Consider the following 137,077-nt stretch of genomic DNA (forward strand, 5'->3'; position numbering starts at 1 on the left):
TCCAGTGCTGGATGAAGCAAGAGAGAGCACACACTGGAAACCCTCCTATTTATTAGGAAAAAAAGACATTTGATAGAATATCCCATCCAATAAAGCAAGGGGTAGGGTTTTGAAGATGGAGTCTTGCTTTGTGATGTCTTGTGGTCAGCAGATTAATTGACATCTTTGCAAGTCACACCCATCTCAGGTGCCATGTGTGATCACTGGCAAAGAAGAGAAAAGGCACACTTGTGCCGCACAGCCCCCAAAAAGTGTAAGGCCACACCAGTCCCCTTATATCGCTCAAATGAGCATAGCTTACACACACAGCCCATGAATGGCTCCCGATAAGCATGCCAGAGGAAGTGGTTAATGGGGGGAACTGGAGTCTCTCTTTGCACTTCTTGATCGCCATGATGTGAGCTGCTTCCCTCTGCCACACACTCCGCCATGATGTTCAGTCTCACTTGGATCCCTGAGGAATGGAGTTGGCTTTCTATGGACTGAGACCTCTGAAACCGTAAGTCTTCAAATAAACTTTTCCTCCCCTACAATTGTTTTGGTCCCATCCTTTAGTCACAGCAGCGAAAAAGCTGACTAAAACAGCTAGTTTTTTTTTTTTTTTTTTTTTCTTACAACACTTTAAGGCTTAAGTTTTCTTATAACCATGATTTTACGCAAAACTCACAAATTTCAGTATGTAGTATTTTCATTATCATTCAAGTAATTTAATTTTGTTGTGGTTTCTTTTTTGACCTCTAAGTTATTTAGAAGAGTACTTAATTCCAAATAATATATGGTGTTTGTTTTTTGGTAGCAGGGATTGAACCCAGGGATGCTTAGCCATATCTCCAGCTCTTTTTATTTTTTGTTTTAAGATAGAATTTTATTAAATTGCTGAGTCTGGCTTTGAACTTGTGATCCTCCTGCTGTAGCCTCCAGAGCTACTGGGATTATAGGTATGCACCCCATCATTTCCTGATGTAAATGGTGATTATTCTCCCCACTTTTCTTCTTTTCCTGGTGGTGCTGGAGATTAAACCCATGGCCTCATACACGCTAGGCAAGCACTCAACCATTGAGCCACATCTCCAGCCTGATTTTCTTGTTATCTATTTATTACTGATTTCTAGCTTAATTTTGCATGGACAATACATGTGTAGGATTTCAATTATTTAAAGTTTATGAAGTCTTGCTGTTTGGTTAGTATATGTCTGATTTATGTAAATGGCCTATATGTGCTAGAAATAATAAAGTTGTGCACATTATTTTTATACATTGGGTCAAATTTCTTAATTATGTTATTCAAAAAATCTGTATCTTTAATGTTTTTTTTCTTTTGGATCATCTTTTCATATGGAGATTTTTTTTTTTTTTAAAGAGAGAGGAGAGAGGAGAGAAGAGAGAGAGAGAATTTTTTAATATTTATTTTTTAGTTATCGGCGGACACAACATCTTCGTTTGTACGTGGTGCTGAGAATCGAACCCGGGCCGCACGCATGCCAGGCCAGCGCGCTACCACTTGAGCCACATCCCCAGCCCTGGAGATTTTTTTCAATTATGGAGATTGATGTGACAAAATATTCTATATTTTTTGATTTGTCTGTTTCTTTCTTTTTTTTTTTTTTTTTGGCTATAAGCTTTTTTTTTTTTTTTTTTTTTGAGAGAGAGAGAGAGAGAGAGAGAGAATTTCAATATTTATTTTTCAGTTTTCGGCGGACACAACATCTTTGTTTGTATGTGGTGCTGAGGATCGAACCCGGGCCACATGCATGCCAGGCGAGCGCGCCACCGCTGGAGCCACATCCCCAGCCCTGATTTGTCTGTTTCTAATTGTAGTTCTATATTATACATTGAGCTCATGTTACTACATGCATATACATTTAAAATTACTATACTATTCAGGTGAATTTGAAATTATTCAAAGAAGCCCCAACTATAGCATCTCCATCAGATAATTATAGGACATGTATAGTTTCTCCCACACCAATGGAAATCTTCTGTTAGGTTCCTAAGTAAACATCTAGAAAGCTGACTGAAGGCCAAATTTTCATGCAGAATGATGAAGAATTTTGTTAACCCTTTACCTAGTGTTTTTTATCAGTGTGAAGAAAACTCAAGCCAGGCACAATGATCCACGTCTGTAATCCCAGTGATTTGGGAAGCTAAGGCAGGAGGATTGCAAGTTCAAAGCCAGCCTCAGCAATTTTGTGAGGCCCTAAGCAATTTAATGAGACCCTGTCTCAAAATAAAAAATAAAAGGGCTGGGGATGTGGCTCAATGGTTAAATGCCCCTGGGTTCAATTCTTAGTACTAAAATAAACAAAGTACAACAAAAAAACCAACTGTTATAAATATCATCACATTACTTCTGCCTCACTTTCTTTTTCCATTGAAGATTCTGATTAGTGTTAGACCTTTTTAATGGTATCTTCTATGTCTCCATTGTTTTCTCATGCAGTTTCCAATTCTCTAAATAGTCAATTCTAAATAGTCTTATAACATATGTTCTGGTTATTCATTCTTTCAGAAGTCATGTATAATATTAGCATTATTACACTTACATTGAGTTCTTTCTTAAACTATTCTAGAGTTTCTATTAGGTTATTTTTATTCAAGATGTGTAAAATTTGTTACTATATATGGTCTGGAGTATTTATTTATTTACAGTGCTGAATATCAAACCAGGTTGTCATGCACACTAGGTAAATGCTCCACCACAGAGCCACACTCCCAGCTGATCTGGTCATTTTTGACTGAATATGGGTAATTTCTTTGAAGATTATTTGTAGGATATTTCTGATGTCTAAGCTTTCTGGAGAAGATTTTTGTTTGCTCTGCCTGGTGCCTGTAGAATACCACTATAGAAACAGTTTACTCAGCATTCAAAGTTTGAGATTTTTCTGAATTCTGTAAAACTAGATTGCATTTTGTGGAAGTGCTGATTTACTTCTGGTTCATCTCTACACTATGGGATTTCATATTAAATATAAGGGCTATTTATTAGACTTGCCAACTTCTAGGGTCACTGGCTTTAGATTCTTTTTCTCTTGCTCTGCAATACTGTAAAAAGTCACAGCTCTGTTATGAATCTATTGTATTTTCACAATAGTATATTCCTTCAGGAAAAATTCTTGACTAAACTCCCTGGAATCTTGTCATCTTTAATTTTGGCTAAATAATTCTTATATTGTGTTATGGTTGGATATGTGGTGTCCCTTAAAAGCTCATGTGTTAGACAATGTAAGAAGGTTCAGAGGTAAAATGAATATAGAGTTATAACCTAATCAGTGGTTTAATCCATTGACATGAATTAACTGGGTGGTAACTGTAGGCAAGTAGAGTATGACTGTAGGAGATTGGTCCCTGGGGGCGTGCCTTTAGGGTTTATATTTTGTCTCTAGTAGGCAGAGCACTCCCTATTCTGCTTCTTGGTACTATGTCCTTCCACGTGATGTGTTCTGCCTCATCTTGAGACTAGAGCTATGGAGTTGGCCACCTATGGACTGAGACCTCTGAAATGGTGAGCTCCAAATAAACTTTCCCTCCTCTATGTTGTTCTTGTTAGGTCTTCTGGTTACAGCAACACAAAAGCTGACTAAAACAGTGGGTATTGCTTCTGCTTTTTAAAATCTAGGTTTTTATTTTTAGTCTTCAGCTGTGGACTTGAATAAAGTTAAAAATTTTATAAAATATATACTAATATGAAATTATTCTTGCTTCTTTGGGGTAAAATTTACAGTTTATAAGTGATGTTTAAAAAACCCTAATCTTTGTCTGGTTTTGGCATCCAGCTTATATTAGTAACATGGTGAAAGAAGTAGAGAATGCTTCTTCATTTCTTAATTCTCTTGAGCAGTTTGTATACATTTCTTTTATGTTCTCATACTTACTCATATGAAAAGTAGTGTATTTGTTTACTGTAAAATCCCTGCAAGATCTATAATTGTGTCTATTTTCTAAATGTAAATGTTTATCTCCTTTATTTTCTTCAAAATCTTGTTAGAGATTTATTTATAATATTTTCTAAGAGCAATGCTTTAACTTTGCCTTCCCTATTGTATTGATTTTACATTTCATTATTTTCTACCATTGTTAGGTTTAAAAATTAGATGTCTCCCAAAAACTTATGTGGGAGACCACATAAGAAAGCTTAAAGGTGAAATGATTGGGTTATAAGAGCCTTAACCTAAACAGTGCGTTAATCCCCTGATATGGATTAATTGATTGTTAACCACAGGCTAGTAGGGTGTGACTAGAGGTCATGCCTTTGGGGTATAAATTTAGAGCCTGCATGGGGAAGTTGTCTCCCTTTGCTTCACGGTGTGAAGTCTTGAGCTGCTTTCCTCTGCCACACCCTTTCCACCATGATGCTTTGCCTCACTTGGAGACCCAAGGAATGGAGCTGTCTGTGGACTGAGATCACTGAAACCATGAGTGCCAAACAAACTTTCCTCCTTAAAATTGTTCTAGTCAGGTCTTTTCTTCACAGTAACAAAAAGCTGACTACAACAACTGTTGTCTTTCATTCTAACTTCAAATTTGTGTTACCTTAATTTTTTCTAACTTTATTCACTGGCTATAAATTTCCCTAAAGCAGTACTGTATATATGTCACACATCTGTTTTGAAGAAGGTTCTAGAATCTAGGATATTAAACTCATAGTAAAAATCTGTACATTTTAGTAGCAGTGATAGGTTAAAGTATAGGAAGAGACTTTGCAAATAAATGCATCAGAGATATGTAAAAAGAGGCATATAAGGGAGATAACAAAATAGAAAAGAACTAAAGAGCAATCAAACATTTCAAAGAAGGATTGACATTCAATATTATCAAATAATTTTGAAGTTAAATAAAACAGTAAAAATGACACTTAAAAAGTTATTAACTAGCCAGGTGCAGTGGCTGTAATCCCAGTGGCTTGGGAGGCTGAGGTAGGAGGATCACAAGTTCAAAGCCAGCCTCAGCAAATTAGGCATTAAGCATCTTAGTGAGATGCTGTTTCAAAATAAAAAAATAAAAGGACTGGGGATGTGGCTCAGTAGTTAAAAGTCCCTGGATTCAGTCACTGGTACCCAAAGGAAAAAAAAACCCAAAAACTACTAACTACATTCATTGCAGGTGAATCTGAAAAGTTGGATAACTGGCAGTTTTGTTAAAAGTTAACCATGGTTTCTTTTTTTTTTTTTTAATATTTATTTTTTAGTTTTCGGTGGACACAATATCTTTATTTTATTTTTATGTGATGCTGAGGATCAAACCCAGCACCCTGTGCATGCCAGGTGAGGGCGCTACCGCTTGAGCCACATCCCCAGCCCCTAAACATGGTTTCTTTATGTCCCATCAACTCTTAAATATTTGAAAGAAATCAAATCATAGGCCAATAAAATGTCTTGTACAAGAATGGTTACAGCAATTTTATTTATAATAGTGAAAACATGGAAACAAGATGTCCATCAACAGAAACAGATAAAGAGATTGGGATCCATTCATACAATGTAATACTAGTCATCATTAAAAAGAAATATGTTACACATATCAATTTGATTTCTTTCAAATATTTAAGAAAATAGTTGATGGGGCATAAAGAAACCATATGTTTAACTTTTTACAAAACTGCAGGTTATCCAACTTTTCAGACTCACCTGCAACGAATGTAGTTAGTAAATTTTTTCTTTTGGTAACCAGTGATTGAATCCAGGGGCTTTTAACTATTAAACCACATCCCCATCCCTTTTTTTATTTTGATATGTGTAACATATCAATTTCAAATATACTATGCTGAATGAAAAAAAAAGGAAGAGTACACACTGTATGATTTCACTTATTTGAGATGTTAAAATATGAAAAACTAGACTATAGTATTAGAAATCATATCAAAGTTTGTTTCTGGTGGGAGGTTTGACTGGGAACAGGCAGCAGGGATCTTTCTAGGGGTGATAGAAATGTTCTGTATCTTGACAAAAATTATTCTAAACAGATTAAAGAGTTTACTTAAGGCCTGAGCATTTCACTATATGTAAAGTATAATAAAAATTAGTGGAGAAGATATGATTGAATCTTGTTTGATGGTAACATGTCCAACATAGTATGCTTTCAAATCTTATGTTTAGACTCTTCAGAGTAAAATGCTGGGGAATATAACTTAATAGATTTATTGTTTAATTTCCTCAGTAATTAGTTTTAGTAACAGTTAAGACCACACAGTATCTACAAAATACAAAGAAGTGAGGAAATATGGTTAGAAATAGATGTGTGCTTGGTAGAAGAAGAAAGGTGAATTGAAAACCATTTGGGAGGCTTGAGTTTGGTTTATAAGAGGAGAGGAAGTAAACAGTAGGAAAAAAAAATAGATGTAAAAATCAGGAAATTCTGATGGGTTCAGAGGTAGGAAGGGAAAGGATGAAGATAACTGGTACTTGGAACCAAATTCAATATTCCATGCTTGGTTTGACTAGGTTGCTCTTTTCTAATGTTACTCAGAATATCCTATGTTTCTTAATAATCCTTCTCAAAAGAATGTTTTTTTCCTGTTTATATATTGATCAAAGTCAACTAGTTTAGACAAAATATTTAGATATAAATCAGCTATTTAACTATTTAGATATAAAAATATCTTTCACTAAGTTTATAAAGTATACTCATGAAACTGATTTCATTTAATCCTCCAATATCCTGGGATCAGGTATGATTATTTCTATTTTACAGATGAGAAAAATCAGGATGAAGCTGGGCTCAGTGTTTCACACCTGCAAATCTAGCTATTCAAGAGGCTGAAGCAGAATTGAAAGTTTGAAGTTAATCTGGGCATATTAAGACCCTATCTTAAAATAAAATTAAAAAGGGACTGGGATGTAGCTCAGTGGTAGAGCTCTTACCAAGCATACCTGGGACTCTGGTTCAATCTCTCTGGTACTACAAAAATAAAAATAAAAAGATGATAAAACTGCTCAAGTTACACAGCTATTAGATGGAAAAGCCACTTCTGATGCTTTTGACTTCATGCCGTATAATCTTAAGACACTTCAATCATAATACTTACAATGATTTCTATTTGGATACATTTTAAGCAGGTAGACTAGCTCAGTAATTGCCTAAAGACTCAATCCATAAAGTGTTAAAATATTGTATCATTGGAATGTAGGGAGGAAAAAATTTGTAATGTAATGGAATTCCTATGGTAGAAGAGTTCTACTTTTGGTATTTTCATATGTGGGCTAATCTGGGTGGTGAGACTGCTGTATGTTCCCCCTTTCCTACTGTTCTCCAAGGGTGTTATGCCACATTATAAGATAACTGGACCTAAGTCAGTGCAGGTATTTTGATCTGTTTTTGCAGCACTGGAGATCAGATAAGGGACTCACCCATAAGTACTCTACCTCTGAGCAATATATTTCAGCCCTTTTGAGAGTCTTGCTAACTTGTCAGCATTGCAGGAACACAGCACAATACCAGGTCAGCTTTTTTTTTTTTTTTGATAAATAGGATATAAAATCTGGATTGAGTTGACTTGCTCACAATAGAGAATAGTGTTATTTTTTTTTTTACTCTTTCCATTCAGGCTTTCCTTTAAAACAACTGTTAGGGAATATAGTTCAGAAAAGGCACCAAATTAATAATCTGGTTTTGGGACATAAACTAGCACCCTGTAGCAGACTATATATATATATATATATATATATATATATATATATATATATATATATATAATTTTTTTTTTTTTGTGGTACTGGAGGATAAACCTAGGCCTCAGGCATGCTAGGCAAGAGCTCTACCACTGAGCTACACACCCAGCCCTTTATATATATATATTTTTTAAATTAATTAATTAATTAATTAATTTATTTTGAAGCAGGGTCTCACTAAGTTGCTGAGACTGGCTTTCAACTTGCAATCCTCCTACCTTAGGCTCCTGAGGCATTACGGGTCAGATTTACAGGCCTGAGCTACTGCCTCCATAAACTTTCAAAGTCTGTTAAGCATGTTTAACTCTACTGAAGTATAAATTAAGGCCTAAAGAAAATAAACAAGAATAAGCCAAACTGAGATCACAAAGTTAATGGTGAAGAGTCAGTATTAGAACCTAGACATTATTCTTTTATTCCTTTATTTCTTAACTATTATTCCTTAGACATTTATCAGTCATCACAATCTAGTGGGTTTAACTTTTTTTTTTTGGTACCAGGGATTGAACTCAGGGGCACTCTACCTGAGTTTCTTAGTGTCTCAGCATTGCTGAGGCTGACTTTGAACTTGAGATCCTCCTGTCTCAGCCTCCCGAGCCATTGGGATTACAGGTGTGTGCCACAATGCATGGCTGGGTCTAACTTTTGATAAGCATTTTAAGTGGTTTTATTATATGTAATAAACAATTACACAAATACTTACATAGTTAATATGGAAACATAAAAAGTTCTTTATGGAAGGTCATAATGATGCTGGATACTAGGAAATCTGACTTGGTAACAACAGAAATGAAGTCAAGTCATAGGAGTATAAATATACAGACAAAACCTATATTGGAACCTTGACTTGGGTAGGGAGACAGCTTCCACAAGAAAGTGTCAGGGCAGCTTCGTGGAATAAGAGAGTTAATTTATTGGTGGCTTGCAGGGGTGGGGTTTATATATGTTGATTGGCCTTAAGGTGGGCTTTCAACTTATTTGAATAAATTAACTTGGGGAGGCACTAAGCAACTCAGCAAGACCCTGTCTCTAAAAAAGGGCTAGGGATGACTCAGTGGTTGAGCATCCCTGGGTTCAGTTCTCAGTATCAAAAAAAAAAAAAAAAAAGGAATTAATGAAAGCACCCTGCCTTTAATGATGTACCTGGTACTGTTTGAGGATGGATAAATGGATAACATTTGGTTATGTGACAAATTGTGAATTAAGTGAGACATTTTAATTACTGTTATGCTATAAGCCAAGGCTCAGGAGTGTATTTGCTCTTTGTCCCAATGGTGGTCTCTGATGATATAGGATAGTCTATGAAAAATTAAAATTACAAAAAATTTAGTTTGAAGATCTTAATTAGCTTTTCTCCATGATTCTCTAGGGCTGCAGTGCAATCAGACATTCAAGTGTAGAAAACAAAAGTGAACTGCTGGCATCTAATTTGGTTATAGCATTTTTTTTTTTTTTCTCTTACTGAAGTCAGCAGGCCCTTGGAGGGACTGAAGCTCAAAACTCAGCTATTTATTGCAAATGTAGGCTCAGGTCAGGGTTTATGGTTAGCTTATGTATTGGTAGTTCAGTGGTAAAGACTCAAGTAAGGAGGCACTCTAGGACCTACACTTACTATAACAAGGGGAATTTTAATTAGAATCGGTGTGTGAGGAAGGCAGTAGGTAGAAGCCAGATTAAACAGGGCCTTCTAAATCATAGTTATGCAGTCCTTCGATGGTGGTGGTGGTGGTGGGTGTTTCCCATTCCCACCCACCTCATCCAGGAAATTTGAACTTGACTGTCCAGTTTGACTCAGCATCTTCTCTCATCCTTCATTAGCCGCTGGGGGGGGGGGGAGCGGCATCAAGCTTCCTTCCACCCACTGGTCAATTCCTTCTTTCCTGGCTCTCAGATTTCCCTGATTCCTTGACTTTTTATCAGAGCCCTTCTGGGTGCTCTTATTTCACTTCGCCCAGCCCCACCCCTCACTCTCAACTTTGCAGTCCCTGACATTCTGGCGCCCTTCAAGGCCAGGAAAAACCAGCCAAGTTAATACTTGAAGGACGTTAGCAATTTAAAGAGGTCTCACCCATCCAGCACCTTTAGTCGGAACAGTGGCTTTCCCAACACCCCACTTCAACTGTTCCGCCCCGACTACTCTGTGGTTGGTTTTATTTGCAACTGTCTCCTCAGCGCACAGCCACCGAGGGATGGGGACCGTTACAATCTTCCCGAATGTTATTATCACACGTCCCGGCCACGTCTCCAAACCAGGCCCTCCTCTGGGCCCGCAGGTAACACCGCAGACGTGACAGAGCCTTGAGAGCCCGCAGGCGTCTGCACCGTAGTCCGGCGACGCGCGGCCGAGCGGGACCAGGCCGCAGGCCCCGACGCCGGAAGCGTACGGGGCGCGAGGGGGAGGGCGCAGCCGGCGCACAGGGGGCGGGGCTCCCGCGCCGGTCACGTGACGGCCCGGCGGCGGCAGCGGCGGCGGCGGCGGTGGCCGCGGCGTCTTCAGTGGCGCCCAGTGCAGGATGGTGCTGGAGGCGGCGGCGGCCGTGGTGGCGGCGGCGGCGTTGTTGGCGGCAGCGGGAGGGGGAGCGGTGGCGGCAGCGGCGCCCACGGGTGGTATAAAATGGCGGATTTCGAAGAGTTGAGGGTGAGCGGGGGCGCGGGAGCGGGGACCGGAGGCCGCGGGAGAGGGTGGGGAGGAAAGCGGGAAAGCCGCAGCATCGACGGCCGCCGCCTACTTGTTTCGCTGGGGGGCCGGTTGGCGGAGCCCTGCGACCGAACGGGCCCGAGCGCGCGGGGGAGGGGAGCGAGCGGGCGGAGGACGCGGGCGGCTGGCCTGGGCCGAGGGCGGAGGACCGCACACCTGGCGCGGGGGCCGGGTACCCTCGGGAGGCACGTGGACCGACCCCTGAGCCTGTAGGGCCGCAGCTTTTGGTCCCCGCCTTGGCAAGAGCTGAAGGTGTCCGTAGCGATTCAGAAGCCCTCATACTTGATACTCAGTTGTTGGAGGACCGTTTTCTGCGACGTGAAGTTGGCGTTTAGGAATTTTTCTTTCCTGCTTTTATGATTGAAGCTACCGATTTGTCAGATCTGTCACGAGAAAAGGCCTCTTCCTCCCACCCGTGCTTCTCATGTATTGGAGAGAAGCGTGGTCTTTTGGGAACACTGCATTCATGATCGACCTTAAACCTTGATAATAGTGCGGTGGTTAAGAAATCTGCAAAGTCCATTTGTTTGGTCTATGCACTCCTTCTGCTCTTGAAAAGAAATAATTTTTCTTAGTCCTAGAATAAAGTCATAAGTTTATTGTTGATACCTCTGTATAGTAAGGGTTTGAAATGGAGTTATTTGGGGTTAAATGGAAAAAGATGATTTTTTTTCCCCACCAGATTGATAACCTTTAGAGAATCTGTAATTGAAACAAAACTGAATGGATCCCTGAATTATTGGCAATATATGGGATGTTTGCAGATTGAACTACATTTTTTAAAAATCAAGATTTCTAAGTAAAGATGAGTGTGAACTAAGATGAACTGCCACCCAGTTTGCATGAAACATACGAGTGATATCAGAGTTACTTTATCGAATTCGGCAAGATTCACTTTTGTATGTTTATTATTGTTTGGGGGATGGCGTGGGGAAAAGATGTAGTCTGGTTACGAATCCGGCAAGATTCACTTTTGTATGTTTATTATTTTGGGGATGGAGTCAGGGAAAGATGTGGTCTGGTTACCTGGTAGTTTAGTGGAACATAAGCAAAGTACAATATCATTTTCCCTCCTGTTTCAAAAATAATTGTTTTCCATTGAAGAGAAAAGTATGTTAGTGTATGTTATGACCCACGTAATTTCAACATGATAAAGGATGTTCCTAGTTCATAAGTCTAAGGGTTTTAGTTGCTCAGTGCTTCAGCTGTGGCACTTTTAACACCTGTGGCAGGCCTCACCTCACCTCTGTAAACATGCTAGGCTTTGGATGGGTTGAGAAGACTGAACTTTGAAGTTAAGTTTGTTTTTATCTGCATTGTTGTCTTAACTTTTGTGTAGTAATAGTAACAGATGGATGTAACTTTTCCTCAACTTTTTTTTTTTTTTCTTTAAGTGGGGGGCAGGAGGGATGGTGAACACTTTTCAGGATTTGTATTTAATTTTTTTTGTGTCCCGGAATTGAATCCAGGGGTGCTTAACCACTGAGCCATGTCCCCACCTCTTTTTACTTTAAGACAGGGTGTCACTAAGTTGCTGAACTTGTGATCTTCCTGCCTCAGTCTCTGAAGCCACTGGGATTACAGGGGTTTGCCACCAGGCCTAGCTTGTATTTGACTTTTATAGATGTTTTTGGTCAAAACTTAATATGAAGCAGAGAACTAACTTAATCTGTTTATGGCAGAAAGGGCAGTCAGTGCTTAGATCATAGTAAGTCCAGGAACTATCAAGTGACGGAAACCAAAGACACTTTTTTTTTTTTTTTCTCTTTGTGCCTCCCTTACTGTCTTTTTCTCATTTGCTCTGTGGATTAACTTCAGATTCTTTTCCTGTACATCAGCTGTATTTGATCGAAGATGGTCCCTTTTTCAGTTCACATCAGGGTGAGCTAGTTAGGGACAAAGGGCAAATACACTCCTGGGCCATGGCTCACAGCCTGACAGCCCTCTAACCTGAAGTCCCTCTAACTGCCTATACCAAATGTGCTTCATTTATCAATCCTGAAACAGTGCCAGGCATATCAATAATCAGGTCCTGACTTAACTCATAGGTTGCTGGCACAGGTCGAAGCACACCTAAAGCCCATGAACATATCTAAACTCCACCTTGCAAGCAGGCTATAAAGCTAGCTCCTTTCTCTTGTTTCAGGGAGCCAATCTGTCACTTTCTCTTGTGAGCTATCACTTCTTTTCAAAGTGGTGGCCCCAATGAGGGCTGTGCTTGTATATTTAAACTTCTGTGACTGAATTTTGTTTCTGTTATGAGTCAGAGTTCCCCAAGTTCAGCATCAAGGCAAACAACAGATTTGGGAGAGTTTTCAGAGAGAGGGGAGGGTACTGGCTGAGAAGAGGCAGAAATTTTATCTACTCCTCTTTGTGATAGCTTCTCAGGCTAGACTGATGTAATTGTACTTAAAGATTAACTGTATCCCATCTTTCCCCACTGTAAACAGTGATGATGATGGCTTATATCCATTAGGATATAATATTTGGCTTTGGTTTAGGTACTTCATGTGTACATTCTATTCTCACAATTCTATAAAGAAATTAGGCACAGAGAGATTAAATAATCTTACAAGCTCACAGGTTGGCCTGGAAATACTGGGATTTTTAACCTCAGTCATTTAGCTTTAGTGTCCTTTGCTCTTTAAAGCCCCTGCTATATTGTTTGTTTAGGTTCCTTTAGGTCTAGCTGGAAATCCTAGCCATCTTCTTGAAATTTATGGATTAAATTAAATGATAATCACACACTTCTTACAGGACAGAAGAAAAGCTGACTAAAATACTTAGGAAGAGAAGGGGAAGAAGTATCTAGGACTCTCAAAATGATGGTCTCAGGTTCAGAATATAGTCTGATGGTCAGAGTGTAGACAAGTAATTTATAGAACCCGAAGAATTATGAGCAGTAATTGTTTAGCTATCTTGTTGGCAGGAAATGGTCAGCTGATCTGGATGCCACATATCTGGATGCTGCTGATATTGCTGCTGGGAGTATTTTTGTTTCCCTTCAGGGTCACTCCCTACAAATCAGTAAAGGACTGGAATAATTGGAACTGAATTATTGGAATAATAATTGGAACTGCTGAATCTGTAGTGGAGGTTGGGAATTTGGGGAAAGTTTATTCAGTGTATTTTAGTAGCTTTACTTTTTAGGCTTGGGAGGTTTATTTGATGAGACATTCCCTGTTTTTGAGATTCCTGTGTGAGCCAGTATTAGAGATATTGTCTGGTAACAGTAGAATATGGCAACCCTACACTGCCATTAAGGCTCAGTGTTCAGTAGAGTACCAGTCCACCTCTCTTCCTATTCTGGGAGAGAGAGTCTGAACTGCAGAGGTTGGATGATGATCCACTTTGTTCTGATCTATAGCTAGGGGGTTAATAGCCATAGCATACAAACCTGACTTAGGAAATGATCTTGATGGGTTGAGGGAAAGAAGGAGGCAGTTCTCTGGGAAAAAAAGTTCTGGCATGTGAAATCAAAGGTGATTATAATACTGTGTCATGTGTTAGAGATTTTCAAGGTGCCAGAGGAGCTGGATTGCAGTGGGATACTCTTGCTATGCAGGAGACTGAGGCAGGAAGATTTCAGTTCAAGGCTAACTTGGGCAATTTAGTGAGACCCTGTCTAAAAATTTTTAAAAGGGCTGTGAGTGTAACTCAGTGGTAGAACACATTCCAGCAAGTGTAAAGCACTGGATCCAATCCCCAGTACTGCCACAAAAAAAAAAAAAAAAAAAAAAGAAAGAAAGAAAGAAAAAGAAAGAAGAAAAAAAAGTGCCAGAGAAAAAAATTCTTCAATTCGCCAGCTACTTGTTTGTAGCTCTTATGTTGTTAGGTCTTGAAGTGAAGGTTAGCTAGTTTGTGAATTGATAAGTTTGTGAATTATCTAGTTCTGCATTAATGTGGCACAAGATTTAATAGTCTGCATTTCTGTCATTCCTTCCTTGCTTCCTCCCCTCAAAATAGTATAGAGGAGACAAGCCCTGAAGTGGTGAAGAGGCAGAACAGTTGGGTTTTTTGGAACCATATACCTCTTCAGCCAGAGCAACTTTTTTCTTTTTCTTTTTTTTTTTTAGTTGTAGTTGGACACAAATCTTTATTTGTTTGTTTTTATGTGGTGCTGAGGATCCAACCAGGGCCTCACATGTGCTAGGCGAGTGCTCTACTGCTGAGCCATAACCCCAACCCCCAGAGAGAGCAACTTTTTTCTATACTTGTTTTTCTCCTCCTGTTGGCAAAATTTCAATACTGTGGGTTACTGGTAGCAGTCATTCTTACAAAGGTCCTTGTATTTAACCTGGTCAATTCACTCTCCCTGCCTCTTCCTACTCAACATTGGGGAGGGGGATCTATTAGTGACTTTTTTTTTTTTCCCTGAAAGGATCTCCTTATTATTTATCTTGTTCCTTTCACAGATTGAGAGCTTATTCTGTATGTGTGCTTTGGAAAATGAGTATAAAGATACATGCCAGAGTCTGAGTGTGTATTTGGGTTGATGAAAGAGCAAATGATTATGACTTTCTTCATAGCTGTGGGCAAACCAGTTTACCAAAGTAGGTAAGTTTGCTGTTGTGCCATAATTTCAATATCAAGAGTTGGGTCTTTTTGCTATTGGGGATTGAACCCAGGAGCAACTTTTATCACTGAGCAACATCTCCAGTTGTTTTTATTTTTTATTTTGAGACAGGGTCTCTGGTATTATACATGTACCATGCCTAGCTTGGTACTGTATTTTATGAAATCGAACAACTGAGTAAAAATAATGAGTGAAATCAATTTGTATCGTAATCCAAACTCTTCTGTATTAATGTTCATTTTGAATCCACTAGTAACGTAGCTTTTTCCTAGATTTTCTGAAAAAAATGTTTAAATACATATTTTTACTAATAAGATCTTTATGACTTTGCAGAAAGTAATATAAACCAACCATAAACATTCAGAGCACTCCATTTAGCTTTATATAGATCAGATTACTGCTCTTGATTACATCACATACCTTTTTTGTTATCAGCATCAAGAATTGATGATTATGAGAGCTGGCAATATAGATGAGTTGATAGAGTGCTTGCCTCATATGCACAAGGCCCTGAGTTCAATCCCTAGTACCACCACCAAAAAAAAAAAAAAAAAAAAAAAAAAATTGAATTGATGATTATCAATTGTGTGAACATGGACAAATCAGTTGACTCTAATCTGGAAAAAAGATTTTATTTTTAATTCTTTTCCTCATCTGTGTCTGTGCAGATAGTATGGAAAGAAATTCCTTTCCCATTAACTGTACTTCCTCTGTAACTGCTTTTAATTATTTTTCCCTGATAAATTTCAAGAGTTAAAAAAAAGTAATATCTTTTCATATTCTGATTTTTTTAAAAATTCTAAGCACTTTTGAATAAGAAATTTAGGTCATTTTCCACCTGTCCTACCACTTTGATTTTTATTAGTTATATTTTTGTTTTTAATCTTTTTGCTAGTTATTTCTAACTTTTTATAATAGTTTAATTATCTGTTTTTTAACCTATGAATTTGATAGCTCTTCAGTTTTCAGTCTTTTTGGGAAAGATATAACACCCATCCATTTCCTATCATTTCTTCTCCCTGTATGCATCTTCCCACTCTGCTTTTTTGTGTCTACAGGAAGATTCTAGAACTTGGGTACTAATAATTGTCTTTTAAGTATGTATGTTGACGTAAGTATTAGTCCCTATAGAACCAAGTACCGGGGCTGGGGATGTGGCTCAAGCGGTAGCGCGCTCGCCTGGCGTGCGTGCGGCCCGGGTTCGATCCTCAGCACCACATACAGACAAAGATGTTGTGTCCGCCGAGAACTAAAGAATAAATATTAAAAAAAAAAAAGAACCAAGTACTGTGGATTCATAAAGGAACTTTACATCTATGCTATAAAGCTTGTGGTCTCAACAAGCTTGAGTGAGAGAGCTCACTGAAATTAAGTTTAAATTTTAAAAATTATTATTATTATTTTTTAGTTTATTTATTTTTTTTAAAGATAGAGAGGAGAGAGAGAATTTTAGTATTTATATTTTTTTAGTTTTCAGCGGACACAACATCTTTGTTTTGTATGTGGTGCTGAGGATTGAACCCCGGGCCGCATGCATGCCAGGTGAGCGCGCTACCGCTTGAGCCACATCCCCAGCCCCTTAAAAATTATTATTATAATGTGATATCATCTTGCAATCACTCCACCTTTCTTTGTAGACTTTCTGGCCTTTATTTTTTAATTGGGAAGCTTGCTTTCCAAACCTCTAATGAGCCGTCTTCCTGGGATTACTTTATATTGTACTCCTGGATAAAGTGTTCTCTTTTGGATCTTATGTCTTTTTATTACACATCTTCTTTATTTTACCAAAATGTAGTCTTGAGTAGTCGTTTCAGGAAGATAGGCTAAGTGATAAATTTCCTGAGTTCTTGAATGTTTGAAAATGGCTTGCCTTGGTTCCTCATGTAAGTCTTAGATACAGGATTAGTCATTGGGATACATTCTGAGAAACGCATCCATAGGTGGTTTCATCTTTGTGTAAACATTGTAGAATGTGCTTTAACAGTTTACTATATATCTAGGCTATATTGTGTTTATACATACATATGGAATACCTGGTTATTTTTAGGTCCACGATGAACAGAACATGTGGTTAAATCAAGCACAGTAGAAAGTGCAGTCAAGAGAGGGAGAAGCAAGAGATGTGTATGGAGAGCTGCTGCTGGCATAATGCAGTATATTGTTTGTGTTACTTTTTTTTTTTTTTAATAAGTAGAAGTGTATCTAAAATAGTGATTAAGAAGTATTTGTATAAAAGATGATGGGTTTATTATTTTTGACAAAAACACGCATTTGAATCTTTACACTGTACAAAATCGGTTCTAGGTGGATTAAAACATCAGATGAAAAAGGTAAAAAGACCCTGCGACTTTTATAAGATAATGGAAATATCTTCAGGTATTCTGAAAAATTTCAAGATTCAGAAGCTTTTTAAAGACTGATAAACTCAACTACAGTAAGATTAAGAACTTCTCATCATAATGAATAGTTAAGTACATAAACAGTAGTATGTAGTGCATACAATTGTATGTGCTATATACTTTTATACAGCTGATGGCCTGGTAGTGCAGTAGGTTTGTTTATACCAGCATCAAGGCAAACATGAATAATACATTGTGCTGATTTGTTATGATGTTTTGAAGTCACCAGACAATGGGGATTTTTCATCCCCTTTGTAATCTTATGGGACCATTGTTGTATGTGCAGTTCATTGTTGATTGTAGTGTTCTTATGTGGAGCATGACTGTATAATTGTATAATAACAGTTTCTCTCTCTTCAGACATTGAAAAATTTTGTTTCAGGAATTTAAAACACTCAGTGTTGTTAATGAGAGATCTTTTGCAGATCTGATGGTTATTCCTCTGTGGTGACCTCATTTACAATCTTTATGATGACTTCCTTTTTTTTTGGTGTTAACGTAGTGTCTAGTGGTGGGCCTGTTTTCACTCCTCCAGGAATGTTTTTCAGTTCTAAGAATCTTCAGTACTAGAGAATTACCTTGTAATTTGATAATATTTCCCCTCTTTTTTTGTGTTTTTGGGAGATGTGTGCATGCGAGTATGTTCTGAGGATTGAACCCAGGGCCGTGGCACATCCTAAACTGGCACTCTACCACTGAGCTACACTCTCATTCCTTCTGTGAGACTCCTGATAGGTGAATATTGGATAACTCAATATTGGAATGTTGACATTTTGTTTATATCCTGGGAGATTTCCTTGACTTTATAGTTTTCTATGGAATTTATTTCGATAATTATATTTTTTCTTTATAAGAGCTCTATCTTTTTTTTTTTTTTTTTTTTGGCGCGTGTGTGTGTTTTGTTTTAAGAAATGGCAACTCGTTTTGGATTTATGGGGAAGATACTTTGAATTTGTCTGAGGATGCTAATTTCTTCAAAAAGTTCTTAATTTTAATTGTAATAGTGGTTTATGTATTTAAGTATGACACTTTAATAATCAAATAGTTGGTAGGTGCCAAAGATTATAACAAATAAGATGTAAGTAAAAGTACTTATGTGTCTCATCACCCCTTAACAGTTATTACAGAAGTTATAGTAGGGTGCCCTTCTCTGATCACATCCACCATAACCATGCCTGCCTTCACTAATTTGAGGGTAGCCACTATGCTGAATTTCAGATTCATCATTCTTGTCTGGCTTTATGTTTTTTTCATACCATGGATTCAACACAATGGTGCTTAACCACTGAGCCACATCACCAGCCCTATTGCTGGACAGCAGGGGTCTAATATACAACTGAATACACAGCCTATTTCAATCCAGCATCATCCAGTCACAGCAGTTATACATAGCTTAACTTAATTATCATCATCTTAATGGCTCCCTGGCATCACCTCTTAACCACTCCTTCTGGCAAAAATGCCAGGCATCATCCAGACTGTGGCTCTCAACATCTCCCCCCTTCTGTTTAATTAAATAACAAGCATGTGGCTTAGGGACCGTGCCTGTCTTAGGTTGTCCAATACTACATATGGTTCTCCTTACCCCTCATTGGATGAGCTGATCTCAAGGCGTCAGCCTCCTGTCTTAGATTGGTACCATTGCATTTGGATCTTACCCGTCATTGACTACCAGCCCAGCATATAGCCATACTTGTGGATAGGCCTTTGCACCAGTGGGGGTGGTGAGGTTCTTTGCCTCACCTCTGTTGGCCCCCAAATTTTAGCTGAATAACCATCACAAGCAGAAGGGAGGAGGATACCACCGATGACACCATCAGCAAAAATACCCTGGCACTACCACAAGTTGCTGTACCAACAGATAGTTCACAATCATACAAGTGATACATAGTCCAGGCAAGTTCTGCGAGCAGTTCAAAGCAGAGGAATCCATCAATATGTCCATTTCCTCCCAAAGCAAATCGACTTCTTGATTGAGCATCACTTGATGAGTTACATTATTCCTTGATGCATCAGTTTATACAGTTTGTTGTGATAGCTATCGCAGAAGCTATAGTTTGGTTTTATCTTTGTCTTCACCGGCACTGGGATGAAGATAGGAATTCTGGCAATGATGGCCAAAAAAAAAGAAAAATTATGTAGCATACCAGGCACTAAGTAAACAATTTTCTGAACAATTTACATTATCCTGAACAGAATTATTAAATATAATGAAAAGGAAAGGTGAAAGTAAACAAATAGATCTGTTAACCTCCTTTTTTGTTCACATTTTAAAACAATCCTCAACAGCTGTTTACCCAATTTAAATTAGACCATTTAAATCACGTGAATAATAAAAAAAAAATTTGGATCCATTTTTTCATGAGCGCTCCTCATATGTGATATATGGACATATGCACATACAGACATACAACATATAACATAATAGTGAAGGCCTTGTGGCGTTTCACAGATGAAATCTCTATTGCAATGTTTAAAAACTCCACAGTCAAAAAATAGAACGGATCAGAAAAACATTAACCTAGGTCTGTATGAGCTCAAAAAATAAAATAGACCTTCATGATGTGGGAAAGGGCAATAATAAAATAGATATTGAAAAAAGCATCCTGGTTTCATTAGCCTCCAGGTGTGGGAGAACCACTGTCGCAGATGTAAGGATAGCCAAACTGGAGTTCTGGATATCAGCTGTTATGGATTTGAGCCAAATCATCTTTTTGGTCTGTAGAAATCGCTTTAGTTAGTCTCTCTGGAATCCAAATCGGCTGCTGTTCTCCCTGTGGAAACACACAAACAGACTCCCGACTCCAGACAATCACTGGGTCAGGACCTTTCCATTGTCCAGTTAGAATATCCTTCTAAAGTACCTTGGGCTTATGTACATCTTTTGGACACATGTGCCTTTCCGCAGCACTAAGCCCTGATGAATCCAAATTTAAAAAGTTTAGAGTAAAAAGGGTATATTTTAAGTTTATCTTTGGGGGATATATACCCCTTCCCAATTTCCTCTTTTTGCTTTAATAAGTACATTTTAATAGTTTGATGAGCTCTTTCAACTATGCCTTGTCCCTGTGGATTGCATGGGATTCCTGTTACATGAGTAATTCCAAATGATGAACAAAATTGCTTAAAAGAGGTAGAAGTATAGCCAGGGCCATTATCTGTTTTTAACTGTTTTGGAGCGTCTACAGTGGCAAAATTTTGTAAGCACTGAGCTATAAAATCTTTAGTTTTTTCCTCCGGCATGAAGGGAGCCCATCAAAAATCCAGAAGAAGTATCAACTGTAACATGCAAATATTTTAATTTTCCAAATTCTGGCAAGTGTGTGACATCCATCTGCCAAATATGGTTAGGTATCAGTCCTCTAGGATTGACTCCAAGACTAACTTGTGGTAAAAAGGTCACACAATTTTAACATTGTTTTATTATTTGTCTAGCTTGTTCCTTAGTTATTTTAAAATGCTTTTTTAAAGTATTTGCATTGACATGGAAGGATTTATGAAAACTTGTAGCTTCTTCTAGCGTAGAAAAAATACGTATGTCATGTGTAGTTTTATCTGCTAAATCGTTGCCCAAACTAAGGGCTCCAGGCAGTCCTGTATGTGCCCTGATAATGTCCTATAAAGAATGGATCTTTTCTGTTCCAGATTAGACTGACTTCAAACTTCTCTCTTCTACCTTTTTCTATTTTGAATGTCTGTATCCAATGGTTGTCTTAGCTTCTTGCATTTTCTATCTGAAATACCTTTACTTGACATTTTCAACCATTTTCTATCTTGTTTCTATCTTCTCGTTTTCTTCCAAGGTTTGTACATTCACCCTTAGTTGCTTTTTTTCCTCCTAGTTTTCTTTTGCTTCCTATTTTGTGGGTTTAAAATTCTTGTTTTCCTACATCTTCTCTATCTTTCTACATCTTTTCTATCTTTTCTTCACCTTCCTGTACTTCTGTCTTCAAAGTTTCCCACTTCAAATTTCTAATCTTCTTTCTCCAAATTGCTTTTATCCTATTATCTTCCCATTTTCGTAGTTTTTTTTTTTTTTTTTTTTTTTAAGTAATGCTTTTAAGATTAACTAGGCTTCGGATGACGCAATCTTAACCACCTTCAATTTAACCCGTTGAGTTCTCACGGAGTTCCCAGAGAGTTCCAGTGGGGCCGGTGGAGGGTGAGTCCTTGACTCCCTTGTAACACTTTATGCCTTCAAACAAATGCTTTTTTTAAATATTATGCTCTGTTAAATTCTCACAGGGACAGTTGTTCTGAAATAGTCTAGTGAGTCACTGAGAAGAGACAGAAGCAGAAAAAGTCCTGTGAGTCTTATAGTTGTTCTTTAAGGAACTTTTTGGCTTATTGGTCCGCTCTACAATTTGAGAATCATATTTTTGAGTCTTTATCTGTCTCTGTATCTGTTTATCTGTCTGTTCCCCCCACCCCATCTCATTTGGGTTTTTGCATTTGAGAAATGCATTGAATCTGTAAAGTAGTTATTTTTAAACCATGAGTATTGTACTCTCCATTTATTTACATCTATTATAGCTTTTTGTAAAGTTCTATAATTTTCAATTAAGCTGTTGCAAATATTTTTTTAGATTTTATTTCTAAATACTTTAGAGTAAATCATAAATATTATCTTTTTATAATTATATTTTCTACACTACTGGTGTTTAGAAGTACAACTGGACCTGCATTTTTAGTTGTGGTAAATTATGTATAGATTTTCTTTGGATTTTTCTATAGAGATAGTCCTATTTGTGAATAACGACATCTTTGTTTTTTCTGATTCTTGTGCTTTTTTTTTTTTTTAATTCTTTTTCTTCTTGTCTTAATGTGCTGGTTAGGATCTTCAGTACAGTGTTGAATAGAAGCTGTGATGCGGGCATCCTGATCTTGGTCTTGATTTTAAAGGGAATACTTTAAAAGTTTCACAGTTAAGTATGATGCTTACTATAGGTTTATTGTAGAGAATCTTATTTATTTATTGTGGTCATAGGGATCGAACCTAGGGTCTTGTGAGTGCAAGGCAAGCACTCTACCAATTGAGCTATATCCCCAGCCCAACATTGGTTAATTTTTTAACTTACTTAAACAAACCTTCTGTTTCAAATATAAATTAAATGCTGATCTGTTTCTTTTTTCATTATTAAATTAAATTTGAAGATGCTTAATTTAGGATTAGGATTTTTATTTCAAATAATAAGTAACACTTGCCTATAATTTTTAAAACATATCTTTTCTTGTTAGAGTCTGTAAACAAGTCAGGATGACACCTGGCATTTTGCCAGGGGGAGTGGTTTGTGAGGTGGCGCCAGTGACCTGACAATAAGTTTGTTATTTTGCTGCATAAGGGGGGGGGCGGGGGGGGAGTTGGTGGTGATGAGGAACTTGTGTAGATTGATACAGCAGGAGTGGGAGCCCTTTATCTTAGGACAGGAGGTGTATATATACATTCCACACAGCCTATCTTAATTAACATAAATTAGATACAGCAGTCAGCCAATAAGAAATCTCTACACTTAATGGCTCCCTGGCACCACCTCACAAACCACTCCCCCTGGCAAAATGCCAGGCGCCATCCTGACTTGTTTACAGACTCTAACACTTTCTCTTCTGGAAATGTTTATATGACATTAGAATGATGTATTTCTGAAATGTCTGATAGAACTTTCTTATAAAATTGTTAGCAATGCTGGGCTTTGTGGTGCACGTGCCTGTAACCCATGACTTGGGAGGCTAAGGCAGGAGGATTGCAAGTTCAAGGCCCCTCTCAGCAATTTAATGAGGCCTTAAGCAATTTAGTAAGACCCTGTCTCAAAATAAAATGGGTTGGGGATTAGCTCAGTGATAAAGCAACCCTGGGCCCCAGTACCATGCCTCCTCCACCCCCCAATTGTTACTAGGCCTCCTGTGTGCCATGTAAGCACTCTACCACTGAGCTATGTTCCTATCTTCTAGTGGTTTCTTTGAGAGATGCTTCTTAACTACTGATATAGTCATTTTGATTATATTGTTTATATTTTCAATTTTCAAACCTGTTTTGGTAGGTTATAAGAATTTGTTCATTTCATGCACATTCTTTTTTTTTTTAATGTTTGTTTGTTTATTTCTATGTGGTGCTGAGGGTCAAACACAGTGCCTAGCCCCTTCATATACATTCTTGAATTTATGGTATGAAGTTGTTAATCTTTAATTTTGTAGTACTGTGTAAGTAATATCCCCTTTATCTTTTTTTTTTAATGCCTTCTTATTTTAGCTAAAACTTCGCAAATTTTGAAGACTTTGGAGAATAATTTGCTTTGATTATATTCTTTAGTGTATCCTTTTCCCATTTCATTGGTTTCTCTTTATTTTTTTATGATTCTTATTTTCTAATAAGTTGAATGCCTTTTATTAGCTTCAACATTTTAGTATAGACTGACTTTTTTTTAAAATTTTTTTTATGGTGCTGAGGATTGAACCCATGGCCTTGTGTGTGGGAGGGAAGCACTCTACCAACTGAGCTATATCCCCTTAGTATAGACTTTTAAGACCAAAGATGTTTTAATATTGCTTTCTCTGCATCACCCAAGTTTTGATGTGTAGTACTTTCCCTTGCACTTTTCTATTTTTTCCCTATGAATTCTTATTTTTTTTTTAATATTTATTTTTTAGTTTTCGGCGGACACAAAATCTCTGTTTGTATGTGGTGCTGAGGATCGAACCCGGGCCGCACACATGCCAGGCGAGCACGCTACCGCTTGAACCACATCCCCAGCCCCCTGAATTCTTATTTAAAAATTTAATTTCCAAGCATAGGGAGTTCCTCTAGTGAATTGTTATTGATTTATGCACACAGCATTGTGGCCAGGCAGCATGGTCTATATGATACCATTTCTTTGAAATCTGTTGAGACAATGTGGTTAATTTTTACAATTTTTTTTTGTTTGTTGTTTTTGATACCTGAATTGAACTCAGACACTCAACCGCTGAGTTACATCCCCAGCCCATTTTTGTATTTTATTTAAAGACAGGGTCTCCCTGAGTTGCTTTTAGTGCCTTGCTAAGTTGCTGGGGCTGGCTTTGAACTCAGGCATGATCTTCCTGCCTCAGCCTCCTTAGTTGCTGGGATTATAAGCATGCTCCTCCACGCCTGGCTAATTTATATAATTTTTGTTAGTAATTTAATTATGTCGCTAAAACCTTATATCATTGTTTTTTAGAGTTATGTTCATTTTCTATTAATTGTTTTACTCAGTTTTGTCTTACAGTTCTAGCAACAGATAAAAATGCTTTGTTATTAGAACATGAAAGTTTAAATCTATTCTATTTTCCTGCTGAATTGAAACATTTTTGTTGTTGTTGTTACTCGAGATTGGACCCAGGGTACTTAACTGCTGAGCCACATTCCCAGCTCTTTTTAGTATTTTATTTAGAGACAGGGTCTGAGTTTCTTAGGGCCTTACTGAGTTGATGAGGCTGGCTTCGAATTCAGGATCCTACTGCCTCAGCCTCCCAAGCTGCTGGAATTATGAGTGTATGTGTCCCTATGCCCAGCCTGAAAGTTTTACTCTGTATAATAAATATGTACCTAGGAATGGTTTTGATTTAAATACTGGTGTTATTAATTAATATATCTAGATTATATGTCTTTTGGGCAGTTAATTTTGTCTGATTTTGAAAATTCTCTCTCTGTACATTTGTGTTCTTTTATTTTGATCATGTGTCTTGTGAATATCATGCTATTGAATTAAAAAAAATTAACTGTCCAGATACTCTTGGTCTTTGTAATTTTATTTTATGAAGATAATTGTCAGTTCATTTACAGTTTCAAGAAATAGTAGAGGCATCCCATGTACTCTTTATCCAGTGTCCCTGGTTGGTGATATCTTGCAAAACTGCAGTACAGTGTTAAAATCAGGATATTGGCATTGACAGGATGAAGATACTGGTTTTTATCTGCTTAAGAATCCCTCATAGTATATTTTCGCCACATGTGTTTGCCTTCAACACACTACCCCTCAACCCCTACTTTCTGGGAAACATGAATCAATCTGTTCATTTTGGTGATTTTTGTCTTTTCAAGAATGTTACATAGGCTGGGTATGGTGGCCCATGCCTATAACCCCAGTGACTTGAGAGGCTGAGGCAAGAGGATCACGAGTTCAAAGCCAGCCTCAGCAAAAGCTGAGGTGTTAAGTAACTCGGTGAGATCCTGTCTCTAAATAAAAATCCAAAAAAGAGCTAGGGATGTGGCTTACTGGTTAAGCGCCCTTGAGTTCAATACCTGGACCAAAACAAACAAAAAGAATGTTACATAAATTGAATCATATAGTATGTACCTTTTTGATTTCACTCTTTTCATTCAGCAGAATTCTCTGGAAATTCTTCTGGGCTGTTCTGTGTAAAAGGTTGTCCCTTTTTATTGCTGAGTTGTATTCAGTTGTATGAATTTACTACTATCCATCTGTTGTTGAAAGACAGAATCTGAGTTTATAGTTTTTTGCTTAGTTATCAATAAAGGTTTTGTTCATAGGGTTTTCTAATTTTTTTTAAACTTTAATTTCTCTGGGATAAATGCCTACGAGTGCAATTACTGCATCTTTTGATTGTTTTATGTGTAGATTTTAAAGAACTTGATAAATGTTTTCCAGAGTTGCTGTACCATTTTCATCCCTACCAGCAATATATGGAGTGATCCAGTTTCTCTACATCCTTGCCAGCATTTGGTGTTATCACTGTTTTTCATTTTAACCATTCTGGTAGGTATATAAGTGGTAACTTAGTGAGGTTTTAATTTGCATTTCCCTAAAGGCTAATGATGTTAAACATTTTTTATTGTGCATATTTGCCATCTCTATATCCCCATTGATGAAATGTCTCTGCATGTCTTTTGTCCTTTTAAAATATTTTAAATTTTTTTTTCTGTTGTATTCTGAGAATATCAATATATTCTAGATATTAGTCTTTGTCAAGTATGTAGTTTGCAAATGTCTTCTGAGCCTCTTGACTGCCTTTTCATTCTTTTAAAGGGGTCTTTTGCAGAGTACAAGTTTTAATTTTGATACAGCCCAATATATCTTTTTTCCCTGTTATTAATCATAGTGCCAAGTCGAAGAACTCTGCATAGACCTACATCTTAAAGATTTCCCATTAAAATTTTTTTTGTAGTTTTATTTTTACTTTTGTCTGCAATCCACTTAGAGTTAATTTTTGTAGAAGTTAGGAGACTTAGATGGTAGTTTGTTTTAAATCTATAGATGTTGTTTTTAGTATCATTTGTTGAAAGCCATCTTTATACATTTGATACCTTTGTCAAAATTATTTAGGCATATCTGAGTAGTTCTATTTCTGGACTTTCTATTTTGTTCCACTGGGCTATGTATCTGTCTTTTCCTTAATATTACACAGCCTGATTACTGTAGTTAAATTACAAAATAATACATGGACTGGTCTCCCCACTGGGTCTTGTGCCCCCTACCACTGAGCCACATCACTAGCACTTTTTTTTTTTTTTAATATTAGTTGTTGATGGACCTTTATTTGTATATGGTGCTGAGAATTGAATCTAGTGCCTCACACATGCTAAGCAAGTGCTCTACCACCGAACCATAACCCTAGCCCCTTACCAGTACTTTTTAAAATTTTGAGACAGGGTCTTGTCAAGTCTTTGGGGGCCTCACTAAGTTGCTGAGGTTGGTCTCAAACTTGTGGTCCTTCTGCCTCAGTCTCCTAAGTCACTGGGATTGCCAGTGTTCACGACCATACCCAATTCTTACTGGGGTTTGGATAGGTACTATGTTAAACCTGTGTATCAATTTGGGGAGGACTGATATCTTAACTGTGTTAACTAATCATGAAATTATGTTTTTGCTTTCCCACAGCCTCTTGACATTGTCTTGAAATTTTTCTTAAATAAATTTTTTGGGGGGTTTAGGGGGAGGTACCGGGAAATGAACTGAGGGCCACTTAACCAGTCCAAGATGAAGAATACATGTTTTTGGTTCTTAGATTTCTTTCACCAGTGTTTTGTAGTTTTTAGCATACAAGTTCGATACATATTTGTTAGATTTTTACATTATGTATTTTATTTTCTTTGGAGTGATTGTAAATGGGTTATGTTTTTAACCTGTTTTTTACTCATGTTCACTGTTTGTTTATAAAGATGTAATGTTGTGGTTGGTGTTTGTTTTGTGTTCTGTCACCTTGCTGAACTCACTTATTAGTTCTAGGAGTCATTTTGTAGATTTGATGGGATTTTCTACATAGGCAGTCATACCATCTGTAAATAGTTTTACTTTTTTCCTTTCCAACTTGTTAGACCTTTTATTTCCTTTTGTTATTTTACTAGAACTTTTAGCACTATATTGAATAAGTGCCTCATTCCCAACATTAATTATGGGGGGAAAGCAGTTAATTTCACCATTAACTGGTAGGAGAGCTAGGTTTGGGGTTTTTTGTATTGTTTTGTTTTGGCGTTAATACTGTTGATGAAGTTGAGGAAGTTCCTTTCCACTTCTATTTTTCTGAGAGTTTTTGATAATGAGTAGTTGCTGAATTTGTCAACTGCTTTTTTTTTTTTTTTTGCATTGATTGATTTGATCATAGAACTTCTCTTTTTTTTTTAGCTGTTAATATCATGTACTTTGTTGATTTCAAACAGTGAGCCAGCCTTTTCATCCCTGGCATAAATCCTTCTTGGTCACATGAATAATTCTTTTAAAACATTGCTGAATTTTATTTACTAATATTTTGTTAAGGGTTTAAGCATCTGTATTTATGAGAGATATTGATGTGTAGTTTTATTTTTTTGTACTGTTTTCTTGCTTTGGTCTTAGAGTAATACTAGATCCACAAAATGAATTTGGAAGTGTTCTTCAGCTCTTTTTTTTTGTATTATTTATAGATATTATGTAGAACTAGGGTTCATTCTTTCTTTGATAGAATTCGTACAATCACTTGGGGGTGAGTATTTCTCATAGGGGTTTTAAAATTGTGAATTTTAAATTTCCTTAATTACAAGTTAGAAGTGTATTTAAAGGATCTGTTTTAAAAACAGTGTTTGGTAGTTTGTGTTTTTCAGGGAATTGGTTCATTTTATCTGTATTGTCTATTTAAATGGGTATAGAGTTGTTCTTCATATTCCTGTATTATCTTTTATTTATTTATTTTTTTTAGTTGTAGTTGGACACAATAATTTTATTTTACTTATTTATTTTTATGTGGTGCTGAGGATTGAACCCAGCACCTCACATGTGCTAGGTGAGTGCTCTACCGCTAAGCCATGACCCTACCCCCCTGTATTATCTTTTTGAAGTTTGCTTTTCTGTAGATATTCCTAATCTTGTTCTTTTATTAGACAGTCTATTTCTTTTGATTTGTTGGGGTTATTAACTTTTATGCATTTACTTTTACTCATTCATTTTATTTTGTGCTATCTTACTTTGTGTTTTGTCTTTGTTTTCACATGTATTGTTGTTTTTCTTTCCTCATTGCCTTGCTTTTCCTGCTTTACTAGTGGTGAAATTATGTTTTTGCTTTCCCACAGCTCCTTGATGTTGTCTTGAAATTTCTCTTAATTTTTTTTTTTTTTGTAGGGGAAGATACCGGTAAATGAACTCAGGGGGCACTTAGCCACATTCCCAGCCCTTTTTATATTTTATTTGGAATGTGGGTCTTGCTAAATGCTTAGGGCTCTTAAGTTGCTGAGGCTGGCTCTGAACTTGTGATCCACCTGCCCCAGCATCCCCAGCCTCTGAGATTACAGGCATGTACCACCACACCTCACTTCTCTTAAAAGTTTGATGTATGTCAGTCTAAAATTTTTCTTTTCTTACCTATAGAAACTGTTTACCACCCTACCAGTTTACATTGTTTCCCAGAATTTTCGTTCTTTCTGCAGTCTCATTGTATTCTATTTTATACAATACTTGTTTAGGCTAAATGCTCTCCCAGGTTTGTCATTTTCTTTGCTCTTCATGGACCTTTCCCCTTCTGTACCTGCCCTAATCTTCACTTCCTAGGGCCTTAGACATGCTTGGTAGATACTTTCCTGCTGAGCTATATTTGCTTCCCCATCATTCTGTTATCTTAATATGCATTTTTCTTGCTTATTCTGGTTCAGCATTGGTGGGCTTTTTGTTTTACCTGCTGTTTGTTAGGTGTGCTTTTCTCCTGGGAACTTTTCCATCAGCTCTGTCCTGTGCTTTGGAATGTTTTTCCTTAGATATTCCATGGGCATTTTGTTAACTCTCTATTTACTCCATTACCTTTTCACTGTGATCTTTTTCCTGTTAAATTACAAATTCTTTCTCTTTTGCTTCCCCTGCTTTATTCATTCATCACCACTTGGTCTATTTTATAAATATGTATATATAAATAATTATATATATATATATATATATATATAATTATTCTAAGTTTGGCCTGTTATGCTCTCCAACTACTAAGTCATTCATTGAAATTTTACTGGGGCTAGGGATGTGGCTCAAGCGGTAGCGTGCTCGCCTGGCATGCGTGCTGCCCAGGTTCGATCCTCAGCACCACATACAGACAAAGATGTTGTGTCCGCCAAAAACTGAAAAATAAATATTAAAATTCTCTCTCTCTCTCTCCCTCTCTCCCTCTCTTTCTCACTCTCTCTCACTCTTTCTTAAAAAAAAAAAAGAAAAAAAAAGAAATTTTGCTGATTTTGTTTTTGTACTGGGGATGAACCCAGAGGTGCTTTGCCATTGAGCTACATCTGTAGTCCATTTTATATTCTATTTTGAGATAGGGTGTCGATAAATTGTTTAGGGCCTGCTAAATTGCTGAGACTGGACTCGAATTTGCAATCCTCCTGCCTTAGCCTCCCATGTCTCTGGGATTATAGGCATACACCACCATGCCTGGCAATAAAATTGATTTTAAAATAATACGAAACCTAAGACAGTATTTAACAGAAGAATTTTGTTGGTTTAATGCTAATGATTCTAATTTTCAGTGGATTCTTTGTATTTCCAATGTAAAGAGTCCTATTGTTTGTAAATGTGAGTTTATAAACTTTTTATTGATTTGTTGTATTATTTAGGATTTTTGGAATAATGTTGAGTGACAAAACAATGTACATTTTAAAGGCCTTGACTTTATGACAGTGTTTCTTTGGCAGGGAGGGATTGAACCAGGGGCACTTAACCACTGAGCCACATCCCCCAGCCCTTTTTAATTTTTTATTTTGAGACCAGACCTTGCTAAATTGCTGAGACTGGCCTTGAACTCATAATCCTCCTGCCTGAGCCTCCCAAGCTGAGGAGGCATGTGCCATCACACCCATCTTAACGTTTCATTTTTAATTGGATATTTGCTATTGATTGATACCATTTATCATGTTAACAGTTTCCTACTATAGCTGTTTGAGAGGTTTATTAGGAATGAATAAAATTTTATAAAACATCCTTCTAACATTTATCTAAATAATTCTGTGACTCTTTCTTGAATCAATGCATCTTTTTGTTTGTTTCCCTAACCATTATCTAAGGATGATCAGTGAGCTTTTAAAAGTACTGTTATGAGCAAAGTTTATTATATATTTAATGTTTGAATCCAATGTAGTTATTATTTTTTGTTGTTATACTTGTTTGTTTTTGATGCTTTTTTCAAATCTTGGGCTAGTGGGATCTCATTCTAGATGTTTTCTTTGTTGTTCTGATGAGATCCCGGTAGTCTTGGATAAATTTCTTTTTTTCTGGTGTGATAAAATGGTTTAGGTTGATCTTGTATGCATTTCCTACCCCACATCTCTAATCCAGCATTTCCCCTAAGGAGCCTGCGTTCCTTTAATGGGAAATGCTACTTAAACCACAATCTTCTCACACCACTCACCACCTTTAAACAAACTGTCATTTTTTAAATTTAAGTCTAGACTACTTTGAGATTTATAGAAAAGCCTGGAATGTAGTACAGAGTCACTATATGACAGGTACCTAGTTTCCCCTGTTTAAGCAAACTTTTAACTATGCTTACATTCTTACATTTCCAGAGAGAATTCCTCATGTACTCAACACTGAACTTCAGTAGTGATCAATTCCTCTTTTTTTCATGTAGGTGTTTACCTACTTACTTTCTACAAATTAGTCAAAAGAAAATCTGATATTTTGTACTACTAGACTTTAAGGATAGGAATTTTACCCTGTCCAGCTTGCTCTTGCTAGGCAAGTTCTCTGCCACTGACCTAAACCCGATGCTCTGGGTAGAGATCATCTAAACCAAGTACTTTACTCAATTTATGTTAATTGTTCATATATTCCTCAGACATACTGTATTGGTATACTTCAGAAAACATTGTTGATGTGTTAATATTGGTTTATAAATTATACCATATTCATAAATGAAGGTGTTTATTGTTTTAATATTGTAATAGAATAAGTAGTAGTTGTATAATTTATCACCTTCCCTCAATAGTTCCCCCTCCCCCCATACTATAGCAGTGTGTTAGTTAACTTTCCCTTGCAGTGATAAAATACGTGGGATAATCAGTTTATAAGGAGAAAATATTTATTTTGGTTCACAGTTTCTGAGGTTTCAGTCCATATTCACTTGGCCCCATTACTTTGGGCCCTTGGTGAGGCGGAACATTGTAGGGGGAGGGCACATTGTGGAACAGAGTTGTTTTATATATGGCAGACTGGGAGCTAAGAGAGGAAGGGGCCAGGGTTCCTTTATCCCCTTTGGGGGCCTGCTCCCAGTGACCTAATTTCTTTCTACTAAGTACCACCTCTTAAAGGTTTCATCACCTCTCACATGCTAGTGACCAGCCTCAATACATGGCCTGTGGGCGACATTTAAGATCCATACCTAATAAGTGGACACTTTATGGTCTATTTTGGGAAATGAGAAAGAGTAGTGCATTAGGTCCATTGTTTCATCAGGCTTTGCCTGAAACTTTGGTTGGATGAGGTAAACACCACTGCTGAAATTTTAATATCATTAGTTTGCATAGTTTTAAAATTTGGTGTTCAATGTTTTTCTCTTTGTCTTCTAACAAGTATTTTGTATTTTGACTCTTAGACTTGAATTCTGTTGGGCAGTTTAGGAAACAATTTCATAATTTTCTTGGAAACTGATAGAATTCATTCACTAAACTGCCTTGTTTGGTAAATGTGTTTGAATGTGTATCGTTGAATGTGTATCGAGGGGGGCAGATACTACTACATCTTTTTGACTTGGATGGAGTAATTTATAGTTTTTATAGTTCTCTAGGAAATTGCTTTTGGCTATGGCTTTAAGTTGTTAGGACATAGTTGCATAAAGTTCTCTTAAATAAATTTTTGTAGTATTTGTGATCTTTATGAGCCTTTTCTTATTTTGAACTGTATTTGTTAGCTTTCCCTTTTGGGGGCCTGATTTTTTTTTTTTTTTTTTTTTTTTAATAGACTGCATTTTGTTTTCTCGTTCATATTTTTTGCTTTATTTAATTCTTTACTTTTGTGGTTTGTTTTGTTATTGGTTATTTGTTTTCTTGACTGTTATTTTTTTCTCTTTTTGGTACCTAGGATTGAACCCAGGCAGCTTTACCACTGAGCCACATCCCCAGCCCTTTTAAAATATGTTATTTAGAGAATGGGTCTCATTGAGTTACTTAGGGCCTTGCTAAATTGCTGAGACTGGCTTTGAACTTGTAATCCTCCTGCCTCCACCTCCGGAGCCGCCAGGAGTACACGTGTTAAATCTTTATTGTATAGTAAAAGAAGCATTTAGGAGATGTTTTCCAAGGTTTATAGATTTTTGAAAAGTAGTATGTTCTTTTTTGTTTCTTTTAATAGCTGAATTTTGGTTTTGATTTTGTTACACTGGAAGCTACTGTAATCATTGTTACGTAGAGACTGATTTAAGGACCCTCAAGTAAAAGGGAACTTGATTATATGGAAAATATGATTTTACCAGTAATAAAAGCCAGGAATTGGACCTCCCACACTCTCTGAAATGGCTAGTGATTAAAAATTGCTATATCATTTGATGACTTTTGCGTGGTCACGCATTTGACATGTTGACTATGTTAGTCTTGTCTTTATTTTTTCTTATATATAAAAATGTACTATTTTAACATAGCTAAAATATGTAATAATAATATTATTTTTTCAGTTTCCCTTGGTAGCCTCTCTGGCGCCCATATTATACATCACTGCAGATGGGATATTTGCAAAATAGTTGTATTGATTTTACCACTGTTTCTTACTTATTTCAGACTGTTTTTTTTTTGTTTGTTTGTTTTTTCTATCTCATGTTTAAAGTTGAAGAGTAGTGTCGGAAATATTTTTATTCATTGATGACATGTAATTATTCTATTTTCCTACTTAATGTGGGTTATTTTGTGTGTGAATATGCCTTCATGAATGTAATGTTTCAATTACATAATCTTCCAGTTTTAAGCATTTTTATAATTTTGTGTTTATAAAATATGGTAAAGAAGCAGGGTTGATTATTATAAGTTTTAGTCTTAATTTACATTAGTTTTTTATTTAGAATTCAGATAATGTATCACATGTGTGTACACATATTCTGGTGATTGAACACTGAGCTTCTTATGTGCTAAGCAGGCACAATGCCATTTTTTTTTTTTAAATTTTTAAAATATTTTTTAGTTTTTCGGCGGACACAGCATCTTTGTTTGTATGTGATATTGAAGATCGAATCCGGGCCGCACGCATACCAGGCGAGCGTGCTACCGCTTGATTCACATCCCCAGCCCCAAGCACAATGCCATTGAACTACACCCCAGCCCTGTGTCTCATGCCATATTCCTCTGTAGAGTACATAGAAGTTGTTACTGAAGTATTGGAAATCATACTTTGAGAACATTTGAGAGATGGCAGAGTGGAGTAGAAAAAATTCACTTTAAAAAATAAATAGACTAAAGTTAATAGACATCAGAGATTAGTAGAGAATAGTAGCTGAAATCAGTTCTTGGTACTATTCATAGCAGGTTAATTTCGCCCCTCTGTGGTTTTTAATGATCCTTCCTACTAAGCATACCCGTTCACTGGAGGAAGAATTTGAAGCTTGGTTCAGAGATTATGTAAGTGCTAAATAAAGAAGAAGAGGTTTTTATTGTTGCTTTAGTTTATTTGGTTGCAATAGGGATTGAACCCAGGATCTTGCACGACAGGCAAGTATTCTACCACTCAGCTACATCCCCAGACCTTTTTATTTTTGAGACATGGTCTTGTTAAATAGCTAAATGGCCTTGACAAACTTGAGTTCCTTCTGCTTTAGCCTCCCAAGTAGCGAGGATTACAGGTATATGCTGTTGTAATTAAATGGAAATTGAAGACCAGAGAAATGAAATGTTTTTCCCAAGGTCCTAAGTCTTGGTGTCAGGGTTTGACCTACAGCTACTAACTTGCTGGACTGAAGTTTTCTATAGCGGTTCATTGACTCTGAAAACCATTATCTTTGATTGTGTTTTTGGCATTACTTTATCTTTGCAGCATTTTGTAAATGCAGAGACTTTTCATCTGCTGTTCAGAATTATGTGATATTATAAATCTTTTCCTTTGTGTACGTAATCTCCAATTATTTGAGGGGATAAGACCCCAAGTTGTCCAGAAAACGAATACCAGGCTGCTTAGGTTTGAGCCTCACTGATTAGGATGCATGGAGAAACCTCAAGTCACAGTAAGAAAAGGGTCTTCTGTGAGTAGGTTTCTGAAAGGATTTTGGTCAGCTCCAGGTCTTCCTCTCTCTCGCTAGATGGTGGATGTGTGATTTTGGTAAATCTGACCCATGTGGTTTACCTTTAAATTCAGAATCAACTCAAAAATCACAATAGCAGAATTCATGAGGCAGCAGGTGATTAAAAGTATTCATTAGATTTTGTTGAATAAATAGAAGGTGAGATGTAAAACAGGAACTGCCTTTATTTTACACCCAAAAATAAGTCAGTAGAGTGAGGTGGAGGGTAATCTTGTCCTTTAGTTGACTCTCCATTTTCAAAAGTATTTTTCTCATTTCAATATCCAGCTAGGATTTTTAATAAGTTTAAAAGTTTGATTGGCAAGTAAAATGGAAATGATTTTTAGCTTTAATATTTTAAAATATCAGTTTCTTATTATATTGTCTGTTCCCTAATATTTGAGTTGGGGTAAAAAAAATTCATTGGGTTTTGGATCATAATTATATGACTGGATTTTATAAATTTACCAAGTAGCACCAGAAGTTACACATGTAACCACATCTAATTTTTTGCTAGGTTAATTAGTGATAACTTTGTAACAACACAAATATTAGGCTTACTTTTGTAAAAGAACATTTCCATTGGTTATAGAATTCATAATAAAGCAAATATGGATTTAATTAGTGCATAATCGAATAACGAAGAGGTTAATAGACACTAGTAGATTAGATTACCAGAGTTAAGAGTTTAATAAGGTATAATTTAATGATGTAATTTGAATCATTTTTATGGGAGATGGTTTTATGAATATTAGTGATTCTAAGTTGGTATGTGAAAAATGCTGATTACTAGCATGTGTCAATTGATAGAGAAAAAATCAGATTTTATAGTATATTTTAGGTGGGATTTTTATGTTTGGAGATGACTATTGGCTTATCTTTTTTCTCTTTCTTTTTAGAATATGGTTTCTAGTTTTAGGGTTTCTGAACTACAAGTGTTACTAGGCTTTGCTGGACGGAATAAAAGTGGACGCAAACATGACCTCCTAATGAGGGCACTGCATTTATTGAAGAGTGGCTGCAGCCCTGCGGTTCAGATTAAAATCCGAGAATTGTATAGACGTCGATATCCTCGGACTCTTGAAGGACTTTCTGATTTATCCACAATCAAATCATCGGTTTTTAATTTGGATGGTAGCTCATCACCTGTAGAACCTGACTTGGCTGTGGCTGGAATCCACTCATTGCCTTCCACTTCAGTTACACCTCACTCACCGTCCTCTCCTGTTGGTTCTGTGCTACTTCAAGATACTAAGCCCACATTTGAGATGCAGCAACCATCTCCTCCGATTCCTCCTGTCCATCCTGATGTGCAGTTAAAAAACCTGCCCTTTTATGATGTCCTTGATGTTCTCATCAAGCCCACAAGTTTAGGTAAGTGTCTTTCTGGACAAGAAAGTAAACAAAACAAGAGGCCTTCAACTATTATTTAGTGATTTGTTGTTAATATTACAAAATTGAGACATTAATGTCAAACGTTTAAATGTATGGGTAAAAAAAATATGGTAACACCATATGATAAAAAAAAATATGGTAACTATAACTGAAATCTGACATAACTATTATTTTAGTGTTCTTGTTTCCCAATTTTTTCATTGTGATAAACTACATATAAAATCTACAGTCTTGACCATTTGTAAATGTACAGTTTAGTTGTATTAAGTACATTAGTAATCTTGTGCAGCTATCACCAGCAACCATATTCAGTACACTTCAGCTTGTAAAACATAAAACTGTACTCATTAAATAATAACTCACCATTCCTCTTTTCCCCAGCTCTTGGCAGCCACCATTCTGCTTTTTTCTGGTTTTTTTGGAGTGGGGTGGGGTGGGGTGGGGGTGGGAATTGAACCAGAGCCTTATGCTTGCTAAGTACATGCTTTACCAATAAGCTATACCCTGAACCCCAGCCATTCTACTTTATCTCTGATTTTGACTAGTCACTTTATATAAATGGACTCCTGCAATATTTGTCTTCCTATAACTAGCTTATTTCATTTAATGTGTCCTCTGGGTTCTTCCATGTTGTAGTGTATGTCAGAATTTTCTTCCTTTTTAAGGCTAATACTATAACTTTTATTTTGTATTTTTTTGATACAGAGAATTGAACCCAGGGGCACTTAACCACTGAGCCACATTCCTAATCCCCAGTCCTTTTTTTTGGCGGGTGGTGAGTACCAGGGATTAAACACGGGGGCACTCAACTGCGGAGCCAAATCCCCAGCCCTATTTTGTATTTTATTTAGAGATGGCATCTCGCTGAGTTGCGTCACTTTTGCCATTGCTGAGGCTGGCTTTGAACTCACGATCCTCCTGTCCCAGTTTCCCAAGCCACTGGAAACTACTGTGCCTGGCTCCTATTTATTTTTTATTTTGAGACAGGTCTAAGTAGCCTAGGACTTCACTAAATTGCTGAGAGGTTGATCTCAAACTTGGTATCCTCCTGCTTCAGCCTCTAGATTATAGGGATTATAGGTGTACATTACCACACCTGGCTATAGTACTATCACTTTTTAAATGCCCCACTTCATTACCTGCCACTCAGTCTTACTGCTTTGAGATGACTACTTTAGTTGATGTTGTAATGTTCACTTCCATTAACCACATTTTGCTTATCCACTAATGGATACTTCAGTTGCTTGTAATTTTGAACTATTGTGAATAATGCTTCTATGAATGTGAATTTACAAAAATAAAAATCTCTTTGAGACATTCCTTTGAATTGTCTGGTTATATACGAAAAAATAGAATTGCTGTATCACATGATAATTCTTTAATTTTTTGAGGAAATTGCCATGCTATTTTCCACAGCAGCTGCACCATTTTATATTTCTACCACCAATGCACAGGGGTTTAGTCTACATCCTTGTTAACATTTCTTTTTCCTTTTTTTTTTTTTTTTAATAATTGCCATCCTAAGCTGGCATCTTACTTTTATTTGCATTTTTGTAATGATTATGATGTCAAGCTTCTTCATATGCTTATCTACCATTTGTAGTTTTTTGGAGAAATATCTTTCAGGTCCTTTGCTCATTTTGAACTAGGTTGTTGTTTGTTTTTGAGTTTTAGGAGTTCTGTTTGTATTCTGGATATATACAGATATCAGATATATGATTTGCAAATATTTTATCACATTCTATGGATTACTGTTTTTTGTCTTTGATGCAAAATTTAAAACATTTTCATGATGTTCAATTCATCTACTTTTTATTTTGTTGCCTATGTCTTTGATGTCAGATCCAAGAAATCATTGCCAAATCTCATGTCTTGAAGATTTTGCCTTATGTTTTTCTCCTTTAGGTTTTACTGGGCTGATTCATTTTGAATTAATTTTTATATGTAACATTAGGTAAGGTCCACTTACTTTCTTCCGTGTGTGTATATTTAGTTTTCCCAAAATAATTTGTTTAAGAGACTACCTTCTTTCCTCTCAATGAACTTGGCAGACTTGTCAAAATTTTTGACATAATGTAAAAAAGCTTTATTTTTATTTATTTATTTTTTAGTTGTACCAGGTGTAAACCCAGAGAGGCTTCATCACTGAGCTACATCCCCAACCCTTTTTATGTTTTTTTGTTGTTGTTTTTTTAAATTTTGAAATGGGCTCTCACTAAATTGCTCAGTCTGGCTTTGAACTTGTAATCTTTCTCACTCAGCCTCCCAAGTTGCTGGGATTACAGGCGTGTGCCACCAGGCTTGGCATCAGATGTTTTATTTCTGGGTTTTGTATTCCGTTGGTCCAAGTGTCTGTCTTCTTGTCAATACTAAACTGTTTGTATTACTATAGCTTTACAGTAAGTTTTGAAATCATGAAGTGTGAGTTTTGTAACTTTGTGATCTTTCAAGATTGCTTTGAGTATTCAGGGTTCCTTGATATGCTGAAAGCATTTTAGAACAGGGTTTTCTTTTTATGGAAAAATCTCACTGGGATTTTGAGATAGATTGCATTTGAATTGTGTTTGGTGGTATTGGAATCTTTATGATATTGTGTTCCAGTCCATGAATGTGGAGTGTGTTTTCATTTGTGTATATTACCTTTAGTTTCAGCATGGTTTGTGTTTTTTGTCATGTAAGTCTTTCACCTCTGTAGTATTATGAAGTATTTTTTCTAATGCAAATATAAATGGATTTTTTTTCATAACTTTCCTTTCATATTGCTCATTGTTAGAATATAGCAGTGTAACTGATTTGTGTGTCGACTTTGTATATTGCTACTTTTCTGTATTTATTTATTCTTGTAGCTTTTTAAAAATGTGTGTGGGTTTACTAAATAAAAGATAATATCAGTGAACAGAGATCATTTTGCTTCTTTCCAAATTGTATGCCTTTCATTTCTTTTTCTTGCCTAATTTCTCTGGCTAGAATTTCCTCATACATTCTTCTTATAGCTTAGGAGTCATTGTTCTGTGTAAATGAGAACAGATGTAGATCTCTTGTCTGTGATTTTATGTTTTGATATGTTTACGAAAAACTAAGTTTCTGTTTAGTTTTAAACTGCTTTCCTAAAAACAAAAAAATACCTTTTTCATAATTATTTTTTTCCCAAAGTAACACATGGAGTTTGACACAAGTCTAATGTCAATAACTGCTCAGAAAATTTGAGGAATTTTATCATAGTTCTGAAAGTTGCTACACATGACTAACAATTTTTCCAGCTTTTTGACTTCTATGTTTCCAGAGCATAATTTTAGTGCGTAATGAAATTATTTATGTAGTCATTGGACTCATTGATGACATAAACTGGGAAAAAGCATTTTATGATTAATTTGGAAGATTGTTTTCTATCCTGGGATAACTTTTTAGTTTTAAATTGTTTGAAAACTTAAATTTATGTCAATGTGCTTTTTCCCCTTTTAGTATTAGTATACAGGGTTTCTTGGTAGTGGTTACAATAGAAGGTATTTCAGAAACATATATGATTGTCTAGAAAGAAGACTGGGGGATAAAAGAAGATGCAGCAGTGTCTTTTCTCTAATAACAGTAATGGTGCTCCAATGGTGAACTCTGGAAAGACCTCATGCTTTTCTTTCTTTATTTTTTGGCATTGTTCAGAAATAGAAATAGGAATTTAAAATAATTTCTTAAATTAACCTCAGTAAGGTTAAAGGAAAGTAGTAGACTGTATAAATTTAATAAAACATGCATTTTGGGCATATAGATAAATTTTTTGTTTGGCTTATGTAAAATAATGGCTGGGGATATTTTGTGTTGAAGAGTGGCTAAGAATACTCTACATTTTGCTTATAGTTAAACTTAGGATGCAAGAAATGCACACACACAACCTCCTGTCCCCCCAAAACCAAAACCTGTATGTTTTTTTTATAATTCCTATCCAGCATTATTTTCTTACCTTATCTTCCCTAAAGAGACATTGAAGGGATTCTCTTAATTATAGTATATCATTATGTCAGATTGATAAAAAAATGAGCTATTTTCTCTTAAGTTGGGTTTGGTGGTGCACACCTATGATCCTAGGTACGTGGGAGGATCACCTGAACATGAGTTCCAGACCAGCCTGGGCAACATGGTGAGACACTGTTTCAAGGGTTTAAAAAAATTATTATTTAGACTTTGAGGTAGACAGTAAAATACCATGTGGTTTGTGTCATGGTTTGAATATGGGCAGCAAACACCCCCCCACCCCCCCACCCCCCCGTCCTTGGTAGTGTTCATGTGCTGAAGGATTGTTCCTCAAGATGGTATTATGGACCTTTGGAAGCTGGGTCCTTAGGTCATAGTGGGTCATGCCCCAGAAGGGGATTCCAAGACTCATGCCATCCTCTTCCTGTTTTCTTTTCTGGCCATGAGGTGAGTACTTTTACTCTCACTTCCAGTCTGCCCCCCAACCCCCAGGCCCAAAACTGCGGGGCCTATGATTTGTGGACTAGAGCCTTCAAAACTGTGAGCCAGGATAAATCTTTTTTCTTTGTAAGTTAATTATCAGGTATTTCATTATAATAACATGAAACGGATTCATAATTTGCCAAAGAAAAATTGAAAAATTTTCTGATGTTTCTAATGATAACATTTAATTGAATATTTTTAGTGGTGTTATAATTTCTGCAGCAGTTAACGTAAATTCAGAAGTTTCCTTAATTTTTAATAGTTTGGTTTTGTAGTTTTGAAAATACTTATGAAAATATTTAAACATTGGTATGAAATAACTTGTTGACATTTGGGAATGAGAATCAAGAAAGATTCTCAGGTGCACGTTTCAAATCACATACTCCTTCTTTTGCAGTGCTGGTTGTTGATCCCAGGGCCTCCTGCAGAAAGCTTGTGTTCTTGACATTCTCAGGCCAGGCTGTACAGACTTGATTTATACACAGAGAATTAGTTCATTACTAGGATTTTGTTGTTTGTGGTACCAGGAGTTGAGCGCAGAGCTCATGCATGCTACACAGGTGCTCTGCATTGAGCCATATCCCCGACCCTTTTTATTTTTTATTTTTTTTGAGATGGGGTAAGCTAAGCTTCCCAGACTGGCCTCAAACTTACAATCCTCCTGCTTTAGGCTCTCAAGTTGCTGGAATTACAGACGTGCACTACTGTGCCATCTTTGTTTTTGTTATTGTTTTTGTATATCAATTAAGGTGCTGTGCTTATCAGTAGCCAACTTAGCAAGATCCTGTCTTAAAAAAATAAAACGGCAACAACAACAAAATACGAGTATATTCTCTTTAAGAATATACATTATTATATAGTTTTGCAGTTTGGAGTGATATATGTTCAAAATAGTAAAATTAAATAACCTGGCATTTAAAATGATGAATTGTGGTATCTAGAAAACATGGGTGTCTAGTATATTAAAGTTTATTGTAGCCAGTTTTGCTATTAAGAAATGTTTAAGGGGCTGGGGTTGTGGCTCATTGGCAGAGTTCTTGCTTAGCACATGCAAGGCGCTGGGTTCGATCCTCAGCACTACATAAAAATAAATAAATAAAATGAAGGTATTGTGTCCAACTACAACTAAAAAATGTATTTAAAAAAGAGAAATGTTTAATTTTCTAATCAAAAAGCAAACTAACAAAAATCTTTTCTCTGTTTTTCTCCCTTAAGTAGCTATTTCTCATTTGCTCTCAGAGGCACTTTTTCTCTTCAATTTTAATTTTTAAAGATAATTTAATATGAATCCTTTTTAAAAGTTTAGGTATATATTATCTAGACAAAAGAACAGATTTAAAAACCTGTTAAATTGGAAGAAAAGGTTTAAGGGCTGTGCAACGAAATATTGTGGCTATATGAGGAAAATAAAATCTACATTATGACAGGTTATTGAAAAAGGAAAGGATTTGAATAAGCTATATTTAATTCACATCCTTGAGTTATGATGGTTTTTCCCTCTGTGGGTTTTTTTGTTTTGTTTTGTTTTGGTTTTGGTACTGGGGATTGAACCCAGTGGTACTTAACCACTGAGCTTCATCTCCAGCCCTTTTTTATATTTTATTTATAAACAGGGTCTCTCTGGGTTGCTTAGGGCCTCTGTAAATTGCTGAGGCTGGCTTTGAACTTGCAATCCTCCTGAGCCTCAGCCTCAGAAGCTGCTGGGATCCCTCTGTTTTTAATTAAAAGCATTCAAGAAGTTCATTGGATTAAACAAAGAGGAATGAAGGGAAGGGACGGGGAATGAGACTAGGAAAGACAGTAGAATGAATTGAACATAATTTTCCTATGTTCGTATATAAATATACAATCAGTACAACACGCCACATCACGTATAACCACAAGAATGGGAAGTTATACTCCATGTATGTACAATATGTAAAAATAACTGTACTGTTATAACTGTATTGTCATGTATATCTAAAAAGAACAAATTAAAAACGTGAGAAAAAAAAATAAAACCATTCATGGGATCTTGCAGAATTGATTTTCCTGATCTCAAAGTTTAGAAAATAGAAAATAAATTGAATTGTATATCATGCATGCTCTACTTTATGTTCTGCTTTTCTTTCTCATGATCTGTATTACAATTCAGTTCATAGATTTACCTTATGGTAAGTTTAGCATGCTTTTGGCTGCTATTGTCATGAAATCTAAAAATTGTCAGCATCAATGCAAATCAGATTTTATTCACATGCACTATTTTTTGTTGTTGTAAATTCCTGGAGTCCAGTTATGATAGATGTATAGTGAAGAAATAGATCCATTTTTTTCATAGACCATGAGGTAATAATCTGGATTGAAAATTTAGTAGCAAAGAAATGATAGATAAAAAAATAAGATAAAAATGAAAGCTAAAATGCATATTTTATTGAAAGGCACAATAAGGATAATGTCTGTTCTGATATAAACTGCTCACATTAAGTTGAAGGTTAACAAGTTGTATGTGTATGTGTCATATGCTGATTGAAAATATTATGATTTCAAATGTTAAGTTTCTTGATTTGTGGGAATTTTTATGGGTAGGTTAACTGTAGTCATCCAGATGGGGCCTCAACTACCGGCATATATCATGGGGAATTCACTGAGGATGTTGTGCCCAGCTTTGCAGGTGTAGATACGTACTTATTTATTTATTTATTTATTTTTGCTATTGTTATATCTTTATGTCTATAATGCCATTACTTTTGCTTTAAATAGTTAACAATATCTTTTTTAATTTTTAGAGCGGTTGTACCAGGAATTGAACTCCAGAGCACTCAACCGATGAGCCACATCCCCAGCCCTATTTTGTGTTTTATTTAGAGACAGGGTCTCACTGAGTTGCCTAGTGTCTCCTTATTCTCCTTTCTCAGCCTACCAAGCCCTTGGGATTACAGGGGTGCGCCACCGTGCCCAGCTAACAACAAATTCTTATAGCTTTTGTTTACCTTAAAAGTTATTTCACTCTGTTTTGGAAAGATACTGAATTTTTGTTGTTTCTTTTTACCACTTTGTTTTAGTTTTTTTGGGGAACTGGGGTTTAAACCCAGAGGGATCATCGAGCTACATTCCCAGCTCTTTTTATTTTTACTTTAAGATAAGGTCTTGCTAAATTACTTAGGGCCTCGCTCAGTTGCTCAGACTGGCCTTGAACTTGGGGGTCCTCCTACCTCAGCCTCCTGAGCTGTTTGGATTACCACGCCAGGCTCTTTTCACCACTTTAGAGATGTCTTGTGTCTTGCATTCCTTCTGATGAGAAATAGCTGTTATTTGTAGAATGTTCTTGTTCTTTGCCTGTTTTTAAGATTTTATGGTCATTGATTTTTAGTAGTTTGATTTTTGTGATGTGACTAGGTAGTTTTGTTTGTATTATTTTGCTTGGGGTTTGATTTGAAATCAAGTCATTTTCCTCCTTCAAAATTATGAATTATTCTTTAATTTTCCAAGTGTTTTGTTTGTTTGTTGTTCAGTCTTCCATTTTTGCTTTCTAAATGCTTTATTTGTATGTAGATCTTTTGAGGTTTCTGGCTGGAGAGACTGGGTGCTCAGGCCATTAACTAAGATAGGAAATGCAGTGTATGATCACTTGTAGTCTCAAAATAAGTTATTGAATTTTACAACTAAAAGAGGTCATTGGTCATCTTAGCCAAGAGTAAGAGTGAAAAGTTGGGATTCATACAAGAAAGAAAGGATGAAGTAAGAATTTAAGAAAGGAAGAGACTTAAAAGATTGTGCTTGTGTCTTTGTGTTTTATGCCCCATAATTGTGAGGTAGCCTAAAATTGTTTCATTTTTAAGCCTTCAACATAAATAGCATCCGTTTTTCCCCACTTTTTTTAAGAGTAATCTGAGAAAATACCAATCACTTTATGATGATATCTAGGGAGCATAATTGCTATAGCATACTGCTTATGTTTTGTCTCAGTTTATATTTTTCTTGGGTTAATATGACTTACAGTTAAGCCCTCTGATGTTGAATATTCAATTGGCATCTTATTTATTCTCATGTTCTAGGAAAATTTTGCCCAGATATACACAAGGGGCTGTTTGTCCATTTTTAGGTTGTACTGTAATCAATACTTGTTGGGAAGCAGAAGACTTAAAATTTCTGTAATAGCTTTTTTAATTTGTTTTGTTTTAATGGATACTAGAATATCAATGGATAATTCATCACTATTAATCTGTTACACAAATATGTCATGAATCCAACTAGTATGTATAATTATAATGTACCAGTAAAACATTTAAAAAATCTGTTGCAGAACTTTGTGAAGTCATAAATACACTTCAGCTTTTCATATTAGAATTAAGAAGAATGAATTCAGTAGGTAATTTGTAAGCAAATAATTAATACATAATTATTACATAACTTAGAAGTTGTGAGATTTAAATTTTTCAGAAATACTAAATATAAAGCACTGAATACAAAGCACAACAAAGAAATACAAAATACACTTAGATAGAGTTCCCCCAGGGGACAGTTTACTTCCTGAGACTTTTATTAGATGGTACTATAGGAAGGATGAAGTGTAATCTTAAAGGATTTTGTTATTTTTAATAGTATATTACAATTTGTGTTTTAGAATAAAGATTAAGTGCTTAAAATAATTAAAAACAAGTTGAAGTGACTCCTCAAAATTCTAAGATCAGTACAGTTTAGTAATTTCTTGGTCACTAAATTCTTGATTACTTATAATTTTCATTTCAAACATTTCAGAATTTTTCAGGTTATTACAGGTGCTGACATCCTTTGATTTGTTATTGAAATATTCTTTCTTTTTCCCCAGTTCAAAGCAGTATTCAGCGATTTCAAGAGAAGTTTTTTATTTTTGCTTTGACACCTCAACAAGTTAGAGAGATATGCATATCAAGGTAAGAGGAATGCTTGGAGTATGTTTCTCCTTGAATGTTGTATATTGGTCTTTTAGGGCTGCCATAACAAAGGGCTGCACAGAGAGGCTGGCTTAAATAGCAGAAATTTGTTTCTCAAAATTCTTGAGGCTTCTGTTCAAGAGCAAGGTGTTGACAGGTTTGGTTTCTTCTAAAGCCTTTCATTTTAGCTTACCCATTTTGCTGTATCTCCTTACATGACCTTTTCTTTGTACCAGGTATATGCCTGGAGTCTTTTCCTTTTAACACCAGCCCTGTTGGTTTAGGGACCCACCCTTAAGACTTCATTTAACCTTAATTGCCTCTTTTAAAAAATCTTGTCTTCAAATGCTCACATTGGTAGGGCTTCAGCATGACAATTTTGTGGATATACTGTCCAGTTCATAAGTGTTGGACTATTTCTCTTTTAAGCAAGGGGAGTATACTTTGAAAATTAATCAAATATTTAATAAATACTCTATTAGAAATAATTTTAACTTTTGAATTGAAACCTCACTCTTTTAAATTGTTTAAGTCATATTTGGCAACACATGTTTTTCCTGTTTTGTCAGTGCTGGGAATCAGACACAGTGCCTTTTACATATAGGCAAGCATCTCACCACTGAACTACACCCCTAACTGCGCAGCAATTTTTTAAATGAAAAATATTTTCCAAATATTAAACATAAAAATTTGTGATAAAAGCCCAAAGGTAGGATGACCATCAATTTCATAATATCAAACTGAAGCATTTTTTAAAGTAAAGTGGGCATAATTAATATTTATTTTTCAATAAGAACAAAAACCTTAAAGTTTAGAGCAAAGTAAGCAAAAAAAAAAATACTGACCAAAAAATTACTTGAAATCCAAAAGCAATTAGAAAAGTACTGTTAACCCTTGCCTATTTTGGAAAATAGAATCTTAAAAGTACACATTTGTAAAGAGTAAATGAACTAAGAGATGTAAAAGGAAAGAAAAGGTAATTTGTAGGGTAAACTTTTCAAATTAAACATAATCATCTTGAAAACTGGAAGCCATGTGTAGCCATTCTTATTTGTAGCCATTGATGAAGCAGAAGCGGCCAAAATGAAGTTCAACCCTTTGTTCAAAGGTGTCTTAATGCCTCTTCCCATGTTCATCGGATGATTATCTTCTTCCCTCCTTCCTGAGAGCTGAGGCAGGAGCACAAGCACATCTTTTGATCTATGTGCAATCAAAGGGATAATGAAGTTCAGGTTGTGTGAGGACACTGTAAAGGCTAGCAGATTGGCAAAGTAGTTTGGATTTATAGGAACAAACTTGTCATGTGCGTTGAATGTGGCGATGGGGAAAGGCTAATGGCACGAGAGCTGTCCATGTAGGCATTCACCCCAGCATGGTCATTATCACCAGAATAAAACTGGACAAAGACCGCAAAAAGATCCTGAAATGGAAAGTCAAATCTTGCTAAATAGGAAAGGAAAAGGGCAAATATAAGGAAAAAACAGTTGAGAAGATACAGGAGAGAAATATAAAGTTATCTTTTACAATTTCCAAGCTGCTAAAATGAAAAAATATATATAATTTTTTGGTGTTAATAATAACTTCTTTATATAAGGTGCTATAGTTTAGTAACTTTGGGGGGAAAGTCTATATTTAACATAATTTTATAAGTTTTTTATAGCCGAATGTTGCCATCTTTAATCTGTAAGCTGCATATTAAGTCTCCCTAGGTGGTGGATTCAGATTTATGGACCTTAAACTCTTAAATATGGAGTATCTTGAAAATGGACTGTTGTTACGTAGAAGACTCTGGGACACAACTTTAGATTCTTTGACTAATTATATCATTTTTATTAAAATTATGTGTCTCAACAAAATTCTCAATGATTTTATAATCTGTCCCTGGAAAGTTTGAGGTCCCAAAGAGTAGTGCACACATAGAAAGGGTAACTTGTAGGGATCTTAGGGGACATTTAATAAATGAACTAACAAAATAGACAGAAATCATATTTTATATCATTAGTTCTTAATTTTGTTTTCTTTTGATAAGCTCTTAGGAGCAGCGTTAAGTGTTCATTAGGTATAAGATGTTTTATATGACATGATCCTTTTCTACCAAGTTTAGTGCAAATTGTAAGAGGAAATCAGCTCATTTTCATAAAGTGTTTGATGCAAGGTGTCATATGAAAAGAACCTGCTTAGTAATGACAGATGAGCTGATTTATAGGAGGGAGAAGATAACTGTTACCTGTGGTAACAGTCTGGGAAAACTTGACTGAGATGTTGGTTGGCTTTGAATAAAGGAGATTAGAGTAAGAGATTTAGAGGTTCATACTTCAAGGTAAATTTTTTTAAGCAAATGAAGTGAGGAACACTTGCAAACTGTGCTATTTTAAACGTGTGGGAGAATTTGCTTTAAGTACATAAATATGTAAGTAAACATATCACTTAAAACTCTAGCTGCTTCTGGAGAAGGGAACTAGATAGCTGGGAGCAGAAAGAATTATGGGGACTCTTTATATCTTTCTTGTATACATTTGGTGTTTGGATTATGTGAATATGTTAACTAAAAAGAAATGGATGACTAATTTTGTTTTTTTTTTTAATACTTATTTTTTAGTTGTAGTTGGACACAATACCTTTATTTTATTTATTTTTTCTTATGTGGTGGCTGAGGATCGAGCCCAGGGCCTTGCACATGCTAGGTGAGCGCCCTACCGCCGAGCCACAACCTCAACCCATGAATGACTAATTTTAAACTGAAAGTATTAATCGTGTTCTGTAGATACATGGTGGTGATAGTTGCTCGATATGAATGTACTTATTGCAACAGACCTGCACTTTTTTTTTTTTTTTAATTTTTTAGTTGTAGTTGGACACAACACCTTTTATTTATTTATTTATTTATATGTGATGCTGAGGTTTGAACCCAGGGCCTTGCATGTTCTAGGCGAACACTCTGCGACTGAGCCACAACCCCAGCCCACCAGACCTGCACTCTTAAGAATGATTATAATGGAAAAATTATTTTTTAATTGTATATTTAACCCTAATATAAAATTTTTTTTAAAAGTAGTGGCTGTTTACAATCCCCCCTCAAAAGATAAAGACCACATGTAAATTACAAAGCCTAACCTTTTCAGAGCTACATAGTAAATCGGTAAAAATCCCCTTAGTGCTGCCTATAATTTCAGGATTCTGAAGGCTGAGGCAGGAGGATTGCAAGTTCAAGGCCAGCCTCAGTAACTTAGTGAAACTGTCTCAAAATAGAAAAAATAAAGGCTTTGGGATGTAGCTCAATATTGGGATAAATCTCCAGTTTCCAACCCCCCCTGCAAAAAAAAAATCCGTATAATAAATGGAAGTGAAAGTTTGCTGCCTATTACCAAGCTTTAATAATTATCAATGTTTTGGCTGTCTATATCTGACTCCCTCCTTCCTTTTTTTCCTGAAGCATTTAAAGCAGATCACAGGTATTATATAATTTAATCCAAAAATATTTCAAGATTCAGCTCTAATTTTGAACATAATCACTGAAATTAATAATTCATTAATACAGATAATACCCAGTCCATATTCATGTTTGCTCAATTGTTTTAGTTTTCAAACAAAGTTCATATATTACTTTTGACTTTAATGTTGATACAATAATATTAACTAAACTGTAGACTACATATTTTGCTAATTTTTCAACTAATGAACCCTGTTTCTAGATCTCATTTTAAATTACATTTAATTGTGATATCATCTTATTTTCTTTTTTTTTTTTTTAAAGAGAGAGAGAGAGAATTTTTTTAATGTTTATTTTTTTTTAGTTTTCGCCGGACACAACATCTTTGTTTGTATGTGGTGCTGAGGATCGAACCTGGGCCGCACGCATGCCAGGCGAGCGCGCTACTGCTTGAGCCACATCCCCAGCCCTTAATTTCTTTTTTTACTTAGTAAGTTTCTTAGTTTTTCCTTGTCTTTTGAAGAGTACTGGTCAGGCATTTTGTTGACTGCCCACAGTTTCGATATGTCTTTTATTTTGTTACTGCTGAAATTTTTGCATTTTTGATAATATCTCAAGTTATATTCCCTTCTTGGTGTATCATACCAGGGACTACATAATATTGATCTGTTTTATTTTTGGTGATACTAACTTTGGTTGTTTGGTTAAGGTACTATGTACCAGATTTTTGCACTATAGTTATTGAGTTTCTTATTAATAACTACCTTGGGGGAGATACTTTGAGAGTAGGCATATACTGTTGCTCCTCAGATTTTTGCTCTAGTTCATTATTCATTTGTGAATCTTGTCTTCAGCAAAATAGTCGTGTGTCAGTGATGATTTTCTATTGTCCTTATTCTTTTCTACATTGGTGCTTTTCTTTTGTAGGAAAGAACTGTCCCTTCTCCCTTATTTATGTATGTAGGAATTCATATCAGTGTTCCATGGATTTAACTCTGTGCCATAGGGATTTATATTGTGGTTCAATTGTTCTACCTTTGGCTGTTGGTAGTTCTTTCAAATTGGCTTTAATGCCCTTTTAATGTTTCTCTCCCTCCCAGATCCACTTTTAAGCACCTTTATACTTTCTTTTTTTTTTTTTTTTTAAAGAGAGAGAGAGAGAGAGAGAGAGAGAGAATTTTAATATTTATTTTTTAGTTAACGGCGGACACAACATCTTTGTTTGTACGTGGTGCTGAGAATCGAACCCCGGCTGCACGCATGCCAGGCGAGCGCGCTACCGCTTGAGCCACATCCCCAGCCCACCTTTATACTTTCTGACATCCAAGATACTCCAGGCTTATCTTCTGGTTTTGTGTTCCCCCTAGAATTGGGAATTGATCACTTCTCCACAGCCATGGTTCCCCTCATAATCATAATTATAATTATCACAGTTTCTGCTTTTCAAACTACAACAACAGAAGAGTTTCATTTGCATGCTTGCTTCTTGTGGTAACATTTAACCATGCCTATCCCCATGGTTCTCAAACTTGCTACATATTAGAGTCAACTGGGGAGCTTTAAGAAAATCCAATCCATGCCAGATACACAGGATTCATCCCATATTAGTTAACTTAGAATCCCCTAGGATAGACAGTGGTTTTTGTGGTGCTGGAGATCAAACCCATACACATGCATACTGTATATGTGCTGTATTATTGAATTATACCTATATCCTCAAAACAGGGATGGTTAAAGCTCTCTGGGCGTTTCCTGTGAGCAAATTTGAAAACCACTGCTGTGTGTCTGACTCTTCCCGTTTGCCTGTAGAGATAATAAGGTCTAGTATAAAGATGTGAATATATTCAGGTTCAGTAGCTTGCTTCCTTCCTTCCTTCCTTCCCTCCCTCCCTTCTTGCCTGCCTCCTTCCTTATCTCCCTCCCTCATTGCCTCCCCCACTTTTTTCCCTCTTCCCCTCCTCCCTTTGTATTATATCATGTAAAGATCCATCAGTGAGTGGCCTCAGCTCTCTTCTTGACTTCAGGACTTCCATTTGGTACTACCACATTTCTAATCATTCTTCCTTAGGTCTTCCCATTGACTTTTCCTGCTCATTCTCAGAAATCAATTTGTGATTCTCTTCTTGATACTCTGTGTCAGTTTCTTTGTATGTGCTTTTGTTATTTTTATATTGGAAGTTGAAAATCACCGCTCTCTCTCTCCAGTGTCCTTTCTCATTGAGCCTACTTTAATGACCCACAAGCACATCAAACACAGCACATCTAAAATTAAACTTGCCTACTTTTCAGACTTGCTTGTCTTTTGTTCCTTTAATGCAGCACATATTTATTGTCTTTCTGCTGTAGTCCAGATTGTACTCCATATATCAGTGACACAAACTTGAAAAATAAATTGGCTTCAAGGACATTTTTGTTTGATGCATTTCCTGCTGTAGTCCCCATTCATTGATAGCATTGGGATCTGTCAGGACACAAGGCCTCTTGGTATTATCCCACTGTTCTTAGACCATCTCCCATTACTTTGATAACACTATATTGATTCTTCTCCATCACTTTTCAGAGTTATCACTTAACCATGGAACTCTACTTTTGAAGAAGCTAGTAGAATTTTTAGAGTAATACCAACTAGAAAGTGAATCTTGGCCCAATGCACTGGTGCATGCCTGTAATCCCTAATTTGGGAGCCTGAGTCAGGAGGATCACAAGTTCAAAGCCAGCCTCAGCAATTTAGCACGACCCTAGGCAACTTAGTGTCTGTCTGTCTCTCTCTCTCTCTCTCTCTCTCTCTCTCTCTCTCTCTCTCACACACACACACACACACACACACACACATGTCTGGGGGGAAAGCTCGGTGGTAAAGTATCATTGGGTTCAGTCACCAGTAACAAACAAAAAAAAACGTGAATTTTGGCTTAACCACCTAGGTCTATATGCTGCTGGACTAGTGACTAAACCTCATTCATTCTTATCTATCCAATATGTAAAACTGGAGTAATGGCACCACCATCTCACTGGGTCTTTTGAAGAGGGGTGCTATAACTTGCTCTACTTCTCCTTATCCCAATGAATAGCATCACCAACTATCCTGTTGCACTATTCCAAAACCTGAGCACCCACCCAAAAATGCCTCTTCTCTCATTTACTTCCTGTGTTTAGTCAGGCTTTGAGGTCTACTGAATACTTTATGCTGAAGTATCTTTCAGCAGTATTTGTGTTTAAATAACTTTCAAGTTCTCTTCTTTTGCCTATACAATTGAAATGGTCTCCCAACTTTGGTTCCTAGCCGATCATGTGATCTTTCTAAAGCCTGTTCTGTTTTTTTCTCTTTGGTACTCAAAAACCTGGTAGAGCACTCAAACCTGGTAGAGCTTCATCAAGTCCACACTTCATTGTCTGGAAGCTCTTTACGTTTTGCTCTGCCCAACTTTTTTTTTCTTTTAATCATATCTCTCATTAGTTTTCTCTAGCAACTTATATTCTGAATAGGCTTTCTACCTTTCTAGGCTCATCTCCTGTCATTTCTCTTTTTTTTCAGATTATGTTCCCCAACCTAACAAGATACTTAAGGCATTTCTAATTGATCCTCACTTTTCTATTGAGAATCACAACACAAGTGGGGTCACTAAATAGAAATAGGCAGAACCACTGTTGTACAAACCCTATTTGATTGGTCTTCTGATAACTGCCTTGAACTTTCAAGACAAAACTTAAGTTTCCACATTGCTATAGCACTTATCACACTTTTGTGTTGTTATGTGTATATGTATGTGTGTGTGTGTGTGTGTATCCTACTGTCATGAGTCCTTTGAAACAATTTATCTCCAACGTTCCCAGTGCCCAGACTGAAATGTTTCTTGATTTGAATGAGTGGAATAATGTGAGTTGCTCAGAAGAGGTCTCTATTGTCTAGGATATGGGAATATTTTGAAGAGACACTTGAGAACAGTGGAGCCTTTTAGTGGCAAGGAAGACAGTGGGAGGAGAGGAAACACTGGTACCCAGCTGCTCACACTTATTGAGCACAGCTCTTGTGTTAACATGTTTAATCATCACAACAACTTAATGTGGTAGAAGTAGTAGTTTTCTGTCTTTAACAAATACAGAAACCAAAACACAGAAAGGTTAAGTAATTGCCCAAGGTCCTTTAGCTCAGGACCATAAAGCTCATGCTGGTCATTGCTGTGCTTTACTGCCTTCCATCAAGGTAGAGAGTTGGAAACAATGAACAGACTATCTCAGAATAAAGTGAGGGTAAAATGTACTACTTTAGGTACTACTGTTAATGATCTTTTCTCTGACAAAGTTCAAGATTTAGGATAATGGCTAAGGATACCTTGTTAACTACAAGGTGTATCCCCAGGTGATCTTGTTAAAATGCAGATTCAAATTCCATAGATCTGGGATGGGGACAGAGAGTCTGCATTTCTAACAAGCTCCTAAAGATACTAGTGCTACTTTGCTGTGGGCTCCATTTTGAATGGCAAGGGTTTAGAGGGTTCGGTGCCAAAGGTGTTTTATATAGAACTCTGTTTCTCATCTAGAAAGTGCAAGAGGTTATGTGTATTAATTTGAATACTAATTATGAAGTTGCTATTGTATAGAGAAGTTGATACTGCAAGCATTAGTTCTATATTAGAATAACTTGGGTAGCTGTAAAATGTAATGAGACTATACTCAAATCGTAAGAATATCTAGTGAATGAACTTTTATGTTAAACAAGCAAGATCTTCAAGTGATTAGAGTCTTAGAGTGGAGAACTGCTAAGTACAGATTAATTTGTTAATTTTTTTCAGAACCTAGCATATTTATTTTCATGTTAACAAATTTGTTGTCTATTGAAGTAAATACTGCATTGTCGGAGTTCCTATGAATTGAAAATACCTTAAAATTGCTGAAAAGACATGACTAAAAGTCAATGATGGTTATCAGAGTGTTTTAATTAAGGCTTATACGGTTGGCAGGCTAGATTTCATGTTTTAACAAGTAAGAATAAAAATGAATAATAATATTTTCCCCCTGGTGATAGTGTTCCTGTGGAATCTTATTCTATTTTTATTTCTCTTTCCAACAGGGATTTTTTGCCAGGTGGTAGGAGAGATTATACAGTCCAAGTTCAGCTGAGGTGAGTTTGAAATTTTCTAACTATAAGTTTACACTTGTTACCTTTGTGTATGTGACCCTGAATTTTAAAACACATAAACATGTTTGGATTCATTTTTTAAGAGAGGTTTCTTCTTCTTCTTTTTTTTTAAATGCAGACTTTGCCTGGCAGAGACAAGTTGTCCTCAAGAAGACAACTATCCCAATAGTCTATGTATAAAAGTAAATGGGAAGCTGTTTCCTTTGCCTGTAAGTTGCTTTTTATTCATAAGATTTTCGTGTAAATTTAATGTAAACACTGACAAGGTCTAGAAACAGTGATAGCTACGTATCAATTAATAGTTAGTTCTAGCATCTATATTAAATTTTGTTTTGTCTTTGAGGGATCCATAGCTCCTTAGAGAAATAAATGACTCTTGGAGAGATGGAAAAAAAAATGAGCCTGGAACTTGTTATTTTAGAATTTTAGGAAGCTCTGAAAGACTCTTGGGATCATATTAAACAACAGGACTTGGGCACTTAAATATATAGGACAGCGTGTTACGGTGGCTATATGGATTAGCTGAGACTAGCCAGTGGACGTGTGGTGGAAGCAGGGTCTTTTTGAGAGTGGCTAGCCCAAGAGGTATAGAGTTCCAAGCCTGGAACTTGATGTACACACCAGAGGGTTAGGGGAATGCAATGATATTTGACAACCTGTTGTTTAACAGGGAAGCAGCATATGGACTTAGCTGGAATATATACATTGTAAATGTATGCATCCTGTTCCTGACCTAATAGATAGTTTTGGAATCTTCAAATCCTTAATCAAGTCTTTTTTTTTTTTTTTAAGAGAGAGAGAGAATTTTTAATATTTATTTTTTAGTTTTCGGCAGACACAACATTTTTGTTTGTATGTGGTACTGAGGATCGAACCCGGGCCGCATGCATGCCAGTCAAGCACGCTGCCGCTTGAGCCACATCCCCAGCCCCCTTAATCAAGTCTTAAAAATAATATTTAAATTGGTGAACTGTTTTGTGTTTTGCACTGAGGCCTGAAGTATATTATTAAATTTGTCAGTTGTACAGAAGGCCAACAAAAGCATTAAGAAAAAAAAAAAAGTATGATCTCTTTGTTAAGCCCTACCAAGTGTTTGCTCTAACTGAAGTATTCTGAGAACAGACCCCCCCCCCCCCCGCCTCATTTTGCTGAGGTGCCATTTCAACAGATCAGACACCATTGCAGCTCTTGAGGAATGAATGGGAAGCTGTTTAGCATTCCTGCTGAGCATGAGACTTGGCTCTGGAGTAAGTATATGAATAATACCTATGAGCAGCTAAGCCCTTAAAATTGAGCTCCCAACTTAAGATAGTCCATGGCTCAGGTTGACCCCAGTAGCTAAAGGAATCTGACTTTTCTTGTTAGGAATGTGTCTCATTCATAGACAGTGGATTTAGAAAACTTGAGAAATACTTGTTCCAGGAGTTTTACAGAGCTTGAAGACCACTGCATCACAAACTCTTTGTGAAGATGCCTGTGAGACTGAAATCAGTTGGGATAGTCCTATGGGGGTAAAAAAGGGGGAAAGAGGATGAATAGATATGCTCAGGAACAATTGCTTACATGGTCCCATAAGTGTTCAAAGCCAGGTTGGACGTGCCAGTGATGCTGTGTCTGAAATATGTGATGTTTTGTTTAAACTCTTTGGCATTGCTTTAGAAAATATGGAGGCTGCATATGTGTATACACACAAGCCCACAAAATTTCCAGATGGACTAGTCATTAACATATATGAGGATGATAATCCTCATGGCTGAGATCTTCACCACTGTAGCTCTGAATTTGTCACTCTTACAGTCCTTATGAGAGAGAGAAAATTAGGAAGCTGATTATTTCCTCTTTACATTGTTAGTTATTGCTGACTTCTGCCCCAAAGCACCAATTAACCCTTGAGTGCTTATCCTAGGCTATTTGTGAATACATTGACTACTATTTAAAGCACCCTTTGTCTTTGTCTTTGATGAATTTGGTACTTATCCTGGGAGTTAGGGGTACTTGTGAAGAAGAAGAAATAGAGCAATGGGAGAAAGGCAGAGACATTTTTAAAATTTAAAGGGAGTGGGGAAGCCCTGCTTGACCCAGCTAGGGCCATGCCAAAGAAAATCCTATTCCAGCCTTTTCCTGAAAAGGCTTTTTGCCACAGACCCATGAACTCCCATGGAACAACTGACATAAATTCACATGCAATTGATGGAAAACGTCGTAAAATTACTTCTTAATCCACACGTGCTATTCATTAAGGTAATGAAATTCATTAAGAACACGAAACAGGATTGTGAGATTTGTGAGAATTATGTGAATATGCTGCAGCCTCAAAAGAAGAAAGCTACAGGGAATGTATAGCAGTGACATTGAACTTTTGAGTCTTAGGGACCCTGTTCCAATTGTAAGAACCATGAGCAAGCCACAAAGAAGCTTAACATGTATGTAGTTATTGCCCCTGACCCTGGTTTGTTAAATAACAGATCCCAGAGGGATAAGTTTGACATGGTCATGGAATTTCCCACAAGAGCTCCAAACATATTTGTCGTATGCTGAATCACCTTATTATAATGTCTAGTTATTATAAATCCATGGCATTTGGCCACTATATTGCATATACACAGTAAATGGAATGGGAAATATAATTTGGATAATCTGAAGGAGAAGATTCTCTTGATGCAGGGAAGAAGTATGCAGCTCATAGTGAGGCTTGCACGGTGATGGCCTGCAGCTTGCAAAGATAAAAAGTTGCCTTAGACACTGCCCCCATCTTTGACTTCAAGGACTGCCGGTGTGCAGACTGAGAGCTAGATCAGAAGTCTATGGGTTTTTTTGTTGTTGTTTTGTTTTGTTTTTTTTGCAGGGTGGGTCGGGCAGAAAAAGGCTTAGGGAGTTAATTTGAGTAGTTGATTTATTATTAGTTTTATAGAGATTATAAGAAATTTCTATGAAACCTGTGGAACTGGAAGGTTGAATGGGGAAAGACTGACAGGGAGGAGTATTTCTTAGAGAGATTCCAAAGAATGGAGAAGATACGTGCTTTAGCTCAGTTGGCAAAAATCTCCAGTTCCTCTTAGTGCAGTACTGACCTCCTTTTCCTAATAAATTCTGAGTTTATGGATTTCCCTCTTTCTGTTTTTGTTGTTGTTGTTGTTGTTGTTTTGTATCTGGGATTGAACCCAGGAACACTTAACTACTGAGTGACATCCCCAGCCCATTTTTATATTTTATTTAGAGACAAGGTTTCACTGAATTGCTTAGTTCCTTGCTAAGTTGCTGAGACTGGCTTTGAATTCCCAATCCTCCTGCCTCAGCCTCCTGAGCTAGTAGGATTACAGGTGTGTACCACCATGCCCGGTTCTTTTCTTTGTTTTTGTGTATGAAATTTTCAGTAATAAAAAATGTCTTTGAGGGTCGTGGCTCAGTGGCAGAACGCTTGCCTAGCATGTGTGAGGCACTGGGTTCGATCCTTAGCACCACATACCAATAAATAATGAAATTTTTTTTAAATTAAAAAAAAAATGTCTTTGAGGCAGCTGGGAAATTGGAATAGAAACAAGATATTAGATGATTTTTTGGAAACTTGTGAATTTTGTAAGGTTGCAATACTGTGTTTTTTAAAGGTCTTCTTAGACACACTGATTAATAATATGAAAATTAACTGGTATGTCTAGAATTTCTGTTTATTCAAGGACAAAAATTATTGTGCATGTATATGGTGGGTGTGTTTTGGTGGGGAGCTGGAATGAGGCTGGAGACAAAAGTAACAAGATTGAAAAATGTTAGTAATTATTGGAGCTGGTTAGTGGGTACCTATTGTTCTCTCTGCTTTTGTGTATGTTTGAAAATTTCCAAAATATAAACTAAATAAGCAAATAGATGTTGATAGTATTAAAATAATAGTGGTGATTAGAATTTAGGAGGTGATGATAAAGGAACAGCATTGTGGAGTTTGTCACAATTGTATGTAGGGCAGGATGTTGTCACAGCATGTAACATGAAAAGTTCTTTTGAGTTTCTTTTCCTAAAGTGTGAGGCTGAGATCCACATAGTCTTCTACCAATGTTCTCTAACAGCCTTTATTGAGAAAACTTGTGGATTTGCTCTTCAGATCACCTGTGAAATGAACTTGATTTTATTTTTGCTTTAAACATGGAAAGTTGTTAAAAATTTGAGAAGGCTGAACATTAATATTTTACAAAGTTTCAACTATAATGGGGTCTTGGATGCTTGGATAGGTAGGAGGTTGCTATGGGCTAGAAGGGGAATACAGATTGATGACCCATAATTACTATTGAAATCAAACTTCTCAAATAGGTAGAGAATAGACTGAATATACTTTAGGCAATTAAGACTAGTTCCATACATAATTTTGAATTTGCTTAGCACTCATTCTTAAATTCACTGTTGTTTGACCCACTGTTACTATTCCATTCCGTGCTGTCAAGATGTGACTCAAAATTCCATTTTACAGACTTCACATATAGCTAGGTCATGAGTTATTCTTATCATTTTGGCAGACCCTATGCCATTGTTTTTATTTGGCTGAAATACCAGTAGACAGAATTATCTTCTAGGCCCAAAATAGGCAAGACAAAAGTTTGCATTTATAATTGCCTAAATACTGGTATTGATATTCCTTGTGTTTCTCTATTCTTAGAATTTTTACAAGAGGACTTTTTAAAATTTATTTTTTAAAATTCTGATTATTAGTTACACTTGACAGTAGATGTATTTTGACATATTGTTAGAGGACTTTTTTTTTTTTGTACTGGGGATTGAACTCAGGGGCACTCAACCACTGAGCCACATCCCCAGCCCTATTTTGTATTTTATTTAGAGACAGGGTCTCACGATGCTAAGACTGGCTTTAAACTCTCCATCCTCCTGTCTCAGTCTCCTGAGCCTCTGGGATTACAGGTATGCACCACTGTGCCTGGCTTGTAAGAGGACTTTTTAATAAGCTTTTTTTCTGTTGTATTTCACATGAGCAAATTTAGATGTGTGCACCCCTCCTATACATGCACACTCACACTTAAGTTTTTTTCTTTGCCTTTTTACTCTGTTCCTCAGTTTTTGTTTTTGTTTAAGTACTGGGGATTGAACTCTGGGGCTCTTACCCACAGAGCCACATCTCCAGCCCTTTTCATTTTTTTAATTTTGAGGTAGGATCTTGGGAAGTTGCTGAATTTGGCCTTGAACTTATAATCCTCCTACCTTAGCCTCCTGAGTCACTGTGATCACAGTTGTGAGCCACACTGTGCCCAACTACTCAATCAATTTTAATGATTTTCAGAATTTTGTTGCAAGTTGTAGAGTAAGACTTAGCATGTAGATTCCTTCCCACTTAATAATTACTATTCTTCCTCTTATGAGACAATGAGGAAGGATGTTCCTAAGTTGTAGTAGACAACTTGGATGTGTTCCTTAGTTCTGTTCTATAATACCACCAGTAGAGAATTCCTTGTAAGGTATATAATTCAATGTTGCTGAAATAACAAATGTTTTGTGGTTGCTGTTGTGGCAGCTGTGACGTTTTTGTTGCTGCCTTTACTTTTACAACTTTGATAGTATTTCTCTAGTATGATTGATTAGCTGCATGCCCTTAGCTTTTCAATCAACAGGTACTTTAAGGACATTTTATGAAGGAGAGTGAATGCTGGCTGTTGTCTGAAAACCTTTCATCACCATTCTCATAAGATCCACATTGCATTAGCATTGACTCATGTAGTTATTGATATGATTGACTTGCAAGGAAATCTGAGGTGTTAGCAACATGAAAAACAGTATTAAGAGATTGCTTTATCTCTACAGCTCTTGTTCACATATAAGAATATCATTTGGAAAAACATGCATTGATGACTTTGAAAATTGAGCAGCGGGGCTGGGCTTGTGGCTAAGTGGTAGAGCACTCGGGTAACATGAATGAGGCACTGGGTTCAATCCTCAGCATCATATACAAAATAAATAGCCAGATGTATTCGCGTACGCCTATGATCCCAGAGGCTCAAGAGGCTGAGGCAGGAGGCTCACAAGTTCAAAGCCAGCCTCAGCAACAGGGAGGTGCTAAGCAACTCAGTGAGACCCTGTCTCAAAACAAATACAAAATAAAATCCCTGGGGATGTGGCTCAGTAGTTGATTACCCCTGAGTTCAATCCCCAGTACCAAAAAAAGAAAGGTATTGTGTCCATCTGCAATTAAAAAATATTAAAAAGAAATATGAATCAGAAGATTCATCTGTATGCTAAAATAATATTAGTCAATTAATTTTGCTTATATTTTCTTCTATGTCTACAAAAATAAGTGATACACTAACTTAGTGTTTTTTCCTTCTCAAAAGTAGATAATTAAATTACATGAAAGATATCAGACCATTAGTGAAATATAATGCCTGCTTTTCAATACACAGATGTTACTGAAGCTAAGAAATTTTGATTTTCTTTAATATGTATTTGAAGGTATATAACCTGAAAATCATAACCTTTGAATTCTTTTGGTAATTAAAAATTGAGTATACTGTTAATCAAAAGTGATTATGTGGGGCTAGAGTTGTGGATCAGTGGTAGAGCACTTGCCTAGCACATGTGAGGCAGTGAGTTCAATCCTCAGCACCACATAGAAATAAATAAATAAACAAATAAAGGTTTAAAAAAAAGTGATTATGCTACCAGACATGGTGGTATAGACATGCCTCTATATCTAGCTACTCAGGAGGCAGGAGGATCTCAAGTTTGAGGCCAGCCTCCAAAACTTAGACCCTATCTCAAAATGAAAAAGTTTTTCCAAATGATATTCTTATATGTGAACAAGAGCTATAGAGATAAAGCAATATCTTAATACTGTTTTTCATGTTGCTAACACCTCAGGGGATATAACTTAGTGATAGAACACCCTTAGGTTCAGCTTCTATTGCCATTAAAACACAACAAAAATGAGTATGTTTACTATTTAAAAGAAAATCTAATGCCAACTGAAATAGTGATGAATTTTTTTTCATTGGCTTGATGTTTTGTTTTTTTTTCTTCGTCCTTTTTTCCTCCGTTTTTGATTTTGTGTTGCTGGGTTTCAACCCAGGGCCTTATGCTTGCCATACTACTGATTTATATGTCCAGCCCTTTTTATTTTTGAGATGGGGTAAAGTCGCTCGCACAGTGCGACAACTTGATGATCTTCCTGCCTCAGCCTCTCAAGCAGCTGGGATCACAGGTGTGCACTTGACCTGATTTAAGTTTCCAAAGTTTGTTCTCCCTGTTTTCCACCCCAGTATGTTAAAATATTTTGAATGGGGTCTCCTAAGTGACTCATTTTGAAGAGATGGGATTTTATCTGTAAAATTTGGTTTCTTGTAAAGGGGAAGAAGATTTATAGCCAAAATGGCAAGATGTTAGCCTCTTTAATGTTAATGAGGAAATATTGATTTTTATTATTTCTTGTATATTTCTGGATCATGTGATTGTAACTGAAATTAGACAGTATCCTGTATCTATTTTGGGTAAAATGTTTAATGTCTTACAGAGAATTTAAGATAAATTTCTTATGGTTACAGGGGTATGCACCACCACCGAAAAATGGGATTGAGCAGAAACGCCCTGGACGCCCCTTGAATATTACATCTTTAGTTAGGTTGTCTTCAGCTGTGCCAAACCAGATTTCTATTTCATGGGCATCTGAAATTGGAAAGGTAAATATTCTCTTGTCCACTGGAAGTTGGTGTTTTTTGTTTTTTCTTAGGCTAAACTGGCTCCACCCCTTTTCAATTCAAGGGTTGTGAGTATAGATATTTTGAAGGTTAATACCTTTAACTCTGAGGTTTCTTAAGTGTCATGTCTGTTTTCTGGGTAAGAAATGTATATGTTTATATTCCTTAAGGTAATGATTTAAACACTGTGAGACTGCTGTGTGTGTGTGTGTGTGTGTGTGTGTGTATAGTGTATCTTAAAAACCTGGAAGTTTTGGATGATTAGTATCTATGAAGAGGAGCAAAGGACAGAATGTTATCAGTCTTTGGAGGAAACAGTTGAATGTACTCATGTGATCAGAAATAATCTGTTCCTGCCTTTACATAAACAGGTTCATATAACACAACCATCTCTTACAAAGATGTTCACTTAAAATTATTTTCTCTATACCTTCAGGTTGATGAGCCTGGCTTTCTGCTGATTTTGTCTCAAAATGAAATATATCAATAAGATACTGACTAATACAACAGGGGAATATACATTTTAGAAGCACTTGTTAACAAATAAAGGAAAAAGATTTAATATCTGAGTATCAACTTTAGTTCCTGTTTCATGGAAATAAAGTGTAATATATATATATATATATATATATTTTTTAAAGAGAGAGTGAGAGAGGAGGAGGAGGAGAGAGAGAGAGAGAGAATTTTTTTAATATTTATTTTTTAGTTATCGGCGGACACAACATCTTTGTTTGTATGTGGTGCTGAGAATCGAACCCGGGCCGCACGCATGCCAGGCGAGCGCGCTACCACTTGAGCCACATCCCCAGCCCGTAATATTTTGTTGTGGATGAAAAAGTTGAGGCATATGTTTATAGCAGGAATTTTATTTCACCACTAGAGTAGTTGCAGAACTGGAAATAACTTTAGGATTTTTGAATAAATTATTATTGACATTGAAGACTATAGATTTGCCATATAATGGGATTGATATTCGTTCTTTGTAGTTAAAATGATACGAGGATCTAAAATTTGCATAGTTTATATTGAGTATGAGATATTTAAAAGAACACTAAATGTATTTAAAATATTTGGTTTGGCAACTATCAAAAGTATTTTGTTTATTGTGGAGTGAATGAATATGTGTGTATGTGTTAAAATATTAAAGTAGAATTTTTGAACATTTGGTAAAATTATATGTCATCTTTCAAAGCTGTATAGATAATTGAGAAAGTTGCTTTGTGCCAGATTTATACTATTATTTTCTGGCCTCACCTTTTGAATTTCATTATTTTTTCATGTGACTTTTATAAATGACTGCTTTTCTCTGAAGAAAGCCAATACTAACTTTATCTGAGGGCTGTGCTCAAGGCTATTTGACCAGTGGTTTCTCTTGTTAGAAATAAAACTTTGGAACTCTGGGTGTGAAGTGTTAATTCATACCATTATTCGAACTTTGCTTCTGCATTTTTAAATGAAAATATGAGAGCCTCATTATATAAGTAGATGAAAACAAAAGGATTCTAATTATAAGTAATTATGGGAAGGTACATTTGCATAGTGGTCTCTGTAAACAGTTTGTAACCACTAAATTGAAGCTATTTACCATACCATACCAACCCATGGATAAGAGAAATATATTTAGAATGAGTGAACCATTATTTTCCCTCAAGTAGCCTTGTTGATTTTGCCCTCTTCCCAGTAACTGACTTTTTTTTAGAAGTTATTTTGAATGTTATTTTTAGAAACCAGAGTTTCTTAGATAAGCATTTTATGTAAATAAAGAGAATATCATCTCTAGTCCGTAATACAGATTATCTTTCTTTGTAGAATTACTCCATGTCTGTGTATCTTGTACGACAGCTTACATCAGCCATGTTACTACAGAGATTAAAAATGAAAGGTATTAGAAACCCTGATCATTCCAGAGCACTAAGTAAGTAATGCTTGTGAAAGACCAAGCATATGAGATATTGTAATGTGATTAAAAACAATAAACTTACATATGCATCTATATTTATAATATTTGTGTTTTTAATTAGCTTATGTATGTTAAATTGTATATATTACCTCATGGAAGAAATCAAACATGTTACCTCAGATATAATAATTTTCAGTTGTCAAATGAGATAGTTTTTTCCATATTTATTATTGGAACATAATAGTTGTACATAATAATGGGATTTGTTGTTACATATTCATACATGCACACAATATAACAATTTGGCCAGTATCACTCCCTAGCACTTCCTTCTTCCCACCCATTCTCCCACACCCTAGTCCTTTTCCTCTACTCATCTCCCTCGGATTTTTATGAGAATCTCTGCCACCTTTTCCTTTTTTCTGTAGCTTCCACATAGGAGAAAACATAATGACCCTTGACCTTCTGATTTTAACTTGTTTTGCATAGTACAATGGTCTCAAGTTCTATCCTTTTTCCTGTAAATGATATATTTCATTTTTCTTTATGGCTGAATAAAACTTTGTTATGTGTATATAGCACGTTTTCTTTATGTGTCCATTCATTGATGGCCACCTAGGCTGGTTCCATAGTTTGACTGTTGTGACTTGTGCAGCTATAAACATGGGTAATCATGTATCACTATAGTGTGATGACTTTAATTCTTCAGGATAAACGCTGAGAAATGGTATAGCTGGGTCCTATGGTAGTTCCATTCTTAGCCTTTTGAGGAACTGGTCCTTTATAGTGGTTGTACCAATTTACAGACCCACCAACAGTGTAAAGTCTTTCTTTTTCTCCACATCTTCTTCAGCATTTATTATTATTTGTATTCTTGATGAGTGCCATTCTGACTGGTATGAGATTAAACCTCCGTAGTTTTTATTTGCATTTCCCTAATTACTAATGATGTTGAACATTTTTTCATACATTTGTTGGCCATTTGTATTTCTTTTGAGAAGTGTCTACTCATTAGCCCATTTATTAATTGGGTTATTTGATTTTGAGGTTATTCTTTATATTTTCTAGCTGTTAATGCTCTCTCAGAAGAGTGGCAAGATTTTCTCTTCCTAATTATTTCCTTTGCTATGCAGAAGCTTTTTCATTGGGGTGTTTTATGTGCTAGGGGTTATTGAACTCTGGGGCACTCAACCACTGAACCACATCCCCAGACCTGCTTTGTATTTTATTTAGAGACAGGGTCTCTCTGAGTTGCTTAGCACCTCAGCTTTTGCTGAGGCTGGCTTTGAACTTGAAATCCTCCTCCCTCAACCTTCTAAGCTGCAGGTATTATAGGCGTGCACCGCCGTGTGTGGCTGTGCAGAAGCTCTTTAATTTGATGCCATCCCGTTTGTTAACTCTTAGCATTATTTCCTGAGCTTTACAGATCCTATTGAGAAAGTCATTGCTTATTCCTAAAAGCTGGCATGTTGACCCTACATTTTCTTCTAGAAGCTGCATAATTTCTGGTTTCTTAGATCTTTGTTTCCTTTTGAGTTGACTTTTGTGTAGGGTGAGAGATAAGGGTCTATCTTTATTCTTCTGCATATGGATAACTAGTTTTCTGAGCATCATTTGTTTCTCCCAACCCCCATTGTATATTTTTGGCACTTTTGTCAAGGATCAGTTGACTGTAAATGGGTGTGTTTGTCTCTGTCTTTTATTCTGTACAATTGGGAGTCTGTATGTGTTTTTATGCCAGTCCCGTGCAGTTTTTGTTATTATAGCTCTGTAGAATAATTTGAAATAGGTATTGGGATGATTCCAGCATTGCTTTTTTGACTTAGAGTTGCTTTGTTATTCTGGGTTTTATTCCAAACAAATTTTAGAACTGTTTTTTCTAGTACTGTGAAGCATGTTATTGGTAGTTTGGTGGGGATTGCATTGAATCTCTACACTGCTTTTGGTAGTAGGGCCAACTATTAACTCTGCCTATCAATGAACATGGGAGGTCTTTTCATCTTCTGAGGTCTATTTCAGTTTCTTTCTTCAGTGTTCTTTAGTTTTCATTGTAGAGGTTTTTCAACTAGAAGATATAAGACTGTTTATGTCTTTACAAATTTAGTAATTGTTTGAAATAATCAGCGTAGCTTAATACAAATTTGTTAGAAAGAAATAAAAAAAAATTGTTAGAAAAGCATTGACGCTCAGGGTACTGCTGCATTTGAGGTTCCTCTGCCAGTTGTTGTTTTGTTCTTAAGTCTTAAAAAACAACTTTATTTTGTAACTCTTCTTTACCATCAGTCTTAGTTTTAAAAAGAAATCTTAAAACCTCACTTAAACATTTGATCTAAAGTTTGCATGTTTGTAATTCTTTAACCTAATACCAGAAGTCTGGCTATATATTTAATATATTAATATTTAACATTTTGTGTTTCTTGACCTATTTGAAGTGTTTGGGAAATTATTAAAATAAAATATTTTTATATTTCAGCTCATTTTCACTATTATTTAGAAACTTTTCATTGTATTTCACTCTTCTTTTTCTTTTCTTTTTTTTTTTTTTTTTTTTAGTTAAAGAAAAACTTACTGCAGATCCAGATAGTGAAATTGCTACAACTAGTCTTCGGGTATCCTTAATGTGCCCTGTAAGTAAACTGGCAAAACATTCTAGGTAATTTTACTTTGTAGAAATGATTGATTTCCTTATAAAATAATTGTGGGAATGAATGATGTAATTTGACAAAAGTCTGAACTTCCGTTTTTTTACCATTTGGAAATCTACATGATTAAGCATTATAATTCTTTGTAGTCTTCAGGTAGTGGTAGAGGAAGAAATTTAAAGGTCATTGTATCAAAGAAGAAAGATAACATTAGACTCAGAATAATCTGTCATAGTTAATACTGTAGACAATTCATAGCTGCTAAAAAACTTATAGTAGGGCTGGGACTCAGTGGCAGAGCATTTACATGTGAGGTACTACGCTTGATCCTTAGCACCGCCTAACGAAATAAGCAAAATAAAATAAAGGGATGGTATCTATCTTTTTTTTTTTTTAAAGAGAGAGTGTGGGGGGGAGAGAGCGAGAGAGAGAACTTTTTAATATTTATTTTTTAGTTCTCGGCAGACACAATGTCTTTGTATGTGGTGCTGAGGATCGAACCCGGGCCGCACGCACGCCAGGGGAGCGCACTACCGCTTGAGCCACATCCCCAGCCCCAAGGGATGGTATCTATCTAAAACTACAACAAACAACAAAAAAACCATGTCGTACAAGGTGGCTCCTTTTGTGAGAATACACGTGGTATTGAAAAAATACTAATAAAATAACAAGGGCCTAATAAATGCTAATTGATTATTTTGGATTATTAAGTTAGGATATCTTTGTAAGGTACTTTGAATTACATAATTTTGTTATCCTCATGTAGAAATTTAGGTGAGAAATCACTCAACGATCCCGAGATCCTCCCATGAGTTTCCAACTGAACTAATTCAGCATGAAAGTGCTGAGGACTTGCCATGAGTTGTTGGAAAGTTAATACTAGTTTGAGAGATAAAACCAACTCCTGTGATAAAACATCAGATTGTATTTATCATATATGAGGAGATGTGAAAGGACAGGATGGTGGATGAAGGTTTCTCTATAAAGTTAGTGAAAGAAAAACCTTTCAATAAGATTGTAGGATAAAATTTATAGAATAAGGAATCTATAATATACTTTGGGGGACATTTGATGACTCCCCACCATTGTGAGAAAAGTATGTTTTGTTTTTTTTTAATGGACATTAAGTTGTGTCAGAAGTGAGATCCTACTTGGTGCTTCTAATTTAACTGTTAGCAAGCCTATATTAAATAGTTGTCCTGACTGTGTGTGTGTGTGTGGTGGTGGGGAAATTGAACCCAAGGCCTCACACATGCTAAGCAAGCACTCTGCCACTGAACTACATCCCCAACTCAGTTTCAGTGATTTTGTAGATGAGAAAACCAAGACAGATACAGGCTGGTCAACCCAAATCACACATTTAGTAGTAAAACAAAAGTAAAAATTTTGAATGTTATTCTAGTTTTTTTTCCAATAACTGCTGCCAAATTGGGCTAAAATATACATGTCCTAATTATAAATGTACCTTCTGTTAACCTGGAAAATGATATTTGCAGTTATCTTCTTTCCTGAAATTTTATTATCATCATTAATTTAAAATAATTTCCTTTTATTGAAAAATGTAGAATTTAGTGAAATGGGGATTGATGAGAAATTGGTACCCTCTGTGGCTATCAAACTCAGAAGTTGTGCACTCCCAGCAAAGGAGGATGATCCCTTAGGTAGTGGCAGAGGTTCTAGTGTACAGTGGCTTGGACCCTAACTTCCTCTTTTTATAAGCTTGACACAAGCTTCTGACATGGGTTTGAGAATCTCCACATTACCTTTTTGTTCTAATATTAAAATTATTACTATTAAAATTATTAATATTCTAATATTAAAATATTACCTTCTAATATTAAAATTAAAATTGATACCAGATTAAAACAAATGAAATTACTGGTTTTTGGTTAAAAATAGTTGCATTTTGACAGTTTTTTAAATGGTTTTTAATGACCCCACTATATTTAGCAGGCATTAATTGCAGAGTCTCTAGGAGTTCGGTCATGGTATGGAGAGGGAACTCATATATAACCTATATCAAGCTATTTTACCAGAAAGTAAGTACTGCTACACAGTTTCCCTAAGGAGTTCTACAGTGTTACAATGCTATTTTCTCTAGTAAGTCTTATTTTCTTAGAACTTTAACCCTCCTTTAAACAGACTGCCCATTGTACATAAGAACAACCAAAACAAAATAGCAAACATACTGAAGGATTCTCAGACTTTTAATAATAGCAGAAGTAGTATATAAGAGTTGTTAGTATTCTTTTTATATAAAAATAGGGAGCAGTTCATTTTGAATATGTCAACTTTAATAAAGTTGACAATTTTAAGAAAATTAACTTTTCAATTATTTGAAGAAGTCAAATCATATAGCTGTTTATTTATTTTTGTGGTGCTGGAGATTCAACACAAGCCTTCACTCATGGTAAGCATGTACTCTGACCTACACCCATGGCCCCATCCTGTGTTCATTAAATGTATCTTTTTGGGCTGGGGATGTGGCTCAAGCGGTAGCGGGCTCGCCTGGCATGCGTGCAGCCCGGGTTGGATCCTCAGCACCACATACAAACAAAAATGTTGTGCCCGCCGAAAACTAAAAAATAAATATTAAAAATTCTCTCTCTCTCTCTCTCTAAAAATAAAAATAAAAATAAAAATAAAAATAAATGTTTCCTTTTCTCTGTTTATAAGTGACAACAGGTCTATTTCTGAGCTACATTTCCTCAGAATTTATCTTTCTGGATGTTCTCAAGAGCTTTATAAGAGTAGATAGTACTCTTTAGATCATAGTGATATTAAAATAGATTGGGTAGTTAAACTGTAATATATGGTATAAATCAAAATCTAATGCAGGTGTCTTGATAAGATTTAATGGGTACTTAACTGACAGATGTTAGCAGATTAAAGTAGTTTTTGAAGAAGAAGCAGTTCTAGCATCAGTTAGAGAAAGTAGAATGGAGTCCCAGCCAGCAAACTATGGAAATAACATGGGATTTGGTACAGTAATGGGAAACAAAGAAAGAAAAAAAGGGTCTTAGTTATTCAGAAGGATAAAGAGTGAACCCTGGGTTTTTTTTGGAAAACAGGAGAAAATGATAGCTCAGAGTGATGGAAGAAATGTTTGTTTTATTTCATAAGAAGCTTGTGAAATTATTTAGAGTAGATGTGAGTCTGGGAAATGGGAACAAGTCTCAAGACCTCTGTCCTAGGAACCTGCAAGAGATAGTTTCACAGTATTATTGAAGAGGGATCTGATTGAGCATGTATAATTTTATTTGTGGAAATAATATGTGACTTTTATATGGGAGTTTTACCTTGTGATATCAGCTAGTGATTTTCAGTGTGTCCTGCAGAGTAGGTGTGCTGGGTCGCTGGGGGATAAGAAAGATGGATTTGATTTTTTACCTCTTTTGAGATTTTTAAATTATGGAATTATTTAATTGGGACAGGAAGAGTAAAGAAATGAAAAAATTTAAATGGTCAAAGTCTACTATTTGAAGTAATATTACTGATGGAATGTGATCTTTTTTCTCTAGATTTAGCTCTTGTGTTCATAATCATATGCATGTTAGGAAAAAATGTTTTATAATATGCTGTGCGGCTTGTCTTTTTTTTTTTTTTTTTTTGGTGATGGTGTTGCTGGGGATTGAACCCAGGGCCTTCTGCATGGAAGATAAGTACTCTACCAATTGAGCTATTTTAAAATTAATAGTATATCCTAAATACGTTAGTATGTATAGATCATTATAGGCATTTTGTTGAATGGAGTAGTGTAACTTATTCAACTTGTTCTAGTTAAATAATAAGTGACAACAAAAGGATGTCTACTAGGAATGCAGAGATAGTTTTGGTTTAGAAAAATCTGTTAAAAACTATTCATCTTACAATTGAAAGGAATTTTTTTAAAAGCCCATGATCATCTCATAGAATGTCAGATAGGTAGCATCTATTCCTAATACATCAAAAGCTTAGCAAAATAGGAAAAATTGATGGTTAAACCCCCCAAAATGTGTAATGTTATAAAGCTAGGGACATCTCAAGGCAGTGAGGAGCATTAGGATTTGTGTTGTAATATCAGCTGTGTCTCAGCGGGTAAGTTATTTTAGTTTCTTGAGCATCTGCATCTTCGACACAAATTAAAAATAGAGATGCCAACTTCTCTGGGTCATAGGGTTATGAGGATTATAGGAGGTTTCTATAAAAACTCTTAGCATATTGTAAGATTCTAGGTAACTTAAGGAATAATTTGTTTTAAAAGAAGAAAATATATGGAAGTATGTAGAGTAAGAGGAGAAGTTTCCTCAGGTTTTATTCTGTTTTCTTTTCTCAATGATGAGTTATAGTGTACTGCATGCTTGCTTAAACATTTAACTTCTAAAATTCCTTTTAGAATTCCAATTAGATGAATAGCTAGAGGCAGTATAGCACAGTAACAAGGATGGCTTGTAACAAGCCCAGATCTTAGCTCTGCCTTATTTCTAACTTCATTCCTTGTGCCTTTGTTTTTTCTCATTAATAAAATGGGGAATGGTTTATATTTAAAGATGTAAAAGGTATGATTGTTTAAATGTAAAAGTGTGGCTGGATGCAGTGGCGCACACTTGAAAACAACTACACAGAAGCAGGAGAATTGCACGTTCAAGGCCAACCTAAGCAACTTAGAACCTGTCTCAAAATAAAACTGAAGGGAAAAAAGAAGCATTAGGGATGTAGCTCTGTGGTAGAGTTCCCTAGCTTGTGTGAAACTCTGGATTCAATCCCCAGTACATAAATAAATGATAGTAAGTAAAAGTGTTATTGGAATTAGTGAAAAGTAACTTGCACATAGGCAAATTCTGTAAGCATTAGTTATTGCCATGTTGATTTAGCTAATTGTTTCATTTTTAAATTACAAAATTTATGAACACTTAGACAATTATAGATGAAGTAGAAAGAAGGGACTATTCTAAAAATTCTACCACCCAAGCAGTATTAAGAATGTTCTGATTTTGTTTCTGAATTTTTTCAAACTTTGTAGTGTGTATAAAGAAGTTTTTTTCTTTTTTTAATATCTCTTTGCCACTTTCCAATTATTCATTCTACTGCCTGATAAGCAAATACTGAGCACCTACTATGAGGTAGTATTGTGCTTGGACAGTGAAATTACAGTGGGCAACAAATGTAGGCCTTGGCCTTGTGAGAGCTGTATAGTAGGAGAAACACTTTGAACCAAATTACCAGAGCTGACTAAAAATGGAGATACTTTTGGTAAAGAAAATATATGGGGAGATTAAGAGTTACATAGAAAAATATAATCTGATCTCATCTGAGTATTATGTATATGTTGGTGCAGTAGAGCTAAACCAATTGCAATAGAAGTTGAACAAAATGTAATTATAGAAAAGTACATTGAAAATTGACATGATTATATAATAGTTAAACTTTCATAAAAAGTATGCATAGCTTATATCAAACATACAAGGCTGATCTGTCTCATGTAAATAAATCCTACAAATATATGACCAACATTAATGACCAAATGAAAAACGAGGAAAGGTTTTATATGTATCCCCAGTCCTTTCCTTTCCCTTTGACCTCAAAATTTAATTCCTAGGTACTTAGCTTTTCTCACTACAAAGATTGGAAGCAATTTAAGTGTCCATCACTAGTGTACTTATTAAATAAATTATGCCTTTGTGTAATGGTAGCTTTATATATACTGACTTGTGTATAACAATCACCAAATTATGTGACAGGGTAAGTTGCAGAAGTGGGTGTAAAATATGCCACCATTTGTGGAAAAATACTTTCCTTAAATATCCACTTATTTTATGCATAGGACATCTATGAAAAAAACATGTAAGAAATGGATACAGTGGTTTCCTTAAATAGGAAAACTGAGGACCAGTTGAGAAGTATTGTTTTCATTGTATCTTTTTCTACCAGTGCATTTATACATTGCTTATTTTGAAAACGTGAAATGGTTTTCCAAAACCACAAAGCAGTTAGTGAATTTAAAAAAAAAAATAGTAATTTAATAGTAATAAATTTATTCATTTTGATGCTTCTTGAGACTTTTTTCTCTGTTCCCTTTGAGGTTTTGTGCTCTTTTTTGAACTACTTTCTATGTTGTATCCCCTGTCCTATAGTTAGGAAAAATGAGGCTGACAATCCCATGCCGTGCAGTGACTTGTACACATCTACAGTGCTTTGATGCTGCCCTTTATCTACAAATGAATGAGAAGAAGCCTACCTGGATTTGTCCTGTGTGTGACAAAAAAGCTGCCTATGAAAGTCTAATACTAGATGGGTAAGTATATGCCCTCCCATTTTAGAGGGTACTGGCGATTGAATTCAGGGGCACTCAGCCACTGAGCCATATCTCCAGCCCTATTTTGTATTTTTATTTAGAGTCAGAGTCTCACCAAGTTGCTTAGGACCTCATAATCCTGCTTCAGCCTCCCAAGCTGCTCGGATTATAGGTGTAAGCCATTGTGGCCTGGCTGGTACTCCCTTTTTTGGTTCTTAGGGATGCAACCTATGGCCTCTTGAATGCTGTGCACAAGCTCTACCACTGATCTATATCCCCCAGCTCACTGTATCTCTTTTAATAGCTATTGGCTGTGGCTTCCTTTAATATGGCCTTATAAATTCTACTCTAGCATAAAATTTAGATGTTTGTGCATTTTCTACTTTTCATTTAATTACACATAGCTTCTTTTTAAGCAGGTTATTGGTACTTTATGTTTTTTTGATTAATTTATTTGTTCTAGTTTGTTATACATGACAGCAAAATGCATTTCAATTCATAGTACATATATATATAGCACAATTTTTCATATCTCTGGTTGTACACAAAGTAGACTCACACCATTTGTGTCTTTATACATATTCTTAGGGTAATGATGTCCCTCTCATTCCACCATCTTTCCTACCCCTAAGCCCCCCTTTTATGTTTTCCTTTTACAGGTTGAGTATCCACTAACTGAAATGCTTGAGAGCAAAGCCTTTTACAGTTTAGAGTATTTCAGACTTTGGAATACTTGGATAGATTTTTCCAGTTGAGCACTCCTAATCTGAATATCCCAAATCGAAAATGCTCCAAAAATTGAAAGTTTTTGATTATCCTTTTAGTCCTCAGAATAGTTTCAGAGTTTTGATCAGGGATGCCAAACCTGTAATATAATTTGTATTGGGGAAAGTAGGTATACAGTTTCCTTTTGTCTTTGCCTCCCAAGATCTTTTTATAAAAGCCTGTAGGTAAGAGGGAAATCTGCTTAGTGAAATCATTTTGTTTACCTAAAATCTCTTATAATAGCAATTAGGGTCTTTGAAATAAACCATAGAGTGGCAGGATAGATAGTCACAGAGGTCGTAGATTCATACTGGAATTCACACTCAGGTTATTCTGATTCTGGAGCCCAAATTCTAAACATTATTTCTTATATTGCATGTCAGAATTTGGAAAATTATAGGAAATAATTTGAATAAGTGAGGTTTTTTTTTTTGAATGACCTTTTTAAAAAATTAATACATCATCTATGTACCACTGTAAGATTTAGAAAATACAATTAATGAAGTTATTAAAATAACCAGTAATCTCATTCTGTGGTGTTGACTTTGTAATTTACATTGAAATAGTTAAATCATACTTTACATGATTTTCACTCAGTATATAGTGAAAACTTTTCAGAATGTTTTACTTTGGAGAATAATGGAGCACTTGTGAGAGAAAGTGACTTTCACCCTTCCCTCTAAACTTCCTTTTTGCTGGATATTTTTGTGGTAATTTCAGCTTATTTTGAAAGAATTTTAAATAATAGTAAAGAAGTGGAAACAGTAGTGCAACCTCCAGTATCAGATTTGACCCAGATGCATCGGTTGTTAACCTTCTGCCGCAATTGTTTCTTCACATTCCGTTCATATATATGTATGTATATACATTTTTGGTGTGTTGCATGAATGGGTACACACAAAGAATTATTACTATTTATAAATTTGTTTTGAACCATCTGAGAGTTTCATGTTCCTGTCTTTCTGTACTTTAATATTTTAGGATATTATTTGTTTCTACTTTTCTGTTTTAAATTGCCTTGTGATATAATCATTTTGGAAGGTGACATTTTGTGTACGTTTATGGAGTTCTTAAGATTTCCAAAACAGAAATCTTGATTCAAAAAGTGAATGGCTTTAAGACAGCATTATTGTGATGCCTCTCATAGTAAGCTGTTTATACTAGTAGTAAAATCATTTTAGTCTCTTACCAGCAGGTATATCATCTACTTCTTAGTCCCTCTTATCAGTCTCACATATTGAATCTTATTTTTAAAATGATTGAAAATCATGTCTCATTGTTTTGATTTCTACATCTTGTATTATTAGAATTATTAGATACCTATTTATTCCATATGTTGATCATTATAATATCTTTTGTGAATAACCTGCTAGGGTTTCCTTTCTTTTCTAGAACTGTTCATCTTTTTTCTTACTGATTTGTAAGTGGTCATTATATAGTAAGAGTATTTCATTGTTTGTATGTGCCAAATGTGTTTTCCTAGTCTGTTTACCTTTTAATTGTACTTATTATAATTGTTTTTTATTTAGAAGTTTCACATTTTTGTTTCATCAAGGATGTTCCTTTTGAATTTCTGTCCTTAATGCATTTAAGAAGTCCTAGAGATTTTAAATAATCATTCACTTGTTTTTCATCAGGTACATTTATGATTGTTTTTCAGTCATGCAGTTCTTCATTTTGTTGTGTATTCCTTCAAGAATTTATTAAGCATATTTACCAAATACCTATTATCTGTAGATGTTGCATATTAAATGCTATGGAGTCAAAGAACTGTACTGCGCAGAAATATTAGAATGGGGAAGATGATTTTTTTTTTCTTTTTTTGGGGGGTACTAGGGATTGAACTCAGGGACACTCAACTAGTGAGTCACATCCCCGGTCCTGTTATTGTATTTTTATTTAAAAACAGGGTCTCACTGAATTGCTTAGTGCCTTGCCATTGCTGAGGCTGGCTTTGAACTTGCAATACTCTTGCCTCAGCCTCCTGAGCCACTAGGATTACAGGCTTGTGCCACTGTACCCAGCCAGGAAGAAACTTTTATGGTAGAGTGCAGTTTATGGTAGAGAGTAGGTGATGCTATTAGGGTTAAGTATCCTACCATTCTGCCACTCATTGTTAATAGTTTCGACATTTATTGAACAGCAGTTAGCTCTTCCTTGTACTTTTGTGGTAGTTACTACCAGCATCATCACTCCATTCTTATAGTTCAGTATGATTAAGGCAAATGAATGGCTCATGAAGGAGGCATTCTTTTCTTCCCCCATTTATATAAGAACTACATATATATAACATATACAGTTTGCTAAATTTTGATCTATATGTATGTAAACTCTTCACTCCAATTAAGATAATGAATATATCCATCACACTATATATCTTTGTGATCTTTCCCTTTTATTCAGTCCTCAGGCAGACATGATATGCTTTCTGTTTCTGTACAGTAGTTTCCTTTGTTCAGCTTCTTTTACTCAGCATACTTATTTGAAATTCATCCACTTTTCTGTGTGTACCAACAGTTGATATTTGGGGAGGGTGGATACCAGGAATTGAACACAGAGACACTTAACCACTGATCCACATCCCCAGTCCCTTTTTATATCTTATTTACAGGGAAGGTTTTGCGCTTTTGCTTAGGGCCTCACCAAGTTGCTAAGACTGGCCTTGAACTCAATCCTCTTACCTCAGCCTCCCGAGCCTTTGGGATTACAAGCATGCACTACCTTGCAGGACAACAGTTCACCTTTAGTACATAGTTCACTGAATTGCATTTCATTTGTAGTATAGGGATATCATAGTTTAACTTTTCACATGTTTTGGAGTTGTTTCTGGTTTTGAGTTATAGCAAATACAGCATCTGTGAATATTCATTCCCAAGTCTTTGTGTAGATGAATATTTTCATTTATCTTGGATAAATGCTTAGGAGTGAAATACCTGGTTGCATTCTAGGCATATGTCTAAGAAACTGCTGAACTGTTTTCTAAAATGGTTGTCATATTTTATATTCTGATTAGCACTATGTAAGAATTGTAGTTGATTCACATTCTCACCAACATTGGTATGACTAATCTTTGATTTTTGTTGTAGCCTGTAGCCATATATAGTGGTATCCCATTGTGAATTTAATTTGCATTTTCTATTGCTAGTTGTGTTGAGATCTATTTGTGTATTAATTCTCCATCTGACACTTTCCTTGAAGTGACTGTTTAAATTTTGCCTATTTTTTGAATTGATTGTTTTCATATTACTAAGTTTTGATGATTCTTTATAAATTCTGGATGCAAATCTGTTCGCAACTATTTTCTAACATTTTTTCATCTTTTTAACCTGTTTTTTCAGTATCTATCAAATAGCAGAAGTTCTTAACTTCTAGGAAGGCCAATTTAACAAGTTTTTCTTTTATGGATTGTACTTTGATATCACATTTCCCTCTAACTGAAGGCCACAAAAATTTTGTCTAATGCTTTCTCAAGAATTTTTAATCTTACTTTTATTTAGATCTATCTACATGAATTTAAATAGCCATATGATTGTCCTCCCATCATAGGTTTTTTTTTTTTTTTTTTTTTTTAAATTATCTTCCCCCAAAATCAGTTGATCATATGTGTGTGAATCTATCTTGGACTCTGTTCTGTTGATTTTTTTTTCTATATTTGTATTAGTACTACACTCTCTGGAAATTAGGTAGTATGAATTTTCCAACTTTTTTTTTCTTTCTGGAGAAAACATGGGATTTTGATTTGTATTGTCCTGATCAACAATATTGAGGCTTGATCAACAATATTGAGGCTTCTGATACATGAACGTGATAGATCTATTTTTCAGTAATGTAGTTTTCAGTCTATCTTCTACATCTTTTATCAAATTTATCCCTAAATATTTTATATTGTTGACACAGGCTTCTGTTTTTTTTTTTAATTCTATTTATTCCTAATATTAGAAACATAATTGATTTCTTTATATTGCTTTCATATCTTGAACTCAATAGTTCCAAGAACTTTATTGAAGTTTACATTGGATTTTCTTTCTTTTTTTTATATTTATTCTTAAGTTTTAGGTGGATATACAATATCTTTATTTTACATTTATGTGGTGCTGAGGATGGAACCCTGTGCCTCGTACATGCTAGGCGAGCACTCTACCACTGAGCCACAAGCCCAACCCCTACATTGAATTTTCTACAAGACAGTTGTGCTTCTTACTTTTGTGTCTAGAATCTTCTTTGTGATAAGATTTTTAACTACAAATCCAAAATCTTTAATAGGCAGAGCTTCTGAGGTTACTATTTCTTGTTGAGTGAATTTAAATAAATCTGATAGAAGTTTGTGAGTTTTACTGATCTGTTCAGAAAATCAGCCTTTGGTTTCATTGATTGTTTTTTCTATTTTATTTATTTCATCTCTTTTTTATTTCCCTTTTGAAATATTTATTTTTGCTTAACTATAATTTTCTGTTTATCAAATAAAGTTTTTGGACTGAAACCATTTCTAAAAAGGGGGGTATAAGTGCAATTTTCTGTTTATTACTGCTGTAGCTATAATTCACAAATTTTATTGTATTTTCATTCTGTTCATAATACTTTACAATTTTTATTTTTATTTTTCATATCTTACAGAGCATTTAGTTTATAAATATTGAGAATTTTCCAGATATTTTTCTAATTCTGACTTCAATTTTATTTCAATTTTAGTCACAGAAAATAATGTATGCTTTGAATTATTTGAAATTTATTAAGACTTTATTGCCTTCCTTCATCTTCTCACCTGTTTTCCTTTTTTCTTGATATTAAAGATTATAAATTATTTTATTGTATAATAGCCTTTGTCTACTCATGTTTGTTTTATAAGCTGTATTTGAGGTTGTTCTTTAAGACCACTTATAGCTAGGAGACTCTAGATGTCTATTTATGTTTTAGTCACTGATATTTTAGATCATTGACATTTTAGATAATTAGGCAATACTCATTGCCTATTACACACCTAAAACTTGGCTCATGATTAGCTCAGTGGTAGAACACTTGCCTAGCAAGGATGAGGTTCTAGGTTGAATCCCCAGTAACATAAAAATAAGTGAATTAATAAACAAATACTTAAAAAATAAACAAATAATCAGTCCTTGGAGGAAGAGGGCATAATAGTTGCTATGAAGTGTTAAGTATTGAAATATTAAAAAAAAAAAAAGTCAGAAAACATTACTTTTTCTTGTTGAGTGAATTTAAATAAATCTGATAGAAGTTTGTGAGTTTTACTGATAAGATTTTTAACTGTAAATCCAAAATCTTTAATAGGCAGAGCTTCTATTGTACACTGTTTACTTAATATTTGAACAGAGCCATTGACATGTATGTACTTCTTAATTGGTTTTCAGGCTTTTTATGGAAATTCTCAATGACTGTTCTGATGTGGATGAAATAAAATTCCAAGAAGATGGTTCTTGGTGTCCAATGAGACCGAAGAAAGAAGCTATGAAAGTTTCCAGCCAGCCATGTACAAAAATAGAAAGTATGTGCACAATGCCATAAGAGAGCAAAGCCAGGAGATTTGTACAACATTATCTTTTTAAATGAACCTTGACTGCTAGACCTAATTTTGGATTTCAGTTCACGAAGTTTTATTTTTTATTTTTTTATTTTTATTTTTTTAGTTGTAGATGGACACAATACCTTTATTTTGTTAATTTATTTATATGCAGTGCTGAGGATCGAACCCAGTGCCTCATACATACCAGGCAAGCGTTCTACTACTGAGCTACAACCCAGCCCTAAGTTTTATCTTTTGATCATCTATCACATGTAATTTCTTATGAAATATGCAGAAGGTTTAATACCATCTTTTCATTGTGTAGTTTTCATATGCAAAATAAATAAGTCACTAATAATTTTAATAAATTATAAAATGTTAGCTATAGAATGAAAAGTTAGAAAATGACATACCTCAGGTGGAATTCAGTGATTGCATCAGAGTAAAAAGAGAAGAAAAACTAAAGGAGTTTTAGTAATATTAGTTCTTTCCCTGCAGTTGGAAGAGTGCAATGGCCAAGGTTTCCCTTATCTTTGAGAAGAATGGGAGTGATTTAATTGATAGTTACTGCTGCTTTTTCCTTTATAAACTAACATTCATTTTTTACTAAACAGAGTTTAAGAATAATACTTTTATATTAAAATATGAGTTGATATATAATGTATTAGACTATCCTAATGGGCCAAAAGAACCTTGATGATTAATAGAGGATTCATAAGAAAATCTATAAATGTCTAAATCATTTGGACAAGTTTGGGATTTTTTTCTGTTTATCAAGTTGACAATTTTTATCAAGTTTTTAGCTCATGATGAGTCTATAAATTGTTTAGTATGAATGTGATTGCTTGAATGGAAATACCCGATTCTGACTTAACTTGGCCATGAATCTGTGAGTATGCAACTGGTGAAACATATACTCTTATCCTTTGAACAGTTTTCTAACCTCTGAGTCTGTACTATGACTGCTTACCTGGGAATACCACATGAGCAGTAGCAGGAGTCCAGTTACCTCTTTGACCTCTGTCAAAGAGTAATGCTCATGTTGCCTCTCCAGGTTAGCAGCTATTTCACAGATATCTGGAGTTAGGGAACTGAACTCCGTCAGTTGGATAGAGTATGTAGCTTCCCTGGCTGTGTGTTATCATCCTTTACTATATAGTTAAGACTGTCACGGATAGAGTTTGTGTTATACCATTGATGTTTTTATTTTCCTTCTCTTTTTTCTGCATCCAGCTTCAAGTGTACTCAGTAAGCCTTGTTCAGTGACTGTAGCCAGTGAGGCAAGCAAGAAGAAAGTGGATGTTATTGACCTAACAATAGAAAGCTCTTCTGATGAAGATGAAGAACCTCCTGCCAAAAGGAAATGCATCTTTATGTCAGAAACACAAAGCAGCCCAACCAAAGGGTTTGTTAATTTATAGTTCAATATTGTTCATTACCCTTGCCACTAATTATTCTTAGGATAGATTTGTAAATATCTCTTTGGGAAGTTGCATAACCGTAGAAGGCAATTTTAATTTGCTTTTGTTTGGTTGAAGTATTTTCAAGAAAACATTGTTTATAGGAAAGCAAATTTTGTTGAAGAAAATATTCGCATATCTGAGAAGTGAGACTGAGGTATTTATTTCATATATGATATCCTTTGTTATTTTATTGAATTTTTTTTTACTACAAATTTTTTTCTCTCATTTTTTTTAATTGGTGCATTATAGTTATATGTAATGATGGCTTTTATTGTTACATATTCGTACATGCACACTTAGTATAACAATATAATTTATACAGTATCACTCCCCAGCACTTCCTCCTCCTTTCCCTCCCTCCTACCTAGTGGTTCCTTTTTTCCCCTTTCTTCTACTCATCTCTCTTTGATTTTCATAAGTTCACTTCCCCCCCACCCCATGTTCATCTTTTTCTTTTTCCTCTTGACCTTCCACATATGATAAAACGTACAACCCATGACCTTCCCACTTTGGCTTTTTTCACTTAACTTAATGGTTGTGAGTTTCATCCATTTTTCTACAAATGACTTATTTCATTTTTCTTTATGAAATAAGAAATAAAACTCCATTATGTGTATATACCACATTTGTTTTTTTTTTTTTTTTTTTTTTTTTGAATCTGGCCATTCGTTGATGGGCACCTAGACTGATACCATAGTTTGGCTGTTGTGACTTGTGCAGCTATAAACATGGGTAAGCATGTATTACCATAGTATGATGACTTTAATTCTCTAGGATAAGGGCTAAGGAGTGGTGTAGCTGGGTCCTGTGATGGTTCCATTTTTTTCCTTTTGAGGAACCTCGATATTGGTACACCATAGCTGTTGTACCAATATACAGCCCCAGCAACAGTTTAAAAAGTGTTCCCTTTTCTCCACATCCTCTCCAGTATTCATTATTGTTCGTATTCTTGATGACCTGTCATTCTGACTGGTGTGAAATGAAATCTCTACCGTAGTTTTGATTTGCATTTTCCTAATTGCTAATGATGTTGAACATTTCCTCCTATATTTGTTGGCCATTTGTGTTTCTTTTCTTTTTCTTTTTGGAGAAGTGTCTGTTTAGCTCATTTGCCTATTTATTAATTGGGTTATTTGATTTTTTGTGTGTATATAATTTTTTTTAGTTTTTTAAATATTCTAGATAATAATGCTTTGTCAGAAGAATAGCAAGATTGTCTGCCTTTCTGTTGTTTCTGTCTTCACATTCCTAATTATTTCTTTAACTGTGTATAAGTTTTTTAACTTGATGCCATTCCACTTGTTAACTCATGACATTACTTCCTGAGCTTTAGGGGTTCTATTGAGAATGTCATTTCTTAAATCTTTTTTGTGAGGAACCTTTTTTTTCTTGTCTCAGGCCATTGTGAGGAAGCCTGGTGTAATAGAGTGTGGAATTGGAAATCTTCTAAGAACAAATATCAATTCTGGCACTTGCTTCTTTGCTCTGTGGTTTTGGTTGAAATCCTTAAGTTGAGCCACCTTTTCTGTTCTGTAAAATGGGATGAAATAATGCCTACTTTATGGGATTGATATCAGGTTACAATGAGATAATGAAAGAACTTAGCTTTTGTTGTCAGGCACATAATAGTTACTCAATGAGAATTGATTCCCTTACCTTTTCTCCCACTCCCGGGTAAAATGAGGGCAAATAATGCATTTTTTCATGCACTTTCTGTGACTCATCTGGCAGAAACCATTCCAATTTGAAGGAAAAATGGGTCTGAGTGTTTAATGATAGATGCTTCTCAGAGATTCTGGAAGGTGTAATGGATTCTCTTCACCATTCCATCACACATTTTTTTCAAACTTGGAAGTGCTAATCTCATCATTGCTGGCTTCTCAGTCTGTTTATTTTTTTCTGATTTTTTTTTTACATACCATAAAGTCCACTCATCCTAAGTATAGAATAGCACAATTCATTCCTTTTTATTAATTCATACAGTTGTATAACCATCATCACAAATCAGTTGCAGAATATTTCCAACACCCAAAAAACATCATATTCCTTTGCAGGTTATTCCTATACACACTCCAGAATTAGGTAACCATTTTTATCTCCTAATTTACCTGTTTTAGACATCCTTTTTTATAAAAGGAATTACACTTGGTACACTTTAACAGCATTCTTTTTTGTAACTTTTTAAAAACTTACGTTCGGACTACTTTTTAAAGTTACTTTTAAGAACTAAACTTTTGTTCTTCCTTGTAAAATACTTATATTTTCAGATATGATTTATATATCTAAGAGCTTGTATATTTAGAATGCTTTTTTTTAGTGGAATAGAAAAAAAAGATGAAAGTAATTGATCTGGATTTCTTCTGCCATGCTGATCACTTATTGCTCCTTTGAGGGATTTTGTTTGGCATTTCTATAATTTGAATGACAAAAATGAAAATATAATTTTGAAGTGTTTACTGAGGTGTAGAATCAGAAAAATGAATGCTTAGGTATGGTATTTCTACGAATTACTTTGTCATGATATCATTTAGAATATGCTGGAAAGATGAGTTGCAAATGCTGTTTAGTTGGATTTATTCCTTGAATTAATGCATAAATGCATATTTTAAAAGATATGCATTGATGCTGGCTCATGAGTTGATGTGATTGTAGAGAGTTGCTGGTGGCATGCCACAAGGGTCTAATCCTTTGAGTATTCTGTACCACATTTTATTAGTACTTGATAGGGACATGACACTGGAGGAATGACATATACATTGGGTAACAAAATCTGAAGTGACCACAAAATGCAAAGGAATAAAGGTATACTGTGGTCAGCTACTATAGAGATAAATATTAACACCCCTCATCTAAGTTAAAAGAAGGTCATAACTAACTCTGGTTAGTGTAAGGTGAAAGTATATGATTAAATCAACATATGGCAGTTTAGTTTTAAGAATTTTGTATGAATTTCAGCTACCCAGCTCCTTTCATGAAATCAGCATAACCCTCAATACCCAAATTAGGTTATCACCATATAGAAGAATAGGTTCACATGGAAAGATAAGTGAAAATTCTGAACTTAATTTTAGGAAGTCTTATAATTATGTATTAAAATGACATCCATTATGACCAAGTAGAGCTTATTCTAGGAGTGCTTTAATATTAGGAAATAATAAAGTGAATTTTGTCATTAGGACAGCTATATAGTCTTAAGATGTCTGAAAGGCATTTAGTAAATGCTATTTTTTAATGTCAGAATTCACTTAATGGTTTAAAGAACTTACTGCTTAAGCTGATTTGTTCTTTGTTCTTAGATGGCACTAATAAAAGTAGTGTCCAGAATATGTACTATAGCAGTTTTGTTCCATTTTAGGTTATGCAACTCTATTTAAGACAATTTTAGAGATGATCATCAAGAAGTGTATTAAGAAATGAAGGCAGCCAGGCAGGATGAATAGGAAGGTGTGGGTGATGGAACCTGGAACACAATAGATGAAGGTATTAAACCAGGAGAAGAGTTTATGTTACAGCCACCTCCTAGTTCTTAAAAGAGTGCACACCATCTATCAAAATATCAGAGCGTAGGCTTGTAGGCTTAATACTATGGTTATATCCTCTCTGTAATCCTTTCCTACTCTTGGGCTTTGGGGGTTTTGTTTCTCATCATTCTTTTCATAGCTTTCCTTGTGTCTCAATTGAGAATTTCAGTGGTTTTCCTCAGCTGTGAAAGTTTATCCTTGAATGAATGAACCTCATAACCAATGACAGTAAGCAAATGAAAGAGTAGATGAGAGATGCAGAAAACTTAATTTTGACTTATAGTCCAGAAATTATATGAACTGTTTTTTAAAAAGCATATTGTTTTAGTAAAATTAATTCTTATAAACAATTTTATAGAGCACTGAGAAGAAAGTAAAAGGTCTGTCATGTAGAAAGAACCTCTGTTAACATTTTGTTGACATCCTAGCCCCTTTCTTTGCTTACCTAATGGAGATTGATTGATTGATTGATTGGTTTTTATCAGGGATTGAACCCAGGGACATTTAATCACCAAGTTAATCCACAGGCTGTTTTTGTTTCGTTTTGTTTTTGAGACAGGACCTTATTGCTTAGGGCCTTGCCAAATTACTGAAGCTGGCTTTGAACTTGCAATCCTCCTGCTTCAGCCTCCCGAGCTGCTGGGATTACAGGCATGCCCCATCACAGGGTTTTAAATGTAGTTTTATAATTCTTGTTGGAAGAAACTGGTACCATATAAAACATTTTGAAAACTTAAGTTCTTCTATATTGAGATATTTTGCATTTGATGCTGCTGTTCCTCCAAAATTGAATAGTTGGCTTGGTTTCAATAAGGAGACAGGAAATAATAGGAATAAAATGTGTATGTAATAATAGGAATAAAATGTGTATTAAGAAGTATTAAGAATTGGTAGCAAATTTAAATCTTTATTCCTTTATGATCATAAAGTGGGAGTGCAAGGTGAGCTTCAGGTATATGAATAAAAATCAACTCAGCCAGGCATGGTGGTGCATACCTGTAATTCCAACCCTTGGGAGGATAGGCAGGAGTATCCCAAGTTTGATGCCAAGCCTTGCAACTTAGTGAGACCCTGTCTGAAAATAAGTAAAAAGGGCTGGGGATGTTGCTCAGATGTAAGCACCCCTGGGTTCAACCCTGTACCCCCCCACCCCCCCACACACACAAAACAACCCAGAAAACTCATTTTCAGATATCTGTGTCTGAGACAGGTATGAATTCCATGTATGTAATACATGATCCAGAATGCTAGGATTTACTATCTTAACAGCAGCCTAGCAATTTACTTTTGTGTTGTGGTATTGTGGATAAAGTTTAAAAAATTTAAAATGAATATGCACACTTGCATAATACATACTGTGCCTAATGTGTCATTGCCTACCCAAGAAGTGTCCATAGCAAATTTTTAAAAACTTATTTATAATCATTTTACACATATAGAGCACAATTTCTCAAGTCACTGATTGTGCACAGATAAGTACATTACATGTACTTAGGGTAATGATGTCTAACTCAAAATTCACCATCATTCCTACCCCCTTGTTCCCTCTCTTCCCCTCCCTACCCTTTGCCCTATTCTGAGTTCCTCCATTCTTCCTATGCTCCCCCCCCCCATTGCCATTATGAGTCAGCATCCTCATATCAAAGAAATCATTCTGCCTTTGGTTTTGGGGTATTGGCTTACTTCACTTGGCATTATATTCTCCAGTTCCATCCACTTACCTGCAAATGCCATGTTTTATTCTCTCTTAATGCTGTGTAATGTTCCATTGTGTATATATTCTAAAGTTTCCCTCTTCATTCATCTACTGAAGGGCATCTGGGTTGGTTCCACAATTTAGCTATTATGAGTTGTGCTGCTTTATAAACATTGATATGGCTGTGTCCCTGTAGTATGCTGTTTTAAGTCCTTTGGGTATAAACTGAGGAGTGGGATAGCTGGGTCAATTTGGTAATTCCATTCCAAGTTTTCCAAAAAATCCCCATACTGGACCATAGCAAATTTTAAAGACTATTTAAAAATCTGTTACTTCATGGTGTCACATTTGTATACCCATAATTTCATAAAAACAGCCATTTACATATCTCTATGGAACCTGTTATGTATATCTATAAATACATGTATTTTTCACATAGATTTTAGAATCATTTTATGTTTCTGATTATAGTCATGGTGAGATTTAATGAAAGCAAGATGTACTACCAGTCTCTAATTTGATACCCTAATGTCTATTTACACCCATTTTATATAAAGTTGAATTTGTGTTAATGCTTACAAAGTTCAGGTAATAGGAATTAGTCAACACTAAAATGTTTTAACTTTTCATATGGTTTTAGAAGTTGATTTAATAGTTTTTACTTCCATTAGATTTTGCATTTTCATGTTTTACAGTCAATATTTTGTTATGGCAGAAGCATGAATAGTTATTTAATTATTTAAGGTTTCTTGTTATGTAAATGGGATATGTGCAGTAATTAGTGTTCCTGTGATGATAGAGCACAGGGATGCTTACTTGTCTGCTCTTTAGATATAAAATCAGTGGTTGGGGAAGGAAAGAGTTGGGTTGCTGATTTCTGTAATATAGGATCAAGACAAAAGAAAATCTCCAGTGACATCTCAAAGGAAGAAAAGGGTAAGTGGTAGGAAGAAAGGCATTATCTTTTTCTTATCAACCTAAAATTCTTTTTTTTTTTTTTTTTGGTGCTACTGGAGATTTAACCCGGAACCTTGCATATTCTAAGCTGGAGCTTTACCACAGAACTGTAGGAGCCCTTGAAATTCTCCTTTTAGTTTCCTTCAGGGGCAGAGAAAAGATAATAGGTTCAATGTTCCTTTAAGTAGGAATTTTTAAATTAAATGAAACGTTTTTATATATGTGGGAAGTTTTTTTGGTTTGTTTTGTTTTGTTTTTTTGTCATTGAAAGTTTTCCCTCTTATATTTTGAGAAAAAGTAGGATCGAGATATTAATACTGAGAGGCAACCATAATAATCAGAACCTTTTTTTTTTTTTTTTTTTTTTTTTAAATTCCTCCCCAGCACTAAGGCATATCTGGTCTCTTCCTCTTTCTTAACCTTCTCTGTTCTTCCTTCTGATTTGCACTCCTGGTGGTGGAGTGGGTAGGCTCGTGTATGAAAACACTTTTGGTTATTTTCTCTTATTTATTACCAAGTTTTTCATTTATTCTTCTTGATTCTTTTATAATATCATTCATATCCTGTTTGTGGCTCTAGATCTTCAGGTTCTGTTGGAGACTAAGGAACTTCTTGATTCTTTCCTAAGGAAGATTATCTTTGGAATGACTTCCCTCTAACTCTGGAAAATGTGTTTTGAAGTACCAGGCTTATGTTTTCATGTCAAGCATATTATATTCCATATGCCCCTTGAATCGATCAATTTACAATCTAAAGTTTCTGAACTACGACTTTTGTTTGTTGATTTTTCTGAGAATAATGTTGTTGCCAACACAACTATATATATGTACTCTCAAAATGACTTTGTTTTCCACATTTTCAGTTTGTGTTTTCAACGAGTAATGTGGAATAACAGCTAGACAAGGTCCTTAAGGTATAACACAAACCAGTCTTAGAAGGACTCTAAGTAGATTCTGATTATTTAAGTGGTTAAACTATTTCCTAACACGATTTATTTACCAGAGTATGAAGAATATCATGCAAATAGGTGGTTCTTATTACCAGCACTTAATAATCTGAATGATAACAGAAAATATTTTAATCTAGAGAATGGACATCTAGAGGTCCCAAGTTTTCATCCCTGCCAGCTTTGTCACCATGGTCCTACTTTTAGTTTCTAAGAAGAATGCGCTTTATTCATCTTTATAATGGTTTCTTTCAGCCTCACTCATGAAGTTAACCAGCAATGCTTTGGGATGCTCACCTTAAATGTTTTGCACCATTCTTGTATCTCATTATTTGTTGGCGAGATGGCCAACAGGGTCAGTAATGTTGCTTAGCTTCTCATAAATATTCAAAATGCTTTTTTTAGGCAGTTCTAGTTGTTTACCCTGGGTTAAGAGAAAGAGAAAATGCAGGTTAAATAGAAAAGTACAGTCATCTTTCTTCAAGTCTGAACTTTTTCAAAAATATGTTTAATTTTTAATTATATTGTTTCTTGAAATTACAAAGTTTTAATTATATAGTGTATATTTATAATACTAAATTATAAAATTTTTATGTGTTTTAGTTGTATTTTTAGTAGCATGAACAGCTACTTTAAAAGTCAAAAATTCTTATAGAAAAATAGGTAACATCATGATAGTCGGCTTTTTTATTTCTGGATATCGTATCCTAAATCCTGAATACTGCTCCTCTTATCCTGATATTGGATTTTGCCCTACTGCTATCTGGTTGATCAGCTTTGCTCGGAGCATTCCCAGATAATATTTGAATAAATTAATACAAGTTAGAATTGAAGAAATTCTGGTTGAGCTACTTTGAGTTGTTTTGCTCATAAAAGTGTCCTGATTAAAGTCAAATCTTATGAGTTCTCTGTTTTATTTTTAAATTTTTTTTAGAGATAAGTTACTAATAGCCACATGCATGTTACATTTACATTAATAAAAGCATATGTCAAACACATTTCTTTTTGTGGAATGAAAGTGTTATATATCTTACCCCAGCAGTGCATCATGTTTTTAATGCCAGCTTGCTCTTATATCATAGCTGCTGTTAAGAGCCAAGATACATTCATGCTAAAATGAAGACTGTTATGAAAGAGGAGAGTAAGAGTGTGGAGTACTGTGTAGTGAGTAGTTGCCATATAATTGTGCTAAGACTTAGTGAACGTACATCTGAGAATGCCCAGTGGTTCATCTCTTCTCTCCTGTGAACTAACAGCCAGATTGTTTGTAATTTCCCATGCTATTTAAAACAGGGTTCTCATGTATCAGCCATCTTCTGTAAGGGTGCCCAGTGTGACTTCGGTTGATCCTGCTGCTATTCCGCCTTCATTAACAGACTACTCAGTACCATTCCACCACACGCCAATATCAAGCATGTCATCAGACTTGCCAGGTATGTGGAGAGTTTTTGTTGTTTTTCTTTTATTTTTTTTAATCAAGTTTTATCATTTTTTAAAAATCTTAATCAGTGGAGCAAATAAATTTCAAAATTTTAAATAGAAGTGGTAAAGAAATTTGAAGTCCTCACATAAAAGTAATATCTATTTTGCATCATATTCAGTTGTTGTCATTGTAACTACTAAGAAATCTATAGATTTCTGATGGTAGGGAATATAGGACAATAGAAGAAAAATTTTATAGACTGTATTCTCCCTTATAGAGAATTTGTGCTTAGACTTCTTGGTTTATTTATCATAGAAGCTTCACAGTTTAGGGAGAGTATTTTCTCATACTCTTCTTGGTAGTCTGTTCTTTCTCAGTAGCCTATCAGAACTCCCCAATATACTGATGTTTTGGGGGGCCAGTTTTGCCTACTAGCTGTACCCAGTGGATTTCCTCCCAAAAGGATAGGATCTATCATGTGTTTCTCTAGATCTTAATATTTGGAGATTACCATAGTATTAGAATATGCAATTAAGGGCATATTATAAAATTTAAAGGCTTCTCCCTTTACTCCTCTTCTTCCTTCTCTCCATAGCCATTGTTTTTGTCAGTTAAAAGCAAGATAGAATCAGTGCCTCTTCTATTCATGGCTTCACTTTTCTCTGAAGGCCCTATATACTTCCTTCTTCTGTTATCAGTTTTCTTTTATGGAATTGTAAAATTGATTTTGATGTGGTTTATTTTTCTTTTTGACCTTTGTTTTAGGCACAATGCTTATTTTGTTGGGCAAAATTTGTGCTATTGAAACAGTTGATAGCTGTGTTATCTAGCCCAATATAATTTGGCACTTGAAATTAGATTATTTGAATAAAATTTAGTGGTAAAGAATAAATTAAAATAGTACCTATCAAAAGGAGTTTTAAAGGAAAAAACTACTTTTTGCTTCTAAAATATGTTTACCGGATATATAATTTGTACCAGGTATATATTTGTACCAGTTAAAAAGTATTTGTTGTATATAAAGGCTGATGCTGAGATAGGTGAGGGTTTATGGACCATGACAAAGATGGAAACTCAAATATTTCTAATTCCTAATGGTCTATGTTGCTTTACCTTGGCTGTGTTGAAGAGTCTTCCATGTATTGTCTTAGTATATGTTATAAATAAGCATCCCCGAAGGATTTGTTTCCTTAAGATCTTGAATTAAAAACTAATCCTGAAAAGATAGTGAACTTTTCAGGTAATTGAAGTGGCTCAGGTTATTTAGCAATAGCATAGACACAATTTACAAATAAACCACTTTCCCTCCTAGTTTTCAAATGATGTGGGTCTGGATGAATTTTTTTAAGTTGGGAGAATTTACATTATTTCAGAATGTGATCTTATAAAGTGATATTTTACATCTTTAAAAAAGTGTGTGGTTTTGAGAAAAATGTAGTGTAAAATTAGTCTAATCTGTGTATTTGGGGAAAATGCATTCCAAGCTGGTATTGAGGATTCAACACTAATATATGGGACTGATGTTTAACCAATAAAAACCAATATCTGGTTGCTAAAAGGTTGAGAAACTTTCTTAGCAGTTGATAAACTAAATAGAATAGTTTCAGTTATCCTTTAGAAGAATGACTAGTTTATTGTCGAGTGTGAGTTATGAAGCAGTTATTACATCCAAATTTTGTTTTTATTGTTAACTTGCTCTTTAATAACTAGTAGTCACTTTTGTTTTATTCTTGTGTATGATTTTTATGTCATTAGTCATAATGTAGAATTTGGGTATTGATAAATTTAATAATTTTATAATAAAATATTAAATAGAACACCAAGAATGAAAGGATAAGAAAGTTTTAATACATTTCTTAACATTCTTTTTAAACATCATAAATATGAATCTTCTGAATCTGCAGGAATACAAAGAAGAAATGATATTAATAATGAACTGCAGCTTGGAACATCTTCTGATACTGTGCAACAGTGAATACAAAATTAAACATAATTTGTATTTATGGAATGGAAAACAGCTTGATTATTACAAGAAAAAAATAATGACTGCCTTATTATTGCTAGTGCCATATTGTCAGGTGCGAATGGTGCTCAACAGTTGTATCATTAAAATTTGAAAGTGCTAAACCTTTACATTTTTAATCTTGTAGCAATCATGTTTTGTGAAATATGGCGCAAGTTAAGGAAAAGTGTGTTGTCATCAATGAGGGAAAAAAACTAATGAGTCAGTTTCACTTAGTGAAGCATTTAAAGTTCAAAAATGAGAATTTTATCAGTGTTAATAAAGCAGAAACATTTAGAATGTACCATCAGAATTTTTCATAATACTTTTTAGTTAAAATAATAGATCATTTTCAACCATGAAATACTTAGAAGGGCAAAAAATATATCAGTATTATATGTTACAATTGACCTGATGAAATAAGGAATAACATTTTGCTAAACTTATAGAACAAGGTAGTAAAACTTTCATCACTATTGATAAAACTATTAATTCATGAGTTTTAATCTACTTAAAATGTAAAAATACAAGACTCTTGGTATGTGGTGGATTGAACCCAGGGCCTTGTGCATGCTAGGCGTGTGCTAAGTGCTCTACCTCAGACCTACATTCCCCAGTCTTTTTTCTTTTGGGAGATTATGTCATTGTGTTGCCCAAGCTGCCCTCGAACTTGGGAGCTTTCTGCCTCAACCTCCTAAATTGCTGGGATTACAGGTGTGTGCAGCTATGCCTGGAAAAAATGCAAGATTTTAATGGATGTTTAGCTTCTTATTAGAAGGACTAACATAAAACATATCACATTTTATCACATTTCACTGTTAAGTGCTTAAGACAGAGTTTCATTAAGAAATATTTACTTTAAAACCCTATTGGATTTTGTATTAACAGCACCTATGTAATGCTTAGAAGACAATCTAGGGTTTCAACCCAATTTTTTAAAAAAAGTCTAGATATTTTAATATGGCATTCTATAAGTCACCATATTTCAGTTATCTTTGGATGGAGTATCAAAAGATACAGATCAAGTAAATCTTTTAAACTCTTCTAATTGACTTGATATTTATTGGCACACAAAAAATCCCTGAAGAGACAAGCTGGATATTGAAATAATGAAAATAGGTAGAATCTTTGGATCTCAGTGGGCATCCTTTAGTGGCAATAGAGCTGCAGAAGTAGAATATTATATCAAGCCTGTGGATTTATGTAAGTTGAAATTATGAAATGGAAGAAGTTGAACATTTAGAAAATGAACATTTCTGAGTGATTTGGTTTCAGTACACAGTATTCCATCAGAGATGTCAATACTTTCTTTAGCTTTATTTTTAAAAAAGTTAAAATGGATTGAGTAATAAACATTAAGTGATAGAACATGTAAACTAAAAAACTATTAAAAGGTAGAAACTGTTTAAAAAAATAGGAAAATGTTTTACCATTTGAAGCAAAACAAAAATTTAATAAAATGAGGCCAATTATATTCCAATAAACTTTTTGTGACAGCAATAGAAATTTTACTATATAAAGCTCTGAGAAGGTATGTAACTTTAGGCTAAATTTGAATTACTGTTCAGAAGCAGGATTTACTGAACAATATCATTAATGTGAAGAGAAACTCTCTGCTTAGAAATATGTCATTTACTGATTTCAGTTTAATGGAGGAAGTCATTGGAAAGATTCATTGTAATTTCCTTTGTCCATCATAGTCTCAAACTGCTGTATTATATAGCTGGTAACCAGTGTATGAAATGAAAAACTGTAGCAACATTTTAAAAATGCTTTAGGAATTGTTTCATTTTAGATAACTGGTGCTATAGTTTATATCACTTGATATGCTTACAACAGATTTTGAGATTATAAGGGAGTAAATACACTTTAAAATTTTTGAGTCAAAATTATTCATAGGGGATATTAAATATTTTAAAAACAATCCTCACTGATAGTCTCTGTTTTGAGTAATAGTGTATATAACATCATACTTTGACTCTGTAGTTGTTGCATTTGGGGTGACATTGAATGCCTGCATATAAAAAGCCATGTTATTGGTAGACTCTGACCTGTCTTAATGGCTAGGCCTACTATGATTCCTTTTTTATTTTGAAATAATTGAAAAGAATTCAGTTACCCAAGGAGGTCTAGGGGAACTGACTTCAAAGTTCATTGTTTGGTTTTTCAGATCTGAAGTTTTATTATTCTGTTACTTTAACCCTCTTAAATGATATTCCTGGGCAACCTTTTCTACATTCCTATTTCTAAAACATAATTGAAGAATCCCAGGTCATTGGTTTAGAGCTTAGTAAACTTGTATTAACTTTTGCTTGTTAGTGAGCAGCAGTTACCAACTGCTTGCTTTGTGCGGAGTGTGGGACTGTGTACTACTCTTCATTGGCAGCAAGGGTCAGAGAGGTATCAATGAAAGAGACATCTGTTTAAGAAGTAATATTTTAGATGAACCTCAATGTGTATTTCTGAAAAATAAATGTGAATTATCTTTAAGAACCTAAGTATGTTTTTCTTTTTAATCTGAAGATCATTATCTCATCGTTTTGATTGCCCCTCATTCTGTTAAATGACAAAGGAAAAATGTATGATTAGTCCTACTTCTCTGAAAATTTTTGGACTGCTTCCTTTGAGATGCTGGGAGGTGGTTTTTCCAGTTACTTTGTCAGGTTTTTATATGCATCAAATATCACTGATGTGTCACTGATAAGTGATATGGTACAGAACTTCCTATGGCAAAGTGGTAAGCATTTAACCCAGTAGTTTTGTGATTTATGATAAATACGAAATCATTTTGGAAAATAATTCTAGTCTCCAAAATATGAGTCAACTATTAACAAAGCATTTTTGTTTTAGGTTTGGATTTTCTTTCCCTTATTCCAGTTGATCCCCAGGTATGTATCCTGAGTTTAAGCAACTAATTTGTATTTGATTGTTATGCCATACTAACTAAAAATGACCAGTTGCATAAAATCAGGACAGTCAACTATCAGTTATTTACATTGAAGGGAAGAAAGTACTGTATAAATATTTCACAGTTTTATTTGGAAAAATAAAGTTACTATTTTTCAATTTATAATTTTTTGTCTTTAATACCTAAGCTTTTAATCATACTTTATTGAGATTAATCAGTATTTGGTTAGATTGAGTGGAAGCAGTGCCAGGTGGCGGGGGATTAAGGTTTTAAAGGTAAAATTTTATCAATAAAAACTTAATCTTGCTTGGTGCAGTGGCACACACCTGTAATCCCAGCGGCTTGGGAGGCTGAGGCAGGAGGATCACAAGTTCAAAGTCAGCCTCAGCAACTTAGACCCTGTCCTTAAATAAGAAAACAGGCTAGGATGTGGCTAAATGATAAAAGTTCCCCAGGGTTCAGTCTCCAGTTCCCCAAAACAGAAACTTACTATATACATAAATAACAGCTAAAGCTTGTTAAATAGACTTGACTTGCCAACTTAATTCTCCATTGTTTGAAGGAAAACCATCAAACATTAGGAATACCTCAGTGAAAAGGTGTGACATGCCAATTTTCTCTCAAAGATAAGCATTTCTATTAGCTCCGAGTTCTAGCCCTTCAGACTGTGCAGTGAGCATCGATTCTATTCACATGCTTAGAGCTCTAGCAGAGGAAAAATAGGGAAAGAAAACAGCCAGAAAGAGACTTTGAGAGCAGGTATAATGAGTAGTGGGGCAAAGGATGAACCATAGACCCCTACTTCATGGGTTGCTCAACATCAACTAACTACAGGTCTGTTATGAGTCTCCTGTCATTTATTAATCTGAGCACAAACAGCACTGGGAACTTGGACCCCAAATAATGAACAGACTGAGGAATTTCTTGTCACCTTTAGTTGATTTAGTAGATTCTATAGCAGGGATGTCTATTTTTCTAGGATATGGATTTTTCAGACTTAAAGGTTACCAATTTTTGTGAAGTCCTTTAGAAAAAATTATATTAGAGCCTGAGATTATTATTTCATAGCTCTGTTTGCCTCGGTGAGTGTCAGGCTGATTACATAAGTTGGTAGATGAATGAGATTGTGCCTTCCATTTACTATAGAATCCTTAGGTTTTCCTGCTTTAGTTCCATATTGCCCCTTAATATCTATTGTCTTTATGTAGATATATAGGTAAGGATTAGAAGTAAAATGGTTACAACTGGAATATAACAATTCAAGGTGAGGGAATACATGGAGGATGGGACTATAGCATCCACTCATTGTATAAATGAAGAGGGGTGTATTTTTATTGTCAGGTAGTAAAAACCAACCTGAAAAGTAGTAGGAATAAAATCATAAGTTTCTGGAATTTTCCCCCCAGATTTTTCCCTGACTTTTTAGTAACAACTTTTTAGAGAAGTTAGAAATTGATTTGATTTTAGAGAAGAATTTGTAGTATCCAATGATTCAACTATCTTCAGAGCTACTTAGAAGCTTTTAAAAATTACTTTTCCCCCCTTATAACGTCCCTTGAATCTCTTTGTGTGTGGCATTCATTTTATTAATATATCAAGAATTTTCCATCCAAAACATTAAAATAACTTTCTCTGTTGAAAGACAGCCTAAACTTGGTGCTGTTATTCCCATTTTATTTATGGGCTTTGAAGATCATGGAGTCTAAACAATTTCAGCTTTAAATGACCATTTCATAAGTTAGTGGTTCTAAGAATGAATTGAACGATATATAGAAATATTATATAATACCAATCAGATATCCTTACTGACCTTTCAGTCTGTATCCAGACCCACTTAGGACAGTGAGTTGCTAATTATTTTGTTAAAGTCAGTATGGTTGTTTCTCTTATAACATATTCTACTATGATCATTTAAATGTTTATCCGTTGTTTCTCTCCATTCCTCTTGGTCAGTATTATAGACTCTCACACTTTAGATTTGTCTTTGTGGGTAATTAGCAGCCTGTATGGTAAGGTGACTTGAAATATGAACACTGGTGAGGAATGTCAAGCAAGCATTTTAAGATTAGATTAGATCTTCATTAAGATGCATTCCAATGTTTTGTGATTATATGATTTCCTGCCTGAGCATTCCTTGTAGTCTCCATTTTAGAATGAATGTTGGCATTCTTATTACACAAGTAGTGTTCTATGTGTATGTACAGAGGAGTCCAGCCCCATCATTCTGCTGCTCACTCTTAATATTCACTCTTACTCATAAAGGGTCTGTTACTGAATTTTGGAAAATGGTTGAGCTTTTCATTAGTATTTTTGCTTGAAAAATAAGTGCTTATCAGCCTTTTATATTGTGGTTTAAACCTTGTCTAAATATACTTAATGACCAATTAATAATGAATCATAATCGTGGGGCCAATATTTAATACTCAGTGATTTCAGTTATTGTTGACATTACTTGTTCTTTTACCTCTGTATGCGGTCAACAAACAAGTTTCACATGTTCTTGATTTGAGAGAATCAAGAATATGATGCATTCACTGAAGAATGTAAACTAGCTAGCTAAATTCAGGCCATCTTCCACCCAAAGATGTGAAGTTTAAAGGTATCTTTAAATTCAAGGGCGATTTAAATATGTGACTATCACTTGTGCTTATCTAACAGTTTCTAGTCTCTTTATTTAAAACCAATGTAGCCTCTTCCTCATCGGCATCATTGTTTGTTTCAAGCAGTACTGTCCTCCTATGTTTTTGGATAGTCTCACCTCACCCTTAACAGCAAGCAGTACGTCCGTCACCACCACCAGCCCCCATGAAAGCAGTACTCATGTTAGTTCATCCAGCAGCAGAAGTGAGACAGGGGTCATAACCAGCAGTGGAAGTAACATTCCTGACATCATCTCATTGGACTAAAGGCGGACTCATTTGATTCTGGGAATCATTCATCAAAACTGCTCTTTCTTGGATCTCTGGTCCATGGATGCTATTTTTTTGGCAATTTGATATTTATTGAAACGTCAAGTGGATTCTTTTGCTTTCTGAGAGATGAACACAGATGACTGAAGCAAGAACCAAATGACACACAAGGACTTCTCGTATTCATGTTGAGCATCAGATACATTTCAGCCATAACAGTGTCTTCTTGAGCAGTGGATTTCAATTTCATACATTACTGGATGGATTCTACAAGGCAGTTTAAAGGTGTTTTTTTGGGCGGGGGGCGGGGTATAATAAACAGCAATAAAAATTATGTAAATATTTAAACTTTTCTAATTAAAAAAGATGTAATCACTGATTCTAAAATGACAGCAACTTCTGTTTAATCCAATGTGAAAGAAAAATATATGGAAGTCATGTTTGCTAAATGAGTCTTTTCCATGGAGATTTATTTTTTTGTTGCAGTAATGAAATTTTGATAAGTGGCCAAAAGCTTGAGTTTCACTATTCTTTCACTCTTCATGATTCCATCAAAGAAAAATGGCCTTTGTGGTGTTCTTTTTTCCCTGGTTGTCATTTACATTTTGATACTGTTTGCTCATGAATGCAGAGGAAGTTCTAGGATTTGGCTGCTCTTTATTAGTGATTATGTCTAAGAACACTATGCAGATTCTGCCCTGACATGATGTGTTATTTTTGGTAACTGTACATTCTCATTCTAGAGTTTTCTATAAATTTAAGGCTTGCCTTCTTAAAAAATTCTATGCAGCCTTTGAATGAAATATTTTTGAGGTAAGGTGTGGCTGGAACGTTTTTTCGAATTTTCTTTCCAATGTCTAGAAATGTTGATAGGAGTGGAAGGACAGATTTAGGGAAGGTGGAAAGAACAAAATTTAGTCTCTCCCTAAGAATTTAATTTGCTCATTGATTTTATAGGAAAATATACAAATCACTGTTGAAACTGTTCACATTTTAGGGGCAGTGACATAGAAATTGTTTTAGGTCTTCAGTCATATTTTTTGCCAGTGTAATTTCTGTCTCATGGAATAATTTTCAAAAGGAAAAGACAATAGCAAGGAAAGGGGACATTATTAATTTCTTTTTCCTTTTTTTCAATCTTTCTTTAAACCACAAAAGATGAAACAAAATGAGAAATGTTTGAACTGAACAGTGAGGAAGGGTTTGGGAGAGGGGCATGAAGCCCACTTCATGTCTCACTCCATGGTACCCAGAAACACTCCACCCCTCTAGCTTTACTGGGTCCACTTTGAAAACCACTCTCCTATCATTTGTTTGATTTTAAACCACTCATAAACTGGGTTTTCCTTGTAGAGAAACATTTTTATCCAAGTTTTATACTTTATTTCATTTGGCTTCTTAAATTATCTGAGTTCTCCAGAAGCTAGCATTGTCTTACGTTGAGCTTTCTCTCCTAGGCTGTGTTCAGTTTTCATAGCTAGTCTGACGAGTCTCCTTCTCAAGCAGAGGTGCCCAGAGGAGAGCTGTCCACTTGCAGTTTAACGAGGACACCTTGCTTCAGAATTGGTGCAACTCCAGGGAGCTCCCTGCTTGGGTTTTGATGCTCTCTCAAGTTTTCATGGCATTTGTTGCCCCTTTTCTTGTTGCTGTAATGTGTGATTTTCCACATTATACCTTCTTTGGCTCTGTCATCCACTTATTTAATGTAGTATCCCTTTGTGTGGGCTGCATGTTAAAGACATGGAAAAGCAAAGTCAGCCCTGACTCTTGGAGCACTAGTTGCACCATAGTTGCCAGTTTCATCTTTTAACTGTTAGGTTTCAGTTCAGACTACAGTCTTATTTTTGGTCCAGATACAGAGAACTACTTCTTGGTAGGATTTCGTGTTGCTGCTGTAAGTACAGATGCAATTTCTGTTAACTCTGTAATCAGAAAAGGTAACTTGATTTGTGTGGTATAATTTTTTAACAAAGAAATAATGCATATTTGTTATCATTTTGTGACCCTTTAGATTCTCGGAGACTCCTTTTCTCCCAGTTGAATCAGCAAAGTTTTATAAAGTAATGAAAATATTAATAGAAATTAATTACTTTACTTGGTTCTTGTAACTGATAACCTCTCCTTTTGTAGTTGTGATGTTTCCTTGTTACTGTTTTATGTGAACAGTTTTAGTGTTCATTTTTGGTGCTTTACACTGAACTTATGTATAAATTTTTATTTTACCTCAGGCAACTAACACTTTTAAAAATATACTTTTAAGTTTTTAATGTTGGGCTTACCTTTTGTAGATGTCTTTGAAGATACTTTTCAGTGTGCTTTTGGCACTATGACAACAACATGGTTTCTAAGCTATTACCCTTGATTTAATATGGTCACTTTAATTATTTTTACAAAGATCCTGATAGCAGTGTATTTTGCTAACCCAGATTCTGCTTAACAAAATATAATGGAATAAAAAGCTGTTACTTAGAATTCAGTCATTATTTGGAGTATCTTGTTTAAGGAAAGGAGCTGTAATTACTACTTTTATAGTCTTTTAACCAACTTGTATTTTTACCTTTCTTCACTTAGAAATAGGAAAGGCTTCTCTTGCTTTGGTACGTCCTGCAGAATATCTGGTGCTGACTGTAGCTGCTCGCCTAGAACCACTTACACTCACCCACTTTCTCACCCCTAGGGGATCCATTTTAGGATCTTATTCCATTTCTGCCCTGAAGTTATAAATACTTGGCATCTGTTCTACAATAAATGTAAAGGCCAAATGAAACAGTTTTGATGAATTCAGGTTATGTGGCATCTATCTGATAACATGTTCCAGGATAAAATATGTAGGTAAGAGATAACAGATGGCAAGTGTAATTCAGTTGATCGATAACTCCTGGTTTAAAACAAGGTTCTTTAGGATAGTATTAAGAAATCTGAAGAAAGGTAAGATGTTGAATTTTAAATAAAGTTGAACAGAAACTATTTTGACTTTGATATACCTTCAAACCAATCCTAGACACTCACCATCTAATAACCTCCTTCTTTTGCCAGTAAAGTTACATTTGTGCTTTTAACTGTTAAGGTTTTTACAGAGCGTTGGTTTAGTTGTCAGGTATTCTTTTCTCCCCAGCCTTCATTGGGTAAAAAATAATTGTTTCCAATTATTTCTAGTTCTTTGGAATATCATAATGAATTTTTTTCCTAGTTGTTTTCACCTTAGAAAATGAAAGTAGTACCCCATTATAACTTAAGGGTGACATTGGACTTAGTGGCACTGGGTTCATGTGATGTGAGAGCTTGGTAGTGTCATTTTGATGGGTGATTGATGGTTCCACCTAATTCCCATCTGTTCTGCTACAGTTCTACATGCATACAATGAAACTTATAGAAAAGAATTTAACAATTCTGCTTTTTAAGAGTCTCATGCCTCCTATCAAATAAATGACTAGTTTGTATGACTCCCACTTTCCCTCCCCCCCCTTTTTTGTTAGGAACCACACTGCAATTTCTAGAAAAAACAAATAAAAAGTTTTATTAAAATATTTGCCCACTCTTCTTTAATGATTGTCTGGTTCACTGATTTTTTTTTTTTTTTTTTGGTTCACTGATTTTTTATTCTTGTTTATGTCAGTGGTATATGCTCACTGTAGAAATGTAGACGGTACAGAAAAGAACAACAAAAATTGCCCCTAAGTCCATCACCAGAGAGAAGAGATTCACATTAAATATTTTTGCATATTTCTTGCCAGACTCTTTGCTGCTTCTGCATTTTTATATATAATTTGTACCTTGTTTTTTCCCTCAATCTATAGGCATTCTTCCTTGTCATTAAAAACTCTGTCAACCATTATTAAGTCCATGATATTCCATTGTGTGGCTCTATCACAATTCATATAATCTTTCCCCTTGGGACATTTTAAATTTGTGCATAAATTATTTCTTAGGATAAATTCCTAGAGGTGTGATTTCTGGGTCAAGGATATGAACATTTTTGTGGTTCTTGATTCATGCCACCTTTCCAGACAGTTGTTGTCATTTATACTCCACCAGGAGGTGTGAGAAGGGCTGCATAGTGTATTTTCCAAGAACACATTTATCTTTATAGCCATCTGCACTCAGATCCTCAGCTCTTCTGAGCCTGGTGAACTGGGCTAAGGATAATTGGAAGATACTTTCCCAGGATTTCTCAGTTTTAAATATACAGTTGTCCCAATTATCTGGGGAGACTGCTTCCAGAGCTGCCCCACCCAGTACTAACAAGCACAGATGTTACCTCTTATATAAGAGGACATTGTACTAATATAATCTGTGTACATCCACTCATATACTTTAAATCATCTCTAGATTATTTATAATACCTAATGTAATATAAAAGCTGTATAAATAGCTATGCTTTCTTTTTAAATAATAATAAGAAAAAGCCTGTATGTGCTCAGTACAGATGCAGTCCTGCTTCCCCCAAATGTTTAGTTGAATCCACTGATGCAGGTCCTATGGGTATGGAAGGTTAACTGAATTTATCTGACAAGTTCTAGAAACATCTCCATATGTATATCCAACTGATTTTTCACATAGTTTTACTTGCACTGTGCAATAGCAAAAATATTGGTCAGGCTACACTTTGGTTTTTTTTTTTAAACAATTTGTGCCTAGGGCCAGCCCTTAGTAGCAGCTTTCTTTTTCCTCTTGTAGGCTCCATTGTGGCCTTTCTGATCTCCCTAAAGCCAGTAGGATCTGCTGAGACAAAGGCAGTCCAACCCAAACTGGAAAAGTGGTAAGGCTAAAACTAAACAGGGCCAAGCTCTGCCTATTTCACTTTGCATTCTTTTATGTTGCCAATCAGATCTTATTCTTGGTGTTCAAGGGTGGCTATGGAGAAAGAAAACAGATTGCTATGTTCATGTTAGAGGTGTAAGTAGCATTTTCTCAACTGGCATAGTACGTTCATTATTTCCCAAACTGCTTTTCATTTCCGAATGGTTTATAAAGCTTCCTTTATTCTGTGTTCTAGAAGCTTAACTATGCTAAATTAAGGAGCATGTTGTTTCAAAATGGAATATGTCTCTTATTTTGGCCTTCATCAAACTATTCAACAGATGTTTAATGTTTTTCTTATGTCTGGGGTAAAGTAATTATAAAAGATCTAATTGAAGCCTTCAAAGGGCTTATCTAGTTTTTAAAAAATAAGAATTCTTACCTAGTATTAGGTTTTGTGTGCTAACTTTACTGCAGTGTGTCTCATTCCTTATAATAGCTTTTCACTTTACAAATGGACAAACAGATTTAGTAAGTTCACCAACATCATAGTGAGTGAGTAGTGGGCTTGGGATTCTGGCCCAAACCTACCTCAGAAGCCCTTTGTCTAAGCTGAAGTGACACTAATTAGCTATGGTTTTTAGGAAACTCATGGAAATCTAGACGAAACTGGTTTTCAGATCCTGGCCAAAGTAGTTAGGAACAAGTGGACTCAAGTTCCAGAATTCACTGAATAGCTGCAGGAATAAGTACCAGTCCGAGACTGGAGATAACGGGCCGTTATGCTTTTATCCTGTTACAGGTTAAAGGATAATAGTGCTGTTTACCAGCCAGGAGGCAGTTGTGGTTAGTCCTTTAGAGGAGACAATGATGAGTTTCTTAGATCACCTGTGGAGCTCATCCCTGGGTTTTGTACAGACTTTCCAGAAGTTCAGCCCTTCCTTGTCCTCCATCTCACCTTCGCTGTCCTCTGGGCTGTGCATGCTCCAACCCTTGCGGTTGCCTGTTGGCTCCTTGCTCCCTGCTTAGCTCTGTCTCAGCCTTTCCTTTCCTTCTCTTCACTGCCTTGCCATGACAGATTGGCTCTCATTTCCCTGTGGCTCTCACTAGTGTGGGCTACATCTGCATTTAGTGTTTGCTGCCCTTTGTCCTTGTGGAAATGCCTTTGTCAGTAGTCTCTGCCTGTGAAGAATCTTGTGCAACAGAAGGCATTGGAATTTGCCTGATAGCTAACAGTAATGAGAATTTGTTGGAATTATTTCCAGTTTACAAATGTGGAAACAGATTCTAAGAGGGTAAAGGATTTGTCTAAGGCGAACTGCTAAGTGGGGAGTCAGGTTTCAGACCTAGTTTTAACCACCTTCCCAGGCCCTTCCTAATGATTTTATTTTTATTTTATTTTATTGTTGGTTGTTTTAGTGATGGGGATTGAACCTGGTGCATTGCACATGCTAAGCATGTAATCTACCACTGGGCCATACCCCCAGCTTTCAATTATTTTATTTTAAAAGTAGTGTTTCTTAGATATTTTCTATCATATCACCCTGTTTATATACTGTGTGGGATTTATCACACCTGCGATTTTATGTGTTGGTTCACCATGTATTGTCTCTATTAGATTGTAAGCTCCATGAGGGCAGAGATGATATTTCATTGCACCCCAGATTCTAATGTGATAAATGGTGCATAGTAGATGCTCAATAAATATTTGTGAATGAAGAAATGATGGATCCCCATTTGCATTTGACTTATACTCCCTGTGGAAATTTGATATCTGTTGAAAATAGAATACCCAAGCAGCAGATATTCACCAAGATAGGAAAGCTTGAGAGAAGGTGCATATTTGGGGTAGGTAGTAGAGGTGCTGAAGAGTCAAAGGAAGCAGCACCTTCACTTTCTAGGCTGTTGCAGCTTACAGGGGCAAAGAGCAGTTAGTAAGTGCAGGGTATACAGTGCAGATCATGTACAAGTAGATGTTTTAGTAAACCTGAGAGTCTTAAGTGACCTCTTGTGGACCCAACCTACTATGTATGTAAGGCTGGGGAAATTCTGCATGTAGTCTATGTATTGAGAACCACCTCATCTGCATCAGGTACACCATGCTCAGTTACAGAGTAAAATTGTTGAAGCCAGAAGCAGAATGTGGTGGCACATGCTTATAATCCTAGTGACTCCAAAGGCTGAGGCAGGAGGATTGCAGATTGAAGACTTGCCTCAGCATCGTAGGAAGACCCTATCTTGAGTAAAAAAAGGAGTAGGGATTTCATTCAGTGGTCAAGCACCTCTGTTTAATCCCCAGTGCCCCCCCCCGCCAAAAAAAAATGTATTTATCTCAATTTCTTGATGCTAGTAACCTGACCCAAATATTGGATTTGATGCATTGTAACTGAAACAAGAATTGGTTAACCTGATGTCACTGGAATCCATTCCCACATGCTATTGTATGAACTACAAGCAAGTACTATAACACCATAAAAAGAACCCCCCTCCCATTAGCAATCACTTCCCATTCCCCCATCTGCACCTCCCAGCTCTAGGTAACCATGATATACTTTACACATGTGCTTTTCTGAGCATTCATTATGTTGAATCATGTCCTGTATGGTTTTTGTCACCATTTACTTTCATTTGACCTGGGGCTTCAAAGTTCATCCATGCTGAGCCTCCTTTATTCCTTTTTATGGCCAAATAATGATATGGTATGGATATGTCATGCTTTGTTCATCCATTCAGCAATGCACAAATATTTGGGTGGTTCCCGTCTTTTGGCTGTTTTGAATGATGCTGCTGTGGTCATTCATGTGCGTGTGTTTGTGTGGACATGATTTTTTGGTTTCTTTTAGGTATATACCTAGGATGGGAACTGCTGGGTCATATGCTAACTCCATATTTAACATTTTGAGGAACTTCCAGAGACTTTTCCAAGGTTGCTGTACCATCAATGTGCCGGGGTTCCAATTTCTTCAAATCCTCATCAATATTTGTTACTGTTATTTACTATAACCATTTTAATAGGTTGGAAATGTGAACTGATAAAGGTTTTGATTTGCATATCTGATGATTGATAGATCCTAACCATCTTTTTTATGTGCTTATTGGTCATTTGCATGTTTTCTTTGGAGAAATAGCTGTTATTTATATCCTTTCCTTATGTTTTAATTGAGGTTATTTGTCTTTTTATTATTGAGTTGTAAATATTTTTATATTTGAATATACAAGTCCTTTTGAAGATATATGATTGGCAAGTATTTTCTCTGGATTATCTTTTCACTTTCTTGATATGTCCCTTAAAGCACAAACATTTTAAATTTTGATGCAGCCTCATTTCCTTCCTGTGTTGCTTATGGTTTTGTTTTTACCTAAGAATCCATTGTCAAATCTAAGATCATGAAGATTTACCCATATTTTTTCTTCCAAGAATATTAATAGTTTTAATTCACATTTAGAACTTGGATCCAAATTCTTTAAATGGCATAATAGTTCACTTTCATTCTTTTCTATGTGGCTATCCAGTTGTCTCAGTATTAATTGTTGAAAAGTCTGTTCTTTCCCTATCAAATGGCCTTGGCTGTACCCTGGTTAAAAATCAGTTGTCTGTAAACACATAACTTTCCATTCTGTTCTATTGATTTGTGCATTTATCCTATGCCAGCACCACACTGCTTTGATTACCATTGCTTTGTAATATGTTTTAAAATTGGAAGGTGTAAATCAAGTTTATTCCTTTTCAAGGTTGTTTTGGCTATTCAGAGATCCTGATAATTTCACATGAGTTTTAGAATCATCTTATAAATGTCTAGGAGGAAGCTGGTAGGTATTCTGATGAAGATTGCTTTGCATGTATAGATCAGTTTGGAAACTACTTTCACTTTGGCAATATAGTTCTTCTTATGAACATAGGATGTTTTCCCTGTTATTTACATCTTTAATTTCTTTTAATGACATTTTGTAGTTTTTACTGTGTAAGTTTATGCTTCTTTTGTTGAAATATATTTATACATATTTTATTATTTTTGATGCTGTTGTAAATGGAATTGTATCTTTCATTTTGGATTTGTAAAAATACAATTGATTTTTTTAAAAAAAGAGTAGTAGACTTTATTTTTTTTTAGAGTACTTTTAAATTCATGGCAACATTAAACAGAACACAGAGAGCTTTCACATGTTCCCATTTAACCCTGCCATCCTCTCCCACTGACAGTATACTGTATCAATATAGCATATTTGTTATAATTGATGAGTCAACATTGACACATTATCTACTAAAGTCTGTAGTTTAACATTGGGGTTCACTCTTGGTGGTGTACACTCTGTGGATTTCACAGACTTATATACCCATTACCGTATTACAACAAAGATGAGTCACTGCCCTAAGACTCCTGTGTTCTACTTTTTCATCCTTCCCCTTCCTGAACCCCTGGAAACCTCTGTTCTTTTGGTTATCTTCATAGTTCTGCCTTTTCCAGAATGTCAGGGTATTGATTCATACAGTATGTAGCATTTTCAGATTGGCTTCTTCCAATTAGTAGTATGCATTTAAGTTTCCTCTATCATATGGTAATAGTGCTAAACCATCTTCCAAAGTGGATATATCATTTTGCATTTCTACCACTGGTGAAGAGAGCTGTCTCTATTCTACATCCTCTCCACTATTTTATGGTGTTCATGTTTTGGGTTTTGGCTGTCCTGAATCGTGTGGTATTATTGTTGTTTTGATTCACAATTCTGTGATGACATGATGTTGAACATCTTTTCATATGCTTATTTTCCAATTGTATATCTTCTCTGTGGTGTCTATTCATATCTTTTTGCTGTTTTCAGTTTGTTTTCTTACTGAGTTTCGGTAGTTCTTTGTAATGTTTATTCACAGTCCTTTATCAGGTATGTGTTTAGCAAATACTTTTTTCCTGGTTTGTAACTCATCTTATACTCATGATGGTCTCCTTTGCAGAGCAGAAGTTTTAAATTTTTTTAAATTATTATTTTTATCAGAAGTTTTTAATTTTAATGATGTCCAATTCATCAGTTATTTCTTTCATGGGTTGTATCCGGGTTGTATCCTCAGTGGCCTAAACATTCATTGCTATACTGAAAGTCCTTTGAATTTTCACCTGTCTTCTAGGAGTTTTAATACCATTTTACATTTTGATATATAATCCACTTCTAGTTAACTTTTATGAAAGTTGTAAGATCTATACCTAGATTCTTTTTTCTTTCTTTTGGCATGTGCCTGTCCACTTGTAACAGTACTGTTTGTTGAAAGGTCTGTTTTCTGCTACATTACCTTTGTTCCATAGTCAAAGATCAGTTGATTGCATTTATATTGGTCTATTTCTGGACCCATTATTCTATTTGATTGACCTCTTGGTCTGTTCTTTTACCAATACCATACTCTTTTGATTACTGTCATTTTATAGTGAATGTTGAATTTAGAATTTTTTTTTCTTCATTTTTGTATTGACTATTCTGAGTCTCTACCTTTACACAAAGTTAGTTTGTTGATAGCCACAAAATAACTTCCTGAATTTTGGTTAGAGTTGTGTTGATTTTACAGATCAAGTTGGCAAAAATGGACTTTTGTAGTCCATGAACATGGAGTATCTCTTCGTTCATGTTCTTCTTCTTTGATTGTTTTCTTTTCTTTTTTTAAGACAGAGAGAGAATTTTAATATTTATTTTTTAGTTTTTGGCAGACGCAACATCTTTGTATGTGGTGTTGAGGATCGAACCTGGGCCGCACGCATGCCAGGTGAGCATGCTACCGCTTGAGCCACTTCCCCGGCCCTCTTTGTTTTCATTGGAGTCTTGTGATTTTTCTTATATAGGTCTTGTCACACACTTTGTTACATTTATACGTAAGTATTATTTTTTTCACTTGTTTATTTCAGATCCCAGTTGTTCATGCTGATAAATAAAACCCATTATTTTCTTATCAACCATATCCTGCAGCCTTGCTATAATCACTTATTAGTCCCAGGAGGTTTTTGTCCATTTGAGATTTTCTATATAATCATATCATTTGCAAGCAAAGACAGCTTTTTTTTTTTTTTTTCTCTTTCCAATATATATACTTTTTCTTAACTGCATTAGCTAGGGCTTCCAGTATGATGTTTAAATGTTTCATTCCTCTTGCTCATTGCTTGCATGGTTTCTTATATTTACTGCTCTATAGGTATTTTGTTCCTCTAAATTCTTTTAAGATTTTTCTCTTCTGCCTTGGACTTTGTGTAGTTTGAATATGCTATGCCTAATGAAGTTTTGTTGTTAGTGGCATTTATCGCATTCTGAGAGCTTCTTGGATCTGTGGTTTGGTGTCTGTCATTAATTTTGAGTGATTGTCATTATTTAAAATATTTTTCTGCTTTCTCCCTGTTTTTCCATTATTTGTATGTAAACCTTTTATAACTGTTCTCAGTTATAAAATATCCTGGCTTTTTCCCTTTTGCATTTAAGTTTTGATAGTTTTTACTATTTATATTCAAACCCATGGTTCTTGCCTCAGCTGTGACCACTCCACAGATGAACCCATCAATCTTCATTTCTGTTATTCTTTCTTAGGGTTTCTTTCTCTGCCTTCATTACCCATGTATTGTTGTATGTTGTTCACTTTTACACCAAGTAAAAATGGACTAAATGCTCCAATCATACGACAGAGATTATCAGATATCAAAGAACATGCTGTGGGGCTGGGGATGTGGCTCAAGCAGTAGCGCGCTCGCCTGGCATGCGTGCGACCCGGGTTCGATCCTCAGCACCACATACAAACAAAGATGTTGTGCCTGCCGAAAAACTAAAAAATAAATATTAAAAAATTCTGTCTCTCTCTCTCTCTCTCTCTCTCTCTCCCTCTCTCTCCTCTCTCTCCACTCTCTCTTTAAAAAAAAAAACAAAGAACATGCTGTGTACAAAAGACATCTAAAACAAGAAAGTGCAGAAACGTTGAAATTAAAAACATAGCAAAAGGCACAGGGAAGCAGTTAAGGTATTGGAAGTTTATAACCTCAGTAGTGTTAGGAAACTAGGCAGAAAATAAAAGACAAACATCCATATTAAGTTATAAGAGTATCAGCTGGGCTCAGTGACACATGCCTGCAACTTGGGAAGCTGAGGCAGGAGGATCTCAGGTTCAAAGCCAACCTCAGCAACTAAGGCCCTAAGCAACTTAGACCCCATCTCAAAAAAAAAATATATATATATACACACACACACACACACACATATAAAATTATAAAGACTGGAGATATAGCTTCTTGGTGGTAAAGCAACCCAAAATTTGTTTTTTAAAGGAAAAAATAAGAAAACAAGAAAAAAAAAAACAATAAAGAAGTCAGTGTTTGAAAATGGCTCTGAAAAGACTAGTACAGTTGAACTGATTAAAAAGGAACAAATATTAAAACCAGTATGAGATAGACATCTACCAAAGATATGTATAGTTTTATCCTAATAAACTTGAAATTGTAGTTGCAGTGAAAAATAGGTATAAATAGCCCTAAATTTATTCAAGAAGGGATTGAAAACCTAAATTTAAATAGTCAAATTGAGTAGCTATTTCTTCCTACAAGAATCCTCCAGGCTCAGTTGAATTCAGTGAGCTTTTACTAAAAATTAAAAAAAAAAAAAACTCAATTTTACATACACCATTCCTGAATACAGGGGGAAGAAAACACCCCCTCCCCAGCTCATTTTAAGATGCTCTTGTAATCTTCATGCCAAACTCAACAAGGATAGCATGCAGTCACAGAAGTAAGAATTTTAAATGAAAAGTTGATAAATTGGAATGTTTAAAAAGGAAAAAATCATGAGTTAGTTGGATTTATCCCTGGAATTCAGTGAAAGTTTTAATAGTAGAAAAAGAGTGAATTTACATTCCATTGTCAGGGTAAAGGAGGGTAACACTACCATTATCTCAATAGATGATAAAATTTAAAACTCGCCATCTATTTAACTAGAAATGGACTTTATTGGGTCTCTGGCCCAATAAAGATATAAATTGTCTACATTGAAGTTAAGAGTGTCCATCCACAGATGATCCTAGAGAGTGAAAAGACACCGAGGAGATACTTCATGCAACTCAAGGGACTACATAAGAAAATGTATTAATCTTTCCTGTAAGTTAAGAAACGGACCGTCCAGGTGTGGTGACACGTGTCTGTAATACCAGTTACTGGGGCGGCTAAGGCAAGATCGCAAGTTCAAGGCCAACCTTGTCAACTTAATAAGACAATCTCAAAAAGGACTGGGAATGTAACTCTGTGTGGCATACTACCCGTGGGTTCAATCCCCAGAACAACAACAACAAAAGAACCAAAATATTAAATGGGTGAAAGACTGAATGGTAACTCACAAAAGAGGTATCTAAAAATCCCATAAAGGAAAGGTATTTATTCTCGGTGTTCAGGGCAATACAGAATAAAGGAATAATTGGATGCCATTACTTGCCTTTTTGTATAGATTATAAAATACCCAGAATTTACCACCTTAACCATTTTGAAGGACACAGTCCATTCAAAGTGCTGAGAATGTGGAGCAAAGGGGACTTTGACTATAGGAGAATTAATTAGCAGCCAGTCTTACTCAGGGAAGCATATGTACATGACACATCCCTAAAACAACACTAGGGAGAGGTTATCAAAAAATCAACAGTAGCTGTGGGGCAGGAAAGGATGCCCACAGGCCCAGGGAGCTTGTAAGATGGGAAGAAGGGGTACTGCGGGTACACAGATGTTTGCTTTATTCTTTAAAATGGATGTGTTTATACACATTTCTGTACATACAAACTTTTTTTTACCACAAGTAAATTTCAAACGAAAACTTTTATGTTCTGAATATGCCCCCTCCCCAACAATACCACCCTGTCCTCATTTCTTCAAATTCTCCTCCCACTCCAGTCACCCCAGCTTCCTTGCTGTCCCTCAGATGCTCTGAGCATGACCCCACTTCTGGGGCATTCACCATTGCTATTTTTTCCTGTTGGGGTGCTTTTGCCTCCAGATTCCTACGTGATTTGCTTCCTCCTTTTAAAGCTTTAATTAAAAGTTACTGAATTAGTTAAGCATGGTGGCCCATACCTGTAATCCTAGCAATTCTGGAGGCTGATATAGGAGGATTGCAAGTTCAAGGTCAGCCTCAGCAGCAACTTAGACCCTGTCTCAAAAAAGGGCTGGGGATGTAGCTCAGTATTCAATCCTCAGTATCAAACAATGCCCCTTCCCTCTCCCCCCAAAAAGCCTCATTGAATTAGTATTAGATTCAGCTACAAATATCAAAAAGACTTTCCAAGATACCGGTGACTTAAATAACACAGACGTGTTTCTCCAGACCTTTGCTACCCAGGACTGGTATATGATCTCTGCACCATGGTTTCATGGGACCCAAGTTCCTTTTGGCTGCAGCTCTGCCATTCCCAGGGCATGTCCCTTTGTCCTCCTGTTGTCCTGAATGACTTCAATAGCTGCAAGTGAGGCTGGGGAATGTAGTCTTTATTCTGAATTGTGTATACCCTGCTAACATTCTGCTTGTAAGATGGGAAGAAGGGATACTGTGGGACAAGCATCCATCTTGCCCATGGCTATCTTCTCAGAGAGCCCTTTCCTGGCTAGGACCCTGTCTGAAAGGGCCTCCCCCACACTCCCCTCTCTGTCTCACATAGCTTCATTTTTCTTCATTGTCTATGTCACTCTCAGTGCCTGCTTGTTTACTGTCTCGAGGTGCCGTCCTGCCTCACACAGAAGGCCAGCCCCCACGAGAGGGACTTCACTGTGCTTCCTCCCGAATCCCTAGTACTTGAAATGGCACCTGGCACATAGCTGGCACTCAAGTGTCATCTACTGTGTAAGGGCTTGTACCCATAACTCCTGCCGTCTTCCAGTCTGGCTGTATTTTCTGCATCCCTCAGAGTATTCTAATGCCTATTTGAGATGCATTGTGCAAACTTGAGTTTGTTCAGAATCTCTTAGGTGGCTGACTTAGTATTCCTGGGAGGCCTTCTCACAAGTTTCTCAGGGCCCACTGCTCTAGTAGTGACCACTGCTGTAGGGGCTTGAAGGAAATGTCCAAGAGATTCTAATTTAATTCGTCTGATGTGTGGCCTGGGCTTGGTATTCTTTTAAAAATCTCTCCAAGTTGCGCATGCGCGCATGCCTGTAATCCTAGCAGCTCAGGGCGCTGAGGCAGGAGGATCGCAAGTTCAAAACCAGGCATTAAGCAACTCAGTGAGGTCCTGTCTCTAAATAAAATACAAAATAGGGCTGGGGATGTGGTTCAGTGGTCAAGTCCCCTTGAGTTCAATCCTGGGTACCCCCCTGAAAAATCTCTCCAAGTATTTCTAATATGTAGTCAGGGGTAAGAGCACCTACCAGGAACACTGTCTCATCTATCCGTCACCGTCCCCCAGGGTCTTTCCTAACACCCTGTGCTTCTCTCCTCTGTAGCAAATATCCTGCTGCCCAGGACAGACAGCTGTCTACACACCTAGTCGGAACCTCTCATAAGCACCTCGCTGCCTCCACTCGCATGTCAATCTATTTGTTGATGATTTATATGTGAGGTGCTTCCAGTTATTGCAGCAGGGTTAAACAGGATCAGTTAACGTTGTTACCAGCTAGAGACAGATAATCTCCTTGGCCGCTGACAGTGGTGCTCTGCGGGGAGGGACAAGGTTTCTGAAAGAAGAATCAGAATAGAAGCTGAATCAGATATTCCCTTCACTTGGATTGAGATTAAGTTGCCCTGAGCAAGAGAGTGGCAGGAGAGAATGGCCATGGTCAAGGTGTGGATTTGGTGGCCACACTGTCTGGATTAAAATTCTGTCTCCTCTGCCACCTGTGATCTTGGCAAAGTTACTTAATTATGCCATGATCCAGTTTCCTCTTGTGTAAAATGAGGTTAATAAGATTACTTTCCTTTGAGGTTTGCCTTTTTGTTTTTTTTTTTTTTTTAGGATTAAAATACATGTAAAGCTATCAGAACAGTAACCAGCATTTATTAAGTGCTATTATTCCCCTCCCTTTCAATTTATGGAAATGGTCAGAAGTTAACTGATGGTTAAGTCTCATGGCTCACATTTGCTAAGCCACCAATTAAACCCAAATACGACTTTCCCCCTTACACAAGGACTGTGAATGCCACAGACCCAAAAAATTAAGTAGCGAAACATCGCAAGCTGATAAGATGATTCAACCAAGGGCGTCAAGGTGTTTGCTGGTATGAGTTCACAGATTTCGCTCAGTTTGACTCAAATCAATCTGATTTTAAACTGCTCATTAGGGGCTGGGGATGTGGCTCTAGCGGTAGCGCGCTCGCCTGGCATGCGTGTGGCCCGGGTTCGATCCTCAGCACCACATACAAACAAAGATGTTGTGTCCGCCGAAAACTAAAAAAATAAATAAATGTTTAAAAAATTCTCTCTCTCTCCCTCTCTCTCTCTCACTCTCTCTAAAAAAAATAAATAAACTGCTCATTAGTATACTTTCTAATTGAATATATTTTGCATTTAATAAACTTATTATAATATTTTACTAATTTTGTAACTAGTACCAGGTCACATTTTAATTGATCTTAATAATTTGACAATACCCCCACCTGTTTCTTTTTCTTGAATTTCTACCCTTCAGACCTTAGAGGGAAAGCGCTGTAAGCTCTGAAAGAGTTAAAAATATTAGAGCACGTTGCTGCCAGGGACATGGCTCAGTGGTAGAGAGCTCACCAAACACACGAGGCCCTGGGTTCGATCCCCAGTACTACACACACACACAAAAAAAAAAAAAAAAAAAAATTATGATAGGGTGCTGAATACTAGAGATATTAAGAAAAACCTTTGCCTCTGAGTTCAATCCCTCATATCCCCCTCCAAACAAGAAAGGAAGAAATCTTTTAGCTAACTTTTTCCTTCCCCAAAGCTATTTCCCATTATCCCATGAGGAACATAGGGCAGAGATCCTTTCCCCTTCTAAAGAGAAAACAAGCCACATACTGTCCACCGAGTCAGACAACTGCAAACTAACTTTCCATCCAAGATGTCTCCCATCAGGCCTTGCCATGTCCAGGAGAAGCAGTAACCAAACCATGTAAGTAAGGCTTGGGAGGTGGCCTTGCTGTATTGCTGAGGCTGGCTTTGACTTTATGATCCTCCTGCCTCAGCCTCCTGAGCTGCTGGGATTAGAGGCACACACCACCACGCTTAGCGTCTTTCTCATATTTAATACACATTTACTTTCATACCTAATCTTGTATTCTTGATATTGGATTTCTTAAAGAGAGACCCCCAAATTACATCATTTCCAAGTTCCACCCTGTCTTGCACATGTTCTCACGTCTTGAGCCTTCACACATGGTAACACACCTCTACCTGGAATGAGTTTCCAGAGCTGACCCCACAGGCAGTTGGTGGGCTCCCAGGACAGTGGGAGATCCCTCTATCATTCACCCATTTCATCCATACCCATTTAAGTAACCTGTGGTTTCCATCGCAGACTTCATACCAGTCACCCAAGGAGCTTTTGAAATTAATATGTGGCTGGGCCACACTCCAGGCTAATGAATCTACTTCTGCAGTAGGAGGTCGCAGGCCTGGGCACTTTTAAAAGCTCCCCTAGGGGTTCCAAGGTCCAGTCAGGGCTAAGAACCATATGCTTGCTTTTGATAAATAATCTGGGATGAACAGGTAGAGGAATGAATCTGTAGGACAGGAGGAAGTCTCAGCTTAGTTAGTGCTGCCCCAAAAGGGTCGCTGATTCCAGAGGCTCCCTTCTATGGGAGAGAATCCCAGCCACAGTGGAAAGTCTTTTGAGTTAAAAATAGGGGTAGCAGGAGAAATATACGTTGACGCTCCCTTCCCTTTTCCTATCCTCCCCACTCCTCTATCATCCTCTCCCACCCCCCTCTGGCTCCATGCATGGAGTGGGTGCCAGGCCCAGGAATTCTTACTAAGTTAGAAAGGTACCTGGCTCTCCCAGTTGCCCCAGGCCTATCTTTATTCCCTGAGAGGGATGGTTGTCCCCACCCAGGCCAATGCGGTCTTCCAAGCCTAGGAGAGAGGGCAGTAGATTTTAAATAGCCACCCAGAACCCCACTCCCACCCCAAGTGACCACTGAAGCTGTTGACCAACACCTGGGACCTGCCCCGGTTCCTCCCCGGTATGGTGGTTGGGGAAGGATACTCTCCCCAAGCCAGACTGAATATTCTGCTTGCTTTGGCTTTGGGTCTAGGGTAAAGGTACAGGCAGGAAGATATTTATTTAAAGATTTTTACCAGGAAATGAACACAGAAGACTGAGTCTATGAACAGATTCGTGCCGGCTACATATGCCGCAAAGCAATTAGCCTCCACTGAATGTCTAATACCAGCTAGTATTTATTGACTGCGGGCCAAGCACTGGTTGGTTCATTTAATCCTGACAATGGCCCTGTGAAGTAGGTGCTATCGTCTCCATTACACAGTAGAGAAATTAAAGAAGATAGCCGAAATAACTTCCCCATGGACACTTAGAAGCAGCTGAGATTCAAATTCAGGGTGCCTTTGGGGCTGTGGATATGGCTCAAGCGGTAGCGCGCTCGCCTGGCATGCGTGCGGCCCGGGTTCGATCCTCAGCACCACATACAAACAAAGATGTTGTGTCCTCTGAAAACTAAAAATAAAAAAAAAAAAAAAAAATTCAGGGTGCCTCTCAGCTTCTGCCCAAATGGTGACTAGATCTTTCCACTGACATTTTCTCATCCTGTAAGGCAAGCGGTTAGCCACTTTGCAACAAGAAAACTGAACACACCGTAGGGTACACTTGCCCCAACATCTCAGCTAGTGAATGGTGGACTCATCAGTTCTGTCTGCTGATAAGCAAATTCTTCCTTTTGTGTGTGTGTGTGTGTGTGTGTGTGTGTGTGTGTGCCAGGAATTAAACCCAAGGGGTGCTTAACCAGTGAACCACATCCCCAGCCCTTTTTTGTATTTTATTGGGAGACAGAGTGTCATTGAATTGCTTAGTGTCTCACTAAGTTGCTGAGGCTGGCTTTGAACTCACGATCCTCCTGCCTCAGCCTCCCAAACTGCTGGGATTATATGGGCATGTGCCACTGCACCCAGTTGAGCAAATTCTTCCTAATCTTCCACGTTGCCTTCATCTCCCTCCCTCCCTTCCTGAGGGAATCCCGATGACAGAGATATGCATCTGCAGTGTAAGATAATTGCATTATACCGAGATAATTTCCAAAAACGGTTCTGTGTCAAGTGTTATGGGCAGCGGGGACCGCGGAGCTGCTCTGCCTTGGAGGAGAGAGGGCAGAGTCCTGGCAGAGAAAAATGGGAAGAAAGGAACTGCTTGTGGGGTCAGCTCTGCAGACTCATTCCAGGTCAAATTCAGGGTGCCTCTCAGCTTCTGTGTGAAGGCTCAAGACATGAGAACATGTGCGCAACAGGGAGGAACTTGGAAATTATGTAATTTGGCGGTCTCCCTTTAGGAAATCCAATATCAAGAATACAAGATTAGGGGGTTGGGGATGTGAGGCACTGGGTTCGATTCTCAGCACCACATAAAAATAAAATAAAGATACTGTGTCCACCTAAAACTAAAAAATAAATATTTTTTTTAAAAAAAGAATACAAGATTAGGTATGAAAGTAAATGGATTAAATATGAGAAAGATGCTAGGTGTGGTGGTGTGTGCCTGTAATCCCAACAGTTTAGGAGGCTGAGGCAGGAGGACCATAAGGTCAAAACTGAGAGGAGGAGGAGGGGAGGGGAGGAGGAGGAGGGGCAGAGAAAATAAAAGGCTGAGGATGTGGCACCCCTAAGAAAAGAGAGAAAGAAGAAGGGAGGAAGGAGGGAAGGAAGGAATGAAGGAAGGAAGGGAGGGAGGGAGGGAGGGAGGGAGGGAGGGAAAAGAAAAGAAAAGAAAAAAAGAATAGATCATGGCAATTCACAAACTTTAAAGCTATTTCAGGGGTCTCCAAGACCACCCTCAGGCTCAGAAATGCTGTTATGCTTATGATTATGTTTGAGTGCAACAAAAGCAAAGATCAGCAAAGGGGAAGGGTGAGTGGGGCTCCCTGGGCTCCCAGCAGATTGCATGGACAACACTGAATTCTCCCAGCTCTGATGTGTGGCAATGTGTGGAGTGTAGCCCATCTGGGAAGGTCACCTGAGCCTTGGTGTCCAGGATTTCACACAGTTGAGGACCAGTTATCAAGGTAAGTGGCATCCCAGTGACTGACCTTGGCCACCAGTCTCAGTCCTGCCAGGGATCAAACTGATTCAGGGACTCAGGCGTGCAAAAACATGCTAGGAGATTCTGAGGCTCAGAAGCCATCTCCCAGGAGTTGCTAAGGGACTTCTCCCTTTGAAATGTGCTGGGCTTGAACAGCCTGAGCCTGTTCAGTTAACCCTTCAAAGCACTCTGACAAATACTCCACAAGGCACAGAGAAAAATTTGTCAATAGACTGCTTGGCATACCTCCATTAAACATTTCCCTACGTAACTGCTTATGACCCGATTACTTTTTTATTGTGTTTTCTACAGAAAAGAACAGAAAGATAAGTCAGTGTTCTAGAAAAGTGAATGGATTTGTTTATTGCTAGTAGTTGAGATGCAAAAATGATGCAACTTCATTAACATGTAATTTGTAGTATTGCTAAGATTTGTCTGTCGCTAAAAACAGGAATTCTGATAAATTCTGTTTTTTCACAATTCCCATTCTTTTTTTAAAAAAAAAGATACTGGTGCATTTAAAATTGAATATACTTCCTTGCCCACAAATGTCTGTGTTTGTATACATATGCCCATGAGAACACATTCCTGGAATCCTCCTAGGACTTCTGCAGGGGCCCAGGAACTTCAATATATTCAACTTCTGGTAATGGCTCCTGAGTCAAGACTTACTGGCTTAAAGTTTTGTACCATTACTGGTCTGAGTTTTCCTGGGAGCCCCTAAGCATACATTATCCCATCAGAGAGAAAGAAAACATAAAGCTACACAAATTTGGCACTTATGCACAATTTTAAAATGGACTTCCAGGCTCTGGGAGAATTTAGGAGTTCTGTAAACCTTTTCCAAGATTATTCAGGAGTGAAATGATTAGATTATGAAATCTGTGACCTGATCAATGGATTATTCCACAAATATGGATTAACTGGGTGCTAATTGTGGGCAAGTAAGGCATGACTGGAGGAGGTGGGTCACTGGAGTGTGATTTGGGGGGGTTATATTTTGTCCCTGGTGAGCGGAACTCTCTCTCTCCCTCTGCTTCCTGGTTGCCATGTTCTGAACAGCTTTCTTACTACATCCGTCTGCCATGATGTTCTGCCTCACTTTGGGCCCAGAGATATGGAGTTGGCCGACATGGACTGAGCCTCTGAAACCGTGAGCCAAAATAAACTTTTCCTCCTCTACGTTGTTCTTATAAGGTCTTTTGGTCACAATGATGAAAAAACCATCTAAAACAGAGGGTACATTGGCAGATAACTGAAGAAAGAAATCAGGAACCTTACTACTAGTAGGCTGAATTTTGTGAAATTCAAATATAAATTCCTACTTCTCCACATATGATACTTTTTAACAGAAATTATTTACTAAGCAAGATTGAGATTTATAAAGTATGTAATTGAACAATGGAAGTCTATTCTATTTTTATAATGGGTAGTGAAACAAATTATGGGTACTTAAGACAAATATTATGATAAAGCTAATTAAAAATAAAAGTGACCTTATGAAGAAAAATAAGTGTAAAGTTCTTATAATTTTAAATAAATCATGTTTAGTATTTAAAAAGCTATATACAATGTGTAGAAAAATATGATATGTCACAAAGTTGGCTACAAAAAATAATTATAACAGATGATTTACAAGGCAATGTGAACAGCTAAATGGCATTTTTAACATAAAGAGACAGGAATGAAGTGGACAGTTGTTCAAAAACAGCACTTCCCTGACTTTGCTGGGGGGAGGAGGAAACTGTGGAGGAACCCTCAGCTCAGGCTGCCCTGCAGGGATACTTCCTGCCATTGCTTCTGCTTTAATATGCAGCTGAGTCTTGACCTGGGGGAAGGTGGAAAGGGCCTTCGGCCTCTGGAGAGGATCTGTCTTTCTGCCCAGGAACAGCTGGCCACAGGGAAAGGGATGCAGAGCCTGAGGCCTGAGAACCAGGCTAGGGGCGTGTCCTGGAGCTTTGTGGGGAACGGAGGCCAAAAGAAGTAGGAACTCTGACTGCTCTCCAGCCGCCCCAAATTACCTGAATACAAGTACATCTTATTCCATCTCAGGGAAAACCAAAACCATAGGTAGAAGGAGAGAAAGTAAAGACCTCATTCAGATCCTCCCTCTTCTAAGATTTTGGGAGATTTCTCATTTGTCTCCCTGTAAATAATCATTTAATAATTTAGAACAACAGTTTGTCTTCTTTCTTTTTCTTTAAAATTTTTTTTAAGTGAACCTTTGACTAGGAAGTTATGCCCAGAGACAAGAGGTTACATTTTCAGATTCTTTCACAATTTTTTTAGATTTAGACTTATTACTCCTCCCCGCCCCGAATAAAATTTGATAATTTGTATTTTCCAGAAAAGCCATTTATTTTGTCAAAAAAAAAAAAAATATTAGAACTGTTCAGAGAAAAACTTCAAATTAAATTTAAGAGTGAGCACAAAACAATTCTTCAGCTGGGAGGCCTCAGTGGTGGGTTTGGAGAGCGTGGGTGTTCATCAGCCTCTGTTTATTTAACTCAAGTTCCTGTGTGTATTTGGATCTGTTTGCATGGTTCTTCTTTTCTATTCCATTAGCAGCCTACCCACTTAAGTATCAGTACCATGCTAGTTATTTTGGATTTATGTATTTTAATATTTGGTCCAGCTATTTCCCTCTAACTGCAATCCCTTTTCAGAGTTGGAAACAAAGGTTTAATCAAATAAAATCACAGCAAATTTACTCTGATTTAGATTTAGTCATTCATGTCAGTGGCCTGTCAATTCTTTCCCTCCTTGTCCCCATTCCCTGTTCTCGTTTCTTCAACTCTGATGATGCTTTTTCTTTCAAACAAAATCATATAATAGAAACAAATAGGAGGAGTGGCTTAGGAGAAAAGGTCCTAGAGCCTGTCTCACAAAGCGTTGCCATAGAGACCTGCAATTTGAAAGAAAGGTCTGAAAATTACTAACTTGGGTACTTACTATTTTGCTGCACGATAATTTGCTAGAAATGTCAAGCAGTTCTTCATAACTGCAATTAATACTATTTTCATACTGACTACTCATTACATCTTTCTTCTTACTGTGTAAATACTCCAGTCTATTGACTTTTAGTAGTATTCTCTTACCTGATGTCTTCTGTCTCTCTCTGTCTCTGTCTCTCTCTCTCTCTCTCTCTCTCTCTCTCTCTCTCTCTCTCTCTCACACACACACACACACACACACACACACTAGAATGGCCCAAATCCAGAACACTGAGAACACCAAGTGCCGGAGAGGATGTGGAGCAATGGGAACTCTCATTCGCTGCTGGTGGAAATGGAAAATGGCACCTCCACCTTGGAAGATAGTTGGGCAATTTCTTTCAAAACTGAACATACTCTTACCATATGATCCACCAATTATGCTCTTTGCTGTTTATCTGCTCATGAACTGAAAACTATCCCATTAAAACCTGGGCATGGATATTCATAGCAGCTTTCTTCATAATTGTCCAAACTTGAAAGCCACTAAGATGCCCTTCAGTAGATCAGAGGATAAACAGTGGTACATCCGGACAATGGAATATTATTCAACATTAAAAAGAAATGAGCCATCAAGCCATGGAAAGACATGGAGAAAGCTTAAGTGCATATTACTAAGTGAAAGAAGCCACTCTGAAGAGGCTGTATATTATGTGGTTCCATCTGTAAGACATTCTGGAAAAGCCAAAACTGTGGAGACAGCAAAAAGGTCAGTGATGCCAGGGGGTAGTGGGGAGGAAGGAATGAATAGACAAAGCACAGGATTTTTAGGAAAATGAAGCTATTCTGTTCGATACTATAATGGTGGACACAGCCCATTACAGTTGTCCGGGCCCCTACAATGTATAATATGAAGAAGAGAACCCTAATGTAAACTCCATACCTTGGGTGATATGATATGTCAAAGTAAATGTAACCTATGTACCACTCTGGAGCAGGGCAATGACAGGAATGGAATTTGCCTGTGTTGGGCTCAGAAGGTATATGGGAACTCTGTACTTTTTCCTCAACTGCTCTAAAAAACAAAGAAAGGAGGGGCATGGGGCAGGAAAGATGGTGGAGTGAGGTGGACACCATTACGCTAGGTACATGTATGACTGCACATATGGTGCAACGCTACATCATGTACAACCAGAGAAATGAAAAATTGTGCTGCAATTGTGTACAATGAATCAAAGTGCATTCTGATGTCTTATATACCTAATTAGAATAAAAAAATAATTAATTAAAAAAAAACAACAAAGAAAGAAAAGGCAGGGTACCCAAGTAAACAATTTAAACTTTATCACCTTGAAAACTGCACTAAAATGTCAGCTCTCGATAGTCCTGTGAGTCTAAGGAATTATAAGTTAAGCAAAATGGATTTTAAACCTAAATGTTACCTAAAGCTAGGATACCTGAAGAAGAAAACAGATGAGAACATCTTTAGGCTCTTGTATCCTGCAAAGATTTCTTAGATCAGCACTATAAACATCCATTTTTAAAAAGACACATTGATCAGGTGTGGTGGCGCACACCTATAATCCCAGTGGCTCTAGAGGCTGAGGCAGGAGGATTGAAAGTTCAAAGCCAACCTCAGCAACTTAGCAAGGTACTAAGCAACTCAGTGAGACCCTGTCTCTAAATACAATATTTAAAAAAGCTGGGAATATGGCTCAGTGATTAAATGCCCCTGGGTTTAATACCTGGTGCCAAAAAAAGAGATTAAATTATTTTTTATTTGTTCTAATCAGTTACACATGAGAGCAGAATGCTCTTCGATTTATTGTACACAAATGGAATACAATTTTTCACTTCTCTGTGAAAAAAAAGTAGGGTCACACCATTCGCACAATCATACATGTATCTAGGATAATGATATCTGTCACATCCCACTATTTTTCCAACCCCCATATCCCCTCCCCTCTCTTCCCTCCCCTTTGTCCAATTCAAAGTTCCTCCACTCATTCCATGCCCCTCCCAATTATGAATTAACATCCACTTATCAGGGAAAACATTCAGCCTTTGGTTTTTTGGGATTGGCTTACTTTGCTTAGCAAACATTAAATTTTGAAACAAAGTTCTTTTTAAAATAAACTTGTTGAAAAAAATGAAAGGATGAGTTATAGATTGGAAGAAATTATTTGCAAAATATATATCTGTATTCAAGAAAATATATACTCTACAATGTATATATGCACATGAACTATATATATATGTATGTATTTATATATATAAAAGGATGGATTTTGCAGCATGTTAATTACATACCAATAAGCCTGACCCTCTTAAATGAAAAGTTCATATTAACAGAATAAAGGACAAAAATCATGTAATCATTTAAATAGAGTCAGAAAATGCATTTGAAAAACTCATTCAAAAACCATATCATCATCTATTTCTGATACTCTCAGCAAACTGGAACTAGATGGGAATTTCCTCAACTTGATAAGGCATACCTGCAAAAAGCCTACAGATAATATAATCAATGGCGAGATAGTGAACATTTTCCTCTAAAATGTTAATAACAAGGCACTAATAGCACTATTTTTGAATAACCTCATTTCCACTCATTGTTCTGCAAGCCCACAAGTATTAAGAAAAATAAATAACATTGTAGAGTTACAAAGGAGAAACTGCCTTTATATTATAGATAATGGATCATTTATGCAGAAAACCTAAAGAAGTCTATAAAGAAACTATTAATAAGTGAATCACACCATGGAATTCAAGGTAAATGGTAAAAAATCATTTCTATATGACAATTGACAAGATGAAGTTTAAAAGTTGCCATTTTTAGACAGCAATTTCTCAATACCAGCCATCATACCTTAGTGGCTGGATTTTTGTTTCTAAAATCATTCTTCAGTAAAAACTAGGGTTCTACCAGGCATGGTGGCACACACCTGTAATCCCAGTGATTTGGGAGGATGAGGCAGGATTGCAAGTTCAAGGCCAACCTCAACAATTTAGAGAGACACTACCTCAAAATAAAAAATAAGAAGAGCTGGCAAAGGACATGGATCTAGAATCAATCCATCTATCTATCCATTTATCTATCTATCCATTTATCTATCTATCTATCTATCCACCTACACACACAATTACAAATCAACAATGAAAGACAATGTTAGCATGAAGGGGACAAAGGAATTAAATAGGTTTTTCGCAAAAGAAGATATAAAATGACTGATAAGCATATTCGAAATACATCCATTTCTTTTCTTCTTTCTCTTACACCTTGTTTAGCCAACAAATCAGAAAAGTGAGGAAAGCTGATTAAATCATGCAGTGTATCAGGGCTCTCCCGAGAAACGGAACCAATAGGTTATGTGAGTGTATGCTCCTGCTTGTGTGTGTGGATACCAAAAATCTGCAGGGTAGGTGTCTAAAGTCTGAAGACAGTCTGGAGACAGGGTTTCCTCTTCCTTGGGGGATGTCAGTCTTTTTTCTCGGCAGGCCTTCAACTGAATAGATGATGTCCACCCATTCAAAGTTTACTGATACAAATATTCATCTCATCTCAATCAGTACCTTTACTGATAGATCTAGAAAAGCATTTGGCCAAATATGGAAGTGCCAAGGCCCAGCCAAGTTGACACATAAAATTAACAATTGCACTCAGCAAGCCCGAACAGATCCTGACTTCTCAGGTGTGTCCCTTGGTGGTAGGGCAGAGAAGCAGGGGAGGGTCCTGTCGCAGGTCCCTCACAGTCAGGCAGCTATGGCAGCTTGTGTGCAAGGAAGAGGCAATGAGCTTGCCCTGCAGCTGGCAATGAGGGAGGGCAATGAGGGGAAGTTTTTCAGGGGAGGGGACAATAGAACAGCCTTCAAAGTTCACTGCCGTGTCCAGAGCTCCTAGAAGAGTGCTTGGCACAAAGAAGGGGCTTAGTAAATAACCTTGAATGAAATCAGAAGCTATAGAAAGGGAGGTGGAGCAAGATGGTGATAATTCTTTCATGCCTGCTAAGAAGGGGGATGCAGTGGAAAGAGACCGAGGGATTTCAAGAGTTCAGGAGATGAGCATTGAGGAGCGGTCTGGGGACAGAGGGGAGAATAGACTTCAGGGATGACCCCGGCCGGAGGCTGGAGGATTAGACCAGAGACTCCTGGATGAGGCATTACATAAATATTGCCATGCCGAAGTGCTGAGGAGTGGAGAGGACAGAGATTTAAGAGGCAGCAATGAATGTGGGAGAGGCTTAGGCATGGATGCGGCTCTGGAAGGGCCCTGGCACACCTTGATTTTATAGATGAGGAGTCTGCAGCCCAGAGAAGGAAAGCAACTTGCCCATGGTCACATAGCCCATTAATAGCATATACCGAACAACATCCAGGTCTTTTCTCCATGCCAGATGGCCCGTGTTCTTCTCTCTCGTTCTCCTAGCCAAGCTTGTCCTCAGGAGTGTCCAGTGTCATCCAAGCAGAGTCCCAGGGCCTCCTCAATCAGCAGCACCTCAGGTTGCTGGTGGCAGGTTTGAGAGGAGGGAGGCCTCCTTTGGGCTCAGTCCTGTTCCTGGGGCAGCTGCCTGTACCCATGGCTGTGAGGCTGACCGAGAGGTGTTGTTATTTTAAGTAATTCACGATGGAGGGAGGAAGTGACTGAAGAAAATGTGAAAATAAGTAGCTCTTGCAAGACGTGTGTGTATGTGTGTGTGTGTGAGAGAGAGAGAGAGAGAGAGAAGCGAAACAGGGAGCACAAAGACAGACAAAAAGACCCATCTGTTACTCTCACGCCTTTCTATAGCACCCTCCAGGCCTGACTTTTCACACTAGGCAGGAACCCCTTAGCCCCTCTGCCCGTTCCCGACCCAAGCCCTCCTTAGTCCAGGTGGGAGTGGAGGAGGCTGGGGTGCCAGGCCCTGAGAACCCAGTGGGCTAGAAGAGCAGCCCCCAGCCTCCCTCCCAGAGGCCTCCAGGCACAGTAGGAAGCAGAGGCTGTGTGGGGGGAGGGGGGGGAGGGCCAGGAGGGCTTGGAAGCCAGCTCTTCTCTTGATCCCCCTCCATTTACTGAAGAATGGGGTGGCCTGCTTCAGTTGGTCCCCAAACCCAGGGGCCTCTGCCCCAGGCACCGCACAGCAGTCAGGAATGCAAAGGGGAGGCTCCCTGGGAACATGGCGCTTTCCTCTTCACTCAGGAAGTACCCACATTCTCATCTCACAAAGCCATTTCCCCTTTGTGAGATGGACAGTGCACCTGCCTGTCTGTGTGCCTGCAGGACTGAGCACGGGGACTGGAGCTGACAGGGGAGGCGGGAGGGGCGGCCTAATGGAGCCACTGGGCACTGAGCTTCCTCCAGGGGGTACCATTGTCTGTCCCGGGGCCCATTTGCTGCTGGGGAGAGGATTAGAAGGCTGCGCAAGTCGGGGGCACTGTCCCTGAAATAACCCAAGGCAGCCTGCTGGGGGCCTCTGGTTTCCCTCCAGGTGCCCTTCCTGGGGATGAAGTACTGAAGGCTGTGGTTTTAGAATGGCTCCCCAGGGGAGAGTGTGCAGATTAAGCTCTTAGCTATGCGCCTCTTGGCTCCCGCTGGTGTATTCCTATGCTCAGCTCTGGGCTAAGGATCCTTCAGGGAAAAGGGAGACCTGCTCTCCCAGGGAGGCTCAACCGAGGGCGGAACAGGAGCTGCAGAGAAATGAAAGGGAAATGTAAAGGCCCGAGAGAGAGGACAGGGGCAGGATGTGTGTCTAGAGCAAGGAGTGAGAAGTGAGGGGACACAGGGAATAGTTGCCAAGGGGAACGTGGGGGCTCTGTTGAGCTTGAAGCCTGAAGTCTGCAGAGCTGCCTGTCAATGTGATTATGTGATTTTCTCCAGCAGTGGGGACCGCCTGGAAGCAGAAGTGGATGGCGAAGTCATCACTGCCTGTGGATTGGCCAGGCAGGGACAGAAGTAGGCCCAACCTTTGTCCCCCCCCCCCCCCCCCCGCCCTTTTATTTGGATCATTTAACAAGCAGGGGCTAGGTGTGGCTCTGCTCTGTGGTTAAGTTCTGGCTGGTGAGATATATAAGGGAGGCAGGCATTGAGTGGGAAGTCTCCATGAGGCTCTCCATTTGCTCTTTTCTCTTCTTCCTGTCTCTGTTGTGCTGTCTGGAATGTAGACCTTGTGGCTGGAGCCCAAGCAGCCATCTTGTACTACAAGACAGTGTGCTAAGTTAAAGGGATGAACAGCAAGGGAGGAGAAGCATGGATCGCTGATGCATGTGTGGCCACCACCTTGTCTCTGGGCTATTTCTGCATTCCTTTTATTTGAGAGGGAGATAAATTCTCATGATTTTAAGAATTGTTATTTGGGGTTTTCTGTTATATGTGCTGAGCGTAAGTCCAACAGGACCAGACCAAGCATGAAGGAACTGTGGATAATTAGGAAAATTCAGTAAAGACTGCCAGGAGATCTTCACAAAGGAGGGAAGGATGAGAAGCCTGGAAGGCAGAATGGGGACTTTAGCCCTGGGGGGGGGGGGGGGACCAATACAGCAGAGTAGGCCAGAGAGAGGAGAAGGTCTTTAAAAGCAGAAAACAGGAAGTTGTCATTAGAGAGTGGGATTCCTGAGTTAAAGATTTCAGATTGGCTGGAAGAGATGAGCTCATGATAAGCACTATCCCTCCCTAACACCTCCACCCACCTGGCTCCCTTCCAGGTAACTGACATGCCTGATCTCACCCCTAGCCCAACTCTTTCATTGTTCTCATTCCCAAATAAAGGATCTGAGGATCAAGCCAAGAAGCTCACCTGAGGGGCAAAACTGGTAACCGCCAGGTTGGCATTAGAAACCCTCCCTCAGTGTGCCTCCAGAGCCCACGCCCTTTGCCACGCCCACTTCTCTGTCTGGCAACCCCTGGGGACTGGTGCCACTAGCAAGTTCAGGAGATGGAGGCCTGTGAGACTGGCCACCAGCTGCACCCTCCGGGTGGACATTCAGGGTCAGATCCCATCTCCACTTCCTGTCAGGAAAGACCCCACATGAATAAATACCAGCTATTCTAAATCAATGCCTGGTGAGACGGAGGACAGGTAGTGTCTCCAGCACAGAGGTGACTCTGCGGGCCTGGCCAGGAGGGCATGGCTCGGCTGGGTGACGGAACCGTGAAGGTCAGAGAAAGGATGATTTGTCTGCTCGGGATCCCACAGACTCTGTCTGCCCCGGGACCCTGCGGGCCTGGAGCACTGCCCAGGAGTACAGGGCGTGGCCCCTGCAGGGCACGTCAAATCTGGCCTGAAGAGGAGGTAGCAGGAATTCTGGGTGAGATCCTGTCTCCACCTCTCCCCAGCTCTGTCCCCTTGGACAAGTGCCGAGATCTTCTGTGCCCCAGTTTCCCCGTGTATCTGGGCACCATAATAATCCTACCTTGGGGGTTGGGGACATAGCTCAGTGGTAGAGTGATTGCTTTACACATGCAAAGTCCTGAGTTCAGTTCCCAGCATCGCCAAAAAAAAAAAAAAAAAAAAAAAATCTATGGGCTGGGGATGTGGCTCAAGCGGTAGCGCGCTCACCTGGCATGTGTGCGGCCGGGTTCGATCCTCAGCACCACCTACAAACAAAGATGTTGTGTCTGCCGAAAACTAAATATATATATATATATATATTAAAATACTCTCTCTCTCTCTCTCTCTCTCTCTCTTAAAAAAAAAAAAATAATAATCCTACCTCACCTGATCGTGAAGACTAATCGGATCAACCGGAGGGAAGTGCCTGGAACAGTCCTCACACAGAGAAGACAGGGAGCTGTGACAGGGGGGACCCCAGGACTGCGGCAGCCCCTCAGGAGGTGCTGACCCCCCCATTCTCTATACTCGCTCTGGACACAGCCCCAGGCTTGCTCTCCTAGGGTTACTTGATGGTCCGTCTGTTTCTCCTATCAGGAAAGACCCCTTATGCATGAATACCAGCTATTCTAAATCAGGGCCTGGACATCTTGGGAAGAGGCTGGGAGTTTTCCTCTGAACCCCAAACTACACATGCCCCTAGGTCACCCGGGGCCTATACTAGGTCATTGGGCAGTGACACTGTTAGATGACAGCATACACTCTTCAGGCTTGTGAACGTGGCAGGAATGGGGCCTGGCTTTGGTTTAGTGCCCTCCCGCTTCTGCCAGGGCCTGTTAGCCAGCCCCAAGCCCTGCTGCCTGCCCTGGCCCCTCCATATTCCCCACGGTCAGCTATTTATTCATTGGTGCCTGTGGCTATTATTAGGCACCAGTGGAATCCAATCCTTGTTTTTATTAGCAAATGTCAGAAGATTGGCATTTCTGTGTCTGTTTAGGAAACATCCTGGGGAGCCTGAGAGAAGTATTCCTGAGGTCAGGGAACCTATTAAAGAGCCAGGCACCCTGGCCCAAACCAGCTCTAGAGGATCACAGATTGTGGGCAAATCTGAATTCCCTTCCAGGTCTCCGCCCTTCTGGGCCTACCTCAGAGCCCCAGGACAGCGGGACAGTGTTTGCTCTGATGTGATCCACTGTATGACACTGGGCAAGTCATTTCATCCCTGTGGGGATCCCAGTGGCAATCCATAAATGCAAATAGCGGGTGCTTGAAAAAGGAAGCCCCACTGGGAGGCGCATATGTGAAGCTGCAGTGGCAGCCCATGAGTCACATGTGTGGAGCACCAATCATGCTCCAGGTCCCTCCAAGGGAAGCACACAATACATGGCCCTCAGACACTGCTCCGGGGAGGTTGACCGGGTTGATGTCCTGCCTGGATTCACAAAGCTAGTGAGCAACCAAGCTAAGAGCTTGATCGTGCAGACTCTGGCTCCAAAGTGCATCCTCTTTCCACTGTACCAGTCACTGTGGCCTCAGAAAGGCACGCCCTACCTGGGTACCTGGGCGGGGACGGCGGTGGGTGGGGGCGGTGCGCTACAGAGAAGGCCTTGCTAAGACAGGGCTGGGAAGAAAAGTAGAGGAGAGGAAAGGATTCAAGATTGGCACCCGAGATGGGCAAGACAGTGGATTCTGGAGTCTGGCTGTTGGCTGTTTCTTTCCCTTTGTGATGATTCATGAAGAGCTAGCTGTTCACTGTGATTTATGCACATTTCTGAACATATGTTATACTTTTTAAAAAGGTTAAAAGAAAGGAACTTTGTAGCATATAGTTATTAAGTCTTATGTATTTTTTTTAATTTTTAAAGTTCATATTCACGTAGCTCTTAATTGCTTTTTTCAAAGAGCATTAAAAGTTATGTTTAAAAATCTGAAGATATACAGCTGGAATTCACAAAAGTCTGGGTCAGTATACAGATTTCAGAACTAAAATTCTGCGAATTGCAGATCCTTCCTCATGGCTGCCCAGCTCCTAATGTGGAGCCCACCATTGGTCATAGGTCTTCATCCACTTACCTGACAATTAGAGCACTTTTAGCACAACAGGAACTCGGGACCATTGGACCAAGTGGTTTCAAGCTCTGCTCCAGCAAAGCATTGCAGTTGCGATGGCTCCTAGGGGCTGCCAGTTTGACAAAACGGTGAGGGGAGGAGAGAGGACACAGGGGACCCTTTTGCTTTGGAGCCAGGATTTTGCCATTGGAGAAAGTTCTGAAAACTTTGCTCTCTTATGTTATAGGCTAGATAGTTTGGTCAAACTGTTTCAGACATGGCAGAGCCAGACTTCAAGTTCAGGTTTCTGACTCTGGATCCTGTACCCTCTCCACTGTGTCATACTTTTTTGGATTCATTTCTGTTTGGTTTGGATCTGGAATATTCTCCAAAAAACTCATGTGTTAGGTAGTGCAGGCATGTTCAGAAGTGAAAAAATTAAATTATGAGCTGTAACCTCCTTGAGGGACTAATCCATTTGATGGACTGATAATTTGAATGGACTACTGGAAAGTGGGGCATGGCTACAGGAGATGAGTCCCTGGGCCTGTGCCTTCAGTACTATATTTCATTCCTGGCTTCTCGCCCTCCCTCTCTCTCCTTCCCTCCCCCACCACTTTCTCTCCCTCTGTCTCATTCTTAGTTGCCATGAGCTGAGCAGCTTTCCTCCAACACATCCGTCTGCCATGATGTTCTGCCTCAACTTAGGCCCAGAGCAATGGAGTCGGCTGACCAGGAGCCCCAAATAAACTTCTCTTCCTCTAAGTTGTTCTTGTCAAGTATTTTGGTCACAGAGACAAAACACTAAAACAGCTTCAGACCGGAATCAGGAAATGAGACAGTGAGACTCAAGGCAGGAAAGTTTGGTGGGCAGAGAGGCACCTTGGTCTGGGCTTCAGTGGGGACACTGGAGAGTCAGGCCAGCTCAGTCTTGGCAATGGGAGTGGTCAAGTGTTGGTGGGAGAAGAAAGACCACTGAGGACACCTGACCAACTTGACACATTTGTGGAGTTTCAACATTTGTGAAATTTCTTCCCCTAAGGCCATAGAAAGATTGTGGTTTGTCTTGGGACTGTATGGTTTCCAGGCTTTACAAGGTGCTGATATGTTCACATTTGATCCTCTCAAACTCCCACTTTGAGGTGGAGATATTTCCAGTTTACATGTGAGAAAGCCAGCGGGTAAGAGGGCGGGTGTCTTCTCTCACAAAGTTGTGACAGGGACATCTTCTTCTCCTGACTCCCCCTCTGAGCTAATCCCTCGTCTTCCAGCATCTCTCAAGCTGTGGAATACTGCCAGAGACTTCCTTCTGCCTTGTCACAACCCCTGCAGACAAACATCAAGGTATTCACACAACAAGCAGAATTAGCTTCCATGCTTATAAGCTGGTTGACCAGTTGCCTGGCTTCTTAATTTTACAATGAGCCTGGTGGTTAGAGACACAGGTTCCAGCACACCTGTGTGTGTGTGTGTGTGTGTGTGTGTGTATGTGTGTATGTGTGTGTGTGTGTGTTTGGGGGATGGGCAGGAGAAAGGCCACATGTGGTACATGGTTCTGAAACATGACCTTTAGGTTAGTGGGGTGAAACCATATACACTGGGCTCAGCATGTCACATGGTGTAGAACAGGAATCAGCAACATGGCCTGTGGCCAACTCTGGCCATGCCCACTCATTTCTGCCTTACTTTGCTTCCACACTACCACAGCAGGGTGGGGTAGTTGCAGCTGAAACCATAAGGCCCAGAAATCCTAGGACATTTACCATCCAGCCTTTTCAAGAAGTTTGCTGACTTTAGTGTTCTCTGCATCCTACTTGGCCTACAAGTAATGATGGTCTGAGCATACCCACAACATTGCAAGGCTAGGCTGTCATACCAGTGGCTAAATTTGTGGAGAGTGATCTCGTTTCAGGATTCTTAGGCAGAATACACCAATCTTGTCATTATTTATATACAAGTATTGACATAATTGGATGGCAAGAAATTGTCTAAATGATGAATCTTATTTCTACTATTTCTATTATAAAATCAGAACTACATTCCAGGGGGAAAGATTATCCAGGAAGTTGCACTGGAAATGTGTGACCAGAGAAAGGGCTGCTGTGTGTTTCTGAGCTCTGAGGGCAGTGCTCATGGGAATCTCCTTGATTACATTCACAGATGATACTTGAGGTTAAATTTCTCTCCACCAAGAATGTTAGGGCTTAAATGAAAGCTAGCAAAGCCTTTCCCATGAGCAGAGATTATCAAAGGGAGAGGGAAGAGCATGGTATGGAACCAGGAGCTTGTGGGGGACAAGGGCCCAATAAGTGGCAACAATGGTGTACCAAAGGCCAACTCTGCAAACTGCACAATTTTCCAGTGGCCCAGCCCCAACTGCTATTAATCTCCTTCTATGAACCTCAAATAAATTGAATGATGAGGCACTTAATATGGTGACAGCTTTATAAAGCAGTGATCACATTTCTCTACCCCAGTCCTGCTTCCCTGGAAGGAGGCAGAAAATTAATTTTTAAATTGCTACAATAATGAGAGCTCCGTAGTGGGGTTGTCTGCCAGTGGAGTGTGAATGGGAGGGTGGTGATGGGGAGGGATCTGAGGCCTTCAGGGGACAGAAAGAGAAGTGGGGCCATCCATGCCTCTACAACATTGCCCCCTCAGACACTGCTCTGCTAGCCTACAAACTGATGAACTAAAATGCAAAGCTCATCGTATCATCCCTCTACTTGCAATGATTCCATGCTTAAAATCCAGCTCCCTCCTGTGTGCCTAGGGAGGATCATCTCTCCAGCTCTGTTGAGCCAATGGAGCTGCGCCTCCCACGGCTGGGTTTGTTCACATCACTCCCTCTGCCCAGAAAGCGTTGACCCACTGTCTTCACCTGGCTGACCATCTTTACCCATCACAATGAAGGCCAAACACACCCTCCTCTGGAAACCTTCCTTGCCAGTCCACCCCTGCCTGCTATTCCTCCCTGTCACTCACAGCCAGGATGTGCACATATTTAGCTACTAAAGGGATTGTCCACGTGTCTTCCTCACTGGATTTTTGGCTTAGACTATGAATTCCTAATCCCCATTTCCTTAGCATGTCACACAATGGTTAGTGCATGATGGTCATTCCAGCGGTGACTACTGAATGCATGGAGCTTTTATTTATTTATTTATTAAAAAAATTTTTTTTTAATATTTATTTTTTAGTTATCGGCAGGCACAACATCTTTGTTTGTATGTGGTGCTGAGGATCGAACCTGGGCCGCACGCATGCCAGGCGAGCGTGCTACCACTTGAGCCACATCCCCAGCCCCTGCATGGAGCTTTTAGAACTTAGGATGTCATTAAATGACACATCTTCTGTGGTGGCCACCGTGATAAGATTGGAACCCATCCCAGTGTGCTTTAGAAGCTATGATCACTGTGGAACACCCAGCCCATTTTTCTCCTTAGCTCTGAAGGAACATGAAACATTTTAAGCAGCGATCTTTGTTTATTTTTTAAATATTTTATTTTTTATTTTCCCTAATTAGTTATACATGACAGTAGAATGCATTTTGATACATCATACATAAATGAAGTATAACTTTAAGCATCAATATTTATTAGGGTGTTCTTTTAAAAGCCTCAGAATTATACAGACCACCAACAAAACATGTGGAGGGGGCCTGCATTGTCTTAAAGATGAAAAACATCCTCTCAGTTGAGTTCTTCAGAACCTGGTCCCTGAGTCCCTGTTTTCTCCTCCAAGGCCCAATCTTTTTATTTTTTTTTTTAATTTTTTTAAAAAATTTGTTATATATGACAGCAGAATACATTACAATTTATGTTTCACATATAGAGCACAATTTTTCATAACTCTGGTTGTACACAAAGTAGAGTCACATCATTTGTGTCTTCATACATGTACTTAGGGTAATGATGTCCATCTCATTCCACCATCTTTCCTACCCCCATGGCCCCTCCCTCCCCCCTCCTTTGCCTTATCTAGAGTTCATCTAATCCTCCCATACCCCCACCCCCAACCACATCATGAATCAGCATCCTTAAGTCAGAGAAAACATTTGGCATTTGGTTTTTTGGGATTGGCTAACTTCACTTACCATTATATTTTCCAGCTCCATCCATTTACCTGCAAATGCCATGATTTTATTCTTTTATTGCTGAGTAATATTTCATTGTGTATATATACCACATTTTCTTATTCATTCATCTACTGAAGGGCATCTAGGTTGGCTACACAGTTTAGCTATTGTGAATTGTGCTACTATAAACATTGACGTGATTGTGTCCCTGTAGTGTGCTGATTTGAAGTCCTTTGGGTAGATACCGAGAAGTGCTGGGTCAAATGGTGGTTCCATTCCCATACTGCTTTTCATATCAGCTGCACCAATTTGCAGTCCCACTAGCAATGTATGAGTGTGCTTGTTTCCCCACATCCTCACAGGACCCAATCTTTAAGGTTAGCAAGGGACAGTCAGGGTCCATTTTGGCTACTATGTCTTCTATATGTGGTCTGAATGACTGTATTACAAACAGTGATGCCATGCCTGGCTATCTGTGGGAGTATGACATACTGGACAGAATCTTTTTACACTCTGATGCATTGATTAATGACAACAGTATTTCTACCCTTTGGAACCAACTGGATCAACTGGAACGAACACAGAAGAGGAATCACTGGAGGTGGTGCTAGGACTTCTCAGGTTTGGAATGTGAGGACCAAAAAGTTCAGGATTATAAATGAATTATTATAAGTTATGTAGAACACAACTTGCACTGAACAAGGGATTTAAATTAATGTTCTATTATATAATAAGTTATTAAAAACAAGATTGATGCAGTAAAGTCTAGCGTTAACCATTCAATGGCAGAGCCTGGCTTTCTGGATAAGAGATTATTACCAGAGCATCTCTGCTTACCAGGCAGCAAGATATTCTCACCACCAACCAAGTGACCCAAAGCCAGGAGCCAGCCTCTTGAAGGCTCAACTTCTGAACATAAATGTAAAAAGTCACAAGAAGAGGGTGTACTTAGCACAAACTCCTTGAACACGTGCCTGGAATGTCACTTACATAATCTGGCAGTTGAGCAGTACAAAATAAAAACCGGCTTTCTTAAACCTGAAGAGACCTCTAAGTTCTTATTTTTTTTAAGTCTTTTTTATATTGGAGACAATGCTCACCAAGTTATCAGCAATTTAGCAGATTGTGCCAGTGTTGACATTTGTTCTTGGCTTAATTGCGCGTGAGTGTGTGATCTCAACAATGAGGCTGCTGTCCCTGTTCTGGGCAATTACAATATAAAACTGGTGATCACTGAATCTGGAATAACCATCAGTTATCCATGCATTTACTCTTTTGTTTGCAGGACTTCTGAGTTTTTGCTGTGATTCTCCACTCAGATATAAATTTGGCTTAAAGTGGAACCTACTCCAGATTGATAGCAAAAGGGGAAACTTCAGACTTCCATGTTGCAAGACCGTAGTCCACTAAAGATCCCTACAATTTTGTGCAGGTGTTAAAGATACCTCTTTACCTTGATATGAAGAAGTCAGGCTTAAAACACCATTAAGATAGAAAAACAGCATCAGCAAAGACACACTGGACCATTGCTGATCATTTCCAGAGTATCCAGTGATTGAAACACATCTTCTCTGGAATATTGTTGCAAAGTTCCAAATGTGCTGAAGGGGACAGCATTGGTGGTATAGTGTTGGGCATGGCTGCTTTCCAAATGGGCCTAATGCCAACTCAGTCTTATTCCCTGCTAATTTGTTCAGGTGACCTAGCAAATGAGGAGAGTAAGGACCTTTGGAGCTGTTAACTGTCCCTGAACTATTTTGGCTTATGGTGCAGTGGGCTCTTTGTTATTAAGTTAGCCAGTTAATGTTGACATTACCCAGAATGGAGACCAATTTCTTATTAGGCCATGGCAAGTCTGAATAGAATATGTATTAAAAAATAATTTCTTGCCAGGTGCAGTAGTGCACGCCTGTAATCCCAGTGGCTGGAGAGGCTGAGGCAGAAGGATTGAAAGTTCAAAGCCAGCTTCAGCAACAGCAAGGCGCTAAGCAACCCTGTCTCTAAATAAAATACAAAATAGGGCTGAGTATGTAGCTCAGTGGCTGAGTGGCCCTGAGCTCAATTCCCAGCACCAAATATAAGTAAATAAGTAGATAGATAGATAGATAGATAGATAGATAGATAGATAAATTGTCCTTTGGAAAACCATTAGGCAGTAGTCAGTAAAGCTTAAAGTAAGTATGCTCTCTGACCCATCAATTTCACTTCCTGATTCAGATCCCCAGCAGACAGACATGCACTGGAAGGTTCCTGGTGGCAGCTATCCAGGTATCTATCATTGGTAGAAAGATAAGTAGTTTGTGCTACAGGGTATGTTATACAGCAATACAATCAAGCAAATTCTCACTTCATACAAGGTATTAGTTGTCTGTTTGTTTATTTATTTATTTAGGTAATGGGATTGAACCCAGGGACACTTAACCACTGAGTCACATCCCCAGCCCTTTTTTTTTTTTTTTGGAAACAGGGTCTCTCTAAGTTGCTTTAGGACCTCTCTTAGTGGTGAGGCTGGCTTGGAACTCATGATCCTCCTGCCTCTGCCTCCCACCATGCCTGGCTAAGGTACTGGTTTTCTATTGCTGTGAAACAATGATCATGAATTTAGGGTCCTGAATAGCACATGTTTCTGAGGTCCCAGGTGTGGGGTTCTCCAATCTGGGTGCAGTGCAGCTAGGGTCTATGCTGAGGAGTCTCAAAGGCTCAAATCAAGTAATGGGAGGCTGAGCTCAGGAGGAATGAGCTCAGAGCTCATTCAGGTTGTTGGTAGGACTACTGGTAGAATTCAGGTTGTTGGTAGGACTGGGATCCTCCGTTTCCTTGCTGGCTGTCAATCAGGAGCCAATCAAAGCTCCACAAGGCCATCTGTATCCTTTGCCAAGCAATCTCCTCCATCTTCAAAATCAAGATTAGAGTCTCATCTTCAGGAGACAGTGAAGGGTTCCTAGTCCCTTTGCTTAACAGAGATAGGATGATATTTTCAGGAAGGCAATTTAGGCCTTTAATGATCATTGGTTGATGCAGACTGTTAGAGATGGGGGTTTAAAGCCCTTGGGGGTCTGCAGGATTGATAGGATACTATCATTTGGTGGGGAGAATATTTGGGTTTTTTTTTGTCTGTTTATTTGTTTTTAGGAAAATAAAGACTGGCTAGGCATTTTGTCCTTCCTGATATCTTGGTGTCGCAAACCTAAGAATCTATTTGAGATAAAACATCCTCAAGCATCCTCTGAGCCTCTCACTTGGTGGTCCTGTTGTCAAGGATTCCAGGAAGATGGGTGAATGTCCTGTTGTTAAATGAAGAATTGCATCCAGAGAGGCATTCTGGAAGGAACAAGAAGGTTTGAGTTCTCCAAATCTGCAAGTCAAAGGTCCTATAAACCTTTTGACTTTAGGGGTTCCATCAACACCATTTACAACACAGGTTTGATAAGAAAGGGGTTTGGAAGGCTTGAGGAAGGCAGAAAATGAAACTGTATCCAATCAGAAATTGATATTCTTATCTGCCATATCAAGAGTCACCTGAGCCAGGTGTGGGGTGTTCCAGTGGCTCTGGAGGTGGAAGCAGGAGGATCTTGAGTTCAAAGTCAGCCTCAGCAAAAGCTAGGTGCTAAAGCAACTCAGTGAAACCCGGTCTCTAAATAAAAAATACAAAATAGGGCTGGGGATGTGGCTCAGTGGTCAAGTGCCACTGAGTTGAATCCCTGGTACACCTCCCCCACAAAAAGTCACCTTAGGATCTTCACAAGGGATCTCCAATTTGTTAATGGGGGCTATGTGAGACTTCGGGCACATCCCATCCTTGAAAGCAGTCATTATGGGAACCAGATGTTCCAGCCTCCCTTTGGAGT

The 137,077-nt window shown here is 37.1% G+C and overlaps 1 protein-coding gene across 6 annotated transcripts; it reads left to right on the forward strand.

Moving 5' to 3' along the window:
- The first annotated feature begins 10,142 nt into the window (after positions 1 to 10,142).
- On the forward strand, positions 10,143 to 105,686 carry Pias2 (protein inhibitor of activated STAT 2). Of its 6 annotated transcripts, none has more exons than XM_076837164.2 (15): positions 10,143 to 10,302; positions 25,962 to 26,069; positions 35,916 to 36,390; positions 45,668 to 45,752; positions 54,254 to 54,304; positions 54,441 to 54,531; positions 61,852 to 61,986; positions 63,814 to 63,919; positions 66,458 to 66,531; positions 72,660 to 72,820; positions 78,952 to 79,085; positions 80,337 to 80,508; positions 88,980 to 89,119; positions 93,962 to 93,999; positions 101,606 to 105,686. In XM_076837164.2, exons 1-15 carry the CDS (start codon positions 10,279 to 10,281, stop codon positions 101,624 to 101,626), a joined length of 1,815 nt encoding a protein of 604 aa, XP_076693279.1. In that variant the 5' UTR covers positions 10,143 to 10,278; the 3' UTR covers positions 101,627 to 105,686. The 6 variants fall into 6 exon arrangements, with proteins under 6 accessions (XP_076693279.1, XP_076693280.1, XP_076693275.1 ...); XM_076837165.2 differs by having other exon boundaries at positions 104,512 to 105,686; XM_076837160.2 differs by lacking the exon at positions 101,606 to 105,686 and adding an exon at positions 96,743 to 97,230.
- The last annotated feature ends 31,391 nt before the right edge of the window (positions 105,687 to 137,077 follow it).

Source organism: Callospermophilus lateralis, chromosome 17 (assembly GCF_048772815.1).
Source record: "Callospermophilus lateralis isolate mCalLat2 chromosome 17, mCalLat2.hap1, whole genome shotgun sequence".
Lineage (NCBI taxonomy): Eukaryota > Metazoa > Chordata > Mammalia > Rodentia > Sciuridae > Callospermophilus > Callospermophilus lateralis.

Excerpts from the sequence above, each read along its gene's own strand:
- Pias2 (XM_076837160.2), top strand. The coding sequence starts at position 10,279 with ATGGCGGATTTCGAAGAGTTGAGG. Across the intron at positions 26,070-35,915 it reads TTTTCATTTTAACCATTCTG|AATATGGTTTCTAGTTTTAG; the intron begins GTAGGTATATAA and ends CTTTCTTTTTAG. Across the intron at positions 79,086-80,336 it reads GCCATGTACAAAAATAGAAA|CTTCAAGTGTACTCAGTAAG; the intron begins GTATGTGCACAA and ends TTCTGCATCCAG.